Source organism: Saccostrea cucullata, unplaced genomic scaffold (assembly GCF_032062105.1).
Source record: "Saccostrea cucullata isolate Sc308-1 unplaced genomic scaffold, CSIRO_AGI_Scuc_v1 ctg164, whole genome shotgun sequence".
Taxonomy (NCBI): Eukaryota; Metazoa; Mollusca; class Bivalvia; order Ostreida; family Ostreidae; genus Saccostrea; species Saccostrea cuccullata.
The window spans coordinates 55,809-174,361 of NW_026937694.1; the positions used below are offsets into that span (position 1 = coordinate 55,809).

General features: G+C 32.6%; 2 protein-coding genes and 2 long non-coding RNA genes across 9 annotated transcripts; all 4 read left to right on the plus strand.

Annotated features, from left to right (window-relative positions):
* The first annotated feature begins 37,842 nt into the window (after nucleotides 1-37,842).
* LOC134248692 (uncharacterized) lies at nucleotides 37,843-86,451 on the plus strand. Of its 3 annotated transcripts, XR_009988101.1 has the most exons (5): nucleotides 37,843-37,980; nucleotides 40,791-40,881; nucleotides 41,210-41,293; nucleotides 41,397-41,456; nucleotides 86,083-86,451. It is a non-coding gene; the product is annotated as an uncharacterized LOC134248692 (long non-coding RNA). The 3 variants fall into 3 exon arrangements; XR_009988102.1 differs by lacking the exon at nucleotides 86,083-86,451 and having other exon boundaries at nucleotides 41,210-41,306; nucleotides 41,411-41,535; XR_009988100.1 differs by lacking the exon at nucleotides 86,083-86,451 and having other exon boundaries at nucleotides 41,397-41,535.
* LOC134248690 (platelet endothelial aggregation receptor 1-like) lies at nucleotides 65,296-75,694 on the plus strand. Its single transcript, XM_062731093.1, has 4 exons — nucleotides 65,296-65,460; nucleotides 66,461-66,519; nucleotides 66,724-66,888; nucleotides 74,994-75,694. The coding sequence occupies exons 1-4, from the start codon at nucleotides 65,339-65,341 to the stop codon at nucleotides 75,023-75,025; spliced, it is 378 nt and encodes a 125-aa protein (XP_062587077.1). The 5' UTR covers nucleotides 65,296-65,338; the 3' UTR covers nucleotides 75,026-75,694.
* LOC134248684 (uncharacterized) lies at nucleotides 75,709-86,137 on the plus strand. Of its 4 annotated transcripts, none has more exons than XM_062731086.1 (6): nucleotides 75,709-75,793; nucleotides 83,419-83,647; nucleotides 84,039-84,158; nucleotides 85,447-85,537; nucleotides 85,819-85,911; nucleotides 86,022-86,137. In XM_062731086.1, the coding sequence occupies exons 1-5, from the start codon at nucleotides 75,788-75,790 to the stop codon at nucleotides 85,907-85,909; spliced, it is 537 nt and encodes a 178-aa protein (XP_062587070.1). In that variant the 5' UTR covers nucleotides 75,709-75,787; the 3' UTR covers nucleotides 85,910-85,911; nucleotides 86,022-86,137. The 4 variants fall into 4 exon arrangements, with proteins under 4 accessions (XP_062587070.1, XP_062587071.1, XP_062587068.1 ...); XM_062731087.1 differs by lacking the exon at nucleotides 75,709-75,793 and adding an exon at nucleotides 82,557-82,572; XM_062731084.1 differs by lacking the exon at nucleotides 75,709-75,793 and adding an exon at nucleotides 82,936-83,034.
* A 15,851-nt stretch (nucleotides 86,452-102,302) lies between the features above and the next one.
* Nucleotides 102,303-109,348, plus strand: LOC134248693 (uncharacterized). Its single transcript, XR_009988103.1, has 5 exons — nucleotides 102,303-102,519; nucleotides 102,894-103,010; nucleotides 108,639-108,736; nucleotides 109,087-109,176; nucleotides 109,283-109,348. It is a non-coding gene; the product is annotated as an uncharacterized LOC134248693 (long non-coding RNA).
* Nucleotides 109,349-118,553: the final 9,205 nt, after the last annotated feature.

A 118,553-nucleotide genomic window follows, 5' to 3' on the forward strand; every position in this document is an offset into this window, starting at 1 on the left:
ATATTGTGTTAAATAACTTCAGTAGGCAGCTGTTAAGGTATGCATGTGATGCTTTCAACATTTCGTTTGTAATATTGTCTAACCCTGGGCTTTTTTGAGACTTCAAGGATTTCATACCTTTATGAATTTCAGCAGATGATATTTTAAAATCTAGTTGGGTGAAAGAAGTATGTAGTTGATTGTTTTTTAATTTCAGGATATTATTTTCAATAGTTGCAATGTTATTTTTAAATTTTTCTGGTATCTTTGTTAAGGAGTGGAAATAATCTAGCCAAGTGTCACCATCAATGGATTTTTCAATTCTGTCTTTCTTGTCCTCCAGTTCGCGAAGGGAATTTACTAACTTCCAATACTCTTTAGGGTTATTTTCGTTAAGCTGGTCTAACCTGTCAAGTATGATTCGCTTGAATTCTCTTTTTTTGTATTTTCTTAGCTTAGCATATTCTTTATTGAATTTATAATAGGAGCCTCTAATAAGTGGATTTTGAGGATATCTTGAAAGGAGTAATGCTTTTTCATTTAATATTTTTCTTTTCTTTTTGAGATCATGGTCAAACCACTTTTTATTTGCTGTTTTGTTTCTTTTATGTGATTTTTTGTGTGTAAGGGATAATTTTGCGACTGAATCAATGATATTATGAATAAAATTTGTGGCATCATTTATGCTTTTTACATTTTGTTCAATAGGTTTCTCCAAAAATTGTTTTATATTTTTTTGAATTGTAGGATGAGAAAAAGATTTTTGAAAATTTTCTTCTGAAAAATTGTCCCACTTGTATCTACTAGGCATTTGTATCATATTCTCACAAACATTCTCACGTTCAAAAGAGGATAATAATTTCATAGATAACCTACAATGACAATCTGAGAGTGGCACAAAATCTGCTACATGAACATATAAAATATCTTCTAAAAGTTCCTCTGAAACAATAAAATAATCTACAACACTAGATCCTGCATAATTATGACATGTATAGTTTCCTCTACAATCACCAAATGTTCTGCCATTAGCTATTCTTAGTTTATTTGTAACACATATTTCTAATAAATCTTTGCCTCTACAGTCTAGTGTTTTGTCTCTACTGTGTCTTACACCAATATCTACATCAATATTATACATGTCATCGTCTATAGGAATGTAAGAGGTTGAATCTCCCCTAATGTAATCAAGTTCAGTACCTGTTCTTGCATTAAAGTCACCTGTTAATATAATATTCCCAAGCTTACTATATTTATTAATGATGTCATTCTCTATCTCTTCTAATACGTCTATATTTTGTGTTCTGTTAAAAGATGATGTTTCTGGGGATATATATGCTAAACATAGATAAACATCTTTCTTAAATTTAAAAAACTCTTTTTTGAGCCTAAGCCATTGAAATTCTGTGGATGTATTTTGTAATATCGCAAGACCTTTTCTTATATTTTTCTTAATTAGAATGCCTAGACCACCATAGTATCTATTGTTGGAAGATTTTTTCCTACTTATGGGATAGTACAAAAAACCATCAATGTCAATGTATGTTTCATAGCCAATATGTGTTTCAGTAAGTAGAACTAAATCATGGTCCTTCACATTTTTGATGAATAGATTATCAAATGATTTATTAAAACCATCGGAGATCATACCCCCTACATTCCACGTACATATATTGAGATAACTTTCAACTGCCTGTGTAAAAGGCATAATAAAGGATAGCGTGTATGACTGAAAAAAAAAAAAATAATAATAATAAAGTAAAATTATAATAATAGAAAAGTAACAATACGATTGACTAGAAAATATATCCCTGAATTAGGGAAAAAGGATAAATGCAAAAAGTTAGTCGTTTCTGCAAGAGGCGGAGGTTCGATCCTTAGTAATAGCCCCTCCATGGATAGTAGAGGTAGTCACGCTGGTGGTATCTTCTGTTTCCGGAGTTCATGTCAAATAGTTTGTCCACTGATCTTTTCAGGTTTGATGCAAGAATAGCTGCCCCATCCCTTGTCAAATGTACACCGTCTTTTTCTATTAATCCGCGTTTAGGATTTCCATAGTATGCAAGGTTACTATTCTCGGATATGTATACTTTTTCTTTTCCTCGTAATGTTTGTTTCAGCATGGCATTTACTATTTCCTGTTTGATGTTCCATTCTTCACGATCGCTTCTAGGTGTGGCCAGGGAAATAATGATTTTGGTGTCCGGAATTTTGTTTTTAGTTTTCTCGATCAAATCTAGCATTTTGGCAGTACACTCATTTGGAGTCATGTGTTTGATGTCGTTTGTAAGAGAGTGGAATATCATGACATCTGGTTCTTCTTTCACCGTTCCAATGTAGTTGATAGCGTCGTCAATGGTATATGCAGTTATTTTCTTTGTAGAATACTTAGACCATCTTTGAAGTTCAATGTGTTTAGTATTAGATGTTCCAATCAAGACAAGAGAAGTTTTGTCAGTTTTTCTTTTTGGTCTTTGTTCATTAGCTTGGTTCCCTCTTTTTGGGCTGGTTCCTTCTTTATCTATAGGACTGCCTGCCTGGTTTCCTTTGTTAGGACTGACTCCTCCTTTTTCAATAAAAGTACCTGCCTGTGTATCCGCTAAACTCCCCATATGTAACTTCATCTTGTAAATATCATCCTCTTTCTGGTCAAGCATTTTCCTGAGGTGGTTAAGAGATGCTTCGAGTTCTTCAATTTGTTTGTTTTTGGTTTCTAGCTTCAATGTTAGGTATTGATCTTCTTTTAGATGACTTTCATTCGAGATCTTCAAGTTAGATCTGGTGTTTTCATGTGATTGTTTCTCACCTTTGTATTTGTCTTCAAGGAGAGCGTTTTGAAATTGAAGATTAGAGACTTGGTTTGTAAGGTCAGCATTTGTTTTTTGGAGTTTGTTGACTGTTTCTTCAAGACGCTTCATTTCTTTCTCCATTTTTTGCTGGTCTGTTGTTTTCTGTTTTTCGTTTTTTTCATGGAGCACAATTGATTGCTTAAGTTCGTCCGTTTTTGTTTTTAGGAAATGTTCTTGTTTGTCACAAGTTGTGTTTAGCCGTTGTTCGATCTCGTGGAATTTGGTTGAAATCATGTTGGTCAACTGTTTGTAGATTTTGTCTGTAGCCTGTACAAGTGTAGATTCCATTAATTCCAGCTCGGGTTTTCCCTGTTCGGGTTGTGCCATTGATGCATGCCTTGGTTCGTTGTTATTTTTGTCAGTGTTTGTGTCATGTAAGTTCATCTCTTCACGTTCATGTGTATCCTTTTCGGAGTTAACAATTTTGTTTTCTGGGTTATCAGTGTTGTTGTCGGTAGAGCTTGTTTCGTCAATATGGGTGTCTAAGTCATTGTGCAATGTTTTGGGTTGAGTATTGTCGCTGCTGTCTGACCTTTTGGACATGACAATGTGTTCAAGCTGTTGGAAATATTTATCATAAAAAGATGAGCATGTTGCTCCTTGAATGTTTACCTTCCCTGTAGTGAAGAAGTTGAATTTTACAGAATTGTTTTCTTCATACATGACCTTGATAACACAATTGCTTTTGTTCGGGTTTGATACGCATGTGTTTTCAAAAAAGTCTTGTAACACAGTTTTCCACAGTTCGATGTTCTTTGTTTTGAAAGTAATATTATTTATTTTGCCATCACATTGTTGGTGTAAAGTGGCATCATTATCACAAGCAATATCAAGTTCATTTCCAGTTATACACTCTTCATACATTTTGTTTGGTTGCTTGACTCCGGTCGAAGCACGTGTTTGGTACACGGACGCCATTTTGTTTTAGAATTATTGACTTTTAAATGAAATACCTGGATTGCATAGTGTTGATCCTAAAAACTGCTAGATTTTTGTAATAAGCAATATGTTCTTTAGTCTTGTGCCAGCTATGAAACTGATAGTAATTAATTACCAGTGTGAATCTACCATCCAAGTGAGCCGCTTAGAAGTACGTTGTTATATTTATCATCGGGTTCGGGATCCCATTTCATTTACAGCATGCACATTCAATATATAATTCCTATTTCTGATAACCTCGTGTGTTCGCTAAAAATAGGTAATTCCAATTTAAAGAATTTTCCCTAAAATGAATATTTTTTACTAAGATTGAAAAAGATTTATTGCTTCCACAATTAAAATAAAAGGGGGGGGTATTCCAACAAGTAAGTTAAATCAAAAGTATCTCACCGTGAACCTCTAGCATGCTTGAGTAGGGAAGGGGGGGGGGGGGCATGCAACATTTGGAAGCATAATGGCTTTGTAATGCTTGGTTTCAAAATTTCATAATTAAAGTGAGTAGTTATTTTATTTTGTTAGCATGGTTAGCACGGGTTGATTTTTTGGGGGTGTTGCTGTTGGCCCAAATTTAATCCCGACTTCAACTTTTTTTTTCTCAAAATTCCTGGATCTGCCAGACTGCCACTTGTTTGATGCTTACATATTTAGTGATCAAGGCAATAATCAATTGGTATTTCGACCCCCCCCCCCCATTTAATAAAGAAGTAAAAGAAAATGACCGACCATCGCGCATGGGCGTTTCTAAGGGGGGGGGGGGGCAGAATGTACACACCTCTTACTGAAATTTCTAAGTTCAGGAAACGTTAACGCTATCACAGGCGCTTCACGTTTTAAACCTTTCTCTTTATAGATAAAATAATTCCCTACTATAATAAAAACCGGGTTATTATTATATATAGTAGGGAATTTTTTTTATTTATAAAGAGAAAGTTTAAAAACGTCAAGCGCCTGTGATCCCGGGGCCTGAAGAGGTACATGTATGCATACCAACGCCGAAAACATCATGGTAAAATAATTTGCCTTTTAAAATGCTAAATCAGTGAAATGTTGTAGGAAATTTAAAAATCATTAACTGGTCAGATGTAGAGACCAAATCTTTATCAAGTCGGCGATAGAAAATCGTGATAAATTGGAAAATTATGAAATTCCTCATCTTCTAGCCAAGGGTTTCCTTGGCTAGCGAAGATGGAAATTCCTAGGAGTCGATTTGAACTATCTAGAGTAGACCTACCCCACGCACTACCCAGCACTATCTGCGCATTTACAGCATGCACAGTGTCGTGGATGGAACTTGGAAGATGTCCAATAAAATTTATAATCAATAGTGAACGTGTATATATATAGGCATGTATCCATACATTATTCAAGCGAACGAAAACAACCTGTTATATAGAGCTGAAACAATCTGATTAAAATCAGATTCTTTGATCCACTCACATAGATTTCTACACAAGATTGAAGTCTGAAAGATAAAAAATCAGAAAAAAAAATTATATACCGTATGCGGCATTTGATCACAGAAGAGCGTGATAAGACAGACAGGATGGTGTCTGCAGGGGGTTCCTTTGGAAAGATTTGTAAGAGATTAGAACTATGAAATAAATATTTATTCCTCTATAGAAAGAAAGTTGCAAATAGATTACGCAGTAAACATAAAAATGTTCACTCTAGATAGCCAAACCATTAAGTAAACAACACACCACATTTTCAATGTCGCTCCACATAATTGGGCAAGCGGAAGTTGAGTGGACTGGGTATGGACACCAATGCATAGGATGACTAGCAGTCGATATAACAGTCAAATCTGCATATCATTTCACTTTTTTTTACTGCAAGATTGTTTCTTAATTGTGTAAACTCAGGGGCCATCAGCTGTATCGGTATTAGAATTAGCAATGCATATATCTAGGCGAAAAAGGGGCCCATAATGCATGTCGGGAAATTGGTTTTCGGGCAAGGTCATTTTGGGGTTTTGTACAGACACCAAGACATTTGCCAATCCCATTATATTGGAAAATATGGCGCATTATATATATTAATATCAATTAGAAAATGTTCAGTTCACAAAGAATTAAGAATATAAAGTGGTGCGTTAGCAATTTTGTCAAGTGTATATCCGGAGTTTTGCGTACAGATAAGATAAGTTAGATAATTTTATTTTCCATTTTTGGGCCCAGTAGGCATAAAGGTTTTTGTATTGTAAAAATACCCGTACCTATACTGTCATGTCCTTTTTATTTACCTTGCCCCTATATATATTTGAACAAGGTTTTCTGTACTAAAATAGAAGGACTACGATCTCAGAAAGGCTGCAATCGTGCCAAAAAGTACCGAAGTATGAAAAAGGTGTTTATAAATAGAATTGATTTCGGTGCATAATGTTCAGCAATATTTAAAGGTATAAAATCAACAGATAAGAACATTTTAGTAAAGAAGTCGGTTCACTTTACGCATAAAATGGCCCTATAGATATATGAATTGATTGATTAACACTTGATTTTCTATTTGAAGCATTAAAATAAAGTAGAGACTTGGTGCTTTCATATCCTTTTGAAATTTTTCTCTTCAAAGTCCAGGTCTTGGAGAACTTTCTTTATGAAATTGCAATGTTCTTGAATTTTTAGGTAAACAGGTATAATTGAGTACTTTCAATGAAGAAAAATAATATGAGCGCACTCTCTGATCTAAAAAATAAAACATGTCCATTAATCCTCAGAAACATTTCTATCATTTACTTGTTGCATATTTTAGATAAGAGGTTGCGCTCTATACTAAATATAAAAAATAACTTTGAAAATTGGCCGTTTTTGTACACTTTTTCAGAATATGAGGAAATTGACGCATTTTGTGACGTCATAATACATTGACTAGCCAGAAAATGACGTCATTTTTGATAGATAGGCAGTCACCGAAGATCTTAGTGATATTTAATGCATTGTTGACTAAAACTATGCAGTTTCAGTTTTTCAGAAATTCACAGGGCCAAATAAGGCAAAAGTGAACCTTGTTCTTTATGGGAAAAAACCCTAATATAAGTAATTATAAATTGTAAAATGAAATTAATAAAATCCCATGGTTGCGTTGTGTCATGTTGTAAAGTTTGAATTTACCGGGTGACAGTAAATTCAAACTTTACAACATGACAGTTAGATACCTCTTTTAAAAAACATACGACAGGCACTAATCCCCTCAGATTTATCCAACAAAAAAAGAAACATGAAAAATTTAAGCATAAGAAAATATACTGATTAAAAAAAAAAAAAACAAATACAATATAGCAAAAAGAAAATTTTCCTAAAATGATTCTACATTTTTTGTTTTGATAATTTAAGGACTTTTTTGCTTACGATTTTTGAATTTTCCCTTTATCAAAAAAGGTTCTAATGAAAAATTCCGGAAAAAAACCCCTTTCCGATTGAGAATTTAAAACAAACAATTAATCTACCTTGGCCTAGCATACACTGTACTTAGCAATTAAACACATTTTGTAACTTGCTGTGTTAATAATTGAATCGACATATATCTGCTTGTTGATATAATGATTATCAGATAGATTTTATCTTTTATCTACAACATGTAGCAAATGTTAGAAATATCCGATTCCATTTAAAAATTAAATTGCTGTTATCTTGTTACAAACGTTTATATTTCATTCCAAGTACTATATAAATACACACTTTTATATGACATACATCATAAATCTTGTGTTTTATTATTCAAAGCATACCCATGAATATCAACCTGCAAGAATTTGAATAGAGCCAAACATGCTTCATTTTAAACAAAACTACTAGTAAAGTCATGGATGTACATGTACATGCATATCATTTTGGTCATAAATTTAATCTCGATCCTTTCATAGTGTAATGCATGTCATCTATCTAGATTTACAAATTGAAAGCGATTTAAATGTATTTTCATACTTCAACCTTAATTTTATTTTTCATTTCTCATCTGTCATGAAATTTGACACGGTATACATAAAGTATAATATCTATAAAGCGATTAACTTGTATGTTTGTGTTACATTCAAGTTTTAGAATTCAGAGAATTTAAAACTAACTATTTCTCTGAAATCTAAAACTTTAAAGTATTACATACGCACTTGGTTGTATTTTATTACATGTATACAAACATCTTTTAGGACAATTCCCAGTTAAGTTCGGACCTTCAATAAGTTGGGGCATTCTCGACGTTACATGATTCGCTTCTAAAATTTACACAGCTATCCTTCACTGTTGAAATATATGTGACCAAGGAAATTAGTGTTAATCCGGGACAAAGATCAAAGCGCCTCCGGGCAGATTAATTATAAATTGAACAGGTGTCCAGGACTTCAGAGTTAAAGAATTGAGTAAACATTTATCTCTGGACAATGCAAATAATTAATTCATCGAGTGATAAATAACTCTGTTGTAAATATTATGTAATTGTATGTAATTTGTTGTTTTGTACATTTTTATTTAGTTAACGGTTGGCTTTCTCCAAGACAGCCACGCTGGACAGCGCTCTCGTCCGCTATATGGCGGAGCCTGTCCACTTTGTTAATAAATCTATTAAAGCTGCATATTGGAGTTCCGTCTTATACATAAGTGTAGTGAATGCACAATTTAGACGGTTATATTTGGTGGAGAATCCGGGTACGACCCCCTCTCACAACCAAGCGAGTTCTACCATTTGATTCCCCTACCTAACGTTTACGAGAATTCCCTAAATTCAGAAAAAAACATCTTTAACTTCGTACACGCCGCTATGAATCGCAGCCTTGGACTACAACGGAGACCTATGGATTACTCCTTTCAGCGTCAATTTCCAGTTTGTGGCCGATGTGGAATTGTCCATGGACCCAGTTGCCGTGCTCAAATGGAAAAGTGTTACAAATGTAAGCGTCATGGTCACTATGCTAGAATGTGCAGGACTGTCCTCTCTTCCCCTGTGAGGATGACCATGAAGGCAAATACTAGTGCACCAATCCAAGAGCAACGTTTCGGTAGACGAAAGTCCAGAGACAGAGTTCGCATGGAAAAATACTTAGAAAGCAAATCTCATCTCCGCGAACTGCCTTTTTATAACCTACGGAATACAGCATTCCACGAAACTATGAGTATTCACCATGGCCTTAAAACGGAACTTCTTCAAATACATGCAAAGATAAAGGAGATGAAAATAATGTATGCCGACGCAGTTAACATCATTATCAACCAAGAAGAAAGGCTTCATCAACTACTGACAAGACAACTGCTCGAATCATCGAATAACAACACTTCTGAGGATAAATTAACTATTTCAATGTTGCAGCAAGAAATTCAGACTCTACAACGTGAAAACTCATCTTACAAACATTTGATAGATTCGATTAGTGCTAACGTCGAAGAAGAATGGAGAGAAAACAGAGCGAAACTTCAAGAAAGGGACAACACCATTCTAACCCTAAAAACCGAAAATATCCAGCTTGTAAACAACCAGGAACTGTATGCACAGCGAATTCGTGAACTTGAAAATGAGGCTTATAATCGTCCCATCAAAATTCCAAATTACGGACATAATCAGCAACTTTTTCATTTCGGTCATCAAATTTATTCGAGTGAACAAACCTCTAGTGTACATATGCCTATTCAAAACACGAGGCCGTGTTTTACTGGGGCAAGGGGGTATTGTCACAGATGAAAATGTACCCTTGGACATTTTGACAATTAATTTGGATATTTTTAACTCTAAATTCTTACATCTGTTTTTAATTTAATGTGCTGTCAATGAGTTGCTCCAATCTGTCAGATTTATCTATTTTGAATATTTAATTATCTTAATTACCCATGAGTGATATGACCAGATGGACTGTGCTTTGTGTGACTTAATTATTGTTTATTTAAAATCATTATCTTTAACTCTAGTTGTAAATCAAATCAACTCATGTCATATATTACTCAAACTTGTCAATCATCAACCATGTCTATAAATACAAATTTTTGCTAACATTCGGAGAGTTGGAATCGGGACGCGCTTGTCCTTGATACTGTCCGACCCAACGAGAAATAAAGGTCTGCAAATCGTAAAGCGGCTTCGTCTTCATTTACTAAATAGTCCACCCTAGTGGCTTTTACCTACAAGCCCACGCAACTTACGCGAGGACCAAATGTGACCAAGGAAATTAGTGTTAATCCGGGACAAAGATCAAAGCGCCTCCGGGCAGATTAATTATAAATTGAACAGGTGTCCAGGACTTCAGAGTTAAAGAATTGAGTAAACATTTATCTCTGGACAATGCAAATAATTAATTCATCGAGTGATAAATAACTCTGTTGTAAATATTATGTAATTGTATGTAATTTGTTGTTTTGTACATTTTTATTTAGTTAACGGTTGGCTTTCTCCAAGACAGCCACGCTGGACAGCGCTCTCGTCCGCTATATGGCGGAGCCTGTCCACTTTGTTAATAAATCTATTAAAGCTGCATATTGGAGTTCCGTCTTATACATAAGTGTAGTGAATGCACAATTTAGACGGTTATATATACATGGGATAGAAATGCGGGCAAATGCCAATTAGTGTATTGAATATAAGATTCTCTTGTCTGGCAAAGAGGTGGAGCTAAAGTCGTCTCATCGTTGTCAAGAACAATTCAAAGATCCCGGTGTTATTGATTTCCTATCCACTGATAATATATACATGTATATCGCCATTTGATAGACGCTAATTAGGCAGCGACAAGATTGCCACGCCGTACTGAATGTCCAAGCCTATACCTGGGAATAGTTCTAATAATATCTGCATCAAATTTTACGTCTTTTTTCATTCGATTGATCGATTCATTTTTCTTAATCCACATTTGAATTGAAATAATAACGTGTATGTTTTTTTTTTAAAAAAAAAATACATATGTATGTTTTAATCACCCAACACCCCTGACCTTGATAGTATGTGTTTGCAGGACCCATCGTGTAAAATAGCTTCTCTTTAAAGTGAGTTTCTGGGTCTGTTAACTTGTCATTCGCCTTAAGACTTAACAAAATTACTTTTGAAAAATTCCCGGGGGATGGTTTTCTGCTACACAAGGTTTCACATTTATGTTACACGGTGCAGCAAAAATCTTCGTAACGTTATTGAAAATTCAGCAAGTAACAAAAATAACTTTAAAGTATATTGCCTGATGATGCATACAGGTTGTTACTGAATTTTCTTTAAAAAACACAACAAAGCGGACGTCAGAACATTTGTTTTCTTCTCATTTAATCAGGAATGAAAGACACACCTGGAATGATTTATACTATTAATATGAACTTTTAACAGAGTCCTAAATGAAAAATTCCACTTAATGTTAGAAGGTGTGAATTAGAAAAAAAAATAAATTTCCATTTTCTGTAACACAGTTATAACGTTGATCATGGAACATAACAAAAAGCAAGAGAACCTGTACACCAAAACATATATGCGCAAATAGCGATGGTTTCAAGATGCTGATGCACAGATTAAGAAGGTAAAAGATTAAGACCGCGGAACATTAACTGGCAAAATTAGAAATATACAACTTACGTCATTTCTATCTGTTACAATCAAAACATTCGGTGATAGACAACGAAATGGGCGGGTACAAATCGACGCGGACGTTTGGAAAACATGGGATTGAAATTGCAGATCGGAAATTCATTTTCAATCCATCTCAGCTACGCTACAAGGCACATTATTACTGATTGACCCAGAAGACAAATAATTTCAATTTTGTTACAGTTTGAATTTTTTTGTCCAGTGCTTTAAACGAAAAAAATATTTAAAGGAGAAATATTTCATTTCTGATTGGTAAATATATGTATATCTTTCTATTGGTGGTTTGAGGGGGGGGGGGGGTTGAACGATTTTCAAATAGAGTTGTCCAACAGTTTTCAGTGAGAATAAGTATAAAACTCATGCACTCTTATAATCCTAGAAATAAAATATATTGTCAAATTAAGCCATGACCTGACTCGACAATTTTTTAACCCCCCCCCCTTCTAGAATCGAATATCTCCTGACTTGTATGATATTTCGCGTTCTTAAAATTATAAGCTAAACCTCATATTAATGTGAACTTCAAACAATATGTATTTTGGAGTTGAAATATAGTTGATTTTTGGATCATACATTCACTCTTTCCATTGAAAACAGCTCAGGTGGATTGAAAATGAATTTCGATCTGCTATTTCCATCCCATGTTTTCCAAACGTCCGCGTCGAATTGTACCCGCCCATTTCGTTGTCTATCACTGAATGTTTTGATTTTAACAGATAGAAATGACGTATGCTGTGTAGCAACCTCTAATGATAAAACGCCGCTTAATGATAGAAATAGCAATAAGCGTTGCAATTGCAACGCTTAATGCCATAAATTATTGCATTAATAGCTGACATCATCAACCGCTAATGCTAAATCGCCACTTAATGATAGAATTATATCATTAAGCGTCATAAATGCATTGCAACATCGACGCTAAATTAAACAAGCAAATATCGACATATTCGACGCTTAATGATACACACTTGTGTATCATTAAGCGTTGCAGTTGCGACCCTTAATGATATAAAATTTAGAAATCGCTTGTAATATCTAAGAGAAAAACACATACACCTTTCCTGAACAATGAGATATCACTTGTCAAAATGTTTATATATACCCTTGTGCTATATAAATGGTTATTTTTGAAGTTTTACTGTGTTTTCTATTTAGTCAAGGGAACGTCGTAAAGCCCCGGATGTTTAAAGAGACAGATAGTTAGAAGAAAGAGATACAAACAAATTAAGGGATAAATAAAACGATATTCAAGTCCTTTTAAAAGAACAATTTATTTACTAAAAATACAGAACCAAACAAGCAATTAAATTCCTTTTAATTTGATACAATGATTTTAATACTCATCCTTAAATAAGATATATTAAAATATTCCAAACTTTGTATTTTAGATTTGATACAGCTTAACACATGTCACTGTTAACGTTTCAGATACATGTATACGTATCGAGAAATAAGTTCATAATTTTCACTTCAATTGTATTTTTAATCTGCTTCGCTTCTCCAAATTTCGATAAAGAGAGACATCAATATTGACAATTTATTTTTAAGTATATTAAACACAAAGAATACAAATGAATGCAATATATATTAAATAATATATTATTTTGAGAAAAGGTTCATTCATCTTTTATTTGTTATCAGTTTAACTTAAATATATTACTGTGACATGATTATTTTAGAATCAATTTTGAAAACTAGTACATGTATATAATTATCAAATTATGAAAAATATGTCGAATGAAGCTGATGTTTTTAAAATTCTAAATGACGCATACTTCATTTTGTGGTATATTTGCCTGTCTGTCTGTCCGTCTGTCTGTAAACATTTTTTTTTAAATGCTACTCCTCCTGCAGTTTTGGTCTGATTTTAATATAACTTGGCACACAGAAGACTACTATAGATACTTAATTTTTGCATCGGTTTTTGATTTGTGCCTTAGTTACTAAAGATATAAATAATATAATAAAATGCTACTTATCCAATATTTCTTGTCTGATTTCAAAATAACTTAGCTCACGTGTAGACTACACTCAAAGATAGAGGTCTTGGATTTCGATCAAAGATGTTGCTTTAAATTGGTTACTAAAATAGAAATTTCTGTGAAATTCATTCAAAATGCTACTCCTCCTACAGTTTTAGTCAGATTATGATATAATTTGGCATGCAAGTAATCTATACTGGCAAGCACTATTATCAATTTCGTGTTTTTGAGTTTGTTGTTTGATGTTACCATGATAACTAAAATTGAAAATTCTGTAAAATTTTATTGAAAGCTATTACTACAGTTGTAGTTTTATTGCAATCTTGCCACAAAAATAGATTTAATTAAGGACTGTCATTCTATTGATTGCTTTTATAAAGTTTTAAGCCCCAATTGCTACTTTTTTCTTCCTTTATTTTAGGTAAGTACAGATGAGTAGAGCTACAGTCTCGACAGAGATATATTTTTTCTTTCAATATATAAGACTAAGTTTACATCTGACTAATATTAAAAAATAGATTTAAATGGAAAGTTTTTTTCGGTACAAGAGAGACCCTTTCTATCAATGCATGTACTAGTATTTATTTCTTGTATATAATTGTTTTTTCATAAAAATGGTCCTGTTCCTAAAAATATTTTCTTCATCTTAACCTTGAAATGGAATGAAATATTAAGAATAGGTATCAAAACATAATTACATCAAAGTTTCAAAGTCTTTACTATTGTTAATTAAATTCCAAAGTTTTCACTGTAGTAAATCAAAGTTTCAAAGTTTTTACTATAGCAAATCAAAGTTCCAAAGTTTTCACGATAAATGGTAAATTTAAGTTCTAAATATTTACTTTGGTACTATAGTTAACTTAAGTAAACTATAGTTTACTGTAGTATTTTTTTAAGGATGTGTGTGGATTTTCTTTACACCAGCCGTGAAATTATCCTATAGATTTTAGTTTGTCGTGCAATGTAACATCACCGACTTTCTCATCACAATAAAACAAAAAGCCGATCAAACTACGTTGTAGTTTAAGGGAAGTTTTCAATTTAAGGCGAAGTAATGAGACAAAGTATGTTTGTAAGCGTCGGGATGGGATGGGGAAGGGGTTACTGGACAAAAAAAGTTAGGGATCATCAAATTACATATGTTTTACAAGTACTGTATCATAAAAAACAGAATACAATTTTAATTTTAGGATCATATTTTATATTTAAAAAGCAAAAATTAAACATTGGGTGTGATAAGTTCACTTTAGAATTCATTATGTTGGGATAGACCAGAAAATGAATTTTTTTTTCAGAAGAGTCAAATCACGTCAGTAAAATGATTGCCAGTGTTTTGTATGGCCTCCCCACGAGGCCCTGCAACGCAGACCCATGCTGCCCATTAGCCGTCCAAGGCTAGCCTGAGGGATCTGTTGCCATTTCTCCTGCAATGCTGTCTGAAGCTCCCGTCGATTTTGAGAAGTGTAAGACGAACTGAAATGCGTAGCTAAAGAATGTTCCAGTCATGTTCAATTAACTTCAGGTCGACTTGGCGGGTCCATACGCTAAGTTGTTTCACTTTCCATGTACTTGTTTACAATTCGGACTCTATGAGGTCCCGCATTATCGTCCATTAAGATGAAATCCTCACCCAGAGTACATGCAATACGTCTAAGAATAAGATGAAGAATATCATTTCGGTATTTTTAACCTGTCAGGTTGCATTCAATAATGTGCAGATCAGTTTTGCAGTCAAAACTTATGCCTGCCCAAATCATCACCAAACCTCCATTTACTCTGTATTGCTCAGATATGACACAATCAGCATATCTTTCCCCATTTGCAATATCCAAACAAGTCTTCTGTCATCGTTGAAGTCAAAACAAAATCGCGACTCGACCGAGAAGAGAACAGAACACCAATGACGTCATTGCCAAATTTTTGTGTTCTCGTTGCCCACTGTAGCCGATTTCTGTGGCACTCTAATTTTAATACAGGACGTACGGCTGGTCGGCAAACGTTGAGATTTGCTTCCTGAAGTCTGTTTCAAACTGTTTAAGCACAAATCCGTTTGCCCGTTGCTCTCTGATGCCTAGTATTAAGCTTAAGAGCACTTTGGAAGTAGTGCGTTTCTGCAAAATTGGCCAAATAACGATCCTAACGGACTGCCGTACACCTTGGATGACCCGATTTTAGCCTTTTTTGACCATTTTCTGCCTTTAGATATCGGTTCCATAACCGTTCATTCCGCTTTCGAGAAGATAAAGTCTTTATGCAACGTGACGTTGCGTTTTGCCTTCTTCCAGCATCCCTGCTGCCATGGAGTGTTCGTCCATACTCATTTGCCTCCTCATAGCGTCTGTTCACCAGTTCTGGCCAAATATACTGAAATTTTCTTATGTTCACTAAAGAAAACCGTCTTTGATACTTCTATACCACCATTGTTCCACTATTTTTTTAACGCCACGTACTTTCTTGACCAATATGTCCCAAAACTCATTAAACACGTGTGACGAATCGTGTAAATGACATGTTTTTAAAACTACTTAAGCCTTGTTGTCACATAAATTCATGGGTATGAAAATATTATTCTTTTGTAAAAATGTGATCCCTAACTTATTTTGCCCAGTATATATTAATAAATATTTTATGATGTTTTAGGTAGGATTCTTGTCACATTTCTTGTATTTAAAAATTAATGAAATGTTCACAGAATCAAGAGGACAATTATACGCATGTGTGATGCTATCAGTTAGAATAGATTTGACTGTGTTATATTACAGGCAAGGTCAGGTCGAGGTCATTACTTTTTTTTCTTTTTTTAATAGTATGTTTTGTATCTCTTGGAATAAGATACAAAATATTCATATTTGACATTCTCTTCTGATTTCTACATTGTTTTCAAAATGTTTTAAAATAAAGGTACACCAAAAAATGGTGAGGTAAACCGTTCAGAGGATTATCCATAAGGGTTATATAAGAAATATGAACCTTTGGTATCTTGTCCAAAAGGTTTGTAAGGTATCCTTTTTTTGCGAGGAATTTTATTTAAGTACCTACTACTCAATGACAATCTCTTAAGAAAAATTATATATTTTTGAGGAACGAGTCGTCTGACCTCAACATTAAACCAGAAATACCTGTCAAGACTGTAGCTCAGCTGGTTCGTACTTATAACAAAGGATCAGAAAAGAAGCCATTACCATCATAAATCTGTAAAGGGAGTAGAGTTTTAAAGGAATTTCACAGAAAGAACCACGTACTCTAACTCGTGATTCCCGCCTACATTTTGCACCCTTTAAATTCAATTTTAATGGCAATTTGGCCACTAAATCTTGGTTTAGTACAAAGAACTGATCTATGGTAATTGATTAATCATTTTAATTCCAGCTCTAGATAGTAAATGATCATTAATTTCAGCTCTCAAAAAAGGGGGGTAGACGATATTTTCTATAGTGAAATCGAACTTTCAAGAATCACTTTATTTTGAAATAGTCTTAAATATGATTAAATGTATTTGATATCTTTTCTCATGCTGTACACAAATAAATAAAACATATATCAATTATTAAAATACAATTATTTAGTTGTAATTAGCTTTAGAATTGGTGAAAAATCAACATTTTTTTTCGTTTTTTGTCTATAAACATATGTTCCCCCCCCCCCCCCCCCGTGAAACACAAAAAGCTTTGGCATAAATTTGCAAAATGACAGTCTATATTACCTGTAAAAAGGAATTTTTGTTTCATGGGGGGGAAAGATGTTTTAAAAATACGAGGGGCGTTCAATAAATAATGTCATTGGGGCTCAGAAAGAAGCTAACGACGCTTTTCAATGATTTAGTCTTCATGATTTTACTTATTAATCTATTTTAATTCAAAGTCATGTCCGTAACATTTTTTATTCAATTTCTGATTGTTTTTAGAACTCGTTTTTGGGTATGACCCTTAGTACACTGGAAAATGGCAGATCCAATGATTTCCTGGACTTGTTTTTCCCTTCTAAAAGGTGTTTTATTCAAGTTTGAAAATAGAAACAAGTCAAAAGGTCAAAGATCTGGCAAATAGTGTTAATGTGAAAAAACATTAACTTTCTGTTTATCCCGTAAACCCCTTTACTCTTTAGGGCATGCGGATTTAAACGCTGTCATGAAGTAATTCAATGTAGTGGATTCCTGATTCTGATTCCTTTCTCTGATAAACCTTTCGATTTCTTTGCAAAAAAACTGCTTTCTAGACATCTCCAGATATTAAACTGTCTCCCCGAATACGAATTTGAACAATAATACAACTAATATTTTAGAAAATTGCATATAAATCTGTTTTTGTGCTCTTGCATACCTTTGCTCTTGACAGACCTTCGCCGTTTATATCAAGTACATCTTATGGTAAATTTTGTTTTAATGGTTTTATGCAATGGATTCATGTTCCAATATCTGTTTGAATATAAAACAAACGTGGATGTCTACAATAACTGATATTTTAAAATAATTGTTAAGACTTTTGTACACGCTGTCGTTTTCACTCATTTTTCAAAATACACGGTGACCTTAGAGTTCCAAGCTTAATTACTGTCAAACGTTTCTTAGGAACAGTGTAAACTACTCCCGATATGATGTCTATCAAATTTTCTATGTGTCTTAAAGTCAATTATACAACATCAAATATTATTTGTTGAAATTTGGCAAACAGTACATAAGTTGTTGTAATTTTTGTTGGCAAGGAGGGTACCCATTTTTTATGCCCATTATATAATTTTTTGTCTTTGAAATCCACCTGCTAATTTGTCTATAAAACAAGCATCGGTTGCTGTAAATGCCACATATTTCAGTGAATATTTCTTTGGGATTTTTAACAAGTTTAACATCAGCTTTAATGTAGCTTTTATTTTCACTCTAGTTTACTATTTCTTTACCATTCATTTATAATGCAGTGTCTCGAATAGCCCTTGTTACCCAGCTTCTCACGATAAAACCATGTGATGAAAAGTGGTCACATAAACGGTTATAAATTCATTAAAGATTCAATAATGAGAGAAAGTCAAGCTTTATGTCATATGACTACTATGTTGTATGTCATCGAGCTAATGACATTATTTATTGAACGCCCCTCGTATTTTACGTTTTCCATTGATTTCTATAGTGAAATAGTCAAGTTTTACCATAATTATAGAGTTGTCTTTCTTTAGTATCCCAAAAAAGTAACGTTTTATGAAAATTCATATAAATATCTTTAAAAATTCTGAAAATCATTTAAATATGTAAACTTTTGAAAATTGACTAGAGCTAGGCGGGAGAACAATACTATCGTTCGTGGTTCTTTCTATTTTTACTAATCATGGCAACCTTGTTCTTTAAAATAAAAAAAACTGATGCACTATTTTATGTATCTAAGTGTAGTCTACTTGTGTGCCAAGTTATATCGAAATCAATCAAAAATTGAAGGACAAGAAATACTGCTCATCGAAATCAAAAACCGATGAAATAACTTATGTATCTTTGTGTGCCAAGTTGGTTTGAAATCAGACCAAAACTGCAGTCGGAGTAACGTTTAAAAAAATGTTTGCAGACAGACGGACAGCTAGACGGACGGGCGTATAACTATCGCAAAAGCTCTTCTATAGTCTCTGACCAGTAGACCTAAAAATTACTGTTTCCAATAATGCGATCCCTACTTGTACTTCAAAAGATTATTTTTTTTATCTTTGCACAAAAAGATACTACCATGTATGGCCTATAAGATCATATTATCAAATTGACAATTTAAGTAAAATGGAAATATGCTAATCAGAATATCCTCTATTTTTCCTAAATTTTTAGGATTTATTAGTTATTTTTATGTACTTCCTATACATGTATTTAAATGTTTCCAATTTTCACATATAGTAAAGTTGGCACATAAAGGCACAAAATGATACAACAATTAACAGTTTGGATCGTCTACAAAAATAACACCTTTTACGGATTTTTTGGCTCAAATCTGTACTTGGATTTGAAGCATTTAAAAGAAAACATAGTTCTAGTATATGGGAAAAATCTAATTTATTTGATATATTTTGAAACTTTAGTCCCTTATTATTAATTTAACTTACATTTGAAAATTTCGTCTAGCCTTTGATTGCGTAAAAATTATTGCTTAACTCAATGTTCTAAAATAATTTTGAGAGGCAGAAAAGAAGATATTTCATACGCCACTATTCAGCCAAAAATATAGTCCCTGCAAGTTTTCAAACGCAGTTTACCATTTCTATTTCAAGCTGTATTTTATGAAGAAAGAAAAATATGGTCTTTTAAGCCTCTTACATTTAAATATATGACATATCAACAAATATACTTTGAATATTCTATCTAGTAAAAAACCAGAGAAAAACCCCTCTTAAGTTAAATCTATCTTTAATGTTTTGGGGAAGATAACTGATTTTTTATTCTCCATTTTTGAAGTCCTTCCTCTATACTTGGAAAAGTTTGCCACAGACTTGCTTGATATGCAACTTACGTTTCTTTTTATCATCTAAATTACATGTGGTACCCAATGGTCTTAAAGTAACTATTTCTATTCAAAGTATTTTTTTATAACGATAAAAAATGAAAATTAAATAAATGTCATTGCAATAAAAAATCTAGCTCGTGCTTATTTTTGCCAACTAGACAGCACATAGAAAAACATCTGTGTTTCTTTCGTTCCTTGTATTTGTGCTACTTTTTATGTATAGAATCAGATGAGCTTGTGACCATGTGGAATCGATTTAACATTTAATTATGGAGCGCCCAGAATACCATATGCCTTAAATACCAAGAGTCCAAGCATATCAAAGTTTTGTACTTTATGTTTGGAATAATTAGAATAATAATATCTTATATTATTCAAAAGTTGTTAATTCTGTTCCTAACCAGAAATATTTCAGTCTGTCTTCACTGCAATTGTCAGTATAGAATGATCTATTTCGGTATACGTGTACCATTTATACTCGCCTGTTAGTGGTTTTTGCTTAATATAAGTCTGAAATTTAGACATTTTTTTTTTTCACTCATGGCTGATGTTAGATAGCAGACATGTCCCTAACAAAAAAAAAATACTACAGAAAACTTCACAGTTTACTGTAGTTTAATATAATTAAGTAGAGAAGCAAAGTAAAAACTTTGGAACTTTGATTTGCTAAAGTGAAAACTTTGGAACGTCGCTAACCACTGTCAAAATGTACGATCCTCTCCCAATCTGGCTGTAGTTGCATGTCGAAAATATTTTGTAGCTCATTAAAGTAATCAACGCAAGTAAAACATAGTCGGACTTTTCATGCGACCTTTCAATACCCAGTCGCAGTGAACGAAACACTTCTGATGAATACTAGTATTAATAAAGAGGGTCTCTCTTGTACCGAAAAAAGAACTATATTCATTTAAATATATTTCATTTTAATATTAGTCAGATGTAAACATAGTCTGATATATCATGTATATCGAAAGAAAAAAAATACTACAAATGAAATATGTGTCATTTAGAAATAAAAAAAAAATACAGCCTCTTCAACCTCAGTCAAAATGTATATTGTTATTTGATAAATACTAGAATTCAAAATTGATTCTAAAATAATCATGCAACAGTGATGTATTCAAGTAACACGGCTCACTTTTAAAGCATAAATGAACCTTTTTTCTCAACACCATATATATTATTCTATGTATTTCATGTACTTGTATTCTTTGTTATATATCCTTAAACATAAGTTGTCAATATTGATTACTATCTTTTTGGAGTTTGACGAAACGAAGCAATAGTAAAAATCTTGATACGTATATCTGAAACGTTAACAGTGACATGTGATAAGTTGTATCAAATCTAAAACATATATATATTTCAGGTTGACTATTCAAATCATTGTATAAATCTAAAAGGAATTTAATTGCTTGTTTACCTCTGTATTTTCAGTTTAATAAAATGGTTCTTTTAAAGGATTTGAATATCATTTTATTTATCTCTTTGTTTGTATCTCTTTCTTCGAGCTATCTCCAAAACACCCGTGGGTTAAAGATGTTCCATTGACTAAATAGAAAACACATGCAGAAAAACTTCATTAATTACCATTTACATTTGTATATAGAACAAGGGCGTTTATAAATATTTTGACAAGTGATATCTCATTGTTCAGGAAAGTTGGATGTGTGTTTCTCTTAGATATTACACATGTTACAAGCGATTTCTAAATTTTATATCATTAAGGGTCGCAACTGCAACGCTTAATGATACACAAGTGTGTATCATTAAGCGTCGAATATGTCGATATTTGCTTGTTTCATTAAGTGTCGATGTTGCACTGCATTTGTGACGCCTAATCATATAATTCTATCATTAAGCGGCGATTTAGCATTAGCGGTTGATGATGTCAGCTATTAATGCAATGATTTATGGCATTAAGCGTTGCAATTGCAACGCTTAATGCTATTTCTATCATTAAGCGGCGTTTTATCATTAGAGGTTGCTACAATGCTGTATATTTCCAATTTTGCCAGTTAATGTTCCGCGGTCTTAGGTACTGCATGGCAAATAAAGGATCAAACTTCTCATAGAAAAATTCTGTGGGCAGAGTATTGAATTTATTGACCACAGTTTAATTCTTTTGAAAAATCAAAATGTGTGCTTTACCAAAGATGGGGAAGTCATAAAAAGTCCAAAAAATTACAGATCATGCATACTCCCAGTGTCTGAAAGACGAACGATACTTGCAATGGGCCACGGCAATAAGACCTAAGGACACCTTGGAGTATGTAACATCCTCGCGAAGATTTCACAAAGATGCTACTGATCTTGGCTTCACTATCATTTTGACAGAGACAGAAGCAACAAAAACATCTTGATTGTTACAGATTGTATTACTAAGTAGACCAAGTGTTTCATCATGCGCAACATAGAAGCAGCAACTGAAGCGCTAATTATCGTGGAACAAGTTATCACATTCTTATACCATACATTAAGACCAGGGGCGCAGGATGAGAGCCAGTTATTCTCCGATATATGCAAGCTGCTGGCATGGGTATAAGAAATCTCGATTCAAACTTTACCATCCCAAGTCAGACGGTATCCCTTATAAGAAAATACTATTGTTAACTATAGATAAATATAGTTTATTAAAGTTAACTATAGTACCAAAATAAAAATTTGGAACTTTTATTTACTCTAGTAAAAACTTTAGAACATTGATTTACTCTAGTAAACATTTTGAGACTTTGATTAACTACATGTATATTTTAAACCTTGGAACTTTGATTTACTATAGTAAAAACTTTTGAACTTTGATAATATATTCGTAAAATAATGTTTTTGATTCCCGTTCCGTACATTTTATATGATTTTTTCAAGGTAAAGATTCATTACATCTTCAGAAAAAATTTTAAAACACGATCAGTCCTAAAAAGAATAATGTAAAAGAAATTTATTAAAATGTTAAGATAATTCCAATCTCATTAGCATATTCGATAATCAAGCCTTTTGATTGGTTTATAAGCCACAGACACAAATTTTTACACTTCGATAAAAAATGTCAAGGGTTTACACATCGATTAAATTTTCAAAAAGAAGTTTAATCCTATAACAGATGAACAGTGTATTAATTACTTTAAAATAGAATTTGCTTAATCTAGAATGAAAATGTTTGTTTCAGTGTATTAATTACTTTAAAATAGAATTTGCTTAATCTAGAATGAAAATGTTTGTTTCATCAACTTCGGTCAACATGATATTTTTCAATGTAAATATTGCATATGAATTTATTACTTTGTGTATCTTAATTAAAATGTACAAATAAAACCATCCCCAACCAACCCCAAATCGACCCCCTTTTAAATGGTAAAAAGTTTGGAACTTTGATTTAGTATAGTGGAAACTTTTGATCTTTGATTTATTACAGTGAAATCTTTGGAACTTTGATTTCCTCAGTAATAAACTGTAGAAAATCATTTTAACTATACTTTACTAAAGTATTTTTGTCAGGGATGCTTGAAAGGTTTAACAAGACCTTTCGAGCATGCTGCGTTTTAACATGATCATCATCAGACGGGTATACGATGTTGAATATTCAACAAAATAGACTTCGTCTGTAAAATCAACAAGTTCTGTTAACTAGTGTCATAGTTATCACTATAGTCAATTAATTATCAAAGTTTTTTAGGTTTCAAAGTTTTTAAGTGTTAAATAGTTAACTATAACTCACTTTATTTATACAGTGGTTAACTATGGTACACCACAGTTATCTATTGTTTACTATTGTTTACTGTAGTAAATCAAAGTTTACGACAAACTTATCAATGTTTTATAGTGATCATGTGTCATAAATATCATTAAATTTAATCAAAGTATAAAGTGATCACTATAGTAATTCAGAATGTTTAGTTTTCATAAATTATATATTCAAAGTCGCAAAGTAGTAAATCAAACTCAGGTACTTGTATGTTAAGGACAGAAATGGAAAATGTGATCCTAGCGCACTGTTTAAATATGTACTATTTTTTTCAAAACCTTGAAAAAAACTTACTGAATAATACTGAACTTTTACAGTTAATTGCTTACTTGAACATTTCAACCTTTATCATCTACAACAGTAAGGAATTGATAATGGATGAGAAAACTTTTCTAGTGGCCATTAAGTTAAACAATAAAATGCTTTCATTGTTTTTATTTCTGGAATTAACGGAAGCAGCTGTTGCAGAAAAAATACATTTTTTTTCTGCAATTGCTGCGACCAAACAAAGACATTTTATTGTTTATATTTAGATCTGTTTAAATTTTCATGTAAAGTAGGATTAAAAAGATTACTTTTTGTATTAATGATGCAAAAGTCTTTATACGTTTCGTTGATGGAGCAGCTACTGATCAAGAAATCAGTACAGGCGACATGCCATGACATGCCGAATGTAGTTCATGCAGTGATTAACGCAATGGATTTTTTTAAGAAATAAAGGAGTAAATATTCAGCGGGTGTAAATATAATGGTCTTAGGGGCACTAATATGTAAAGGTCTGAATTTGAGGTAGGAATGACTTTAGTGTTCTTCAAGGGCAACTTATCTGTGCTTGTTTTTGTTGAATTAAACGTTGAACTAATATGTGTATCGTGAAAAAGCTTCCCTACACTGTCCGTGTGAAGTGTAAGAGTAGTTTGCCAACTGTAAAAGTCACCGCTTCTCGTAAAAGTCCACTAGTTCTTGTAGAAAATGTATTTCAAATGTTCATAATGGATAGGGTTGGGTTGAACATAGATTAACCGGTCATGATGCATGTATCAGTTGTTGACTACTATAAGAAAATAATAGATTTGTTGAGATCATTGAAGAAAATGGGGATAGTGCAAGGGCATAATTTTTTTTTTTATTTTATATACATATAATATAATTTTTTTGGATATATTTACCCTAAAAGTGCTTAGCATTAATTTTTGCTATTTGGGAAGAATTGAATTTGCCAGAAAACCCAAGTTTTAAAGTTTTCACTGTAGTAAATCAAAGTTTCAAAATGCTTAAGTTAACTATGGTAAACTCTAGAATTTTTGTTGGATAGATTTACATACATTTAATCAGCTATATGTGTATGCATCCGATCAATCGCTATAGGATGGACATTGTGCCTCATATGCCATTAAAACTTGACTCATGTAGGTATCTCACAACAGATATTGAGTAAGATGAAAAGAAAGTTTAAGAACAGCTCAAGAAACTGGTTGATTTTTAAGCGATAATTAGTTTAACAAATGACAATCATATTTTATTATCAATCAAAATTGTTTTAAACTTACATCTCTGTATATGGGATATGTATACTTCCTATGGATAACAGGAAGAAAACTTGTTAAAATATTTTAGTCCTTATTCTTACGTGTTTTGTACCTCGAGGAAGTCCATATCTAACATTCTCTAAATCTGAATATTTGCAAAATATGCAGATTCGTCTAAATGTGCTGAAAGAATTTCTTTGGTAAGGCAATGCATTTAAAGCATCAATATCAGGGTGCAACGGCATAATCAACATAAATGCAATATTAAGCAATTTGCATTTTATACAAAAATGTTTAATGAAAGAACAATAACTACATCAATATATAAATGATATAATTGTTTTTTAAACCCTAGCCTTTAAATAATTTAGTGTTTTCATAATCTACGCTTAAAAATAGCAATAAGTGTTAGTTTTCAATCAACAAATTATTTTTATTATTAAAGCTCAACACACAGACCAATATATATATTATATCTAATTAAAAATGTAAGTTTATTATAATGTAATATACATGTACATGTATACTATGGCTTACGATATAACAAAGAGGTTTTTATTTCTTGAACAATATCTTCAAAAATCAAATCTAAATATAGGAATGATTAGATAGAATGAACAACAATAATCAAATTACCTTCAAATAATATAAAAATCAATATATATGAAATTGGTTGTTTAATTTGTATAAAGGAACCAGAGAGGCTAATAAAGAAACACAATAGGTACCCATTGCAATGCCAATAACTTGATTAAAATCAACGGGGAGCTCCAGCAACCTTTATATATCACCTTAAGAACAGAATCGAGCGAGGAGCTTAAAGCTAGATCGAAATCATGGGTTGATTTGAAGGCTACTACGCCACTTTATCAATAATTGCCTTGATATTTGTGATATATGATAGGCCTAGAGAGGAGTGCACTACAATGTTGGTCAATGGATTATGGACAAACATTCACTGATGTAAACATTGTTTCCGTACTTTCTGCAGTTTTGGTAACAAAGGGAAATGACGATTCATCCATCGGAGGTCTCAGGTAATAATTCTTGTACGAACTTGGGTTTCGTCTTTGAATAAGAAAAAAAATGGACATTACACGTCAGGAAATTCATGTACGCATAAATGTTCATTATGTTCATTAAGGAAACACTCTTTTTTTGTGGAAAATATGAAACATATTATAATTCACATTCATATGACTAGACATGTCAAATTCCTGATTGTATTTCCTTCTACTCATGTTGAAAAAAAAACCCATAAGTTGCATACTTCAATGAGGACGTGCTTTTTAAAGATTGTTGACTTATGATTTAATTTTTTTAATGAAGAAATTTTACAATAAGGTTTATATTTTATTTTATTTAAACGAATTGTAGAGCTACTTTGTTGTTTCTACTGAATTCTGTGATTAAAATTATAGAATGGTTTTCAAACAGCATGATGAATTTCTGATAAAATTACGCAAAATACTTCCTTCATATTGCGCTTTATGGTATTTGTACATCCATTGTTGATTTGCTCATATTCATAACTTCCTTTTAACTTCAGTTTTAAACTTTTGGGGAAAAAGATGTTTCACACAAAAAAAGCTCAAAAATCTTTTAACTTGATGGAAAAAACTTCATTTTTACTTATATTTTTATCAGCCAATTTTCTTCTGATATACTGTTCAGATGTTCCAAAGTGTGAAAAGTGAGTATTTTTTTATCGTTTTATTTCAAGAAACACCTGATTACGGTATCTTATATATCTTAAATAACCATTGTAAAATTTGAACTTTGAGGATTTTTCTTTTGTTATTTCACTTTTAAAAGACAGGTCTCTTTTCCTCTTATCACACAGAAAATATCTAAACTTCTTAAGTTTGTGAATTATGAATTATACATATAGTATGTATTAAAATAGAGGCTTTAAGAATTGCTGTCCAGATTACAAGTGGAATACTGAAATACAAGACTGTGAAAGTAAGTCTCAATGATGACAGTAATATAGCTAAAAATTCATTTTGCTAACCAGATTATAGTGAAAATCTTTTCTTAGCTTTACAATACATATATTTTTACTCAATAAGAGAAAAAAATACCACTGACAAACCTAATATCACGATTGTTACAATATCTTTAAATGTAGCCAGAAGTTGGTTTAATATTTTGTTGAGCTTATCAATTTTGTATTCAGAGAGTACAATGTGAATATTTTCTCTAAAAGACCCGATATTTCAGAATGCTTGCCGGGTTATATCGGGAACAACTGCAGTGAAAAATGTCCACCTGCTTACTATGGAGACGGATGTCAAAAGATATGTCATTGTGACGTAAACGTGTGTAACATTTCAAATGGTTGCCCAGCTGTTACTACATATACAAGGACATTTGTTTTGTCCAAAAGTAAATATCTTTAAAGATAAATTCATATATTGAGATAACCCTTGAAATAACGGTTCAAAAATCTCTGCCCTTTTAGGAAATGTCTCAGACATAAAATAAATTAAAAATAAAAGTTTACCCTTCCTACTAAAAATGTACTAACAGAAACCATACGCAGTAAGGAAAATCGAGATAAGTACAGGTATAATCTATCTATTAATATCAATTTTATACAGAAAAACAGTTTTATTAAGAGTATACTAAATGTAAGAAATGAACAAACCAGTTGGCTTAGGTATGAGAACTATTTTTTTGTAATTCCTAGATGTTTTAAAGAAAACTTTTCAATAAGGTTTTATTTTTATAAAAGATTTATACTATTATATTTTAACAAAATATAAATAACATGACAATTATTTTAGCATATGTTTGAAAGGAAAGAAAAGAGTTGTACAATGCACTTCATTGTCACAATGATATTAAGTGAAGAATGCTAAAACGCGCTTATTGCAAGTCATGGTATACAAGTATTTGGTATCGAAAGGCTTCAGAACCACAAGAAGACTCCAAATGTATTGTCCTAGGTGATTTTCAAGACTTTCTTTCGTGTCATTGGATTCAATTGAATCAATTAATCTTTCGCGTACCAGTTGGTAAGTTTAAGCTATTGCAATCATGTTTTTTGAAGTTTCCTGTTTACGACAAATGTATTAATCAGCATTAGCATTGATTTGAAAAAAGTCTACCTAAGATATTGTAGAATTTCATTTTACCGAATAAATCCAAAAAATTATGTCTATATCTTTCTCTATTCGATTTAATTGATTTATTTTATTTAATAAATAATAGGAGCTTCTGTAAATCCACTGTTATATGAAGTCAATAAAGATGAACAGCAAAATTTTCCGTACCCCAATGTAAGTAAAATGAAGGCAAATTATGTTGAATTTAATATTATGAATTCCAAATGTAATGAATCTTTACAAAAATGAACAAATGATCACCAATGACACTGAAAGTAGTGAATATAGCACCAACCGGTCCCGACCGGTCAGAAAGTAGACCTAGAGCAGTCCTACAAGGTCCAAGCAGTCCCAGGGCGAGGTTTATCAATGAAATGGGCGGAGTTTACTAAGAATTAAGGATATGGCGATAACGAACAGTATTCAATATCAAAGTCAACAAAACAATACAAAACAGGAGCAGAGCAAATACGGATCTCCGAAACATCAGAGGTGGGATTAGGTGCCATGAATGCGATTCCCTATAAATAAGGAACTATACAAGGCAGTTATAATTGAATCTTAGTACATGTAGTATCAACAACTATCTACATGTGCAATGTTAGATTTACAATTAGTCTACAATTATGCGACACTGAACAGCACACGCATAGATACACTGTACAAGTAATATTACTTTAGGAAGAAGACTTTCACACCTATAAATAGCATTAATATTTAAATATGATTATGCGGTATTACGTACACATATATCTTTTCATCAAAATAATACAATTTCTTATTTTTATTATTCATATTAGTTTCCATACTTATCTTTTATATCGAAAATTAAACATGATATTTTTAATTAGATTTAATTATACCATCTCTTGTAAAATTTTAATTTTGTATATTCTGGATTTTGTCATGCCTGCAGTTTAGATTCCCGTCTTACAGAAAAAATTATTTCTGATCATGTGATCAATGTTTTACTTTAATTTCAGAAGGGAGAAGATTTTCACCCTCCTCCTCAACTTCTGCCACCGGTGCTTATCATGTGTTCAAATGAAGCCAGTCACATCATGTTTTGCCATTTGTTTAATCTGTATTATACTTATTCTATGTGTATATTAATGATTTTTCCTAGTTCTTTCGATACACATACATTTTAGGAACTTTAATAAAGCTAGTGCCAGTATTGTTTTGTCCAATTATTTTGCCATTTTATTTTAAGTATGGATATGCTTTTTTAAATTTTTTTTTGTTTTATTGTATATACCTTTTGAGTTCTATATTCATGATTGTTTTTTATAAGGGCAAAGAATCTTGGGGGATTAGGCAAGTCGTATGCCTACGCAAGGGCAGGTAAAATATCAATTTAAAAAATCTTACAAATTCCACTTTTTTGTTAAATTTGGGAGTCATTTATAACCATATGCATACAGTAAAGATAATACCTGAATCAAATGACTTCGAAATTGATTGTAATTAACCCAGCAAAATGGTAACACGCTTTAGTAACCGTAAAAATGATAGAAATGGAATGTTAAAACAGTGTTTTTTTTACATAGAGTGGATCTTCGTACCATTTTTTTCTAAACAAATTTTGAAAGGGTGTGGAAGGATGTATCTCTCACAATTTTCAAAAAAAATGGCACGAAGACCCACTCTATATAAAAAAAGTTAGTTTACCTACTTAAATTTCGGAACATATTCTCAAAAACTCCAAGTCCAAATGTGTGTTTGCTATACATATATAACTGTTTTTATTTAAAGGGCAATGTATGTGAGACTTCGTGGCTCAGTGGTCATAGCGGCAGCATGCAGTTATTAATCGCGAGTGTTCGAATCATAATTTTTTAAGTTCGGGTTGAAATTTATAGATAAATATATTTTACACTAAAACAAAATGAATAACTAAGATGATGAATGTATTTACGGTCAATAAATAAATTTACTATAATAAACAATTTTTCAAAATAAATGTACATAACATTTTGAATGCATTCAGTTCAAGACTACATTACACGATTAAAATGTACACAGTCATGGGTATACCAGCACGATATAGCCGTTTTGTATACAAAAACAGTTAAAGGGAAAAAGTAAAACCATCTGACAACACCTGAAAACATATTTGCCAGATCAATTAACACGCAGTATGAAAGGAGCACATGTTAAAAATACTGTAACGGTAACCGCAGGGTTTAAAGATATAGGTATTATAGGAATGACTCTAATTCTTGGCCAAATTATTCGATTATAACCTGGTTTGGGTCAGTTTACGCTTTATAATCCGCGAAGTTAAAAGTACATTTATTGTATAATCCGGTACCTATAGAGTGTTCTATATGTATGATTGTTCTTTGTAAATTCGGGCAAATGTAAGATTTGAATTTCATTTTTTATTGTATGTACCTTTTGGGTTAATTTTAAGTATTTTCCTGTGATAGTTGTAATATACGTATATTCAACATCAACTATACTATTATATATTGCTGCTGTTTATTTCATTGGCATTTGTAATAAACGCTCTTTAAAATTCAATATATGTTCATATCATTTTTTGCAAAAACATAGCAAAGTAGATTCTAGAAGAAAATGATTAAAGGGAATTGAAGGTAGAGACGATAATAAAATTGTATTAATCTGAAGCATAAGGTAGTTTATAGAGCAAAGTCGGTTCCAATACTCTACTCCATAGGCTATTTTCTTAAATATTGGGAATTTATTATAAAAAATTCTTTGTTAATTTTGTCGAGTATCATTTTTCAGTCATGATTTATATAACTTCAGGTCAATTTAATTATCGATAGTTTCTTTAGTTAATAAAAAAAAGAAGATACTCAGATTTAAGTGCCTTATTGTTAAAACTTTGGAGTTAACATCTGTAAATCACCAGAATGGAACCCTCAGATTGTGTTCAATATTAATTAGTCCAGATAGAAATTTAAACAATCTTTTAAATCAAATTTTTTTGACATTACATGAATTAACATTATGGTCATTATTAACAAGCATCTTCAGCGATGTCTAACATTGACACCCAAATATATCAGTTTATTGAGACTATAACTTTGGGTAACACAGCCCATCAGTTTGCAAAAAAAAAAAAAAATGAAATGCAACATATAATATACAGTCGACTCTCAATCAATCTAAATTGGGGAGGGGGAGGGGGTGTGAAACCCCAGGTCAAGTATACCCCAGTCCCACAGTTCCAATCATTTATAGAATACAATTATAATAATTTTTGATTTAACAGTACCTAATCATGCTATGTAATAATACATCGTTAAATTAAAAAAAAAAATTATGGATACCTGAATAACTTCACCTCCTTATTAAATACAAGACAAAACATTCAGTAGAGGAATAGAAGAGGTCATTTATTTACTAAAAATAAATGACAGAATAATCAAACAATACATATGTATATGTACATACAAATAAGACAAAGCAAAACATAATATGACAAATAACCAAACAAGTCATATGTTTAAGTAAACATCAAATAATACAAAGCAAAACATACTAAACATAGATCACAAACGATTATGCAATATTAATAAAAAAAAAGATGTACATACAAATCTTACATAATATACTGAATATGATAGAAAAGATGATTTATCCTGCAACTACCCCTTGCATTGACCTAATAAAGGTAACCTAATAAACCAAAGCTTTATCCGGTCACTGCCCTAATAAAGCCTCGTGCATGTATTCCGACGTTCCAAAAGCATTGTGACGTCACGTATACTGCAATGTTTATGCCATGGCGTCATAGTTTCAATTGTAGAGATGTGCCTAAATCTGTCGAATTAGCTTGTTTTGGACGCTCAAATGTAAAATTTCGTTGCAGGATAAACAAAATACATGATAGGCAAGCCTCGCCCTCTATCACGTTTTCTTACCCTCGCCCAAATATCGCTTATATTTCAAGACAGTAACCATGTATTTTATATATTGCATCTAAGTGTAATATATTATACAATTATGGACTCTTTTGGTGTTGAATATGGTTTGTTATTCACCAGAAAAATATTCATATTGACCGAGGCGGAGCCGAGGTCAATATGGATATTTTTCTGGTGAATAAAAAACCATATTCAACACCAAAAGAGCTCATAAGTGTTTTAATATATGTCCGAATTTGAATAAATAAGACATTGAAGATTGAATAACGACACCACTTTCATTTACTAACTTCCGTCATTTAAACAAATGCCAAGATTATAGTTTGTCACCTCCGTGTTTTTCTTTCAGAGTTTCGCCTTTAATTGTGAGACGTCCAAATTTTTAAAAATAATCCTGAAATAAGTTTGTATAATATTTTTCCTGCTCGCTGTGGCCGTTGCAACCATTGTTTACAACGTTGTTTGAGGTATTGATTATGACGTCAAAATGAAGCTGCACGCGCAATGACCCTCCGGTGAATACGGCCACATTTTTTTACAAAGTTGTTTAAGGTTTTGATTGTGACGTCAAAATGCGTTGCACGCCCAATAACCCTCCGGTGAATACGACCTGAAATCCAGTGAATATGTAGTGTTATGAACTGTTTGCGTTTGTATGGATTATATAGGGACTATAAATAGACTATATAATAATTATGTTTGACTTCTCAATTTTACAACATTATTAATAAAATTGGCCTAGATATCTTTTTCAAAAACCTGTACATTAGTTTAAGGGATAGACATCATTCACTGACTTCCTTTCTTAACTGCTTGATTTTCTAAAAAAATTAATTCAAGGCTACATTTGTGTAAAGAATGGTTGCACTTTAGAACGTCATTTTGGACCTTTTGTGGTTACCAATTTTATGCTTAAGCTTTACGATTACAATAATTCGCTAAATTTCTAGTAATCTATGATTATTGTGCAAGCATATGCTTTGAAATATATGCCTTGAAGTTTTGTCATAAGTTTTTCTATAATTACATAATTGTCATTGAAAAGAACATATTATTATATTTCTGATGCGCAGAGTAAGTAGATTAAAAGTACGATAAATAGAGCGGAAATATAACAGAAAACAGCACAGAATTCCAATGATGCAGGAATTTTAAATTAACATAATTTGTTTATTTTTTTTTAAATAAGAGCATGCGGGTCCAACGAACAATAAAGTTTATTGGTGTGGCTTAAAACACGAACCAAATTTAATGATTATTTAGTTACTGTAGCCAAATATGAGCATTTATAGAATAAACAACAAAAGAATTTTCTATTATGACCAAAGCAATCTTGTTTACTTTAATTATATATTTGACCTAGATTTAGGTTGTCGAAAGCATAAAAACGTGTATAGGCCCTAGAACGCTTCTCCATATTGAATGCAATGTTGAAGAAAAGGGAGTTGGACTGTTGGTCAGCATGGTCATCAGACAGATTTGTGTGGATGTTAAAAAACACAGAAGTTGAGTTGCTTCATAAGTCGGATGGTAATGATTGAAGGACGATGTCGGTATCAGATGACGAAGTGCACATCGATTATTGTGGCGATGCCGATTTCTCCACGTGGTTCAGATGGGCTGTTTACCATGTTTACGGAAGTGGCTTCTCGGTCTCGCTATTGAAGAGTTATGGCCAAAGTAAATGTTTCGAATGTTTGCGTTAAAGTGGGTCAAATTTCGAGGTCAAGGTCAAAAGGTTGGTCAAATTTGGTGGCACCCTAAGAAAGGGCTTGTCACCAGGAATACACATGTGAAATATGAAAGTCATAGCTCTACTAGATGGACAGACGAATGAGATTAATTGTCCCCTCGCTTTCGCAAAAAGGGGGCAACAATTGGAAATAAAAATATTAAAATTTATTATATAGTCTATTTATAGTCCCTATATAATCTATACAAACGCAAACAGTTCATAACACTGTACATATTCACCGGATTTTAGGCCGTATTCACTGGAGAGTCAATGCGCGTGCAACGGCATTGTGACGTCACAATAAAAAAATCAAACAACGTTGTAAACAATGGTTGTAACGGCCCCAGCGAGCTACGCATATGAGCAGGAAAAAAATTATTCAAACCTCGGTCAAACCCAGTTACACAGCAATGCAGTTTCTGCCAATACAACATTTTCACTCGATCATTGTCAACCATTAGTCAGAACTATTTCCCAATAATAGTACTTAATTAAAATATCAGTTGACTTTTGTGTGCGCATACGCCACGACATTTTGGAACGGATCCTCCCAGAATTCCGCCAGTTCTTATGAGACCGTATAAACCGAGTTCCCGTGTTCAGTAGGTGTCGGCACAAAAAGATCCCTCATTGCTCAAGGGCCTCAAGTACAAGACAAAATATTGCAGTCCTCCATCGGCAAACGGCGGCGCCCCCACATGATTGAAAAATTCTCGAAAGGGACACTCAACAACAGACAATCAATCAGTAAATCCTAAAATTCCGCATTGATATTGTCTATCCAACATTGAATGTCTTAATGGTACCAGTTCACCCACATCAACAGGGCTCAGACCATATTCCTACAAATTATAACAATACAGCAGTACCAATTGCCTTTACAAATTAAATTGAAAAATTCTTAAGCATTTCTCAACTGATTTGTTTATCTCAAGTGCATTTAGGAAGTACAGAGCATTTTTATTATTAAACTTCCAACACATTTCATGAATACTTCTTTTGGAAAAGGATGGGTGGGTGGGCAATTAACATTTCTTTAAAGCCAATTCGTCGTATTTTTAACAAATCTAAACCCCTGATTAATCTGTGACCTATTTCCTGCAATCGCATCATCTCGGGTTACTCCCTCACTCTCCAATGTATTTGCATCACCGGATGTTAAAAAATTATACATTTACTGTTTATTCAAAGATAGGATAGATGAAGTTAAAAGTCCCTTCTTTAGAATATTTCAGGTATTATCATTACATTGAATAAAGATAAACTCCATGTTCCATAGATATAAGGTCTCCATGCATTTATTTCAAAAATTGTGAAAAGGTAGGGTTGTCATGGCATTTACCATATACACTCGAGGTCGTTTTTCCGCTATAGTCGAAAAGGTCCGAGAAATTGCGATTGCTTTTTCCTGTTCAGCAATCCCGGCATTAGTCTCGTTTACCCCAGACTCTCGGTCTCGAGACTTTGCCCGAGCGAGAGTCTGGTCTGCATGATTCCTATTTTATTTTTGTAACCAGTAGAGGTCGCTAAACCGGCTAGCAAGATGGCGACTCCCATGAAAATACATGTGACAATTTACTTTTTAAACAAAGATATGTGCGTTTTTTGTTCCTTGTAAAGCAGACAAAGGTATTTTATTTTAAAACCAGATAAAAGTAGAGGCACAGCCTCTGACATTTTAAAGAATACAAATTCTAAGCATCGAAGAGAATGTATCAGCCAATGAAAATCCATACCGATTTCTCCGTAAGCCTCGATTTGAAATTACAAAAATTAAATAGGAATCAGACCAGACTCTCGCTCGGGCAAAGTATGGGGGAAACGCGAGACTACCCCGGCATAAAAGGAAGGCCAAACCCGATATTAATTTTGAAGTCTGCATATCATACACCAAACCCGACTTCTTTTCTCATAAAGTGAATGCATCTATTTTATATCTTAAATAGATGCTTTTACTTATTTTGCTTTCAAGACGATCTGAAATTATTGAAATGATCACTTTTTCAGCTTTGAATATCCCGTGTTTTCCTTGCATGACTGCTTTGAGTTGTGAAAGTACTTTTTTGACGAGCTATATATTAGAGGCCGAATTGATGCTTTACATCAATGTTACTTGTACTGTATTTTAAAGCGAATACCATTCAAAGTCTATATACACTACGTAGTTATTTATGACGACACTCAAATAGAAGTATACCTTTAATAAATATTTCATGATCAATTTTTAACCACTTTGTCTAAAAATACAAGCGCTTTATTTAAAGTCTCCTGGGACGTTCTTAACTGGAGAAACTTCGTTTGAGTAACAGCAAAATTATTTATCACGTTGGAATTACTAATGATGTACCTGTTTCCTGTTTGTGATAAGTATAAAATTTAGAAAATAGTTTGATTAGACAAATCTACGTTTATAGGCAGTATCAATTTAAATGCACGAAACTCTAAGAAAATGTAGAAAATATATATTTGTTAAAATTAAAACGAAAAACTTATAATTAGATTGAGCATTATAATAATTATAGTTGTCTGATTCATTTGAAAAATTGAAAATATATATAAATCAAATGATATATAAAAAATAATGTTACACAGTATAATAAATTTCAAAGAAAATAAATTAAAAGAACAGTTTTCAATTTTTATCTTTAGATGAAAAGGTAGAATCTACAACTAGAAATCTAGAAAGCGGGGAATGTGCATTTTCAAATTTTTGTTCCATTGTTCCATGCATAACCTTTTTATTTTCTATTTTTTATTTTTATTATTTTTATATTTTTTTTACCAATTCTTGTTTTCATCAATGGAAAACTATCAGACTTTACAATTTCTTTGATCTGCTTTTCGTTATTAATTTAATTAATCTATAATGCAGAGTTGTCGTTTCTACATTATCAGCTTATTTGTCTCGGGTAGAGGGTGCTTTAACAAAATGGCGCCCTGAATAAAATTTGCTCAAGGACGTTATCGTATTTTATTGTTTTAACAGCAAATCTTTTTGTATATATATAATATAATATTTAAATTTGTGAAGAGCAAAATCATAACAAATAAGGCGGAAGCACATGATTGTACATGTTTAAAAGAACTTTGAAATGCAATTCTTGTTTATACACCGTTTGTTAATAGCGTCAGTAAGCTTGATGCAGTTAATGCAAGAACTCAATGTTCTTGTAGAGGTATTTGTCATATCCTAATTGTCTTGCTTAAATACATAAACTTTTTTTTAAAGTTGTGCATATGTAATAGAGAAAAGAAAACAACATGCATATTGAAGAATGATTAAAGTTGGTACAAACATCCATGTTCATGTAAATATTTGTATATATCTAATAAGAAAGCATTGTCATAGTATCTTTGGCTAGAAAATCCTTATTACTATATTAACATACATTAAATAAATGTTAATGTTTCGAAAACGAGGCACAGGGTGTTTTCAAAGACAACATTTATTACACTTTGTACATTTGTTACTAATCTTCTTTTGAACATGTATCACATGTATCAGATATTTGGAGTCTTTTAAAGGCTTTGTAACCTTACATACATGACTGAAATTTCCATAATTTGCCATAAATTTCTTAAATATGTCATTTCAGGCTTCAGACACCAGTTCCTCATGTCCTGTGTCAAGAAATACAGTGAAATCTGTTTTAAGCTGCCCACAAAATGAGAAGGAATTGAAAGAAGCAGAATTAAGAAAAAACTGCACAGCATTTTCAACCAAGTGTCAAGATCCTGAGAAACTTGTGTACCATTGTGTGATAGGTCCAAATCACAATGAAGTCTTTGAAGTCTGTGCATATTCCAAAATCATCCACTGGGGTATTTGGTTAAGTTATAACTTTGTGATGACATGGAACATATAGTTTTATAATTTTAGCATTTGATAAGGAAAATATGTTGCTTAAATTACAGTATAATATAAAGCATTTTCAATATAATTACTCTATTATCCATTTGACTTGCTTGAGTAATTAAGAATTATGCATCATTATCACCTAATAGAAAAACAATAGGTAAAGATAAAAAATGTTCACTTAGTTACATCAAAATTATTATTGCATGTTATTTATGGTCAATTTTGCAGGTTATTGTACAGAATATAGCAAAACTGCAAATCTTATTCAACAAAGTGTAAATACAAAGTGTTTACATCACAAACATAATCCATGTCCAATGAGCTACAACTCGACTGAGGCATACAAGTGTAAGTGAAAAAAAAAATAGACAAAAAAAAGATAATCCAGGCTCAGGAAGGCTGTAATTGCCAATTAACACGCTCGAAGCACGGTTTGCATTACATTTCTTAATTTATTTTAACAACTATATTTAATTGACAGATATGTGAAAAATATCTTGTGCATGTACATGTACATGTACATGTAGGTTTCCATCGTCAGCTTTCTTTATCTATGTAGTCATGTTCCGCTTTCACCCATATATGGTGTTATATATAGAACAAATCTTTTAAAATCTTCTTCTTAGAAACTACTGGGCCAGGGAAGCTGAAACTTATGTAGAAGCATCCTTGGGTAATGTAGATATTAAATTATTAAAATCATGACCCAAAGTGGTAGGGTGGGGACACAATAGGGAATCCATGTTTTACATAGAAATATGTTGAAAATATCTTTAAAAATCTTCCTATCAAGAACCACTGGTCAAGGAAAGCTGAAACTTATGTGGGAGCATTCGTAGTTAATGTAAATATATAATTGTTAAAATAGTTACCCCCAGGGGTAATGTGGGGCCACAATAGAGAATCCAAGTTTTACATAGAAATATATACAACAATCTTTAAAAATCTTCTTCTCAAGAGCCACTAGGCCAGGAAAGCTGAAACTTATGTGGAAGCATCCTTGGGTAGTGTAGATATTAAATTGTAAAAGTCATGACCCACGGGAGTAGGGCGGGGCCACAATAGGGAATTTAAGTTTTACATAGAAATATATAGAACAAATCTTTAAAAATCTTCTTCTCAAGAACCACTATGCCAGGGAAGCTGAAACTTATGTGGAAGCATCCGTGGGTAATGTAGATATTAAATTGTTAAAATCATGACCCCCATTGGTAGGGTGGGGACACAATAGGGAATCCATGTTTTACATAGAAATATGTAGAACAAATCTTTAAAAATTTTCTTTTCAAGAACCGCTGTTCCAGGAAAGCTGAAACTTATGTGTGAGCATCCTTGGGTAGTGTAGATATCAAATTGTTAAAATAGTGACCCCCGGTGATAGTGTTGGGCCACAATAGGGAATCCAAGTTTTACATAGAAATATATAGAACAAATTTTTAATACTCTTCTTCTCAAGAACCACTGGGCCAGGACAGCTGAAACTTATGTGGGAGCATCCTTTGGGTAGTGTAGATATAAAATTGTTAAAACAGTGACCCCCAGTGATAGGGTGGGGCCACAATAGGGAATCCAAGTTTTACATAGAAGTATATAGAACAAATCGTAAAAAAAAAATCTTCCTAGAAACCACTGGGCCAGGGAAGCTGAAACTTATGTGGAAGCCTCATTGGGTAGTGTAGATATTAAATTATTAAAATCATGACCCTCAGTGGTAGGGAGGGGTCACCAAAGGGAATCCAAGTTTTACATAGAAATATATAGAACAAATCTTTAAAAATCTTCCTCTCAAGAACTATTAGGCCAGGAAAGCTGAAACTTATGTGGGATCATCCTTGGGTAATGTAGGTATGAAATTATTAAAATCATGACCCCCGGGGGGAGGGTGGGGACAAATAGAGAATCAAAGTTTTACATAAAAATATATAGAACAAATCTTCAAAAATTTTCAAAAAACCACTGGGCCAGGGAAGCTGAAACTTATGTAGAGGCATCCTTGGATATTGTTCATATTAAAATTGTTAAAATCATGAACCCCAGTGGTAGGGCGGGGCCACAATAGGGAATACAAGTTTTACATAGAAATATGTAAAACAAATCGTTAAAGAACCACTAAGCCAGGAAAGCTGAAACTTTTGTGGGAGCATCCTTTGGTAGTGTAGATATTAAATTGTTTAAATAGTGACCCCCGGGGGTAGGGTGGAGCCACAATAGAGAATCCAAGTTTTACATAGAAATATATAGAACAAACTTTAAAAATCTTCTTCTCAAGAACCACTGGACCAGGAAAGCTGAAATTTATGTGGCAGCATCTTCTGGTAGTGTAGATATTAAATTGTAAAAATTGTGACCTCCTGGGGTAGGGCAGGGCCACAATAATGAATCCAAATTTAACATAGAAATATGTAGAACAAATCTTTAAAAATCTTTTTCTTATAAACCACTGGTCCAGGGAAGCTGAAACTAATGTAGAAGCATCCTTGGGTAGTGTAGATATTAAATTGTGAAAATCATGACCACCAGTTGTAGGGCGGGGCCTCAATAGGGAATCCAAATTTTACAAAGAAATATATAGAGCAAATCTTTAAAAATCTTATTCTCAAGAACCACTGGGCCAGGAAAGCTGAAGCTTATGTGGGAGCATCCTTGGGTAGTGTAGATATTAAATTGTTAAAATCATGACCCCTAGGGTATGGCGGGGCCACAATAGGGAATCCAAGTTTTACATAGAAATATATAGAACAAATGTTTAAAAATTTTCTTCTCAAGAACCACTGGGCCAGGAAAGCTGAAGTTTATATGAAAGCATCCTTTGGTAGTATAGATATTAAATTGTAAAAATCATGACACCTGGGGGTAGGGTGGGGCCACAAAAGGGAATTCAATTTTTACATAGAAATATATAGAACAAATATGTAAAAATCTTCTTCTCAAGAACCATTTTGCCAGGAAAGCTGAAACTTATTTGGAAGCATCCTTGGGTAGTGTAGATTCTAAAGTTATTAAGTAAAAAGGGGAAGGGGGGTTTTGGGCATGATAGGTATAGCAAGATGGGGACACTGGTAAAGAACTGCATCACCCAAGTTACTCAGGTGAGCGATGTGGCCCATGGGCCTCTTGTTTGAGAATTGTTTTAGAGAATATGATAATTCATTTTTCAGACCAATCTTGTTACGAATTAGAAAGAAGTTCAACAGTAAGCAATCAATTACCTAAAGGTACCACCACATGTTCATCAGCCAGGAATAAATCGTACGTAAAAAATTAATTATATTCTTATAAATATATTTTTAAAGAAATACACCGATTATAAACAATCGATATCTAGATGTGTAAATTTTTACTTGCTTACCTTCTACCTAGATAGTCACATATTTGTTAGCACAGATTACCTTCATTGTTATTGACTTTTTGAATAAAATTGATTTGAATTTGAGAATTTGAAAGAGGCAAGGCAAGCATCACAATTGCAACATTTTAAAGTTCTTAATAAAGTAAAAAGATTAATAAGACTTAGTTATTGTTCTAAATTTGGAGCTTATGATAATTTCCATAAGAAATTTGACAATTTTGATTTTAGCTCGAAGCAACAATCAGGAAACAACCAAGCCCTAGCTATATGTATTGTAGTTACCACCATCTTGCGGATGTTCTTCTTATAATTGTAAGTATTCAAAGTGGGTTTAGTGCAAAATAAGTGAACATTGACGAAAACGTAGTGTGTAAATGTTTAAGTTATCTTTAACAGTGTATCTTTCCAATTTCAGGTACGGTTACGTAGCATTTATACATCAAGAAGTGTGTTCAACGACATTGAAGTATTGATGGTTGTTTATATGGACATAAACCTTCAAACGAAGTGTTCAATCTATTATTTCGACCTAATAAAATGGCATAAAAGCTTCATTTTAATTCCTGTTATTTATCACACTGTTTATTTCAAGTTCTTTTAATATTGATCAAAGAGAGGTAACTCTAGATTTAGAAGTAGAATAGCATAAAAACATAGTGTGAAATTCTTAGGGGGGGGGGGTTAAATCTTTTAAAAATGCACCCATGTGATTGCAGATTTAAGAACTCTGATATATACTTTAAAATGAAAGATAAATTTGAAAAGTGTCTTTCTAATTCGTCCTTTTCAGAACAAAATTGTTTTTCATTTGTACTTTACAATTCTGTATGTTTTAAGTACACATATTAATAAGAACCAGGCAGAAATGAAAATAAGTGATTGGTGATAGTGGTAGATTTTTCAAAAATCATTCAATCATATTTACATTTAGATACATCAAAATAAATACTTAATCACAGTTTTAAATGGATTTCATCCAAAGTTGATAAAAAATGAATTCAATATATACCCAACTGTACTGAAACAGTCAACAATATCCATTGAAAGGTGTATGTATCTCCTTGAATGTGAATTATAAAATTTGAACATCCTGTATCAAAGAGTAAAAAAAAAAACTTAAAAACGTGTGTGATTTCATCTTCATTTTTTAAGTTTTGTTGGTTTTCATACATCCAAGGGACATGTCAATCTAAATTTTTATAAGAAAAAGCCCATAATAAAAAATATAACTGCCTTCAATTTGCTTTTATCTGACAAAAACAAAATTTTATTTATACATGAAGACAGAGTTTGCATATATGGCAAGACATTAGTGTTGACTTTCACCTATGTTCATTTGGTTACAAAACCTTTTCACTGGGGAGCTAATAATTTCCATTTATTCCGTTTTAAATTGGTTACAATGGTTACAGTGGTTAAAAAGATTTTATTTCAGTTTTAATTGATTATATTGGTTCCAATGGTTACAACCAATGTAACCCTCTTGGGATGAATATGATCTGTAACCATTATAGCTGATTGTCACCAAAGAAATTTAATTGTAACCAAGAAACAACGACCCCTTTTAATTTCAGAGGACCTGTAAACATTGTAACCAATCGTTACCAAAGAAATATAGTTGTAACCAATGTAACCTGATAATAAAGACCCCTTTTGGTTTCAGATGATGTAACCTAAAAATATAAGACCCTGGTCCTTCTTGACTTTTAAGACCAGCATTTTCAATTGAGAGATAAATATGTAAAATATGTAACTTGTGTTACTGGAATAAATAGTCTTGTATCAGGGTTACATACGAACCCAAAAAATGTGTCGGATCAAAAAGTTAAATAAGAGGTCAAAATTACAATATGTAATAAAGATTCTGTGAAAGTCTCATCAAATTTCATACAGTTGTTTGAGAGGAGTTGTGATATGAGATGGGCTCCCCAAAGCTTAACAGCGGAAGGAATGGGCAGATATACATCCTGATAACTATATTCCCCCTACCCCCACCCTGCTTTTTAACCAGGGGGTATAAAATGTGAATGAGGGTCAGATCATCAAAATTTCAATCCCGAATCTATCGGCTGACAATTTTTACCTTTTTGTTAATAAAACTTTGCTTTCAATACTCACAAGCAGATTAAAGGGGGGGGACATACACCCCCATCCCCTCCTAAAATTGTTGTCAAAGTATGATATGAATAATATAAATAATGCATAATACTTTTTTGCCTAGATTTACTCTTAAATACAAGAAAGCCCAGCAGCTTCCGGGGGCTTCGCACCCCTGGACCCCTTCATTCAAACTATGATATGACTATCATTAATAGTGTCATACTTTGGTACATAACTACCTAGAACCCTTGCCCGAACGAAATTATCCCCCAATCACAAATCCTTATCCTCTTATGATTACATTAGTTGATTTGGAAGCGATTAATTAAATTAATAAATTTTAACTAATGAAACTTTAAACAATTCCAGCTGGGTGTCGACGTATGCAGATCTGTAAGCCCACAGCAAAATTTGTGCATCTCGGGCGGTCAGGCACACTGTTATTTCAAAAACTGTTAGGGAATAAGTCCTTATCAAAATCGAAAATATTAAACTTAAAGCCTGAAAAAATAATCAGATGTTTGGCAAACCATAATTTCTATTTTTCTTTATATTCATTTCATCAAAATGTGAAAGTGTGTCTTTTCCATGAACTCCAGGTGAAGGACGGGGCCACAACGGATAACCAAAGTTAAACATGGGAATATACAATGTATAGGAAATCTTCTTCTCGGATACAGCAAAGCCTTGATTGGTAATATTTATATGAAAGTATCTTCAGGTGGTGTAGATTCAAGTTTGATCAAATCATGACTCAAATGATAGGGTGGGACCAGATGGCCAATCAAAGTTTTACATAAGAATATAGAGGAAAAATCCTTTAAAAATATTCTTCCAGAGTACAGAAAAGCCAGTAAATTATACATACATATGGAATCATTTTCTCGTAGTGTAGATTTATTCAAATCATGACCCCAGGTATAGGGTGGGGCCACATGAAAGTTAAAACTTGTATGAAAAAACTCACAGTTAGTCAAAAATAAGTACCCGTAAGCATACTTAGTGTAGATTCAATTCAATTATGTTCCACCCATAACCCCACAACCCCACCCCACTCTCTCTGTCTTACAGGGGGAGGTCAGGACCTCATATGCTTTTAAGCTTTTCAATGCAAAGCTGATTTTTGATTTTTATCCAAGCCAGGTGAATGATGTGGCCCTGGGTATCTTGTTAAATCATTTATCTTCACATTATATGTACACTAAAACTCGGTTATAACAAGCTCACTAGGAACTGTAAGAGTACTTCACTATATCCGTGATTCTTTATATCTATATTTGTAATTTGTAAAATTTATATAGCTGGGGATCCAAGAACACTTCAGTATATCAGTGAAATCGCAATATCCATGTCACGGTGTTTGTACTAATCATTTAGTTTTACTGTAGTTATATTGAAGGCTAAAAGGATTAAAAAAGATTTATTATTGTACATGAAACACAGTGTCATCTTCATTATTTTGTTAAAACCACACAAATGTTCTTTTGAATATTGGAAACTGAATTCAACAATGGCCGAAAGTTAGAAATTAAAATTTACAAAATGCAGCATATGTATAGAATTAAAAAAAAAAATAGATCCTTTTCAGATGAGCAAGGTTGTAATAGTCATACTATGATACTAATATTCACAATCAAATACTAGTAACCTAACTCTTTTAGGCTAGGATGAGGTGAGGGTCAAAGAAGGGGTTACATAACTTGACAATTTAGAAGAATTATAGAGCTGAGATTTTTCTCAAGAACCACAGGGCCAATTGTTACCAAACTTGGCATGACTAAGCCCCCTTACAGGGGGTGATAACGAAGAAAAGAGAAAAATAGTGAGCCACTGGGTCAGAAAAGCTGAAACCTATGTTGAAGCAGGGGTAAAGTGTAGATTCTAAATTGTTAAAATCATACCCCCAACGGTAGGCCTGGGCCACAAAAGGTATTACAAGAAGGGAAATCTTGTGAAGAACAACTTGGTCAGTTATTCTGGTGAGTGTTGTAGACCATGGGCTTCTTGTATTGCAGGATCCTGATCATAGAGAAAACAAATCTTAGCCACTACCTTTCTTAGACAGCAACAAGAAAAAAAAATTGCTTAATGGAAGGCCTATTTTCATTAACAAAGTTCAAATTAATTTATATTTTTCAGAAAGATGAATAAACCACATGTACTATGTCAGAGGAATCTAGCTGGAGCACCTATTTAGCAGCCAGGACACATATCTGTACATCTGACAGTTGATACAGATAATCTCAACAGCACATTTCTAAATGATGGCCAAAAAATTTAATAAAGACACTGTCAGTTTAAAACTCCCTTAAAAGAAATCCAGACCAGAAACAAACCCTATTGATTTTTATACAAAATGTACTCCTCCGAATGTAACTTTGGGGTTTTACTGAAAGCAAGACCTGAGGATACACCAAAGGATATTGAATATTATACGGTTTTTTAATACCCTTTCAACATGAAATTAGGGATTTTAGTTTGCCTACCTACACATGTTATGATAGTCAAGAGCATGGATTTTTTTTTACTTTTTATACACATTATGTTACATTGATACATTTTTATAGATTTCTGTTGATTTTCTTCAAGGTAAACCAACTTTAATTTGCAAGCAATAAAAATTTGCGAGTTGCACGACTTACTTTAACTCGCAAAAATTAATCGCCGTGAAACATTCATTAAACTTTGTATATTAATGTAGAGTATGATTCCTCAGTCGCGTAAATTAATCGTCGGGGATTGGTTTCAAATTGAGGAATCACGAATAAAAGATGGCGCGAATAATATATGGATTACATTATTTTTCAAATCTAGTATAATTTTTTATCTATACAATTTAGCAAAAAGTACATTTACAAATGATTTTTAAAAATTGCTTAAAAAATACAAATATACATATCATGTCTCATGGTTGCTTAATTACAGTTACCATAGACACCAAATATTTGGTTAAAAAAGAGTAAGGTACAGAAAAAATGGCAATGTTACTGATTAGTACTGGCCTTATAAGTTCAGACAGAAAATCCTATTTTATATAATTTTACTTTTAGATATTATGACTATTTGTAATGAATCATTTAATATATAATATTTCATTAGTTTAATTTTGTTTCTTACATTTTCTAAATACCGGGTAATTGACATTTTAGATCCGAAGACGATGAAATCAGAAGTGTCTCTTGGAATGGTATCAGCAGTTATCTACCTTTGAAACTGACCGTCGTGCTACATGAAACTTTAGCCATTATAGTATATCTATACCAACTCTAAATAGAAATTTATTTTTTTCATAAATACAAGAAAGTAAGGTATGGATTCTAAATAAATGACAATTTTCACACTTTATGCCTTAGTTTTATTTATTTTCGGTACATGTAGGATTAAATTTTCGTAAATGTACTATGTAAAACCAATGAATTTGTACATAAGAAGAAAGAAAAAATAGGCTTTGTACCGTGATAAATCCTGTTATTTGTAAAGGTAACAGAAAGTTCAACATTGTTTAAATGTCGAAAATACAAAAATATTCAGTGAAAAAACTATTAAAAAAACAATTTAAAGATAATTTAATGTAAAACTAAAGGTACTGTGAGCTTACTACATGATACCCCCGCCTCCCACATGAATATAAAGGCAGTGTCCATGTTTTGCTCTTGAAAATCCAAAATTTATGTCAGATCAAAAAGTAAAATAGGAGGTGCTTAATGGCAATATGTAATAAATATTCTGTGAAAGTTGCATTACATTTCCTTCAGTGGTATGAGAGGAGTTGTGGATTAGTGATGGGTACCTCAAAGCGTAACAGACGAACGGACGGACGGGCAGAGAGACGGACGTACAGACGGACAGACATACTGATTACTATATACCCTCCCGTTTTCAAGCGGGGGTATAATAAGTTTATTTGAAACATCTGATATGGCAAGAAGAATAACTCTGAATTAGTTTTCATTCCTGTAGCCCGATCACTTTTTTACCTAGTAGAACATAGCATTTTTACTCCAGACTTTCAATACCATCCCTTTGTCAAGATACATGCGTCAGTCATTTTTTTGGTTGCTTACAAAGACTCTTGGTCTTGGTGGTTTTTTAACCAAACCTTTGCAAATTTATTGTCATGACAAACCAGACTATTTTGTAATCAATGTTCTACAATAATTTAATCATCTCTTAAATATGTGGTAAATTGAATAAATGGCATTTCTTACAAAAAAACAGGGTGTTCTGATTTCTAATTGCAATTGAACTCGGACTCATCGGAGAACAAAACTGGTTGTTCAAGTTGACAAATAAACATTATTATAATGGAAAAGAACATGGGATGAAATCAATGGACTTAGTAATGGAACATTTTTTGTGACAAAAAAAATTAATCTGTTTTTTTCCCTTATAAGCCCGCTTGAAAAGCGGATGGGTACACGTATGTACATGTATATTGCTGTATACAGGGTTATTTTCGGCCTGTCTTATTTTCAGCCTTTCACACTTGCAAACATTTTGGCCCGTTTTAAATTCGCCCAGTCATAGTTTTGTTTAAGAAATTATACTGTATGCTTTGAATTCGCCCCGTTTTAAATTCGTCAATTGATAGTAGGGCGAAACGGGCGAAAATTTCACCGTATACAGTAATCGGTATGTCCTTCTGCTCGTCTTCCAGCAGTATGTCCGTTTGTCCGTCCTTCTATTACGCTTTTGGGTACCTATCTCTTATCCACAATTCCTATCAAATCACTCACTGAAACTTTATTAAACTTTCACAGAATCTTAACAACATATTGTCATTGTGCACCTCTCATTTTACTTATTGATCCGATACCTATTTTGGGTTTCCCAAAGCAAAACATGGACACTGCTATTATATTTTTATGGGAGGCGGGAAGCTTCATTTAGTGAACTCATTGCTCATAGTACGCTACATTATTTCCCCAAACCAATTTTCCCCACCTTTTTGCCATGTTTTATTGGCACAGTTGATCTTAACAGACGGAATGGTTATTGTCAATGATGTCTACCACATAAAGTAGAAATATATGCAACTTATTAAAATTTAAGTGTTTTACGCAGATTTGAATTAACAGATATTTTAGCTTACCTATATGTAACTTCACTTAAAGGAATGCACCTAATAACCGGAATATACTGGTAGTATTTCTTTGGTCCTTGTCATTCCTTTAAAATATGTATGAATCATACTTTATTTTATATCTTCAGTTCTACGAGTAAAATTCAATAAATAACAGTTTTCGGTTTATTTAGTTAAAACTTTTTATCTTGTTTATTTATGTATCTCAAAAAGAGTCCTGGAAAATAAAGGTACTGTGAGCAATGTGCTCATTAAATGATACCCTCCGCCTCCCATATGAATATAATGGCACTGTCCATGTTTTGCTCTGGAAAATCCAAAATATATGTCAGATCAAAAAGTAAAATAGTAGGTGCACAATGGTAAAATGTAGTACATATTCTGCGAAAGTTTCATTAATTTTCCTTGAGTGGTATGAGAGGAGTTGCGGATAAGATATGGGTACCCCAAAGCGTAAAAGACGAACGGACGGACAGACGGACGTACAGACGGACGTACAGACGGACGGACGGAATTAACGATTACTATATACCCTCCCGCTTTTCAAGCGGGGGGTGTAAATATCAATTTTTATTACATATCGTTGGTTGCGTATGTCACCATGACTTACATCAAAAACATATCAGTCCGCTTGACATTACGTCTTTGAATATGAACAATTTGAAGCCGTTTTGAAAGAGAAATTGTCTTGATGTCCTTAATAAATGAAAACTGAGTATGAATGAATTATTAGAAACCCAATTTAAAACGGTATAACCGTGTCTGGAGCTTTTTACGCTTTTTATTATAAAACAATATTATCACAGATAATTCAATTAATGCCGCTATGAGCAAATCTTTGATAAATTTTACACAGTCGTACAGTTAGAGATTTTTGCACCAATCAAAACCATTGCTTTTATTGCACCACTTTCTTGTGGCCTGTATAGTGCAGTGGAAAATTAAAACAAAACAAGATGTGTTTGTGAAACACTATGCGCCTGGCGGCAACAAAGTTTGAATATGGCTATTTTAGCATGTAGATTAAAGTCAAGGTCATAAGGTCATTGACCTGAGTGTCAATTCAAGAACTTGATTAGTGGAGTATGCCTACCGAATATAAAGTCTTTATCTCTTATGATTCATAAGTTATAGAGAAGATGCAAAAAGTTTATTTTAAGCATATAGGTCACAGTTAAGGTCACAAGGTCTTTGACCTTGGTGAGATTTGAAAGAAATTGATTGATGGAATATGCATACCAAATATGATATATCTATCTCTCATGGTTCAAACGTTATGGTAAAGGATAAAGTTTGAAGACAAAGACTATTTTTATCATATAGATCACGATAAAGGTCACAAGGTTAATGAGCTTGGTATTGTTGGTAAGAGTTTAGTAAGTGGAGTTTTCGTACCAAATATTAAGTCTCTGTCTTTCATGGTTCAAAAATTATGATGAAGGTTAAAGTTTGCAGACAAACAAACAGATTAACAGACAAACAGACAGGACAAAAACAAAAAATGCATGTGATCTATCGATCCGCGCACATTAAAAGAAGCTATATTCACGAAACGTAAGCTTTATACGGTAAATGTATAATTTTCTTTTGCTAATGTAAACCGTATTGGCCGTATACTTAAAGTATGGCAGGGGTGGATCCCGATTCTAGTTCTGTAAAAATACACGTCAGTCACGTGGGACATTCATTCATACGCAGACTTTTGAGTTCATGGACTAATATCCGGATTTTAAGGATCTTAATTTAACTTCAGAAAATTACAAAATATCTGTTTGTTCAAAAAGGGGTAGGGTGAATTCACCATGCATCGGATTCCCTTGTACATCAACAAGTTCTAGCAATATCGCTACGGACGGAAAATTATCAAAATGGAGTTCAACATTTAGTTTGTGATTAAAATAACAATTTAGGACACAATTATATGCCGTTTATTGAGAAAATATCGCCAAAAATCGAGTTTTTAGAAAAAACTGAAAATTCACCATGGATCGGACATTGTTCACCATGCATCGGACAGACGGTATGGAGACCGGAAAAATAGCATACCTTTATCACAGTGCTTTAAAATCCTTGATATGGATATATTTTCATCTTTTATCTCAGAAATAACCCTCAACTTTAATTTAATCGACGATATTATTGCACAAATGTAGAACGATTTCGATACCTCACTCTGCCTTAGAAATGCTTTTAAATGCTTATAATGCCGTAATTCGCGCCTTTTTTCTCATGGTTTATCATACTCTGGTTTGAAGAAATAAATTGAGTAAAATTCCAGACGTCATATATCGATAACTTGTATTTTGACTGAAAATATAGAGTTTTTATTTTCTTTTTCCGCAAAAAACAGCTGTCAGCTGGGTTCTGTATGAAAATGGTAGTGCTTACCTTTGCATCGAAAAGTGTCCTCTGCATGGTTAATTTGTGTCCGATGTGCGGTGAAAATAGCATACTAGTAAAAACCAGCTCTAATAAGAATTAAACAAACATTGAAGTGAAATTTAATTATAATTTATGTAAAATTACCAATCCCTGACAAAATTCACCAAAGTCCGACTCGTTCCGTGGAAGTCGAATTTAAAAGAACGATAACTCTAAAAATTACAACATCATAAATTTCGGGTTATTCCCCTTTGATGATGTAAAATATGACGTAACTTCAAGGCCATTTGCGGGGTATTTTTATCACAACATGATAAACACAATCGGTATCATTAAAAAATTTAAATCTTCGTCTTTATGACAGAAACAAATAAAAACACAGAACTCTTAAGGAGAAAGAGAGTTTATTGCCTAAAGTTGTCCGAAGCAAGGTATGTGTCCGATGCATGGTGAACTCACCCTACATGTATACGGACATTTACCCCACCTCTGTTGATTTTTCTGTGAAATCCTGGCTAACGATTGGTTGAAGGCTGTCAAGTGAAGGCAGTGGATTACTTATACCCGGTCAGTTGTAAATCCATACCCGGTCGATGTATAACGTCACAAACACAAACGTGACGTCATAATAGGCACAATATAAGCGCGATGAAGCATTTAGCAGAGAAATTCATTCATTAACTACAGATAAAACGTAAATGTTTCATCGGTGGGGTCAATTCGTTACATAGTCATTTAGTGACAGGGTATGGGATGATACCTGCTTAGTAAATTTCATACCTGATTCGGCTCCGCCTCGCCAGCTGGTATGAAATTTACTAACAAGGTATCATCCCATACCCTGTCACTGAAAGACTATGTAACTAATAGTACATGTGGCCTTCAACATATGATGAGAATAACTGGAACTCCAGACCTCAATTTCTTACAAATTGGCGGCAATGGCAATTGTTATTTACCAAATGAGAAGATTGTAACCAACATTATCTCCTATTCTACGAGGGGCATTCCAAAAGTTCTGGCAACTGGTTAATAAAAAATTTAACGTTTTACGGAAAATACTGAGTTTGATATCATTGGAAAGATCAGAAAAATATACACATATTATTACTATTATTATCATTATTTTATTAATTTATAAAGCGCAAAATCACATATAGTTTCTATGCGCTGTACAATGGTTTTGCTAATATTTAAAAACAATATAGATTAATAAAACCTATAAATCTGTAATGGAAAGTAAATAATCGATAAAACAAAGGGACCTTAAAATAAAACATGGTAGTAAGATGAAATTGGTTAACGTAGACAAGGCAAAATAAAATGAAAATAAAAACTGTTATGTACACAGGAAAGTACTTCTGAAGTTGAGTATACGAGAGGGTACACATGGAGTCCTAGGTGTTATGCTGGAATTTTCACATTCATAGATTATATTCACGCTTGAACAAGAGTGTTTTTAGGTTCTTGCGGAATGATCCATGTGCTTCTAGCTCTCGTAGTTCTAAAGGCAAGTTGTTCCACAGTTGTGCGCCTAATGTGCTTATGGCTCTTGCACCATATTTGTTCGATGATTTCTTTACTATTACTTTCCATTTGTCAGACGATGATCTTAAAGTCCTTTGTGGCTGATAACTAGGGCATAACTCTCTCATATATGGTGATGCTGAGGAGGAGTGTAGAGACTTGTGCATGGTTGTCAGCACTTTAAACACGACACGTTGTTTTACAGGCAGCCAGTGCAGTTGTTGAAGTACTGGCGTGATATGTTGTTTGTAGCCTGTTTTTGTGAGACAACGCGCAGCATTGTTCTGAGCCACTTGTAATCGGTGCATGGTTCGATTGGTTATGCCAAGCAGAAGGGCATTGTGATAGTCGAGATGGGATACGATTGTTGCATTGATGACCTTTGCACACGCTTCCTGGGTGAGATGTTGTTTCACCTTGGAGATTCTCCTAATGTTGAAATATATCTTTTTTAGCATGGACTTGACTTGCGTTTCCATTGTTTCCATGACGTCACTTTATAATTTTTTGACGTAATAACTCCGAAAATGACGTCAAAATATAGACTGTTTAGCATACTGACCATAAAAATTACGTAAAAAAAGAACAATTTGATCAAATTAAAATTTTCAAGAAAACTTTTGCTCTTTATTCGGACGCAAGCTAACGGAAACAAATACAAGTTGGTGTAATGTTTACATAGACTACAATCTATCATATGATGTTTTATTTCAGAGATCTTTTTGTTTTGAAATGGTTTTAGCGAGTGTCAAACTTAGCATGTTTTTGTCGAATCTCGCTAAAACTATTGCATAAAAATTACCTTACTGTGAGAAAAAGACCAAATTGACAATCAAAGAGAAATAGACTATCGTGTTACAAAATTTGATGGCATAAATTCGTCAGGTGTTTTAACCAGATTTATGGGATCGATGAAGGCTCAAGAGAAGTAAAGTTTAGTGAGCCCTATATTTTCGCGTAGAGTCCCAAATGGCGGCAGTGCAGTTGTACCACCGTACCTCCACATATTCGCAAATTTTAATGCCTGGAAAATGAATAAGATTTTACATGTCTGTGTAACTTATATTCATTTTTTGGATTCAAAAATTGAAAGCAGTTGTGTATTTTGGGGCGCCAAAGTTGAAATAATATGAAAAAATGCCCACAGAATCAAGTCAGGGGCGAGATTTAATATATTTTATTCATAAACGGTAAGAGGTCTATTGCTCAAAATATATTGGATGAAAACTGCATAAAAAATACTTTAGTTTACAGGACATGTTATATTTCAAACAATGGAGAGCTTTATAAAAGACCGAATATCCATCCGTATCATGTAAATAAAAATCTTAAATGAATGTCGATGATAGCATAACCGGACATAAACCGTGCTCGTAAACAAACCATACAATGAATAAAGAAATTACTGATAAACAGTATCATAGTCCTACTCTGCTTCTTTCAATTTAAAAAAAATTCTTTGAAATATTTTTTTTCAAATAAGCCCATGGCAGCATTTTTACGATTGTCTCTTATGGCTAAAAACGCGACTTTTCAGTATGCTAAGCAACCTATATAATGATGTCATTTTCGGAGTTATTACGTCAGAAAAAATAAAAATGACGTCACAATATGTGTATATTTTTCTGATCTTTCCAATGATATAAAACTCAATAATTTCCATAAAACGGTTAATTTTTTATCAATCAGTTGCCAGAACTTTTGAAATGCCCCTCGTAAGTATCTGATTCATGGTTTTAAAACTAATCGGTCAGCTTCGAAGGAGAGACCCATCTGTCGGTGCTGCAGGTTACAACTATTCTGTTGTGGAAATCAACAGCCTTCTTACACAAAAGATATAGCTTGATTAATCCTTTTCTAGAGGCAAAGAGAGTTTGAGAAAACTTGTCACACTAAGCAAGGGACGGCGTTCACCTGGACAACCCCCCTCTGAAGCATTTAAAGCCTGGAGATCCCCTTTCGCCCATTTATAAATATTGGAAAAGTATCAGGAATGCAGTATTTGTGCATTCCTGCCAATGAAATACAGTATTACGTTTTGGTTACAATAACAAAACAATGAAATTTTGTACTTTTTACATTTTCAACAGTGAAATACTGTTATTTCTCCATTGAATAAAGGTAATATCCTGTCACAGTGTGATAGGCTATCAAAATGATATCCTGTCAATGTGTAAAAAATATTAGAAGTTCGGTAAAACTCTCGATTTACCTTCCCATAACGAAGAGTGATGAAAAAATATCCTTTGACTGTTATAATTTATAGAGACAGTAAATAAACCATTCGACAGAGAATACGATTGCCAAAGTTCCCCCAAATATGTCGCTAAAATCCAGTTTTACAATGTTTTCAATCTCGTATCACTTAGCTATGAAGTTTCAACCGCTCAACTATGACGTCATGTAGCCTATGACAATAGGTTCATTACAAATAGAAAAATAGGCTAAAGGAAAATCGAAGAAAATGTAATAAACAGAAAATTCAATGTTTTGTAGTTGTATACTCGCCGTCAATGAAAACGCAACACTCAAATTTTAGGGTGAAAAGAATATACAGGTTATAACTCTGTACCAAAAAAGTTAGGACCACTTTTACTTTGCCAAATCAGTTATTTAACGGTTGAATGAATTTCTTCCTCTACCGGAAGTTGTTTTTTAGCCCTCTTAACAGAAATCAAAAGTTTGCATTTTTAATAAGATTTTTTACAATATTTTTGGTTTTCAAGGTTTTGCAGCTGTTTATCATAAGTATTGTACTAAAATCCCGGGGAAAAAATCCTTCTTTCTTTACGGGATGTGACGCCTATATTTCCTCAAAATGACTGATTTTAATTGCAAATGCTGGAGATTCTCAAAATAAACAGAAAAAGAGCTACAGATGCAAATGTACACTATTTAACAACTCATCAGGCTCATGTGTTTCAATAGCATAGATAACAGTTTCTTCACCGGACGTACAAGAATTACTACACTACGCCATGTTAGAGAAAATTCGACCGCAATATCTGAACAACAGGCAATTAAAAATGCCCAAGAATATTTATTTCGCTCAGATAAAGACATTGATAAACCTAGTGCATTGAAGAAATCGGACTGCGTACATGTATGTTGTTCATGGCGGACTAGCATATTTTGATTAAATGGTCGGAAGGGGGGGGGGTGTTTTATTCAAATATTATCTGTTAAGAGGGCTAAAAAATCAACTTTTGGTAATGGAATGAAAACCATTCAACAATTAAATAACTGATTTGGCAAAGTAAAAGATGTCGTAACTTTTTTGGTTATATAGTTAAATCCCGTATATACTTTTCACCCCAAAATTAGAGTGTTGCGTTTTCATTGACGGTGAGTATATATGGAATTTATTTCATTCGTGAGACAGGATTTTTTTTTATATTTTAACGAGTGCGAAGTTTCACTCGTGCTTCGCACTCATGAAAATATAAACAGAAATCCTGCACCACTCGTGAAATAAATTTTATATTCAACTACAAAACATTGAATATACTCTATGTATACATATACAGCTGTACAGAGCATCCTAATCATTCTGAACTCATATGTGAATTTGTATTAGCTACAAACTACTATAAATACTAAATGCTAATTGGTGCAATAGGGAAAATTTTTATTGTTATAGAATTGTTGTACCTGTTACCAGACAATGTATTCTGCTAATAATGATTACTCTTTCGGTGATGTTCAGTAAAACGTTGATGTAAAGCTATTCAGTATAACAGTTTCATTAACCTGAATGATGTTCAGTATAGCATCATCCTTTAGATAATAAATGCTCAGTTTAGCATTGCTTATCACGATTTGTCTTAAAGTGATGTTCAGTAAAACACAAATGTATAACTGCTAGTGTAGCAGTCAACTTGAATGGTGTTTAGTTTAGCATCATTTTATAAATATGAATGCTCAGTATAGCGTTGCTTATCATGATTTGTCCTTCAGTGATGACAGTTCATGGTAGCTCAGTCGATAGAACTGTTCGTATCTCGGCTGCCACTGACCTAAGTCGATAAAAAAGTTAGCAATTGTTCCTTCGCCATGGGCTTGGCATTTTGAAGTGAAAATTGCGGGTCCTTCGGAAGAGACCTTAAAAACTGAGGCCCCGTGTAAGCGGCAGGCGTTGGCACAATAAAGATCCCTCTCTGCTGAATGACCCTGGGTGCCGAGTAAAGGTCAAAATTTAAAGCCCTTCACCGGCAAACGGTGATGTCTCTATATAAGTGAAAAATTCTCGAGAGGGACGTTAAACAATATACAATCAATCAATCAATCCTTCAGTGATGTTCGGCAAAACATCAATGTATAGCTATTCAGTATAACCGTTTCACAAACTTGAATGATGTTCATACATGTAGCATTATCCTATAATTCTATATATGCTCAATAATGCATTTTATGATTATATATAGTTTCATTCGAAAAATCATCAGTATAACATTTTTTTTATTATAGCATCCCTCTATGAATATACAAATACTCGGTATAGCATAAAATTATTATAGCATCATTCTTTAAATTATTAATAAAAATAACTATGATTATACCATTACTCCACAAAAGCTCTGTATGGCATCTTTACTATTATGGCATCACTCTAAAAAGGTTCAGTATATCTACATGTATGCCCAGCATAGCAGTATTTTGATTATATCATCCCTCTATAAATCCTCAGTATAGCATTATTATGATAAAGGCATCACTCGATAAATGCATAGTAAAGCATAACGAAACAATTGGTTTGCATAACAGTTGGGTTCATCGGAGCTTCTAACATGACTAGTTGTTGTGTTTGTATATATAGTAATACCAAGTATAACATCTACATGAATCAGTTCAGTATAACAGTTTGTTTGGGGTTATATAAATGCCATGACTTGTCCCTTGTATACAAATGTAGATGTTTAATGTAAACTGACCATCGATCAGGTCATGATAATACAGATAAAAGTAATTGGCAAGTAGTGGTTCAGTGCAATGTCTCTTTGGGAGGGCTCATACGGCATTGTTGTGAAATATGGACACTTTGGTGGGCCAGAGAATGTTGTGCATTATAGACAATAGTATTTTTCTAATTTACCTTGATCATGATTATATATGACTTTTACCGCACTATGACGTCATAGTATGATGACGTCATAGACGTTACTATAACGTTATGTTATATACTTGTTAAGTTTCAAATAAACCACTATACGGTTCAGATGTGTTTTCTATGAGTGTAACAATCTTGACATTGGTGCCGTGACGAAAGAGGAGAGATGACTTCCAAACTGAAGGCAGTAAGAACAGGACAGAGAAGTGCTGTAACCAGACTTCTAAAAAGACTGGATGAAGAAAATACAAATTCAGAGGAAATTGAGACATTTTAGAGACACTGACAAAGAAACAGGAAATTCTCAGAGATCTTGATGAAAAAAATTCTAGAAGAAACAGCAGAAGAGGAAATTAAAAGGGAAATACTGGAGACAGATGAGTACAATTTCAATCTTAATTCTAGAATGAGGAAATGTAAGAAACATTTCTTGGAACAAAATGCAATTGCCAGCAGTTTCTTAGTTCAGGATGAGAATTCGCAATTCTCAACACACAATTTCAGTGAAAATTCAAGAGCTCATCGGACCTTTACAAGCTTTCATTCCAGTCCAAACAGTGGTAACTATCACAAACTTCCGGAATTAAACTTTCCCATTTTTGAGGGAAATGTGTTGGAGTGGCAGTCATTCTGGGATTCATTCGATTCGGCTATTCATAGCAACAACCAATGACAGAAGCTCAAAAGTTTAATTACTTAACGTCTTTAGCAGCAGAAGAGGCATCGAACACCATTTTAAAATTTGCACTCACGCATGCAAACTACAACAGAGCGATTGAGCTTCTACATGAAAGGTTTGGACAAAAACATAAGATAACTCAGTTCTACATGCAAGCGCTCTTAGACCTACCCACTCCCAAGAATAATCTCATAAGCCTGAGTCATTTTCATGACCAAGTGTAGACATATGTCAGAGGTTTAGAATCCTACGGACAAGCTCAAGATACATACGGTTCTCTTCTAGTACCTGTGATTCTTAACAAATTACCTGCTGAAATACGCAAGAATTTTGCACGTGAACCTGGCTCTACTGATAAGTTACTAGTTGATTTGAGAAACAGTCTTTGCAAGGAACTTGATATTCTAGAAGCAGGAACACATATGGACAGAAGACAACAGAAGACCGTGCTACAGCTATTTTTTACATGCACTCAGAATCCAGTGATGAGCAACCACAACGGATCTACAGTCCTCGGAATCATCGAGTATGCTGTGCATTCTGCAGAGAGTCGCATCATTCAAGTGGCTTTATAAGAAACACAAAACACAATGACAGGATGAAATTTGTCAGACGAGACAAAATGTGCTTTAATTGTTTAGGGAGACATCGTAGTACAGACTGTCAATCAAAATCCAATTGCAAAATATGCAAAAAACGTCATCACACAAGTTTGTGCACTGCTCATAATGCAGTCAAAACCAAAAGGAGGAATACCCATACATTACAAGCAAAGACTAAATTGGATGCAAAGACGAGAGAAATCAAGAATCTATAGGACAACATCAAGAACTATAAAAATGTCATTGCTACATTGGAACAGCAGATATCAGAACAGAGCATTAGGACTGAGAAAACCGCGAAGGATGAAAACATTTTAAATACCCAGTTTGCAAAGCTTCAGGCCAAATTTCAGGCACAGTCAATTGCTACAAATCAGATGATAGCTTAGAATTAAGCAGAAGAGTTGAAGAGAAAAGAAATTGAAGTGAATACAGCAGATACAATGGCTCAAATCATCAAGAGAGACACCTCGAAGGAAACTTCAGCAAGTAGGAGGAAATATTCATTCTGATGAACAGCAGCAGAAAGAAACTCCAAGAGATCAAATTACTGGTTTGAAGATGGAATCAGGGATATCCAAGAAACTAGATAACATTCATAAGAATAACCTGGAACAGAGTTACAAAGAGGAGATCCAGAGAGAGATGAACATCGTCAACCAACTGGAAAAGGAACAAAACCGCTACACTAATGAGAACAACAATCTAACTTAGAATAACGCAGAGGATAACACAGTTCATGACATGCAGATTGGTGACTTCAAAAGGATTTCCGCGAATGACACCAATACTAAGCAACAGAACAAGTCTTTCAGAGACATCGAGAGGACATACAGTAACAACCTCATCAGGTCACGGGATGAGATCGCAGAGATGAAGAGGAGGGTGAATATTATGGATCATAAGATTAATCAGCATAAGGAGCAAATTCAAGCCAAGGAGAATACATCATCGAGGAGTATTTCGGACATTAGAATAAGGACAAAGACAATTTCTCGTGATACTGTTTTCATATATGTGATGGTACCAAACTCAAAGACATAGAGCAAATGAAACTAAATCCAAGTGAAATAGCGTACATTTCATGTGACATTGCAAACAACTTTTCGAAGATTTTATTCATCTTTCATATCCCCATTTTCTCGGTACAAGGACTTACTCAATTCGTTCTTTGGTTGGCCGGAGAATGTTCTGAAATATGGACACTTAGGTGGAGAATGTTGTGAATTATAGACAATAGTACTTTTCTAATTTACCTTGATCATGTTTATGTATGACTTTTACCGCACTATGAAGTCATAGTATGATAACATCATAGACGTTACTATAACGTTATGTTATACAGGGTGCTCCATCAATTGAAATTTTACTGTGTTGGAGAGTTTACGCGAAGAACTAAAATTTCGCGGCATTTTTGCGATCAAATTCGCAGCTGAATCACTCACTATTCATTATAATTACAAAAGAATACATCAGACACTTCTTTTAGAAATTACTAATTCGTTACACAAATAGTAGGGTCGTACAAAATACACGTACTGAAAAACAGAGGAAATTCTTGTCGATACAGACGAATTATTTACCATTTTGGAAGTAAATTTGCTGTGATTTTTGTCAGTTTTCTTGATCGAATAAAATTATAGAATTACAAAATAAAAATTTAGAATAGTAAAATACTTTTTATGAGCTCCTTGAAAAATCAAAACAATTTATTTACATCAATTAAATAATTACGGTACGATGTTTATAGTTATGTTTGACTTTCCGCAGTATCAAAATAATTCTAGAGCCTCGGATCTATAGAAAAGAAATATTGTTTTAAAAAAAATACAATGTATTTAAAATGCAATTACCAATTAACCGTTACATAGAAGTGTGAAAACACATTATTTGTCTTTGTTAATTCCTTCATACATAAAGTCCTGCAAGGTTCTAGGAGATAATTGATTATGCAAGGTGAGGCCCTAATTAAGTGCTCTACCTGTTATAATTGAAGACGGTAGGATTGTTTGATTAAAGTTTCAATTAAATGAAATTTATGTGTTTTGAATTTCTGTTTATCACAGATCTTACTGTGTCGGGAAATTTTTACTGTGTCGCACGCATGAAATTTGAACCGCTATTGTGTCGGAGAAAATTTTACTGTGTCCCTTCAACAGCTCATGGAGAACCCTGGTTATATACTTGTTAAGTTTCAAATAAACCACTACACGGTTCAAATGTTTTTCTATGAGTGTTACAATCTTGACAGGCATCTACAATTCTGTTGTCCTACCTGCAGCCTTTGGGAACTGATTTGTTCAGTACATACCATGTTTATCTACCCATTATTTAGGTCTTTTGAATATCCAAGCGTAGAAACCGTTGGTTTATGCTTGTTAGGATATTTAGACATTATTTATTACAAGGGCTGCCAGATGATTTCCAAGAATTGTTATATTTTACACATTAACTACAAGTGCATGTAGTTTTTAATGGGAATGTGTGTTCTACATTCTTTCTCATGTAACACAGGAACAATGCCAAGACAAAAGAGAGTCAAAGCTCCACCCAGAACAGCACAGCCCCAAAAACGGAGGAGGAGTGCAGCTAAAAGCACATCCAGCATGGAACAACTAACTGAAGCTACCCCACATGCAGCTTTGAACACCAATGATATCTTGGTGGACTATGGAAAATTGGCAGCGGATCCGGAGATACTTAAACAAAAAGAAATGCATCTAAAAGGTCTACACCTATTCCAAATCCATCAATCATCTCAGCCCCTCTCCATTTTGGCACCAGCCACTTCAGCTCCGTAGACCCTGGCTCCATTCACTTCAACTCCGTCCACTTCGGCTCCATCCAATTCAACTCCATACACATCATTTTCGGGTTAATCTTAAGCGATACATCTTGCAGATTTATTGGCCTTAATTGACAATGTTTTAGTAAAACATGTGAATCATCAACAGAAAAAAACCAGCACCCAAAAATCATTGTGTCATTCATACAAAAAGGCGTGCATAAGGAAAGGTTAGCTAAATTACCACCTTTTCCCGTATCTAAATCTTCTGCACTTGAGGTTGTTCCAAAATCTTAGCCAGGCAAATTTCGCATTATACATTATTTATCTTATTCTAAAACACTCAGTTAATATATTTCGTTATTCTTCCAGAAAACTCGAAAGTAAGCTATGAGTCTATTGATAAAGTTGTTGAACTTGTTCAAAAGTTTGGCACAGGAAGTTTGTTCGCCAAGACAGACATTCAGGATGCATATAGAATTGTGCCCATTCACCATGTTCACCCTAAAGACTACCTTTTTTGTTATGATCCTTGTCTCCCGATAGAACCAGTAGTTCCTGTTAAATTTTTGAGCCCTTCAGCACTGCTTTAGAGTGGATAATGTATTGAAAGTTTGGTGCCTTGCGTTGATACAGAGGTTGCTACAGTTTCCATAGAATGCTGTTTACTACAAGTCCAATTAGAAAAAATTCGAAATTAAAAAAAATAAGGGCAGAAATTCAGACTTTTTCACTGATGTAGCAGGGTCTGTTGGGTTTGCTGGGGTGCTGGGAAAAAGTGGTTTGCTCAAAATGGCCAAAGGGTCTTAAAGACCACCAAATAGCTATTAGAGAATTATTTCCTATTGTAATTTTAATAGAGGTGTGGATCCCTTTGTTAAGCAAGACAAAAATTTAATTAATGTCCGATTATCTAGAAGTGGTGGATATTAGAAATAAAAAATCATCAGAAGATACCACTCTCAAGAAACTCATTTGGCGCCTTGTTTTGCACATGTGCTGTTGGAAAATAACATATCATTTAGAGCAAAACATGTCCCTGGCAAACTAAATATTTTAGCCGATCAACTATCTCTTTTCCTATTTCGGGAGGCTGCCAACGTTGCCCCGAATCTGTCTCCTATACAAACATTCCTTTCTTCTCAATTACTAGAGATCTGAGTACACCTTCACAGCAGATTCTTCAAGCCGCGCTTTTAATATGTTCTAGAATTCCATACCACAGAAGTTGACAGCTCTTCATCCAGTGCACTCATACTCGTACACTCATTACCAGTGTCAGAGGTAGATCTGTGCAATTTTATAGGATACCTTTTCTCAGCAAGTTATGCCCCATCTTCAGTATCTTCACATGTATCAGCAATAGGCTACCTTCACAAAATCTGCAGCGTACCAGATCCAACTGAAAAATTCCTTCCTAAAATCTCTTAAAAGTTTCCCATGCACTAACGCCTCAGCAGAACACAAGGCATTCAATTACTACAGACATCTTACGAAGAATTATAAAGGCTATTGACATTATTAAACAAGGGCGTAGCAATAGGGGGAGGGGGCAGGGAGGCTGTTCCCAACCCCTCCTTTTTTTCCCAACCTGACTTACACTATAGGAATGATAATAGAAAGCCTGGTTGCCCCTATTGGCTGTAGTTGACACTGAGGAATTTTCGCTCGTTAAGCCTCTATTCTCATGTTTGTTTTGAATAAAAGATAAAGTGCAAGAATATTCTCACATCCTCTATATATTTATTGTCTCTTAAATGTATGTATGCTCAAAACTGCAACATTTATTGCTGCAAAAGCTGAAAAAGAGTGCTGAAATATTTCTATGATATATATTTATTACGGGAGCTTACCTGTGTTAAAATTGTGAGATTGAATACATTAAGCACTTGCTTACTCGTTCATGAGATTATTCGTTGTAATATAATTTATACTATTTCTTTAAATGACATTGTAAAAATAATTTTAAATACCATTGCTTCTTTAACATATGAAAATAATTATTTGAAATATTAAATTTCAAACGATATTCTTTCAAAATGGTTTTAGATTGAATGTCCTTATCAAATTCCATACTTTTAGTACCATTCACCAATACGGAAAATAATTAAAGTTCATCTTCCTCTTGTCTGCAGCACTGAAGGACCACATTTTTCAGTCAGCGAGGTTTGTTTAATAATGACTAAACACATAGCGTCGTATTTTTATGTACTTTTTTTTATTAAATGGATTTAAGGCATTATTAAATTAATTTGGCAAAAATAACCGATTGCAGTAATGTTTTTATTACTGAAAAGAGTAATAGTTTCCTTTATAGTAATACTTCCCCGAAAAAGGAACTGTGCTCAACATGTTGTAGACCAAGTTTATCCCACAAAATAATTTAGACGTAGGTCCAACAAAAGGTTCAATCTTCTAGGGGATTAAGCTGAGGTCCATGCAAAAAAAATGTTACTATATATTGCATTTGATTTATTCACAATTGAGGTATTCTAATTATTCTACGTAGATTTTTAAAAAAAATCTATCTTTTCAGTAATTTACTGTTGTATGTAATTTATTAAAAATTCATCAATAACATTTTTATTGTCATTTGGAATATCACAATTAATATGAAACATTTTATCTCATTTCAATAGCAGCCTGATATATAGAATAGCTAGGTCAGTAACACACTCTGTGGAGTCTGACACATCCCTTTAAAGTCTATAATGCAGTGATGAATGTGCTAAACACACGGCCTTCTGTTTCGCTCTAAACATATAGTACTATTTAACATACTCAGTAATTCAAGTTGCCAAAACATGGACTTTTAAAGTGATATCATTGAATTTCTTGTATTTAATGTCATCCTTATTTAGAAAGTGGTCCAATTAACCTAAACAATTGGAATATTAGTATGGGTTATAGTATTTTATAATAACTAAGATTTATATGTAGGAAACACTTGTCAGGACACAAGACTGAAAGAAAGACGTACTGAAAAACTGAATTTAAACACAGCGATCAATAAAGTCAATGGATTACCTAGGAACATCCAAGCAATATTATGTCAGAGACTGGCAATTTTTATCACTCAGTGTGGCAGAAAAACCTAAATAAATGTTGAAATGTTCAATTTCCTTGTTCATTGCTTTTTTTTTCTTCATATATGAATATCTCACAATATTTATGCGAATTTCGCACGATTTTTACATGAAAAACGGATAAATTGGAATTTGCATAAATATCATGCTGAATTTTAGTCACATGAAAATCGCATGAATTTTGCATAAATTTTGTATGAGGACAGTTGCATGAAATTCGCATGTGGAACTTTTCGCATGGTTTTCATATGATTTTCGCACGAAATTCATGCGAAAACGCAATCGCATGAAAATCTTGCGAGCCACTTTTCTCTGTGTGCAGTTTCTCTTTAAATATCAACCCAGCAGTCCTATTGTGAAGTTGTTGCAGTAAAAAAGTAAATATTATTATTTAGAAAGTTTTTGCCTAAATAGAGGATTTGTATCTGGCACTTCTCAATCTCAAGTACACATCGACTTAAGGACAGAAGACAAGACCTGTACAGTTCCGTTAACTGCAAAACGATAAAACAATACGATATCATCTTTCTCACGATACTTGTTTTTGAAAATATCAAACATATCTAAATTCATATTCATATAAATAGACATCACAATATTATACATTCCTGATTGTGTTTCCCTCTTATGATACTTAAATAAATAAATTTCCTATTTTGTATATATAAGTGGGGACGTTTTTTAAGTGTGTATACTAATGACTATTTTTTTTAGAAAGTCGGACGAGACAGTACTTTGTAAGAAATTTGAAATTAATCTTTTTAAATTCTTTAATTAAATATGTCTTTGAGAAGGATCGCAAAGACAATTGGTTGGACCTACTGATTTATATAATAATAAGAATTACAAATGTATAAAAAAGATTTTAAAACAGGGAATAGAAACAATCTGATAAAATACTTCCTTGATAATAGAACTTAATGGTATTTATACATCTATTGTTGATTTGATCATATTCTTGAAAACTTCCTTTACAATTTAGTATTTAAAATTTTAGGAGAAAGAGATGTTTCACACAAAAACAGCTCAAATATATTTTTCCTTCGAGGACAAATCTGCATATTTCCTGTTATTATTACCTGCCAATTTTCTTCTGATATGTTGTTCTAATGTTCCGAAGTGTGAAAAGTAAGTATCTGAATGCATTATCTTGAATTTTTCTAATCTTTTTGTAACAAAGCAACTCCCGATTTTACTATCTTAGTAATTTTATTCATATTACTATAATAGAAACAATTAATTGCCTCTGCTGAGCCTCTGGCTCGGCGGTCCAGTGCATTACCAAATTAGCTAAAGGTTTAACCCACTAGCCCAAGCTAGTAGAATGCTGTTTATCTAACACTACCACATTGCCCCTCCCCCATCCCATCCCTGGGGATGATATGTGCTCATCTCTTTCGTATTGTTGACACCTGTGGGGTGAAGTTCTAGGGACAATTAGTCAGAGAACACCCGGGTCCCTACTTGGGCGCCAAATGTAACTGAGACAATTTATTGCATCTGTTTGGGATGAACCCGAGGCTTCTGGCTTGCCAGTCCTGTGCTTTACCAATTGAGCTAAGCTAAAGGGTTAACCTACCAGACCAAGTTAGTAGGTTGCCATTTATCTAACACTACCACACTTTTTGTCACAGGGTTCACAGGTGCGTGAAAATCAGTCAATGTATTGGGTCTCAATATCTCCTTTGGTTAGAGGGCTAACACAGTACGCCAGAGGCTCTGAGTTCGCGTTTCGGTTGAGACTTGGCTTTTCACCATCTGTGACATTAGGCGTCCAACGAAAAAACTCATAGAATTTGGAAAGGAATTTCTACGAAGAGGGGGAATATGTAGCCGGGTTCACAGGTGCGTGAAAGTCAATCAATTTATCTGGTCTCAATAGCTCAGTTGGTTAGAGTGCTGGCACGGTACGCCAGAGGCCTTGGGTTCGAATCCAAGATGAGATTTGACTTTTCACCACCTATGAAATTACCACTATAATAACATGACAATTGAAGATTTTTTCTCTCGCTATTTCGTGTTTTATAGACTGTTCTTTTTATCTTATTCATGGAAAATATCTGACGTGTATATTTCAATTTGAATTATTTAATCATGTTTACGATATGTTATTTGTATTTTAAAATAGAGGCTTTAAAAACTGCTGTGCAGATTACAAATGGAATAATGAGATACAAGATTGTGAAAGTAAGTCTCAGTGATGACAGGTATATATCTTAAAAGATGTATGGCTAAACGAATTATTTTAAACACCTGTTTCCTCAGCGCTAATAGGCATGCATTTCTTAGCCAATAATAAAAATACACGTACAGTATATGATATTAACCGCTGACAAACATAGTATAAAGATTATTATATTATCTCTTAATAACTAAAAAACTGTATTTCAGAATGCTCGCCGGGCTATATCGGGAACAACTGCAGTGAAAAATGTCCCCCTGGTTACTATGGAGACGGATGTCAAGAGATATGTCATTGTGACGTAAACGTGTGCAACATTTCAAATGGTTGCCCACCTGTTACTACATATACGAGGACATTTGTTTTCCCCAATAGTAAATACTATAATTATCAGTATATATTCACATATCGATATAACCAAAAATATCCTTGTTGCAACATTTGAAACAACGGAAAAACTCTACCCTTTTCCTTACCAACGTAAAAGAATTCTCAGAAAAAAAAAATTTTTATCAAGAATAAAATTTACCTTTCCCTCTAAAAATGTACATGTACTAACGGTTACCCTACACAAGTACATGTATAATCTATTTATATCAAATGTATACGGTAAACTATTTTATTAAGAGCATATTGAAATAGAAAAACCGAATGGTGTAGTTATAAAGCTTTTTTTGTTTAAAAACTTCCTTCAGGTCTCATAGGGATAAACTTTTCATTAAGGTTTTATTTTTCTTAAAGTTTTATAATATGACATCTAAACAAAATGTAAATGACATATAAACTAGTGCTAATTGTAACGGGAACCGTTACAGATGTTCCCCAAACGCTCCCCAACTCCCCTTCGGTGCCATATTCCTTGAAGCTTCATTAAATAAGACAAACTCTGTGCATTTTTGACTTTAACAACGTTTTCCCAGAAGGATACCAATTCTATTCAATTTTTAGCATTGCACCCAAGCGCATGTGAATGCATGTGCGTTATGACCATATCATCTTGTCTACACTATTTATATATTTTAATATACTATATATTAAAGCATTCAGTCCAAAAGTAATAAAAAGCACTCATTCATAGGTATTTTTAAATATACTCGTTTCAAATGCACGCACGTGCGTGCACGTGCATGATGATCATACCTTCCTGTAGGAGTCCCTTAGATCTATCTATGTTCTAAATCCCATCCTTTTTGGTTGAAAAACAAGGGAGTTATAGCCATTTAAATTTTCAGCCAATCATATTGCAGCACACGTGCATGCGCGTAATTTCATTATTTTTTTTTATATCATTTTGTAGGATATCCTAATGCATGACTATGTTTTAAATTTCAAAGAATTTCGTCAAAAAACAAAGGAGAAATAGCCATTTAAAGTTTCAGCCAATCAGATTGCAGCAAACGTGCATGCGCGTGATTTCATGATTTTTTTCTATAGCATTTCGTAGGATATCCTAATGCATGACAATATTTTAAATTTCAAAGAATTTCGCCAAAAAACAAAGGAGAAATTTTTTTTATAGCCATTTAAAATTTCAGCCAATCAGATTGCAGCACACGTGCATGCGCGTGATTTCATGATTTTTTTCTATATCATTTTGTAGGATATCCTAATGCATGACTATATTTAAAATTTCAAAGAATTTCGTCAAAAAACAAAGGAGATATTGCCATTTAAAGCTTCAGCCAATCAGCTTGCAGCACGCGCACATGCGCATGCTTTAATGAAAATTCTTATATATCATGCGGTAGATCTTCATAATGTAGGACTATGTTCAAAATTTCAAAGGATTATGACAAGAAACAAGAAAGTTATTGAGACTTTAGTTTCAGCCAATCAGAGCGAAGCGCACGTGCATGCGCGTGAGATCTTGCTATTTTGACCATGCTATCTTGTCTATACTACTAATGTATCCTTACATTATGAGTTTCAAAAAATTTCATCAAAAAATAGAAAAGTTACGGCAATATCCATTATATTGGTAATTTCACCTATTGCACGTGCGCGCTCATGCAAGCACGTGCGCGCAAAATGACCTTTGTTTGCCAACTCTACATAACATGCCTACTAACCCTAAAAGGTTTCACCTAAGTCGGATGTGTAGTTTACGAGATCACTCGTGGACAAAATTTTCCCAGGAAGAAGAAAAATAATAACTAGTGCTAATTGTAACGGGGACCGTTACAGATGTTCCCCAAACGCTCCCCAACTCTCTTTTATAGTCATATTCGCTGTAAGCGTAATTAAATAAGACAAACTCTATGCATTTGAGACTTTAACAACGTTTACCCAAAAGTGTACCATGTTCATTCAAATTTTATCATTGCACACTTGCGCATGTAAATGCATGTGCGTAATGACCACATCATCTATATATTTGAATACGCTAAATATCAAAGTATTTAATCCAAAGGTTTAAAAAAAAACGCTCATTCAAGTGTATTTTTTATTTTACCGATTTCACGTGCACGCACGTGCATACACGAGCATGATGACCATACCTTCTTGTAGAAGTCCATTACATCTATTTATGTTCTAAATCTCACCCCGTTTGGTTGAAAACCAAGGGAGTTATAGCTATTTAAAGTTTCAGCCAATCAGATTGCAGCGCACATACACGCACATGTATGCATGTGCATGGTGACCATACCTTCTTGTAGAAGTCCATTATATATATCTATGCTCCAAATCCCATCCTGTTTGGTTGAAAACCAAAGGAGTTATAGCTGTTTAAAGTTTCAGCCAATCAGATTGCAGGGCACGTACACGCACGTGCATACATGTGCATTGTGACCAAACCTTCTTGTAGAAGTCCATTATATCTATCTATGTTCCAAATCCCATCCTGTTTGGTTGAAAACCAAGGGAGTTATAGCTATTTAAAGTTTCAGCCAATCAGATTGCAGCGCACGTGCATACACGTGTTTTCATGATAACTGCTATATATCATGTTGTAGGATATCGTAATGCATGGCTATGTTCAAAATTTCAAAGGATTTCGTCAAAAAACAAGAAAGATATTGAGACTTTAGTTTCAGCCAATCAGAGCAAAGCGCACGTGCATGCGCGTGAGATCTTGCTATTTTGACCATGTCGTCTTGTCTATTCTACTAATATATCCTTACATTATGAGTTTCAAAGCATTTCATCAAAAAATAGAAAAGTTAAGGCAATATACATTATATTGGCCATTTAACGTGTTGCACGTGCGCGCTCTTGCAAGCACGTGCGCGCAAAATGACCTTTGTTCGGCAAATCTACATAACATGTCTACTGACCCTAAAAACATTTTACCTTAGTCAGATGTGTAGTTTACAAGATCACTCAAGGACAAAATTTTCCCAGGAATAATAATAATAATAACTAGATGAGATCTCGTTGCGAGCAACGAGTAGGTCTTCCGTTGAATTACTCGATAAGATGAGATGTGATTTTGACTGAGATATTTGTTTAAAGAGAATGACATTAAGTTTTCCTTCAACGAATTTAAAGTTTCTCATTTTTATCACAATTTTCTGAACATCTTTTGTTCAATATGGCATATAGAAGTACCCCCTCTTTTCAAGACGTAAAGCTTGATAAAAAAAATAGCATTTTGGCCGCATTGCGACCCCTTAATACGTAAAATATGGCCAAAATTTTATATTATATTGTTGTTAGTTGTTAAAATGCATTTCTTTGATTCTGTAATGTATCACAAAATATTGATCAAAAATAGGTACTGATTCAAGACTTTTGGCCCCTTTAAGCCACTATTTTAAGGTGTCAGCCCCGTTTTCTTGATATCAAATGAAAGGTCTTGTAATTTCAAAGATGTTTTGTTCAACACCTATTTAGAGATTTCTTTTTGTTGTGGAGATATGCTTCATATAGATATTTAGGGGCCACTCCTACAAGTCCTTAATGGGGCCATTTTTCAAAAATTCAAAGTGTGCATATTATTAAGAATATTATTCTGACCATCTTTTGTTCAATATTGCTTATCAAAATATTCCCCATTTTCAAGATATGAATCGTTCAATATTTAGTATTCTGGCCCCTTGTGACCCCTAATTACGTAACATATGATCCAAATTCTATCAGATATTGTTGCATATTGTTTAGATGAATACCGTTGCTTCTATAATGTATCACAAAGTATTGATCATTTAAGAGTTAAAAAGATAAAAGACCGTTGGCCCCTCTGAACCCCTAATTTCAGGGGTCAGCCTCTTTTTCTTGATATCAAATGAAAGGTCTTGTATTTTTGAATCTTTTTTGTTCAACACTTATTCAGAGATTTTCATTCGTTGTGGAGATATGTTACATATAAATATTTAGGGGCCACTCCTGCAAGTCCTTAATGGGTCCGTTTTACAAAATTTCAAAGTGTACATATTGTTTAGAATATTATTCTGACCATCTTTTGTTCAATATTGCTTATCAAAATATTCTCCCTTTTCGAAATATAAAGCGTCAAAGATTTGACATTCTGGCCCCTTGTGACCCCTAATTACGTAACCTATGATCAAAATTGTATCATATATTGTTGCCAATCGTGAAGATAAATACTTTTGATTCAGTAATGTATAACAAAATATTGATCAATAGAGAGTTATAGATAAAAGACTGTTGGCCCCTCTGAGCCCCTAATTTCAGGGGTCAGCCCCTTTTTCTTGATATCAAATGAAAGGTCTTGTGATTTTGAAGATTTTTTGTTCAACACTTTATCAGAGATTTCTATTCGTTGTGGAAATATGCTACATATAAATATTTAGGGGCCACTCCTTTAAGTCCTTAATGGGACCGTTTTATAAAATTTCAAAGTGTGCATATTGTTTAGAATATTATTCTGACCATCTTTTATTCAATATTGCTTATCAAAATATTCTCCCTTTTCGAAATATAAAGCGTCAAAGATTTAGCATTCTGGCCCCTTGTGACCCCTAATTACGTAGCATATGATCAAAATTGTATCATATATTGTTGCCAATCGTTAAGATAAATACATTTGCTTCAGTAATGTATAACAAAATATTTATTAATAGAGAGTTATAGATAAAAGACTGTTGGCCCCTTTGAGCCCCTGATTTCAGGGGTCAGCCCCTTTTTCTTGATATCAAATGAAAGGTCTTGTGATTTTGAAGCTTTTTTGTTCGACACTTATTCAGAGATTTCTATTTGTTGTGGAGATATGCTACATATAAATATTTAGGGGCCACCCCTACAAGTCCTTAATGGGACCATTTTTCAAAAATTTCAAAGTATGCATATTGTTAAGAACATTATTCTGACCAACTTTTGTTCAATACTGCTTATCAAAATATTCCCCTTTTTTAAGATATAAAGCGTCAAAGATTTAGCATTCTGGCCCTTTGTGACCCCTTATTACGTAAGATATATTTAAAATTTGAAAATATGTTGTTGCAAATGGTCTAAAATTAATAAAAATTGAAAAATCGAGCAGAAAAAGTGATAAAATTTTTTGGTCACACGGGGGATCGAACCCGGGTCGCCCGCGTGACAATCCAACGCGCTAACCATTTAGCCATTGGGATCGCTGCTTCGCGTTTTCAAATGCAAATATCTCGAGATTGGCTTTTTCGATTTTCAAACAAATTACATATATGGCTTCTGCAAAAGGGTCTCTATTCAATTCTAAAATAAAAATATTAAAAATGAAAAGTTGAAAAAATACGTTTCTTAAATTCGCTTCCGGTTTCGACCGGAAGTACTGACGTCGCACGAAAAGGCGATTCTGCAACGCTATAAGTCATGAACTATCATCTCCAATTAACCTTCAGCTCATATCTTAAGCAGTTTTTGCTATTAAATCAAGACAAAATTGCATTTTGAAATCAGAAAATTGCCCATATCTCACGACCGGAAGTGACGTCATAAAAACGATCATAAACCTATCAAGATCGATTGATAAGCTATTACATATGAAAATTTCATGTAAATCGGCCGAGCCGTTCCCGAGAAATCGCGTGCACAAAATCGGTTGGAAGAATAATAATAATAATAATAATAACTAGAAAAGAAACTCGTTGCGAGCAACGAGAGGTCTTCCGTCTGATTCTGAAAAAAAACAAAAAAAAACACAAACTCGAGCTGAAAAAAGTGATCAAACTTTTTATGGAAACAAAGGGGATTAAACCCGAATCGCCAGCGTGAAAATCTAATGCGCTTACTATGACGCTATTGGGACCACAGCTCTAAATGTATTTGTATAATTATATTTCTGCAACAGTACATCTGTCTTAGAATTATGAAAGGCGAATCATTATTCATAATTTTGCGTCAAACGCCTGGAGTAAATCGTCGCGCCTTTTGTTGAGAATGTTCCATTAAATAGGTGTGATAGCTTCAATGGAAAGGAAAAAGAACTTTCTTATAGATAAAATATCAAGGTGAAGAAAGTATATTTAACACATTTAACAAATTTCATATTGTATATAAGCAAGTAACACTAAAGCAATGAAACAGTTCTTGAATTAAACTTTTTTGAAATTTCCTGTTTATACCCAAAATGAACTATCCAGATTAGTTAAGCTTTTATGAAAAGGTTGAAATGTTTTGCCGAAAAACATGTGTTGCCCGAAGACAATCAAGGAATCGGATACCATTTATGCTCAATAACTTGAATCAGATCTTTGAGACAAGAATGTTAATATAAACTTCATTTATCGATCTTTTAAAAAACTGTTATCTTATTTTGTCTTTTCTATTTTTTTTAATATGACACAAGTGTGCATTGTAAAAACAGTTTGTAATTTCTATACTTACTATATTCATTGACATTGTTTCTAGAAAAACTATTACTTATAACTATGATTTAAGATCTGTTTTCACGTGTTGCAAATCAGAAGGTATTAGGTATCGAATTTCATTTGCACATTTAGTCTTTCTTTTTCTACTTTGAGAACCAGCCAAATGTAATTATAGATGACGTTTAAGAAGAACATAGTTTGACACAGAATTGCAATGTAACTACGACGTGACAATCCAAGTATTCCTTTACATTTCATTTTTACTTGTGTTACTTTCGTTCAAGCAAACGCTCGGCTGACTCCGAAAACCCCTATTGCGAAATGTCGGAGTTGACATGGACAGCCGCCATCTTGGACTCGCTTCAGCTTTTTAAATGCTAATATCTTAAGTTTAGATTTATCAATATTCAAACAAATTATATAGTGAACATTATAAGAAAGATTTCTATTAGCAAACTAAATATAAATGAAAAATATTTAAAAACAAAAAAGTTAGAAAAATACGAGTTTTTAAATTTGCATCTCGTAACGACCGGAAGTATTGACGACGCACAAAAAGGTAATTCTGCAAACCAGAAATTCATGAGCTATCGTCTCCAATAAGTCTCCAGTTCATATCTTTAGCCATTTTCGATAAAAGTGCGCGACAAAATCGCATTTTAAAATCAGAAAATTGTCCATAACTTGGCACCGAAAGCGACATTTCCAAAAAAAATTATAGACTGCACAACTTCATATAATGACGCATTTTTTGTGAAAGTTTCATTGAAAACCGCTGAATAGTTTTCGAGAAATCCCGTCCACAAAATTTTGTCAAAAAAAGAATAATAATAATAATAATAAGAAACAGTAGAATCACTATAAGGTCTTCCGTGAAGACGGAAGACCTTAATAATAGAGAAAAAGAAACCGAACGAAAACAATAAGGTCTTCCGTTGGAAACGGAAGACCTTAATAATAGAGAAAAAGAAACCGAACGAAAACAATAAGGTCTTCCGTTGGAAACGGAAGACCTTAATAATAATAAGAAACAGAGTAAAAACAATATGTTCCCCAACTTCGTTTGGGGAACATAAAAATATAATAATATATTCTTGAAAGGATAACGAAAAGTATAGAGTACGTCATTGTTACAATATTATCTAATGAAGGCTAAACGCGTTTACTGCAATTCATGGAGTATTTGGTGTCCAGATGCCTCTTATCCGCACGACGTCTCCAAATGTATTTTCCAATGTGATATTTAAGAACAGCTTTCCTTTCATGGAATTCACTTGAATTAATTTTCCTTTCATGTACCAGTTGGTAAGTTTGAGCTTTTGCAATCATGTTTTTGGAGGTTTCTTGTTAACGACAAATGTATAAATCAGCAATAATATTTGATACAAAAGAGTATCGCTAAGATAATGTACAATTTATTTGTCCTCAATGAGAGATTTGGCCTTAAAAAAAATTAAGAATCACCTTGATTTTGCTGTACTTTTCAATGAGAAGAGATAGTTATTTCATACTTGTATTAAGCAAGTGAATTACCTGTGACAAGGTCTTTGTTATAAGAAAAAAATGGTTATTTTTCACCTCCTGACCTTGACCTTGAAGTTTAACCTACTTCTCAAAAACTTTGACATTTGTAATGATTTTTGAATTTTAAGAGATAGGGCGTTCATATTAAAACGGTGTATTGCCTGTGACAAGACCTTTATAAATACACTATGATTCTTTACTCCTAGATCTTGAGTCGCTCGCGTGGTGCAGTGGTTAGAGCATGTGCTCCAGAGTCGCAAAGTAAGGATTCAATCCTTTTGTCGCAAGTTTGAGTCCAACTGTTGGACGTGGAGATCGGTCTTTCGGGCGAGACCGTATAAATTGAGGTCCCTTGTCGCAGTAGGTGTTGGCACGATAAAGATCCCTGCCTGCTCAATGGCCTTTAGTGCCGAGTATAGGATTTGCAGCTGCTCTCCACCGGCAAGTGGTGGCATCTCCATATGAGTGAAAAATTCTTGAGAGGGACGTTAAACAAAATAAAACCAACCAACCTAGATCTTGAAGTTTGACCTAATTTTCAAATATGATAATTTTTCTTAAAACTTCTGATTGAAAAAAGACAGAGCTTTCATATTTGAACTGTGCACTGCAGGCCTACCTGTGACTAGGTATCCCCAGTCATGCTCTGATTTTTGACCCTTTGACCTAAAACTTCACGATTGACCTAATTTGATAATTCATCTACATTTGATAATAACTTCTGAATGACATAATTTTGATATGACATTCATATTTGACACAATATTCATGGATTATGACATCTCACCAACAAAGACATCAAATGCAGGGGACAATTGTTCTTAAAAAAATCTTTTTTATTTCGATTTCAGCAAAGAATATTTTATCTTTATCACATGCTCTATACGATTTGATTGATTTGTTCCATTTAATTTATTACAGGAGGTTTTTTTCAAACTAATGTCAGACGAAGAGTATAAAGATAAACAACAAAAGTCTCTAAACACAGAATGTTAACAAAATGAAGGCAAGTTATATGTCGCATTCATTAATAATCCAAGTTGCCCTATATATTCTTGATTGATGAAACTTTCATTGCTTTAAGTAACTGTAAAGAAGTTGATTTTTTGTTGTATGTTTTATCTTAATTTTGTTCGAATGGGGTTCCATACATTTGAGTCTGTTTTGCCACGAGTATATAAAGGGACCAGTTTTGTCGGGGTGGTCAGATCTAGTTTGGTGTCCGGTAGCGTGACCAGCCTGAGGTGTGCTACGTTTGCATTTTCCCTGGCATGACTTATACAAATGGCGAATATTTTCAGTGAGATATTGCACTGTAATGTTAACTGGTAGTCATATAACCTGCCAGGAGGATTATTGCAGCGTGTTTGTGCGGTTCTAGCCGGTGAGAGTGTTCGAATAATGTATAGGGGGTTTGCAGTCATAAATTTCCGGTTTCCGTTGTATTTAAGGTTAGGTGTTTGTAATCATAAATTACTTTCAGTGCGTAAGGGGCTTGGAGACGAGTTTTTGATGCATGGGCGTGCTGATGGTCGTTTGAGGAGGTCTAAGGCTTATTGACGAGTGTGTATGGAGGGCCACTTGCGTCTTATCCAAGGTCGACACTGTTAAGGGCGTGGTAGGATAACCGAAGCGGGAGGCTAAGACCCGGGGCTCTGCAAGTTAGGAACTACTATTTTGTGGACCACGAAACTTGGTGTGACGTTGACGTTATCTGTATGGCAAAAGCGCCTTGGTGCATTTTCTAGGACACGTGTCGCTGACCTGTTTTGTGAACCAGAACTTTGAGTAACTTTCAGTAGTAAATAACAGAACTCGTTTACATTTTAAAAGATATTATTGTTATTTGAAGTTAATTGAGCTTTTTCGAAATATTAATTGAAAAGACTGAATTGAGTTGATGAATTTTACCTTTTGATTTAAAATCTGATAATTATTAACTCAGCATTGTAGCATGCAGGGGCGTAGCAACAGGGGGGGGCCAGGGGGGGGGCTGCCCCCCACTTTTTTTCCCAACCTTACCTCTACTATAGCAAACCTGGTCCCCCCCCCCCCCAGTTTTAGTGATGTACCGAAAATAAAGTATTAGAGTTGGTACTGAAAGTAGTTGACACTGAAAAAAAGAAAGCCTCTACCCCCCCCCCCCCATTTTCATTTCCGCTGTGGGAGCTGGTATGTGAGCGTGAGTGAGAGTTATTGAATTTAATTTGTTTTTTTTTATTTGTGTTAATAAACTTATTTGTTATTTCTGATTGATATTGTTTTTCCTTCTCAACTCTACAAAATCCAAAAAGAACTCATGACAGTAACTTGTGTTGATATTTGATGTCTCCCATTGAAGTGTACTTTTGCATTTATTGACCAAAATACTTACATTAATGATGATATCAAAATGCATATTATTGAGTCTTTTTTAATACATAGATTGTTTTATGAAACATATGGAGATAACGAACAGTATTTAAGGTAAAAAATCTACCCGGTATTTTATAATACAAATTAGGAGCAGAGGAAACATGGACCTTAAAACATCAGAGACTGGATCAGTCGCCATAGAGGAGTGAGCATCCCATGACGACCTTTCACACCCGTGTGTGCTACTTATCATGTTTCATTTCAAATCAAATCGAAAATATATACATGTATAGCATGTTGTAAATGTAGTGAATCTTCACTGTGAAAGCTTTATATACAGAGATGTTAAACAGGAGAAAGTGGTTGAAAAAATATTAATACTAAAAATAGTGCCTTGTGATTGGGAGGGGCCAGTATTAAGTATTTTCACATGCTTATATGTGTACATATGTTTATAAACTTTGAGAAAAAAAATAGCAAATCATAGTATGTCACAATTATATGTCTAATTTTTTCTAAGTTTACAAAGAAATACAGAAAGAAAATCTTTAAAAATCTTCTTCCTAAGAACCACTTAACCATGGAAAATTAAACTCAGATGGAATCATCCTTTGATAGTGTACATTCAAGTTTGTTTAAATCTTGACCACTGGGGTAGGATGGGGCCATAATGAGGTGTCTAAGTTTAATGTAGAAATACAGAGGGAAAATCTTTAAAAATCTTCTTCAAAAGAACCACTGGGCCATGAAAAATGTAACTCAAGTGGAATCATCCTCTGTAATGTTATCTGTTTAAATCATGACCCCGGGGGTATTTTGGGGCCCTAATGGGGGATCAAAGTTGAACAAAGGAATACTTGGGGAAAATCTTTAAAAATCTTCTTCTCGAGAACCAAGGAGCCATGAAAAATGAAACTCATGTGGAAGGAATTACTGGTAGAGTAGATTATTTTTTTTCAAATCATGACCCCCGGTGGTAGGATTGGGCCACAATGGGAAATTGAAATTTAACATAGGAATACAAGGGAATATCTTTAAAATCCTCCATCTCAAGAACCATTGGGTCAGGAAAGATGTAACTCATATGTAAGCAACCTCTTGTGAAGTAGATTCAAATTTTTTTTGATTCATGACCCCCACGGGTAGGATGGGGCCATAAAAATCTTCTTCTCAAGAAAGCAAAGCCATAATTGGTCAAAGGTAAATGGAAACATCCTCTTGTAGTGTAGATACAAGTTTGTGTAAGTCTGACTCTCAGGTGTTGGGGGGGGGGGGGGCACAATTGGGTTTAAATTAGGAATACATAGGAAAAATCTTTTAGAAATCTTCCCAAGAACATTTTTTTTTCAAATCTTGACCACTCAGGGGAATAGAGGAGCCATAAAAGTGGATTATAATTTGATATGATTACAAAGAATATGAAGGCTATTTTAATAAAATCTTTCATCTTATAACAGTAAAGCCATTATGTATCATATTTATTTAAAAGTATTCTTAGAAAGTATGAATTAAAGTTTGTTAAAATACCCACCTTACCCTAATCTCTTCTAGGTTTTACATAGCCTGTTGCTTAGGCTGGCGATGTGGTCCCTGTGCCTCTTGGTATAGTTGCTACAAAATGCATATACAATTTTTTTAAATATTGATTTTACAGTCATTAAAAGTTTCAATTGGAAGATTAGTGTATATTGAATGACAATCGAATAATTTAAGAACTTTAAGATGGGTAATTAAATACTTCTTTAAAAATTAAATCCATTTTTTTAATTATTCACATTTATAAGCCTTTTTCGGATGTCTATAAAGCTTTTTATCTTTCTATCTTCTCTTTATATCAATATAATAAATGTGCAGTTCTTACAATGGGTGGTAATGTAGCTCGCGGTCTGTCAATTTTTTGGGGGAGGTACAGTTATGAAGGTACAAGTGTATATATACATTGTACCCGGTATCTTTAATTTTTAATTACTTCCACTGATTATGATGAAAAGATACGTGTTAAATATGAAATAAAATCCACGAGTTTTGGGACCAGACCTCGTATGTTGGAAGAAAGCTTTCTGGGTAAGGAAAGTCGTGGATTCAATTCTCAGTCTTAAAACTCAGGGTCAATAAAAAGGCAGAACAGAAACTGGTCTATTGATAAACAATCGTAATTGGAGGTGAAAATCGAGATACATATAAAAAAAACTATGAGAACAAACATTCAATGCGGCATTCAAACGCATACCGTAAATCTGGAAATTTTTACTGTAGATAAATTTTTAGCAAATTTGCGTGTACATTGCATTCGTAAAAATATTTTTCTTAAAAATAAATCAACATGTGAAGAATTTTTTTCTGAGAACTTGTGTCGTATTTTAACTCAGTGAATAGGCGTCGGAAAGCACTGGTCATTTTTAAAAGAAACCTGTTTACACTAATCTACTATATAACTACAAGTTAATTTCCCGTGCGTGTAAATTGCCCTCATTATATGCAATATCGTCCGATGATTTGACAAGCACTTAGGCAGTATGCCCGTTTAAAATTATTTTCATCAATTAATTTGCCAATAAAGAGAGAACTGTCTTTTTATCTAACTGTGTATCAACACGGGCGATAACTCAAACTCAGTGCATTGACTAGAAAGTTCCAAATGTAAACACGGCGTGTAAATTTTAGGTGAGAAAAAACCAAACATTGAGAAAATTAGTTATACCGGTATTTTTTCTTCATTTGGATTATACTTCAGGTTAAAAGGCATACACAACCTCTAAAATGTTTGTTATAATTGATTAAGAAATTATTTTTAATGCAAATCCTTTTGTATTTTTATCAAAATTGTTTAGGAGCGATTTTGCAATATCTTGCCACGTTCCGAGTATATTGGTGGTATTCTAACTAGGCATATTATTTGAAACATATCCTGATATGAAAATCTTCAGTGATTTTTATTTTTAGCACCAGTGACAATTCGCAAAAATTTGAACCGTAAAAATTAATCAACAGCTTTTTTACCCAAATTCGCAAAAACAAATCGACGTAAAAAATTCCAGATTTACGGTATACCCGTTATGCAAAACGATGCAAATTAAAGATAAGACACAGATATTTTACACAAGATATGTATGTACAGTGTAAGTACATCTTTTTAGTAAATGCGTCTTTTCTTTTCTTGTCGGTGTAAAGATTTGGTCAGCACATCTGGTTTTGTGTCGGGCGACACAGACTTTAAAACATGATAGACATATTCTAAAGTTCACTATATTGTTCATGGGTATAGCATATTGGTATACATATAAAGTTAAGCAAACGAACAATAGAGAACAGGTAAATTGATCCGAGTATTTGTACTGTATTTTAAATGTCAAATTGAGTGCACACTCTATTGAATTATTTATGTATATATACCTTGAAAAACATTACCTGATCGATTTGTATCTTACGGAAGCCCATTAGTGCCAACTTCTATATATAATGGAAATGCAATATATAAGAGCAAACCTCGATATATAAAGGAAATACAATATATATATAAACAAAACCTGGATATAAACGAAACCTCGATAAATATAAAGGAAATATGATATATATAAACAAAACCTCGATATATATAAGGAGAAATGCGATATATATATAAAGAGAAAGTTTTCCACTGCATTACCTGTAACGCTCAGCTGTCCATCAAGATTATATACGGATTAATTCCTGGCAGGGGGAAATCAGTTATACAGTACGCAGAACTTTCCCAGAATCGGAAAAAATGTTGCTATTTTATAGTGTTTATTTGTTTGTACATGCATATATCAATGAACTGTAATTGTAACATTACTTAAAATAATTCACTTAATTAAGAAGAAGAGCATTTAATTAAATCATTTAAATGCATTAATAATTAAGTATTTGTGTTACCTTAAAAGTTTAAATCTAAGGTTAAAACTTATCTAGATAGGTACAGATAAGTTTTAACTTTAGATTATATCTCTAAATGCAACATATGTTGTGTATTTTCTGTGTTTTATTGGCTTTAGAAGTATTTTGATCAACTTCGTTTTTTTTTTACACACTACCTTTGCTTTTTGGGATTTTTTGTTTTACCAAACTTACTACATGTAACTTTGGTTTCACAACCGAGAATATATGAAAATATAATGTTAAACGTGGAGTCTTAGCAAGAACTTTTTAAATGCCCTAATTCAAATTTATATGAATTCATTATAAAAATAATTTACTAGAATGCCCATTGATTGTAAAAAAGAAAAAAAAAGTCGGAATCGGAATGGGAGAGAGGGGAGAGATGAAGGTACGCACTTCATTTGAATGTGAGGGAAGAAAGCGACATGTACTATTACCGTATATATAATAATTTAAGGGTCTATTTGGTGTCAAAAAAAGTATTTGTTGATAAATAAAAAGAAACGAGTTAGTACATGCACACTTGCATGTACATAAACTGCGGATTTTTGTCCCACATCATAAATTAAATCGATTTGAAAATCTACATCATGTAAGAACATAGTATTAACTTTAAAGAACTTATAAAACATGATAAAACACACTTGTATTTTTGCACTTAATTATATTTCGATTAAAAAAGACCCCAACATTTAGTACTATGTAATGTACATTTTAAGCCGAAAAGTCACTCATTGGTGTAATTCTGGACAACACGTCAGTAATGTAAGAAGAACAGAGTTTTTTTGCTTTAGTTTTAATCGTCATAATTATTAAGATACACAAAAGGAAGAAAACACAACACGCTGAATACCATCCTGAAACAGCCACATTAACTGATTGCAATCAGAACATTGGACCGGGAGGTTTGATTTTATATATAGCTTTTCCTTTATATATACAGGTTGGCACTAATGGACTTCCGTAGTATCTAAGTGATTTAAAATGCAAACATTGGAAAATTTCCAAATGCCAGGAACCTGGTTCCTTCTTGAAAAATTTTGGATATTCTTTATCATGTTGGAAATAGTATAAATTTACCTGTTACCTTTTTAAGGTACATGTAAGTATGGAATTTTGAAAAACGTTTGTTAAAAGAGGCATCAACGAATTAAATAAATTTGACTTTGAGAAATTTCTTTAAAGAAAATAAGGAAAATATCGACCAGGATAAAATGAGAATAAAAGATGACAAGGCAATAATATTAGTAAAACTTTTATTTACACAGATCCTACAATTAAACAATATAAGCATTTGATAAAGATTTTGATAAAGACAATATTCCTGTAACATACGATGATTAATATGGCAGGATAATATGAAATATTTTTTGGTATTATTCTATTGTTGTGACTTGCTAAAATACTTAAAACAATATACAATATTTTCACTTAATGGAAAAAATGAGTGAAGAAAGTATGAAAATATGAATTTTTTTTAGTTTAATAAAACTTTTTATTTATATGTTATTTAACAGTGTTTCCCACTACATGGTAAATAAATTTGATACAAGTGCAAAATTTTAAAACCACTGGATTCTACTAAAAGCGAGAAAATCCATTTGCTTAAATAAAATTAGATGCCTTGAACCTGCATGTTGCGACAGTGAATTACCGTTCCTAACATCGACCCCCTAGCGGTAGTTGAAAGAATTTATAGAATTGGCAGCCATCTTTTTTTTACTTGTTTACATATTTGATTGCAAGTTGTTGTGATACATACATGTATATGATATATGTACATGTATGTTTTTTGGACTTATAAGCTTGTATACTGTTCATTATCTATTTAATTGATCAAAATCACCCATTATCGGAATCAAAATAGGGCCTTATAAAATTTATATCAGGAAGCACATTTGTTTGTTTGATATGCATATTTTGCAAACATACAGCATGGTCTTAGCTACAGCAAGCTTGACGGGGTTACTGTATGTGCATTTTGTTCTGGTGCAGGTAATTCTTACATCCGAATTATCTTATTAAAATACATAACCTGTAGAAATATAAGTGGTGCACTTCATGTTTCATGAACACTTCAATTAATACAAGTAATGCAAATTAAAGAATATTTTAAGTTAAATTATAGTGTACATTCGTATTTATCAAACACATAAGTACAGCAAGTTTCCTTGGTAACTTTATTTTCAATATTTAAAAAAAAAACATTCAATATAAATAGAGATGATTTTTAAAGACAACATTTATAAATCATTGTACAATTGTTAACAGAACATTAATTTTCTTTTTGAACATGTGCTAGAGGATGGTTACTTAACCTTATATAGATATTTGAAATTTCCTTGCTTTACACTAAATTTGTTAAATATCTAATTTCAGGCCTCAGACTTTACTAGCTTCTCTTGTCTTGTCTCAGAAAATACAGTCCAAGCTGTTTTATCCTGCCCCAAAAATGAGAAGGAATTCAAAGAAGCAGCATTGAAAAAAAACTGCACAGCATTTTCTGGACAATGTAGAGACCCTGAAAACCTTGTGTATCATTGTGTGATTGGTCCAAATCACAAAGGAGTCTTTGAAGTCTGTGCCTATTGGAAGATAATTCACTGGGGTATTTTAAATTCATAAACATTTTTTTGATATCAAAGATACTACAGTTATAAATAATCTAAGAACTTGATAAAGACATATGCTGCTAACATATTAAGAGTAATATAACAGGATAATATGTAATATTTTCAATATTTTTATTCTATTGTGTGAATTGCTAAAGTATTTAAAACAATCTGCATCATTTTCACCAAATAAAAAAAAATGATTGAAGACACAATAATGAATAAGAATATTTATATTCCTAGGAAAGGAGAGTACATATAACTATTCTTTCATTTAAATACAAATATCATCTACTTTCAGAATTCCAGCTGACTCCATTGCAAATATGTTCTATTAAATCACATTTATTATTGTACAATGCATGTTTCTTATTGTCAATTTTGCAGGATATTGTGCAGAATATAGCAAGAGTGGAAATCTTATTCAACAAAGTGAAGATACAAATTGTTCACTTCAAAAGCACAATCCATGCCCAATGAGCTACAACTCAACTGAGGCATACAAGTGTAAGTGAAGACAAATTCAAACAAACAGCAGATAACTCCTAACTGTAATTGCAAGTTAACATGTTATGCTATGCATTACATTTCTTACAATAAACAAAAAGGCCAATTAATTTGATCTAGAATAACACCATTTTTCGATAATTTAAGTAAAGAACTATGATTTTATTGATATACATGTGAAAAATATCGTTTGCATGTATTTCTAAGATTTCTTCGTCAGCTTTCAATATCTATGCTTATTTTTTTTAATCATTGATACTGAAGAGCACATTCTGGGTACGACTTCTTTTACATCGAGGTAGGGCACTGACAGATATGTTAATGCTACAAGAACTTCAACAACCTCCTAAAAAGACAGCAATTTGTAAAATATGTAGCTGTTATTATGACCTTGAGAGCAAATATATATCAGGGTAGAATAGTAATGACCTTCTTTAGCAAATATATACTTTCACTGGGTCGTGTTGTGGCTGAATTTTGTCATACTTTCATTTTATCATATGAATAAAACTTTTTTTCTGGTAATTTTCATCCATCTTTCAGAAGGTTTTATTCTCGTTACGTGAAATATTCCTCTGCTCGGGTTTTACACTATTTCTTTCTATTTCCAACATTTATTTTCATCAACAAAAATAACCTCAAATTCAAGTGGTAAACATGCCTGAGGTATTAAGTGTTACTTACTTTTCAGATATGAATATTAAGTCTAATCTTAATATGAAGAAAATTTGTAATGATGAATTGAAATGTCAATAATTTTTAGCTCACCATCAAATTAAAAATATCTAATGATAATATGGGATATCTTGAAAGTAGCTATGCTTTTTCGTGCAATTTTATTTTTTTTAGATCCTACTCAAACCATTTGTATCCACTTCATATTTCTTTTTTGTATTTTTCTTTTGGTGTACGGGTAATAAATATCCTTTTGATGGTAAGATGAGCGCTGTATTTTTGATAGATTCTACTGAAAAATATCATTGAATTAAATAAGTTGAAAAATTATGAAGAAGATGTATTGATTATAATGATCAGTTTGAATGGATGATCGATGAAATGGCTTTGCTTGTATGTGACGTACAGATCAGACTTAAGTCACTATTTATTTTTATTTTATATAAAAAGCTGTTTCTTTTCTCTTTTAGGGGAACTGTTTTATAGGATATGAACATTATTTTTTCAGACCAATATTGTTACTAATTAAGTCACATATACTTCTATTTTATAAAAAAAATTCTTTTCTCTTTTCTGAGAATTGTTTTAGAGAAAATAAACATTCATTTTTCAGACCAATCTTGTTACGAATTAGCTAGAAGCTCAACAGTAGGCAACCAATTACCTAAAGGTACCACCACATGTTCATCAGTCAAGAATAAATCGTACGTTAAAAATTATTAATATTCTTATAAATATATTTTTGAAGAAATACACCGATTATAAATAGTCGTTATCTAGATTTGAAGATTTTTACTTGCCTACCTTCTACCTGGATAGTCACGCAGTTGTTAGCACATATTGCTTTGATTGTTACTGACTTTTTTTGACATGAATTTGATTTGAATTTGAAAATTTTGAAAGAGGCGAACAAAGTATCATAATTGCAATAGCTTTAAGTTCTAAATTAAGTAAAAAGATTAATGAGAATGAGTTATTGTTCTAGATTTTGGAGCTCAAAGCAACGATCAGGAAACAACCAAGTTTTAGCTATATGTATTGTATTTACCACCATCTTGAGGATGTTCTACTTATAATTGTAAGTATTCAGAGTTGGTTCAATGCAAAATATGTGAACATTGACGAAAATTTAGTGTGTAAATATTAATGTTTTAAGTTATCTTTAACAGTGTATGTTTCCAATTTCAGTTACCAAGCATTTATACCTCAAGAAATGTGTTCAACGATGTGTTCAATGAAGTATTGATAGTTGTTTATACGGACAAAATACCTTTAGACGAAGTGTTCAATCTATTTATTTCGCCCTAATAAAATGGCAAAAAGCTTCATTTTAATTCATGTTATTTTTCACACTGTTTATTTCAAGTTCTTTTAATATTGATCAAAGAGCAGGTAACTCTAGAGTTAGAAGTAGAATAACATAACAACATGAGAACTTGATAGTGAAATTCATAGAGGGCTTTTAATCATTTAAAAAAACATCCATAAGATTGCAAAGTTTAGCACTTTGGTATCCACTTGAAAATGAAAGATAAATATAAGTTTTTTTTTATTTGTCCATTTCAAAGCGGAAATGTTTTTCATTTGAACTTAACAATTCTGAATGTTTTTAACACTAATTTGCAATGGTTGTAAACCAAATAAATAGTAAAAGCATCAAGTGATGAAAGACATAACCAAAAATAAATGATAAGAACAGAAAATATAAGTAAAGAAATGATAGATATACGGGTGGATCTGTGAAAAAGGATATAAAAAGCACTAAAAAACCAACAACACTGTATATCCTCAATGTCGGATCTACCAAGTAGATACATGGTCACGGATGGAAATTTATATAAAGCACTCAAAATGACCAAGTTGTTTTTTAATCAGAATATTGAAGATTAAATTTGATTTCTTTTATATGCAATATCATGTAAATTTTGATCCCAAGAGCATATTTTGGGCCTAAATTACTCTTTGTAGTCATGACTTGGAAAAATCAAAATCTATACTACATGTATGTAATGGAGTTGCACATAAGCAATTTTTTCAGGCCTGGTATTATTTAGATGATTTTTGAAATATACAATTAAACTTTCACTTATATTTCACCAATTCATATTTTACTAATCAATTTCTACATGGACAATATTATTTAAATTAATACAAGTGTAAGAAATAAAAAGGCAATGTTACTGATTAGTACTGGTCTTATAAGTTCCAATTGAGACAGAAAATCCCACGTTATATAATTTTACTTATATATATTATGACTATTTGTAATAAATCATTTAATATATGATATTTTATTGGTTTAATTTTGTTTCTTACATTTTCTAAATAAATGACATTTTGATCAGAAGAAGAAGAAATCAGAAGTGCCTCCGAGAATGGTATCAGAAATTATCTACCCTTTGAAACTGACCTTCGTGTTACATGAAACTTAAGACGTTATATTATAGCTATACCAACTCTTAATATAAATTTATTTTGTTCATAAATACAAGAAAGTAGGGTATAGATTTTAAATTGGGGACAATTTTAACACTTTAGGTCTTAAATTTATTTATTTTCGGTAAATGTAAGATTAAAGTTTCGTAAATGTACTATGTAAAACCAAGGAAATTATACATTAGAAGTAAAGAATGAAAGCTATGTATTAAATCCCGTTCTTTGTATGGGTAAAAGAAAATTCAACATTGTTTAAACGTCGAAAATACAAACATTCAATAAAAAAAACTATTTATATTTGAAACATCTAATATGGCAAGAAGGATAACTCTGATTTGGTATTCACTCTTGTAGTTCGATCAATTTTTATTCCTATTAGAGCATAGCATTCTTACTCCACTCTTACTTTTCAATTCCATCGCTTTGTCAAGATACATGTGTCAGTCATTTTTTAGTTGCTTACAGAGGCTTTTGGTCTTGGCGGTTTTTTAACCCCACCTCCACGAATTTATTGTCATTCATATTTTGTAATCAATGTTTGAAAATAATTTCATCATTTGTTAATATATATTTGTGGTAAATTGAATAAATGGCATTTCCCACAAAAAAAAAAAAAAACAAACAAACAGAAAAAAACAGGGGGTTCTGATTTCTAATTGCAAATGAACTCAGATTCATCGGAGAATAAAACTGGTTGTTCAAGTTGACAAATAAACATTATTCTATTGGAAAAGAACATGGAATGAAATTGAAGTTACTTAGTAACGGAAAAATGTGGGTGACCAAAAAAATACCCCCTTACACATGTACCCCCGCTTGAAAAGCGGATGGGTACACGTATAAATTAATCAGTATGTCCGTCCGTTTTCCGTCCTTCCGTCCATCTGTCCGTCTGTGCGTCCTTCCGTTAAGCTTTGGGATACCTATATCTTATCCACAACTCCCCTCAAACCTCTCAGTGAAACTTGAGTAAACTTTCAAAGAATCTTTATAATGTATTGCCATTATGTACCTCTTATTTTACTTTTCGATCCGATACATATTTTGGGTTTCCCATAGCAAAACATGGACACTGCCATAATATTCATATTGGAGGCGGTGAGTATCATTTAGTGAGCTCATTGCTCACAGTACCTCTAGTTTATTTCCCTAAACCAATTTTTTCCACACTTTTGCCATGTTTTATTAGCACAACTAAACTTACCAGATGGAATGATGTCAGCTACATAAAGTAGAAATATATGCAACTTATTAAATTTTAAGTGTTTAAGGAAGAATTGAACTAACAGGTATTTTATCTTACCTACTTATAACATCATTTATGGGATGGCACTTAATTACGGGAATTACTAACTTAATTATCTTCGTGCTGGTAAGCAAATAAGGTCGTCAACAGAGACTTCCATGCTGGCCTGCCTTGTGTCCATCTCTTGATCTGTCCCCATGGCCAGTTATATTTTCCCATCTTTTTCTCCACAGATCTTCTCCATGTTTTTTTTTGGTCTTCCTGTCTTTCTCTTGCCAGTTGGTGTCCATCTCAATGCAAGCCTTGGGAGGGAAGTTGGGTGCATTCTACATACCTGTCCTTTAGCCACAGCTATTTTCTTCTCTTTATAGCTTGAAAAAGAGGGGTGGTGGTGTTTTATTTTTGTGCAGCTCTTCATTTGAGATGGTATTTAGTCAAAAGATGCGTAGTATTCTGCGAAGGCAACGTGTCTACAAGGTATCTAGTTTTTTTTAAATCGTTTTAGTAACTTTCCCTGCTTCAGCACCATATACATATTAGTATCATTTCTTTTGTCCTTGTCATTTCTTAAAAAATATGTATGAGTTATACAGTATTTTCTATCTTCATCTCTACGAGTAAAATGCAAGACATAACAGTTTCCAGTTCATATATATGATTTTTGTTTTGTTTATATATGTATCACAAAAAGAGTCTTCGTATTTATGCAAATAGAAAAAAAATATTAAATGTGTTGAAGATTAAACTGAACCTTAGTGCAGATATTAGGTGAACATGATTATGTACATGTACGGTTATGTTTAATTTTTTAAAATGTATTTTTTTTCTTATTAATTCATGAAAGAACAGAAATCAAACATCAATTGAAGCCAGAGACAATAATTTTACAGATACTTTTAAGTATTACTTCCTACAATAAATCAAGAAAGTATTTATATCATTTTTGAGACCATCTACAAATATGTTCCAGACTCTGATAGGCAACTGTTACTATTGACATATAATTTAATTTATTTGTTAAAATATGCTTTTTGATCCAATAAAATATAATCTATATTGTATATTGTTGGTTGCCTACAAGTATGTACCAATGACTTACATAAAAAAACTCATCAGTCCGCTCGAAGTTGCGTCTTTAAATATGAACAATTTCAAACTGATTTGATGGAGAAATTGTCTTGCTATCCCTAATTAATGAAATTTGAATAATAAGTAATGAATTATTAGCAACCCAATTAAAAAAGGTATAACCATGTCTGGAGCTTTTTACACTTTAAAAAAAAACGTCGCGGTTTATAAAGCGTAAACTGCCCCAACCCAGGTTATACTGTTAAACTTATGTGAAACCCTCTCCAATACTAGGGCCCCTTGTATCAAAGTAAATTTATCCATGCGTTTAATTTTATTACCCTTTTTCAGTTTTTGTGAATATCAAAAATGATATGAAAATAGCATTAAATTGTATTTAAAGAAAGAAATCAACAATACAAAATACCGTCAGTATAACATATTCTACATGTATAATGTGTCACTAACGATACATCAATCTGTAATGCATTAGGGCAAATGCGAACAAATATGAAATATTTCAGCCGAACTCAACATTGAATGTCATGTTAAATCTTTGAGTAACACCTTCAACTAAGACTGACATGTAATAATTAGGCTGTTGACGCACATATCGGAGGTATTTGATGGAAAAACGCACATATAAGGGAAAGAAGCTTAATTTCATCTAAAATCAGGTAGAAACAATAAGTTGATCAAAATTGTAATCTGTTTTAAGCTTTTTCAAATTTGACTGTTGAAGTATGTCGGCGCATTTGATGGTAGATTTTAAACATGCAAAAATGACGTCATAATATAATTTGTTTTTATATAATGCAGATTTCATGAAAGCGACAGAGTTAGGGTAGTGACAGAGTTGGGATATGGCAGTACATATTAATAAGCAAAAAGTGTGCATTCTTTAAAATAAGTTTAAGATTATTTATACATTATCTTATTTAAATAGAGTTTGTTTCTTTGTGAAATACAAACAACTAGAAATATCGTATGCCGCCAATGACGTTTCAAAATCTTGATGTAACTGTTCTGTTTTAAACTGCGTTAAACTCTTATGAAAAAAATGAATGAATTTCTTATGCCTCCTAATATGCTTCGATCTCTTGTTGATATTAAAACTAACCTTAAAAAGGGAATGATTAAGTGTCAATATTTTGTTTAATGTTATCGAATTATAAATATTTAACACGTTGAGTTACAACGTTTGAATAATAAGACTTGACAAGTTCATTTGAATCCTGATTACTTTTCCTATGCTAATTAAAATGAAAACCCTCAATGCAATTGATTCTGTAGGTGTTTTAAAGTGTTAACTAGGAAGATACTGTAAATTGCTTTAATTCCACGGTGTTAAAATTTCACGATATCTCAAAAAGTACCAATTGCGATGGTTTTTATTTCACGCTGCAAGAAATTAATTCAAAATTTCCAATAAGCAATTTAACATTATTAAAAACTAATAATAACATTCACGATGGGTTTAATTTCGCGGAAAATGAATAAATCGCAAACATAGCGAAATTAAAACCATCGTGAATATTTGCCAATCTACAGTAATTTGTTCCTAAATCGTATGAGTCAGACCGAGTGGCTTTCATTGAATAAGTTAAAAATATTCCATTTTTCAGCTTCGAGGGTTTGTGAAGTGTTTCATTACTAATTTTGTAGGTTAAATTATGAAATTATTTTAAAAAAACATAGAGTATTTTTAATATCGAAAAAAAGCACTTAAAATACTTCCTTAACTATAGAATTTTTCACGATATATATCTGCATCCATCCTTCCTTTGCTAATATTCCTGAGAAATTCCTGAATTTCGAAAGTCATTCAAATGTCTGTTTTCTTGCAATTGAGAAAAAACCTTAAGTTGGTCTGTTTTCATCATCAGCCAATTTTTTTTATAGCGATCTAGTATTCAAAAATGTGAAAAGAGAATCTCTGTACTTATGCACTGTATCTGATCATGTTTTAAATTAACATGTTGTTCTCTTAAAAGTTTTATGCTGCAATTCAGTGAAAGTCTGTTTTTTCTAAATAAATGTTTGGCGGTATTTCAACATTAAAAAATGTTGCTAACTGTTTCTTTATTTTCTTAATTACAAAGAACTAATTTGAGATTTATAAGCCAATTTTGCATTACAAATTATATTCAAAATATAGAGGCTTTAAAAATGTTGTCAAGATTACAAGTGGAACACCGTTAAACGGGAACGTGAAAGTAAGTAAAGGTTATCATGATGATAAAAAAATTGTAAATTTCTAGCTATTAAAATTACAAATGTCTAGCTAAATTAAACTCATCAATTTGTTTTGCGTTAGTATCTATATACGAGGGTCATTCAAAAAATACGTAGACAATGTTCCTCATCGTCATATTATTATTACAAAATTATAGATCAACAAATTTTCGTAAACAAAAACATTTATTTTGTCGAAGTGTGAAGTTTCATTCCAATTGATTAAATAGAACTCATGTTAGCCAAATTTTAAAGCAGAATGTTTTGTTACCACGGAGCACGGTCAACCAACATTGTAACGTCAAAAAACAATGTTGAGAAAGTTTCTCAAATTTTCTCCTTTTTTTAATTTCATAAACAGTCTGTGGCGTCTTCTCCATTCATAAAACGTCTCCATAACACTTAACACCTAGTTTGCTAACAAATGTGCAAATACATTTCGAATTAGATTGTTAGTTTTTTTCAAATTCTTTAATTTACCATGTATCTCCATTAATTCTGCAAAAGTGAAGCGCACATTACGTTTAATGACGTTCCTAACTCTTTTTGACAATATTTTTTTAACCATAACCAGTTTCTTTGCAGACAATCCATCGTCCGATTCAAACTCGCTACCGCTCTGAAATTGTACTTTCCATTTTATACAAATACACGGCTTATTTTTCATACAGATCCTGGTTTATACAGAGTTTTTTAAGTTTGTCAAAAAAAGTTCCTCGAATGCAAAGCACAATTTTACTGCTACTCGCTGCTCCGTGACGTTCTCCAACGTCATGGTTATTTGCCTTTTTTAATCAAGTCCATATGTATTTAGAAACTGATATCTTTTATGCAGATCGACATATTACATAGCCTGATAACATTTTGTTTAATACAGCAATACTTGATTAAAACATGTAATTTTTATTTCGTTTCAGCTCCAGTTATTAGAGATCTGGCTATAAATGCTATATTGTGAAAATTAGTAAATTACTCAATTTTGACGGTGCTCCATGACCCCATTTTTGCTGTTATAAATCTTTGATAATTTTTATAAACATGAAGATATATTCCAATATTTTTAAACTCAAATTATTTGAATTTGTTGTCAAGATATGTTCACCAAATTTGGATATAATATGACGTTAAATAAAAAAGTAAGGACAAAAGTCTACGAACTTTTTGAATGACCCTCGTATTTCTATTTCTTATTTATTCTGTATCTAACAGAACTAACAGTGATAAATTTTGCTCTTAAATGTTTGATATTTCAGAATGCCTGCCGGGACAAATAGGAAACAACAGCACTGAAAAATGTCCACCTGGTTACTTTGGACATGGGTGTCAAGAAATACGTCATTGTGACGTAGACCTGTTTAATATCTCCAGTGGTTGTCCAGCTGTTTATATGTATACAGGAGCATATATGTTCTCTAAGAGTAAATATGCTGACATTCTAAAATAAATGTACCTGTTTCATTTGCAGTTGATGGTTATGCACTTTCTCAAAAATGATTTAATTTACCACAATTAAGCATTAACAATGCAGAAAATAGACCAGCTTCACGTGTATTTGACATTTAAAATTTATAAGAAGAAATAATATTGAGGATACACGTGTTATGATTCGTTGAAGATGATTTCATACATGTAATATTGGAAAGAACATATTCCTTGTTTCTTGCTTGAAATCCCATTAACATTTATTTCATTTTTGCTGAAATTTAGTGCATTAAAAATCTGAATACAATCTGTAAGTAATTATCAATAATCTAATTCACAGAAAAGTGTAACTGGTGCTACAAATTAACGATGATATTTTATTTACACATAACATGTTCATCGCTATTTGTGGACAATTCCGTGTCCAGAGGCTAATTTTCTGAACCGCAGGACCACTCCAAAACAATTTACCAATGTGATTCCGAGGATTTAATTTGCCCAACATGGAACTCAATTGATATACTGTAGAAGTACTTTTTTCCGCGTGGTATTGATTTACGCTATGTAGGCGGTCACAAATTTTCCGCGGAAATTTGAGCGTACTTAATATAAATGTAAGACATACAGTGACAGTCTTGGAAATCCGCGAAATTTTCTACCCGCGGATTAAACGGAAATTGAGATTCCGCGGAATTATGACCCCGCAGAAAAAAGTACGTCTACTGTAAATAAACCTAACAGTAAGTAAGCTGAAGCAATTGAGCAATTACAATTTTTTTCTAAGAAGATGCCTTGATTCCTACGAAGATATTTATCACGATTGATATTTTCATTCCAAAATAAGACTTTCAATCATATGGAATTCATTATTGCTGCTAAAATGTAACGACGTACTATATTTAATAAAACAAATTTTTGATATTTTTTTCATTTTAACCAACATCGGATTCCCTTAAAAACTACCACAAGACAAAGTCTATTAAAATGGTGAACAAAACTACCTTTACCCAGGACGCAAACAAGACGAAGACAAAAACATTTAGGTAAAAGTTATTGTTTATTACAAATTGTACCTATTGATCGAATGTCTTTTTGGCGAAGAATATATATGTACTTGTACCTTAGGGGACTTCTTAAAAAAATCGTATATAATATACGAAATGATTATTTCTACAATTAAATACATAATATTCGGTGAATTTTATGATACGATTTAATGACAATTTATTTACATATAGGTAGAACTAAATAAACAAATAACAATTGTTACATGCAACATTGATTATACGTTTTAATTACAGCATACTTACATGTACATGTACCTGTAGCAAAATAAACTGAAAAATTGATTGAAAAGAAGAACAGCGAAAAACACTCGCAGTACAAATAAAACAAAATTAAAAGTTTCAACTTTTGCTTGTTTTTTTTTCTACAATTACTCAATTGATGAATTTTACTATGTAGAAAATAGCCAAATTACTACCGTAATAACTCTGTGATAGATTATGTTTTTGTTTCTCCAAAGCTGTGTGGTGCCATTTAAAATTTTTGTGTGTTACCAAATGATAAAATGTCTAGTGATATTCACAAGCCTATTTCCTAACAAATATGCATTGCAAATACTGCAAACAATGATAGTGCTTTTATAGACAGTATTTATATTGATCCTACAAAAGATTTGTTATGACAAAAAAAAAAAAAACAACGAAAACCTAAATGGGTAAAAAAAGGACCCTGTTCTGGCAGATAACATTGATATAACAAAAGTTAAGTCTTTAGTGATACACTCAAGAATATTGAGCATATCAACACCAGTGTTGATAGCATTAGTAGTATTATTGTCGACTGTAATAATAAGAATGCAGTTGAACTGGCTGACATTGAAATCTGAAAATAAAGTTCTCGTACGAAAAATGGAAACACAAGAAAGCATCTTGTGACTTTTTTTCAATGATGAATGTTATATTAAACGTAAAGAAAATAGAATGACTAGTTATTACAGAGTTCGTTCAGAGGCAAATGTTAGGGGCCTTGTTTATAAAAGTAAGTTTTTATTTCAAAACTAAGAGGACATAGAACAACACATAAAAAATCTTTTCGGTATTTGCTGAACAAGGGTTATAATACGAGTTATACTGTACAACAAAGTTTCCATGAATATATTTTTATCCTTTTAGAAATTTCGACAATGTTGACAATAACATTGATGTAATATAACAAAGCCTGTGTAAATTATATGAAACTAAATGAACTTTTGAAGTGTGAATCTGTAAACTGTCTGCCTTTATTTGTGATGGTTTTTAACATTGTTTGCACGAGTGGTAATATACAAAATGTTTGGTCTGAATGTTTTATACGTCTTATGTATAAAAAAAATGACTCTAAGAATGCATATAATTATAGGGGAATTACTATATTAAGTCGTTTTGTAAAATTGTGTACATGTGTTCATATTAATAGACTGTTTTAATATTTAGAGAGCATCGGCTTACTTTGTGAAGAGCAGGCAGGTTTTAGAAAAAGATATGGAACAATCGTTCAATTATTCAGCTTGATATAACTTTTTTATTTGTATTAAAATTATTTGTATTTCTTTTGAAGAAAAATAATTATATTGTGCTATTATTGATAATCGTACAGGTAAGACTATTGGTTCAGTTACAAAAAGTATTGTTAAGGCAGAAATTATTGCGCAATTATATTGATGATAAAATATTGACCATCATAAAAAATTGTACAAACATGCAAAATCTTGTGAAAGGGGTGGTATCACTTGTTAAGGTAATTTTGTTTATCTAATATCGGCGTTAGAGAAGTAGAATCCCTATTGTTCTTCTCATTTTTTTAACTTAGCAGAGTTTTTATTTCATGCAAACAATGGCTTTACAAATGTATGTAATATTTCACATTTACTTTTTGACAATGATGATAAAGATGTATTTCCTAAGTTGTATGTACTTCTGTATTCAGGTGACACTGTTATACTTGCTGAATCTCTTATAGAATTACAATAAGTTTTTAATGCTTTGTACTTATACTGCCGAACATGGAATCTGGAAATTAGTGCTTCAAAAACTAATGCTGTCATTTAAAAAAAAATATTAAAAGGTGAGAAAATACTAAATTTTTATACAAAAATAAAGCCTTTCACCATTGTGGACACTATTCAGTTTCTTGGTATTTTTTTCTCTAGGAAGGGATAATTTAAAGCTTGTAATGCACGTTTTCTTCAGCAAGCTAGAATAAAAAACTTGTTTTACTTATTGTGTAAAATAAGGAAACCTTGTCTTCCCTTTGATATTCTCTTGCAGATGTCTGATGCAACGATATCACACCTACTGTATGGGTCTGGAGTATGGGGTCATGAAAATAATAAAATTATTGAATCACTGCACTTAGAATGTTAAGAATGTATTATGAAAGTTGATAAGTGCACCCAAAACTGCATTATGTATGGAGAACTTAGTAGAACACCGATATCACTCTCTATAAAAGCGAGAATGATTGGTTTGTGGGAACAAATTTTAACAAGTAAACAAGAGAAAATTTTTCGAATACTGTAAACCAACTTTTATTCGCGAAAACTTTATTTCGCGATAACATAGAATAAACTTGTACGCGAATATTAATTTTCGTTATCAAGACTATTTTGCATCTATTGTTAAAAAGGATAAAGACTTTAGGGATCGGTTCGCGGCGATAAATATTCGCGATGACGGAGCTCCCGCGAATCTCGCAAAAATTTCTTGCATGCAAAGAAAAGTTGGTTACTCTACTTTATGATATTTATCTATAAAATTAATGTTGCTGATGATTTTCATTCAAAATAGTTGAATTGTGTTAAAGATGAATTAACTACATGTGGTTATGTAATTTTTATTGTTAAATGCCTCATTATTTCTCATTTTTACCTCATTTATCTAAAAATGTGAAGAAATACTATACAGATTTATTTCAGATAAATGGAAATTCAAAAACATCATTCACCAAAATGTTTAAATTATATGGTTTTTATTAACAAATAAAGCTTTTGTTTTTAGTCACATACTAAACAAAGAATTTTAATAACAATAATTTGCAAATAATTCTTTTGGCCACAATTGTATTTTAATTCACGTGACAGCAAAAAATATTTACATTTATATAAATATTTACATGCACAACGAAAACTGATGTACTAACGACCTTTTCTTCTTATGGTCCTCAATAAAAGATAGTACCTTCCTTACAGATGTACAAAACCCAGTCCGTCCTAGATGCTTAGTCCGAAGAGAAGTGTCTCACCCCTGCATGAACAATCTACTATGCCTAACCTTAAAGCAGTTTACCAAAAATAGAAATAAGGAACTGGAAATTACATGTAACAATAAAATGGACGTGTAAATAAGAAAAACAAAAGGACAACTTGAACGAATTGAACGAGACAATTAAAGGCAGAGATTTTAAGCACCGCCTTCAAAAATACCCGGTCTGGGTAGCCCTGTCAATCAACTGCATGAAGGAATATCATTGGATGATGAAACTTGATTGACATTTATTTAGTAGTACCTGTGTAAACCCTAGTTTGGCACTCGTGGGGACCTTCAAATTAACTTTTGAACCTGTGATGTCTGCTAAACATGGTACATGTACATTTATAGAGAGACTGTATTACTTTGAAAAATTTTAGCTTGATCATATATTAATTAAATATACCTTTAGCATTTGAGAGGATTATAATGCAAGAAACATTTTTTAAATAAAATTGTGGTGCATAAAAAGTTTAAAATTTGAATATTAATTTTAATATTTTAAACCTTAAGTGGGAATGGTATAGCTTGATGAAGTTTAGAGCAGCACTGTGTGAAGTAATTAAATTTAAAAATATTCATAAATGTTCCTAATAATGGGTCACTAATATTTTCCCTTGTTATTCTGATAAGAATTTACAAGTAATCTTTTTAGCAGATTTCATGTCAAAGCCTTAAAAAATTATGAAGATTAGGATAAACCTAGATATTTTTTAAAGAAATTTACTTTATACAACTCTCTTTTCATTTCATTGATGGGATCCTTGAGATAAATGAATTAAGTCTAATTTAGTTGTTACTTAAAAATTGAGTTTTAAATTAACATAAATTAATATAAACTCTAACACCTAAAATGATATTACTTTTCATATTTAAATTTATTGTATTATGTCAAAATAATTTATTACATGGGTAAGGGTGTTTTCAAAAACATTCAAAAATAAATCAATATAGATTATTGAGAGAAAACTTTACTAATAACTTTTTACTTTTAATTTAAAATTGTCTCAAAATCCCCAACTAAGTTAAAGTTTGACAGCTGAGGTATTTCACTGTGTATAAATTCAATTCCTAAATATAGCAGACAAACGGTCACAGGTAGACTGCTAGCCCCCAAGGCATTCAAATCTGTACAAAATAAGCCCCTCCCTCACCTGGAATTTACCACCTGGTAAAACATTTCTGCCTTTAAACGAATTGAACGAAATAGAGACAGAGAACGAGAACCCCGATTATCAGGAAGTGAGCTGGTACGAACCTTTGAGAAGATTGCACACCAACTGATCTAAACGTGAAATGCAGGACTTTAAATACACTGCGGTCTGAAGGTGTGTCTCTCTTATCCAATCAAAATCAGCAATCTTCTTATAACCCATACAAGGACGTTCCTCAAATCACTGCATAAAGCTAGAAAATTGTCGAATGTTCAATAAACGATCATAACCAATAAGATTTATCGTTGTTACATGTAACTAATTCTGTAGAATCCAATTCTACCACAAATGCTTGGTCATATCAAATATAAAAACCTTATATCTTCTTATCTACATGTATGTAAAATGTTAAAATATTTTAAAAATATTTGAAAAGTAGGTCAAACTTCAAGGTCAAGATAATAAGGTAAAAAAATCATAATGCAATATAAAAAAAACATATTATGGTTGCTAGGTTTAAGGTGCAACCTCAGACTAAAATTGTTTATTAATGTTAACCCAATTTCCAATTAAAATTGTTTCCAAAGGACTAGTTATCAGTTATCAGAGGTTAAAATATAAGTTAAAACTTTGATTTTTAGCTCATCTGAGCCGAAGGCTCAAGTGAGCTTTTCTGATCACATTTTGTCCGGCGTCCGTCTGTCCGTCTGTCTGTCTGTAAACTTTTCACATTTTCGACTTCTTCTCAATTGTCTTGCCAATTTCAACCAAACTTGCCAAAAAGCATCCTTGGGTGAAGGGGATTCAAGTTTGTTCAAATGAATGGCCACGCCCTCATTCAAGGGGAGATAATTGAGAATTAGTGAAAATTTGGTGGTATGTTTAAAAAATCTTTTTCTCAAGAACCACTGTGCCAGGAAAGATGAAACTTATGGGTAAACATCCTCAGGTAGTGTAGATTCAAGTTTGTTCAAATCATGACCCCCGGGGGTAGGGCAGGGTCACTATGGCCGACCAAATTTTTATATAAAAATATATAGGAAAATTCTTTGAAAATCTTCTTCTTAAGAACAGCAAGGCCATAATTGCTAATATTTATATGGAAGCATCCCCAGGTAGTATAGATTCAAGTTTGTTCCAATCATGATTCCCGGGGGTAGGGTGGGGCCACAATGGCCGACCAAAGTTTTAAATAGAAAAATATATGAAAACTCTTTAAAAATCTTCTTCTTAAGAACAGCAAAGCCATAATTGCTCATATTTATATGGAAGCATCCTCAGGTAGTGTAGATTCAAGTTTGTTCAAATCACTACCCCCGGGGGTAGGTCAGGGCCAAACTTTTGGTTTTTGTAAACCAATTTCTACTTTTTCCTAGCCACAATGCTCGGGTGAGCGATGTGGCCCATGGGCCTCTTGTTAAAAAGTGTACTGAGTTTATGGAAGAAAATTTGTTTTAAAATGAAGAAAGATCGATGATATCTGTTTTTTCTTTTATTTTCATTCTCAAAAAACTTTGGTCTGCTCGTCAGCTTTGATGACAGACAGCTTGTGTACATAACGGTAGGTGTATACACATTAGACAGTATGTGTCGGTGTACGCATAGATATCACATAATGCATAATGTTTCACATTTAGTGCATTTTCAATAGGAAAGCATTGAATTAACATGTTCTTTTATATTTGAATAATGCATGTATGTTTAAATCCACAGGTATATACAATTTAATTTGAACAATTCGACTGATCAGTAACAACATTCATTTAAAAAACCTGTATTTCCTTATCGGTTTAATTCAGATCAAACCCTGCCGGGTCTTAAGAAATAATTTTAACTAACTAGGACTTGGACTGTTTTTATTTCCGTAGTTATTTATTTTTTTTTTTTTGATGTCGGAAATATTACTCATACCTGTTAATGTAAGTATGAAAATGTGAAACTAGTAGATGAATAATCAACACCAGTGAAAAATATATAATAAAAAGGATAAATAGCTAGTATTGGTGTAAAAAAATCTTTGAAAAGATGCATTTATAAATAACTTTATTATTCAAAGAATATTCAGGAAAAGTAGATTTGTAGCCTTTTTTTTTGTTCGGATAATTATAACATGTTTCGTTTTCTTGAATCACTTCTGATGAAATTCAAATAACAACTATGGAAAATTTCGCAGCAAGATATTTCGCAATGTTTGGCTCTTCAGACAAATTTCACCTGCCTGAAGTAATAAACAGAAAACAAATCTTTTTTGTACATTTGACTCTCTCTCTCTCTCTCAAACAGAAAATCGCCGGAACATACTATTTTCAAATTGTGTTTCCTAAACATTTTCGATTTACCAGTCCCTAACAGCTTAGTGCGTCTTATTCATTTTATTGTTCTTAGAGTTCATATGTATTACGAGTTAAAAAGTAATTTCATTTTTAATTGCAGGATCGGGCCGGTCTATCCACATAATTTTTAGTGTTGTTTCATAAGTTAATATTTCAATTTAATATCTAAAATGCTTATCATTTGCTATTGGAAATTATACAGTTCCTTTTTAGACCATTGAATTTTACTTTTCGCATAAATTGTGAGTTACACAGTTCGTGTTTTATATTCTTACAGTGATATATAACTATATATTTGAAAATAGGTAATGCATGTTTCTTATTTAAATTCATATTTTATATTATGCATCTAACATTTACTTGAGGAATAGGTGTAAAATGTTATCGATTTTATTCCATTTTCATCCGACTATCGTCTCAATCATTTAGACGCATGTCTTTTTCACATATATCGAAGCGCTTTGATGATCAAGACTCAGAGGAACTCCGAGTGTTACTTACACGTGCTTTTAAACATGGCATTTCATGTGCAAAATTTGCATATACTCCAAACATTCACAGTGCCAGTAAGCCTGGTCAGCTTATTCATTCATTTTGTCTCGGTGCAGGTATGTCCGAACCTGATAATATAAATTTATTGACTAACCACAATGGTAACATGCGTTTTGTCGTACCCAAGAACTAACCTGTGTGCCTGAAGCCGTTAGGCCGACGGCTTTCGGTTTGGTTCGAAAGTCACCAAATCGCATTTTACCCGCGAACACAGTCAATAAATATTTTGCCATACCTTTTATTTAAATATGATTATGACACACGTATTATTTATTGTCCTTCGTGATGTAACCATGAGGTCCGTCACGTTAAAAACATCAAAGAAATCAGATGAGATTTAGCTCCGCCATTATGTGAATTAAGCGGTTCAACATCTCATGAACAGGCCCACTATCGACCTATTTTGTAATATATAGTATTAATAATTATTTTATAAATGGAATTATAAGTATTTTCACATTTTGAAACACATAATGTCTCCTCAAAATTTCTTTTGATCATATAAGTATACTGTAAACAAATATATGAGGTTTCTGAGAAATATTTCACGTTCGTCAATGAAATAATGATAGAACTAATTGGAGCAATTTATTGACAGATCCACTCAAAACTTAAGCATTGAATTCCTAACATGTAATAGATATGTGGAGTCTTTTGAATGCGTGTTTCATTACATACATGTCTAGAAATGAATTACATTGCCATATAGCTTTCTAAAATGTCTTATTTAGGCTTTTGAGTTAGCATGTCCAATTACAAAAACAACAGTGCAAAAAGTCTCCGAATGCCCTCGAAATGAAGAGGAATGGACAGCAGCTCCTATACAAAAAAAATGCAAAGCATTTGCCAGTCAGTGTGCAAATCCCGAAAGACTTGTGTATCATTGTGTAATTGGTCCAAATCACAATGAACTCCTTGAAGTTTGTGCCTATGGAAAGATTATTCACAAGGGTATTTGAAATACATATACACGTTTATGGTCATGCAAAATAAATAATTTTACCCAAACACATTGAAAAAAAAATAAAGTGCTGCTGTTAAGCAAATTCCTAAGAGAAGAATATCAGGAAAATGTGTACTATTTACAATGTATTTCCTCTAATATCCATGTGACTTGGTGGGAAAACATCCCAACTATATTACCTTATTGAAAAACATTGGTTTAAAAATTAAAATATATGAAAATAATTGTTAATTTTTTACAATAACTTCGATAATTTGCTGCTACAATTTATATTCAGAATGTCATAAATTTAATTCAAATGTGAATCGATTCTTTTCCATAAAAAGTTAATATTAAAAGCATCATAACGGTTATTTTGCAGGCTATTGTACAGAATATAGCCTCATAGGAAACCTTATTCAACAAAGTGTAGGTACAAACTGCTCAAATGACACTCATCCGTGCCCAGATAGTTACAATTCGACTGTGGCATACAAATGTAAGTGAAAAAAGTTTACACTAATATCATAAATTAACATCAATATTCATGTGCATACATATCTATCTGGGAAACACTTTTGTGTATTTTAGTTGTTTAAAAAAATCCCTTTTTTATTCATACTACAACAAAATAGTTGAATGAACCCTAAGGCAGTTTTTTTCTGGGATGGTGGGTCATTAATTATTTTTCTATCCGCTCATCTGTTTCTCTGGCAATAAGAAAAAAAAATATGACAATTTTATTAAGTAGAGGCTTCATGTACTAATGTTCCAATTTAGCTTGGAATACAACAGAATTAAATATAACAGTTTCTTCAGTGCAATTTCAATATGTGTGTTACTTTGTGATGCTGATTGTTTATGTATCACATTTTAGATATGTGTTGACGTCATCCTCGATAGTTTTCTTACTTAAATGTGCACAGGTCAGCGAGGTGAAGGATAGAGTTCGCACCTTTGACTTTTGCTGGTCAACCAAAAAAAAAAAAAAATCAGATAAAAAGTAAAGTTGTTTTTATTAGCTCACCTGAGCCGAAGGCCCAAGTGATCTATTCTGATCAAAATTTGTCCGTTGTCTGTCGTCGTTGTTGTCGTTGTCGTCGTAAACTTTTCACATTTTCAGCTTCTTCTCAAGAACTACATGGCCAATTTCAACAAAACTTGCTACAAAGTATCCTTGGGTTAAGGGGATTCGAGTTTGTTAAAATAAAGGGTCAAACCCTTTTCCAAAGGGGGATAATAATGAATTAAAGAAAAATTAATGGCATTTTTCAAAAATCTTCTTCTCAAGAACCACTGGGCCAGGAAACCAAAACTCATGTTGAATCATTCTCAGCTCGTGTAGATTAGAATTTGTTCAAATCATGACCCCAAGGGCTAGGGTTGGTTCAAAATAGCCGATCAAAGTTTTACATAGGAAATATTCCGAAAAGTCTTTATAAATCTTCTTCTCAAGAACCACTGGGCCAGGAAAGATGAAACCCATGTGGAATCATCCTCAGGTTGTGTAGCTTCAGGTTTGTTCAAATCATGACCCCTGGGGCTAGGGTGGGGCCAAACTGGTCTACCAAAGTTTTACATAGGAATATATTGGAAAAATCTTTTAAAATCTTCTTTTCAAGTTCTTCAAAGCCATGATTAGTGATATTTATATGGAATCATCCTCAGGTAGTGTAGATTCTAGTTTGTTCAAATCATGACCATTTTGGGGGTTAAAATTCAAGCCAGCCCCCCTTCACCTTCAATTAACTTTCAGTTCTGATCTGATATGTGCCTTTTCCTAGCCGATGTGCTCAAGTGAGCGCTGTGGCCCCCGGGCTTCTTGTTACTAATAGTCAGTTTGCCTATGAGTATAAAGAGTACAAACTTTAGAAGGAAAAAAAACATAAGATATAGTTGCAAAAAGATCATTTACAGACATTCTGATATAAAAATTAAATAGTATACATATGACATTTGCAAATATATTACCAAAACACGTATCTATGAAGCCTGATGCTTAAGGATGGATGATACAAACAAATGTTTTATTTGGAAGAGATTCAATATCGTGTCACATATTAAGAAAAGTGGATAATTCTGAATTCTTTCTTCTAGAAACTGGAAAATAAAATAGAATGGAAAATATTGGTAATATTTCAATAAAATAACAAATATTGACAACTCACACTCAGTGAAGGTTTACATGTGAACTCAAATTTCAGAATAAGTTCATTTGGAGCTTGAAGTGTAATACAAATTTAAAAAAAGGTATACTAAGCCAGGTGAATTTCATGAGGAACAACAAATCAGAAAAATCACAGCCTGATTTTTACCATTTTCTTTTCCCAATAAAATTCAAAATTACTATTATTTTACGTCTATTTCATATCGTAAGTTCTTTTGAGAAATAATTCTAAGAATTATTCACTTTATCTAAATCTATAACATTATATAAAGTGTCATCCAAAGAAAAAAAATATCGTATCGTCTGTCCATAAGTAGAGTATAAAATTGTAAGATAACATAAGTTCAGTAGTAGACTCTGAACACATATGAATTAATGTATTTTTTCAACAGCATCAAAATTACATGGAAAAATACTTGAATGTTTAAGCGTTGATAAGTGTTTCAGAAATGACTACCATGTCTACTTTTGCTGTGAAACAAGTTTAATATAGTGAAATTAATGTTCAATATACTTTTTAGATCAAAATTAATATAATATTAGGTATGTATGAAAACAAAATTTATCATATCATATCTATATTATTCACAGAAGAAAACATTTCCAAACATTACTTAATAAACCACAATAAAAAGTTATGTACAAGAGACATTTTCCAACTACAACTACCCCGGGGGTAGGGCGGGGCCACAATGGCTGATCAAAGGTTAACATAGAATTTATTGGGAACATCTTTTGAAATATTCTTCTCCAGAACCACTGGCCCAGGAAAAATGAAAAACATATGAAAGCATCTCTAGGTAGTATAGATTCAAATGTGTTGAAATCATGACCCCCGGGAGTAGGGAGGGGCCACAATTGCTTATCAAAGGTTTACATCGGAAGATATGGGACAATTTCTTTTTAAAATCTCCTCCAGAACCATTGGGCCAGGAAAGATGAAAAAAATTTCATAGCATCCTCAGGTAGTGTTGATTCAAATTTGTTCAAATCATGATCCCCGGGAATCGTGCGGGGCCACAATGACTTTTTTACATAGAAATATATAGGGAAAAAAGTTTAAAAAATCTTCTTCTCCAGAACCATTGGGCAAGGACAGATGAAATGCATGTGGAAGGATTCTAAGGTGGTGTAAATTCAAGTTTGGTGAAATCATGACCCCCAGGGCGAGACAACAATCTCTGGTCAAAGTTTTATGTAGGAATATATAGGAAAAATAATAAAAAAAAAAAATCTCTATATCTTATATCTTATATAACTTATTCATATCTTATAAACTCTATAATCACTGGGCTAGGAAAGATGAAACTCACATAAAAGCATAGGAAACATAGGAAGATATAGAGAAAATGCCTAAAAATCTTTCTCTCCAAAACTAATGAGTCAGGAAGAATAAAACTCATGTGGAAGCATCCTTAGATAGTGTTGATTCAGTTTGTTCAAATCATAACCCCCGGGGGTCATCAGAAGCTCACATAGTAATATCTAGGGAAAATCTTTAAAAATCTTCTTCTCCAAAACTACTGGGCCAGAAAAGTTGAAATGCACATGGAAGCATCTTCAGGTAGTGTAGATTCCAATGTGTTCAAATCATGACCCCCGGAGGTAGGGCGAGGCCACAACGGCTCATTCCAATTTTTAATCGGAATATAGGAAAAAAATCTAAAAAATATCTTCTTCTCAAGAACCACTGGGCAATGAAAAAATGAAACTCATGCATGTGGAAGCATTCTCAGGTAGTGTTCAATTTGTGACCCCCGGAGGTAGGGATTGTCAACAATAGCTGATGAAAGTTTAAATATATAGGAAAAAAAATAAAAACTTCTTCTCCAGAATCACTGGGCCAGGAAAGATGAAACTCACGTGAAAGCATCCTCAGGTAGTGTAGATTCAAGTTTATTTCAAATCATGAACCCCCAGGGTAGCGCGGGGCAACAATGACTGATCAAAGATTTACATAGGAAGATATAGGAAAAATCTCTAAAAAAGACCTTTTTTCCAAAACTAATGGGCGTGGAAAGATGACACTCATGTGGAAGCATCCTTATGTAGTGTTAATTCCAGTTTGTTCAATTCATGACCCCCGGGGGTTGGGAGGGGCCAAAATGGCTGATCAGAGGTTCAAATAGTGATATCTAGGTAAATTCTTTAAAAAATCTTCTTCTCTAAAACCACAGGACCAGAAAAGTTGAATCTCAGATGGAAGCATCTTCAGGTAGTGTAGATTCTAGTTTGTTCAAATTATGACCCCCGGAATGGCCGATCAAATTTTTACATAGGAATATAAAGGGGAAAAAAATTGAAAAAAAAATCTTCTACATAATCACGTGAAAGCATCCTCAGGTAGTGTAGATTTAGGTTAGTTCAAACCATGACCCCCAGGGCGGGGCAACAATGGCTAACCAAAGTCTTGCATAGAAATATATAGGAATTTTTTTTTAAAAAAAACTTCTTCTCAAGAATTACTGGTCTAGGAAAGATGAAACTCACGTAAAAGCATCCTCAGGTAGTGTAGATTCAAGTTTGTTCTTATCATGACCCCCGAGGGTAGCGCGGGGCAACAGTTGCTGATCAGAGAGTTACAAAGGAAGATAAAGGAAAAGTCTCTAAAATATCTTTTTCTCCAAAACCAATGGGCAAGGAAAGATGGAACTCATGTTAAAGCATCATCATGTAGTCTTATTCAAGTTTTTTCGATTCATGACCCCCTGGGGTATGGCGGGGCCACAATTGCTGATCAGAGGTTCATAAGTAATATCTAGGTAAAATCTTAAAAAATCTTCTCCAGAACCATTGTGCCAGAAAAGTTGAAACTCATGTGGAAAAATTTTCAGGTAATGAAGATTCCAGTTTGTTCAAATCATAACACCCGGAGGTAGGGCGGGGCCACAATGGCTGATCAAAATTTTACATAGTAAAGAAATCTTTCAAAATCTTTTTCTCCAGAACCACTGGGCCAAAAAAGTTGAAACTCATGTGAAAAAATTTTCAGGTAATGTAGATTTTTTTCTGTTTGCTCAGCTGAGCGATATGGCCATGGGCCTCTTGTTTATAAAATTGTGTAAAATTACATCACAATTAGTATACAAAAATAATAATCTAAGGTTTCGTTATTAATATTATTAAATCCTAGACTTTTTGGAGTCTGTAAGGGTACTTTACCTTAAAGAATTTCATCTGAGGATATAACAAAATCTAATCAGTTGAAAGAATACTTATTTTCTTATTTGAGGGCATTGTATTCCAAGACTCTAATGATATCTTTATTTTTTCTGTTACATTTTAAGGACTTAAAACTGTCTGGCAAGGTATCATCCTCAATGGATATTTCAACTATGTCTTTCTAAGACTCGATTTGTTTTAAAACAAAAACTCTCTAGGATTATATACATTGAGTTGGCCTTTTCTTAAAAAGTATTTTGCTTCATTTTTTTTCCTATTTTCTAACTTCAGCGGATTCTTTATAGAAGGTATAGTAGGACCCTCGTATGAGTGGGTTTTTCTGGATATTTTGAAATGAGTAATGTTCTATCATTTAATACTATTGTGAGATCTAGGTCGAACATTTTTTATTCACTGCTTTGTTACATGTTCTTTTTGTTATTTTTTTGTTTTGGTGTAAGAGCAATCATGAACCTTATATATGGTACATGTAGGATAAGCAATAGATTTTGAAAATTCCCCCCTTTAAAATCATTTAAGTTATAACTTGAACAAATCCCAAAAAAGACTTTCAAGTATCTTTTTCATCTTATAATTTATATAACGAATTTAACGATTTGTTGTAATAAAACTCAATCAGATATTTTAAAAATTGATATACACTGTACATGGTATGTCACAAGGATAATGGTTTCACATTGTACCTAAAGTTAACGAATTGCTTAGATTTTTATATGACGTACATATAAGATCTATAACTTTTTTAAGTGTATATGAACATTCTGGTTTCATTTCCAGACCAATCATGTTATGAATTAACAAAAAAAATCAACACCTGGAGACGAATTACCAAAAGCTACCACCACTCCCATTCATACATCAACCTTAAATAAGTCGTAAGTTGAATTGTTTTCATAAAGTTTTTTTAAAATATAAATATATTATAAACAGTTGATATCTAGATATGGATAACTTCCTTGCCTTCTTTGTACCTCGATACTCACACGGTTGATATCGCCAAAGCCACAGATTGCCTTCATTGATACTGACTTTTACGATACAATTAAAATGATTTGAGTTTTAAAAGCTTGAAAGAAGCAAACAAAGTCTCATTATCCCTACAGCATTTTTAAGTTCTGAATAAAGTAGAAAGTTTATTTAGGCTCATGTGAGTGTTATAAATTATAGAACTCATGCTTATTCTTTATAAGAAATTTGAAGATTCTTTTTCTTTTTATTGTTTTAGCTCCAAGAAGCAATCAGGAATCACTCTAGTCTTACATGCTGTTGTATGTATTGTATTTTCCATTCTCTGATGGATGTTTTGCTTATAATCGTGAGTATCAATGCAAGCCAAATAAAAAAAAAATAAGTGAATATTGACAGAAAAGTAGTGTATAAAAGTAAGACATCTCTTTTACAGCGTATATTTTCATTTTCAGGTACCAGGCATTTAATGCCCAGGAAATGTGTTCAAAGACATTGACGTACTGATGGTTGTTTACATGGACAAAATACCTTAAAATGTAGTGTTCAATCTATTCATATTAGTTTATAATATTTTATTACCTAATAAAATGTCATGAAAGCTTTATTATAATTCATTCTCATTACTGCACTGTTTATTTCAAGTTATTTCAAATATTGATCAAAGAGCAAGTAACTCTAGATTTAGAAGTAGGACACCATAAAATCATCAGTATTCAAAAATGATAAATGTTTAGGGTGGTTAATTTTAAAGGCAATTCATCCATAAGATTGAAAATTGAATCCATAAAATTTGCATGCTCTATATTGTTCATACTATATATTCTAATTATGAAAATTAACATATAAATTTGATCACATGAAAGAAAGTAATTTTTTTTCATTGTTTTTTTTTTAATTTCTGATTCTTATTTACACTCTACATTTCAAAAAAATGTGAAGTTATCAATTATATTTAATAGACGATTAATATATTATAAAAACATTTACTAATAAAAATCATAATTTATGATATGAAGAAATGCTTTAAAAAGATTTTATGGAGCTGAAGGTAATGTCAATACTAGTCTATCTTTTAATACAGTAACATTTTATGTTTATTCGTCATTTAACGTCGCTCTCAAGAATTTTCCACTCATATGGAGACTACTAATTTTTTGCAGATTTTAAAAGGTAAGAAATAAATATTTTAAGGGACAATATCCCTCTGCTCCACATTTCACGACTTTTTTTTTAAATTCCAAACATTGATTTTCAGCAACAACTATAACACTCAATTCAAATAAAAAATAGTTTGAAGTATGAAGCGTTGCTTACTTTTTCAGAAATAAATGATATGTCAAATCATGATTTTGAAGAAAATTTGAGATGGTCACTAAAAAGACCAATTATTTTTAATCTCACAATTAAATTAGAAATACGAGGTATATATAAAAATAATATTTACTCTCATACCTATCTAATTCCCTTTAGAAAACATACTGGAGCGATGCTTTTTAAATCAGAATATCAAATTGTTTTCTGTGCATGTAAAATAAAATGCATCCATAAGCAAGAGTTATCGTTCCATTATCGCCCTTGAAATTCTTTTTTAATGAAATAAAATATTAATTAAATGTTTATAAACAATTCTGCGGCTTTTAATTCTGTACAATTAAAAGACTTTCACGTTTAGAAATAGATTTTTTTATCAATTTACACCGTTTAAAGGAACTGAGTGTAAATGTTTTAGGTAAACTATTCAAAATAATTTTTGAATAAACTAGCAATAGAACTACAAATCAACCTCTGAACGATGGGATAGGTTTGCTTGAGTTAACAATAAAATAGTCCATATGATAGAAATTTGTAAACTCTGGCATGACAAATTACTGAATTTCATGACAAAATATCTGCAGAAAGTTATCTTTCTTATCTGTAGAGTTATCTCTCTTATCAGAGTATCAATGAACCTTAAGGAACTTTTGTGATGCATAACCCTTAAAATTCATGAGCTTCCTGAACTCCCTTCTCCAGGGCGCACTCAGTGGCTATGCCCTGTACCCACGAAGGTTCTCGGACCCCTTGCCTGTTTAAATGCCATAAATGCCGTTATTTCGTTACATACGCCACCGATTTCCATTAATTAATTTCTTATTTGTTAAGAGATTTTTTTTTAATTAAAAAAATATCCTGGTATCTTTACACAAATACTATTAAATGCATTCATATAAAAAAATAAAAGTATCCAGAAATATTTTATATTTTCTGTGCTTTTCTGAAAGTTATATATTTTGTGAGTTTTATTCTGAAAAATAAATTATAGAAATTTTGTATGGACCTTGCCAACATAAATGCAAAAAAAAAAAACGTAATTTAAATAATGTTTTAGGCAAAGCCTACATAAACATTAAGGAGTAGTATGATCTAGCCGAAATGTTGAATAGTTACATTTTGAAAAAAATTCAAATACAGTTTTTTATAACGATTGGAGAACCGTTTACTAAAGTAAAAAAATTGTTTTAATTATGTAAGTTACTTAGACAATTCCGTTCATTGAATCAAAAACAATTTTTTTAAATTGTGCCTTAATATGGAGAAACTATGTCAAAAGTCTTATCAAAGTTTAAAAGTAGAAATGGTAGAATAATGGATAAATCTAAATATTTTCTTTCTTTAATTACCATGGTTATATCATCATCGAAATAAAAATTCTCTGTACCCGCACCTTATGCAACAATGGGCCTCTCTTTATACGGTTTCATCCAAAGGACTGGTCTTCGCGTCCCACAGTGGGACTCAAACCCGAGACGTTAGATTCAACTCCTTACCTTTTTAAAGCAGACACTCTAACCACTGTTCCACGTCACGACTTTACACTTACCATACATGTTTACACAATGAATGCTTTTTAACTAAAATTCATTCATGTTTTTTCGTACATATACAGGTTAGAAATATAATCATTTGTAAATATTGTCACTTAAACCAACATTTAAAAATAAAATCTAAACGCTAAAGTTAAACTTATATTTTTTGTCATATATCCGGATGAAGGAAGCAAATATACAGCATTATCTTCTATGCATTGTTCGAAGAGTTTAGTCATACGAGTAAAAACCATAATAACACAGGGATATTTGTACCTATGACGGATATTACAATGGGTACATTCGTTACGTTTTTGTTGATTGTCATTTTGATTCTTTCAAATTGGTCTATCATTCCAAAATGTGAAAGGTGAGTAAATGACTGCAATTTCTATGTAATTGAATGAAAGACCTTTGTTACTAGAAGAGTAAAAAATCTAGTAGGTTACATTTTGTTGAGCATTTTCTTTTCTAGTTATTTTAGCTTCTCTATTACATGCTTTGTCTCAATCAAGAAAATGTAAAAAAAAAAAAAAAGATATAAATTAAAGTACTTTTACTTCTATTTTATTCCTTAACAGTATACGTGACGTCATACCTATGAACCAAATACACGTTTTCCTTTCCCTAATTACCTTGTATTCTCTCTTAAACGTTAAAGTGTGCATTTCAAAAGTATCAAATATTTTGTACAGAGGATTTAAAGGTTGCTGCCCAGATTACTAGTGGGATATCGAAAGTCAGCAGTGCAAAAGTAAGTTTGAGCAAAATTGAAATAGTGTTTTCACACAAAATCAAATATCTGACTTTTTTTCAAATTAGCTCAAAAAGTTGATGTTTTTATTACTGTGCAGGGTTTAGTTAAAGGGACACGTTTATAAAAGACAAAGAGACGACGAGAAAAAGTGAACGGATGATGACAACTGATATCCATCTTGTCAATTTTTTTTTTTCTTCTGTCTGTTGTTACTGTAGATTTCTTATCTTTCGCGAGTACTTGTTATCGCGAATTGGCTCTTCAACGTCAAAACGCGAGAATAATAATTCTCGAATGGACGGCTGGTCAAGAGTTTTTACATAGATTTCAGAGCCATAAAATAAAGGCGAGTAATTTTATTTCGCGTGTGGTGCTTCTCGCAAAAATAAGCGATAATTAAATCAAAGCGTATATTCAGGAATCTACAGTATTGTAATTGAACATGAGATAACAATAAGATCTTTTTTACACAATAAACATTGCCTTTTTTATACAGTAAACATTGCCCTAAAACACACCCATTTACTTCAAAATTCAAGAACATTGCAATTTAACAAAACCCTTTTTTATGTTTCATGTCTTTGACTCTCTAAAGTAGAAAGCCACATCTTTATAACGATGCTTGAAATGGGACGATGGAAGGAGTTCATCTAATTGGTATAATTGGGCAGAGTCATTTATTGGATAAATCGAACCAATCTCATTTTACCAAAGAATTCCAAAGTTCAGATTAGTTATCTTCTAAATTCTATGTAAACCTAAATAACCAAAAAGTAAATCTCAGATGGTTGAAATATGTCATGTTATATCATGGGATTGACGTTATGCAGATAAATTATTAAAAATTTCTTTTTTAATAATTAACTTCGATTTAATTTATATCAGTAGAAGTCAAAAGATATTAGAAATCACATATTATTGTTAATCTATGAAATCTAACTTATCTGCATATGTGTTATTAATTTCAATTGGTCCTGAAAAGTGAAGGACCCATACAACTAACATAGCGTCAGTAATCTTGAGTTATTTATTACATGTATTTTATCCCCTCACCCCTCCAAGGTCCTAATTAATACCAAAAACTTTTTCACTGTGTACACTGTCCTTTCTTACCTAACTTGATACCATACTGGTTTGAAATACAATTATTTTGTTTTTAAAAATGTTAGAGTATTTGAATTCCTCCATAAACATACATGTGTGATAAAATTAATTAACACGAAACCCCTTAGATGAAGGACCATTATTTAGACGAAAAAAAGGAAATGCAGATATTGTCCTGCATATTCTACATAAATATCGTTGAATATTTACCGTGTATATCCCTTTTGTTTTTTTTCTTCTAAGCCAACTGTGAATATTGATTTGAATACCATTTTTGTGTATACACACGCATAGAAATATACATGTACACAGAGTACATTGTACACGCTGAGTATATTTTTTTGTCTTTGTGCTTTCAAACATGTAAAATGTAAACATAAGGGATGTTTTGTTTTTTATTGTTTAGTGTGAGAAATAGGTGTCTAAACAAAACAGATGTGCACGTAGGCATATTTATTTAATGAAGCAGTAGCGCGCATCATGAATATGCCAACATAAAATGTCTATTATATACACAGTCACAAATAACTCACACTTAAGTTAAAATCATTCCTTATTTGTCATTCCATCCATCAAACCTCCAGACACTATTTTGGAAAATCTCTGAGAAAATTTTATCATTACTTTTTGGAACATCTGCAGAACATAACTTTTAATAGAATTTACCTCATTTAATGAACTGTATTTGAGAAAGATATATTTCAGGTACATACATACATACATGTATACTGATACATTGTACCTCAGAAACTAGTACATAAAGTCATCAATTAAGCAATTGATTTTGTTTTATATAAAACATTTAGGTGATTGTATGTTTTGAATATACTAGAAATTAATGGTATATTTTAATGCTATGTACAAGAACCATTCCCTGTCCTTTGGTTGACTCTATACTGCACAAATAGAGGGCACATTAAGATTTTTTGTGAGTGTTTACTTTCTTAAAGGAAAAAAAAATGAATGTTAATCTATTAATCGGTGTCAATTTTGAATACCCTGGATTTGTTGAAGTGAGTCTGTCTAAATTAATTTCTATACTGTTACCTCATTACCTCGAATCTGTAGTATTTTTGACTTTTCCCGTCCCTTCGAGTTTGAGATAATAAGAATTGAATGAAGTTATTTTTTGTTGGAGATTACACATTTCTAGAAATATACACAAAGCTTTATTTCTATTTCTGATTCGTTCATGTTTATTAATATTATTAATATGACGTAAATATGCACTTCTATCAAAATCTGTCTATGACCTATCACAGCTATAAACTTTTAGACTGTTATTTAGGCCAATAATTTCTCCCTAGCTTATCATGAGCTATCCTTTATTTAGAATGCTTACCAGGATATGGTGGAACAAACAGTACAAAATGCCCATTTCCTTTCTATGGAGATAAGTGTCAAGGATTATGCCAATGTTCGATGGAATTTTGTCACTCTTCTCAAGGTTGTCCCATTGTATCAACAGGTACATGTGGATCTATCTTGTTTCTTTTACATATTACCAATAATTGTATGATGTCTAAATTTGACATTATTTTGGAATCTGCAAAGAGGAACAGTAACGAGATTAATTTTGTTATTTTAATGATTTTAATTCATATAAAATATACTTGCACACAATTAAGTCACGTTTCCTCTATTTTTATATAGATATTATTAGAAAAATCTATATTTTTTAAGTTAATATATAAACAAAAAAATAATAATAATAGGAGACTTTGATTGCCTTTGTTTTTACTAAACATTTACTACTGGCCTTTAAGATGTATAAAAATTAAACATTTAAAATATTAAATGCAAGATTACAAGAAAGTAAGGGTTACAGTTGATCTTATATTAAAATAGTGGACCCATAAGTACAAACTTTTCTGCATCACCATGTACGTGTACAACCATTCTTGATAAGATTAACTTGAAAACATTCATTTCTTTATTTTCTTACACTTCTTTTAGCAAATTTCTCCCCCGCCGTTACCATAATTTCCGTAAAATATATCCAATAAGTACACCTTTGAACCTTTGCGTCTCCGTTAAATATAGTATCACTTTCCCATATTATTTTATTTCTACATTTTTTAATCAAAATAAAATTCAAATTTCTATTCAAGTCCTTGCTCTTTGGAACGTGGAACATGCTTTGAAGAATTGGTGATATCCCCTACAGCTGCAGGATACCTGCATTGAATTTTGGTCTCTAATGCCTAGTTGGCCATGGATTTATATGGAATATTTACTCCCTGAGGATGACCATTCATTAAGACTTATTATGTCACTGAATCTACATTAAGGCGGAAGCTTAGGGATTTTGTTATGATTTATTCAGATTAAAAAAAAAGTACGTCACCCATTGTTCCAACTCATTTCCCTGGATTATTTTCATTTATTTATAATTTTTATTTTCCACAATGCTGGAAACATAAAACGTTTCCCTTTTTATGAATAATATTTGGCGAAATGGTTCCTTAAAAAAGTTTTAACAAACAAATACTATTTCTACATATTTTTTTCTGTTAGTGAGGACAAAATTTGTTTCCATTAATTCAATGTAGATCTCAGACTATAAATTCCATTTAAAAACTGAGACTGAGTACTAAAAAAATATGAGCTAGTTTTAAAAAGCTTAACTTAACTAATTTCATCCGTCTAATATCGAAGAAACAGCACCTATTCCTAAACGCAGGGATGCGTATCTGATATATTTGGTTGAAATAGACCAGTAGCTTCAGTCAAGTCGAAAACGTGAACGGTAAACATACAAAAAACTAGTCAGAACAAGGACGAGAGATGATTGTGTAGCTTTATTTATTAATTAAGTTAGAGGGAACATGCGTTTTGTCGCCGACCCCAGATCCAAACTGTGTGCCTGAAGCCGTGGACAGTTTTTTCGAGGATGGACAAAACCCATTTTGCCCGAGAACATTATACATTTATTGACTGAGTTCGAGGGCAACATGCGTTTTGTCGCACCCAAGAACCAAACTGTCTGCCTGAGGCCGTTAGGCCGAGGGCAGACAGTTTGGTTCGAGGGTGCGACAAACGCATTTTGCCTGAGAACTCTGTCAATAATTGTTTTGTTATACCTTTCATTTTATTTTTTATTTACATGTATTTTGTGCTTTATTCCGTGATGTAACATCAGATCGTTCCATGTTTAATACCATGAATAATCAAAGTACTGAACGCACTCATGGGAGTTGAACATGGTGTATAATAAAATCTTTGATCGGGAGGTTAAGTGAGTAAACAATATTATTATTTCAAGTAAAGACAACTATAAACTGTTTCAATTTTTTGTGTTGCAACAATCTTGAGAAAGACATTCAGAGACATTGAATAGCAAAATAAAAAAAAATAAAAAAAAAATAAATAAAAAAAAAAATGGATGGGCCACAATGCATGCCTGCCTACATTAGTCCTTTTTTATACCCCCTGCTTGAAAAGCGGGAGGGTATTTATTAATCGGGGATTCCGTCCATCTGTTTGTTACGCTTTAGGTTCTGTAACTCCTCTTACACCACTGAACGAAATTTTCATAGAATCTTTATTACATATTGCCGTTGTGCACCTTCTATTACTTTTTCATCCTACACATAATTTTGGTTGCCCATTGCAAAACACTTTCATATTAGAGGCGGATGATCATTTATAGAATTCACTGCTCACATGCAGTCTTCAAATTTGTTATATATTTTTCCTTGGCACCTTTACCCATGTGTTATGAAAATTTCAGTTTCGCAGGAATAATATCAATATTGATGTAATGTGGATTTTAACACAGCATCCTTTTAAGAGGTTACAGGTTTGTTATATAAAAATTCTCTGTGAATATAAATGTATTTCAGTTACACGAACATTACACATGGAGTACGTCAGAACTTAATCTTTTTTTAATATTGTGAAGAAAAAAGCAATGCCAAGTTAAAAACAAATATTTAATGACCAAACATAAAAAACAGTGGTTTATGTGAGAGTTTGTGTGCGTACAAATTATCTGGTATGTAAATGAGATTTTCCTTTTATTAAAAAAAATATACTTCATTTTGTTGCTTTTAATCGCCATTTTACGAAAACATGGGTGTCCGTTTTTGGTTTTACTAGTAACATTCATAACAGAGTACTAGATGTAACGCTTTTGGAAGGTGATACTGCTTATTTACTAATAAATACGCATATTTCCTTAAGTTTTAATGCATTAATGAATTAATTTAAACCAAATAAATGTTCATGTAAAGTTTGAATAAATTCACTGCACCGGTAAAAAAGATATTGCTAAGAATACGGGACCGCCAGGTGTCGAGAAGTCTAGATTCACCGCTTGCCGTTCAGTATGTAGAGTTGTCGTTCATATCTCCTTCAGTGTATGACGCTACACTGAAAATGAGTTCCATTACGAAAAACTTTTGAGGTTTTTTATAATTTAGTTTTACTTTTAACGAAATCTACTATTCAAAATAAGATTACTTTATCATTACATTTACTTACATTTCAAATTATGAAAATTAGATCAATTCAGGAGAAAATGACATGAACTATTTGTGGCGGATGTTTATGTATGTTTTCTGTTGAATATCATCGGAGTAAATCGGGCGACACAGTAGCCTCGCTTTCGGCTCTATATAAACAACACAAATTACTGCGCATGTTAAATACGTGATGACCATGGGAGATTGAACATAGTTCAACTCCCAAAAATGAGATTAAGCTCCGCCCATTCTGTGACGTAAGCGGTCCAACATCTCTCCGAGCGGTCCAACATCTCACTCAGCGGTCCAACATCGATTTTTTTTATGCCCGCTCAGCAAAACATTAAAAATTTTAGACTTATAACAAAGTTAATTTAAATAATTTATATACTGTTTTTTAAAAAAAAACAAAACATTGATTTGATCTGTCTTACGTGATATAACCTCAGTTCTGTCAATGTTGAACAACTATGAATGAAAATGAGAGGACACTCCATCCATTCTGTGAAGTAGACTGTAAAACATCTCCTCAATCGGTCCAACGTCTCGC

Coding starts and splice junctions, on each gene's coding strand:
- LOC134248690 (XM_062731093.1), top strand. CDS start 65,339: ATGTTTCACACAAAAACAGCTCAAATATATTTTTCCTTCGAGGACAAA. Junction 65,461..66,460: donor AATGTTCCGAAGTGTGAAAA/GTAAGTATCTGA, acceptor ATTTTAAAATAG/AGGCTTTAAAAACTGCTGTG. Junction 66,520..66,723: donor TGAGATACAAGATTGTGAAA/GTAAGTCTCAGT, acceptor ACTGTATTTCAG/AATGCTCGCCGGGCTATATC.
- LOC134248684 (XM_062731084.1), top strand. CDS start 82,951: ATGCATATTTTGCAAACATACAGCATGGTCTTAGCTACAGCAAGCTTG. Junction 83,648..84,038: donor TTGGAAGATAATTCACTGGG/GTATTTTAAATT, acceptor TCAATTTTGCAG/GATATTGTGCAGAATATAGC. Junction 84,159..85,446: donor CTCAACTGAGGCATACAAGT/GTAAGTGAAGAC, acceptor TTCATTTTTCAG/ACCAATCTTGTTACGAATTA.